The 133,374-nt window shown below is 47.0% G+C and overlaps 3 protein-coding genes across 4 annotated transcripts in view; 1 reads left to right on the top strand and 2 right to left on the bottom strand.

Annotated features, from left to right (window-relative positions):
* LOC139259479 (CREB3 regulatory factor-like) overlaps positions 1-9,247 on the bottom strand; it is a 106,551-nt gene extending 97,304 nt beyond the window's left edge. For both annotated transcript variants that reach the window (XM_070874949.1, XM_070874950.1), the window contains exon 1: positions 9,146-9,247. The gene's annotated coding sequence lies outside the window, so the exon portion shown is untranslated. The remainder of the gene's footprint in view (positions 1-9,145) is intronic.
* A 15,134-nt stretch (positions 9,248-24,381) lies between these two features.
* atpv0e2 (ATPase H+ transporting V0 subunit e2) lies at positions 24,382-43,821 on the bottom strand. Its single transcript, XM_070874948.1, has 4 exons — positions 43,632-43,821; positions 36,102-36,149; positions 32,531-32,651; positions 24,382-24,958 (listed from the first exon to the last, which is right to left on the bottom strand). Exons 1-3 carry the CDS (start codon positions 43,733-43,735, stop codon positions 32,558-32,560), a joined length of 246 nt encoding a protein of 81 aa, XP_070731049.1. The 5' UTR covers positions 43,736-43,821; the 3' UTR covers positions 24,382-24,958; positions 32,531-32,557.
* A 5,510-nt stretch (positions 43,822-49,331) lies between these two features.
* On the top strand, positions 49,332-121,841 carry pyroxd2 (pyridine nucleotide-disulphide oxidoreductase domain 2). Its single transcript, XM_070874947.1, has 16 exons — positions 49,332-49,449; positions 52,272-52,291; positions 57,064-57,157; positions 80,137-80,210; positions 84,861-85,016; positions 85,823-85,976; positions 87,942-88,003; positions 90,042-90,139; positions 92,996-93,137; positions 94,490-94,624; positions 99,706-99,778; positions 107,233-107,389; positions 109,338-109,492; positions 116,931-117,037; positions 120,239-120,359; positions 121,548-121,841. Exons 1-16 carry the CDS (start codon positions 49,332-49,334, stop codon positions 121,616-121,618), a joined length of 1,737 nt encoding a protein of 578 aa, XP_070731048.1. The 3' UTR covers positions 121,619-121,841.
* The last annotated feature ends 11,533 nt before the right edge of the window (positions 121,842-133,374 follow it).

The raw sequence follows: 133,374 nt of genomic DNA, 5'->3' as shown, positions 1-133,374 counted from the left end.
GGGTGGAGGGAGAGAACAGGGGGGGTGGAGGGAGAGAACAGGGGGGGTGGAGGGAGAGAACAGGGGGGGTGGAGGGAGAGAACAGGGGGGGGTGGAGGGAGAGAACAGGGGGGGTGGAGGGAGAGAACAGGGGGGGGTGGAGGGAGAGAACAGGGGGGGGGTGGAGGGAGAGAACAGGGGGGGGTGGAGGGAGAGAACAGGGGGGGGTGGAGGGAGAGAACAGGGGGGGGTGGAGGGAGAGAACAGGGGGGGGGGTGGAGGGAGAACAGGGGGGGGGGTGGAGGGAGAGAACAGGGGGGGGGGTGGAGGGAGAGAACAGGGGGGGGGTGGAGGGAGAGAACAGGGGGGGGTGGAGGGAGAGAACAGGGGGGGGTGGAGGGAGAGAACAGGGGGGGGTGGAGGGAGAGAACAGGGGGGGGTGGAGGGAGAGAACAGGGGGGGGTGGAGGGAGAGAACAGGGGGGGGTGGAGGGAGAGAACAGGGGGGGGGTGGAGGGAGAGAACAGGGGGGGGGTGGAGGGAGAGAACAGGGGGGGGGTGGAGGGAGAGAACAGGGGGGGGGTGGAGGGAGAGAACAGGGGGGGGGTGGAGGGAGAGAACAGGGGGGGGTGGAGGGAGAGAACAGGGGGGGGTGGAGGGAGAGAACAGGGGGGGGTGGAGGGAGAGAACAGGGGGGGTGGAGGGAGAGAACAGGGGGGGTGGAGGGAGAGAACAGGGGGGGTGGAGGGAGAGAACAGGGGGGGTGGAGGGAGAGAACAGGGGGGGGTGGAGGGAGAGAACAGGGGGGGGGTGGAGGGAGAGAACAGGGGGGGGGTGGAGGGAGAGAACAGGGGGGGGTGGAGGGAGAGAACGGGGGGGGTGGAGGGAGAGAACGGGGGGGGGGTGGAGGGAGAGAACGGGGGGGGGGGTGGAGGGAGAGACCGGGGGGAGGTGGGGGTGGAGGGAGAGAGAAAGAGAAAGAGCGAAAGGGAGAGGGAGAAAAAGGGAGAGGGAGAGAAAGGAGGCAGAGAGAGAGAGATAAGTGAAAGCGAAAAAAGTGAAAAGGAGAATGAGCGAGAAAAGCGTGATATAGAAACAAAGAAAACGAGAAAAAAGAGAGAAAGTGTGAGAGTGAAAAAGAAAGATAGAGAGAGAAAGGAAAAAGAAAGAGAGGGAGAGAGGGAGGGGGGGAGAGAGAGAGAGAGAGAGAGAGGCGCTTCTCTGGGCTTGTTTCAGTTACTCTCTGATATCCGCACTCCACAAACTCGCAGGCTCCCGCGGGTCACCTTGTGACCGGATGGTTATCCAGTGCCTCCTGCCAGCACCTGTTGCTCAGCCCGACCCCTTTCCCCGGTCCAACCTCCACCTCGCACAGAGCCCGGTCCCCGATTCCCGCAATCACACAGCCATTGGAAAACCCTTAGGATTCTCCCCAACTGTTTTTCTTGTTTTTTTTTAAATGAAACTAACTGTTAATAAACTTTAAAATGAGTTTTATGGTGCTACTGAATCAAGGGCAAACTTTTTTTTTAAATTGACTCACTAAGACTTTTCCTTCTTAAGTCGTGAACGTTATCGAGCGCATAAAAATAGAAGTCATCCCACTTTATCAGCTAACTTTTTAATGTCAAACGTGGGATAAATTGCCACTTTGCAACAATACGAAACGATTCTGTATCAGCACTCAAGTTTAACTATTGTTTCTAAAACAAAGTTCAATTTTAAACCAAAGCTTTGCACCCAGTATTTTAATCATTTGTAGGGCAAGTACTGTAAGGCACAGTAGAAAAGGAAAAAATATATTTTCAGATTTATCTAGGAGTTATTAATTATTACAATGCTTCATTTCACTACATCCCTTATTTTTTTTAAAAAGACCAAAAATGAGAATATATTAACAATTCAATCTATTTACATTTACCAGATTGTGCATTGAGAGTATTTAATATGTGTTATTTAATTGGGAGGTTTGTCAAACTTCACACAACCCTCTATATAGTTTTAATCACGACTGGCTTCTAAATGGCTACTTTTTAATCATTTGTTAAGTTACAACACCTATTATTTTTTCTTGCTTAAAAAAGGTACAAATCAACCCCAACCTCCAAATACTCCTTTGCAGCTGCAAACTATCTGTATAAACGTGATATATTTATGTTAAACTCCTTTATATTATAGGTTCTATTGTAACTAAGGTAACCTAAACAGTGGGATCCAAGTTGTATTTGAATAAACCATTGCAGATTACATTACTTAAAAACCAACTTATGTAAATATAATTTAAACATCTGCCCCGCTTCCTCACAAATAATCGGCTGTGTCCAAACACCTCCCATTCATATATTCACTTCTAGGATGGAAGTGGAGTAGCGGGAGGGCTCATTAAACAAATATATGCTCCAATATTTAAATTTAGATATTATTAAATCACAGTTAGTTTTTTTTATTCCAAGAAAAGCATAGATGGGTCGATTCAGATTTTTATATCCTTTCACAGCTAGATTAAATTCAACCTCTCCCTCCACTTTAGACGCCGTCCAAAGGTTTGTGATGATTAGCAATTGGATTAGAAAGGGATTGAAATGTACGGCACAGACTGAACTGGAGGATCTATTGCAAATGTGAGCACTTGCCTCGCCTCAGTACACCTGTACTGCACAGACTAGATGTGTGGACACATGGTCAGGAGATTCAACATTCTCAACCTAACAGAACCTGCAATCTGGGGTGTTCACCATCGGCTCTGACTCCGGGAATTCTGACCCGTTTTTTTCTTTCAGTTGGTGCTGTTGTTCCTGAATGGTCTCACTTTCGTTTTCTCCTTGCAATACAGACTGACCTCTCCCACATAGCTCTTGCTATAAATTCTCTTTCACTTTCTCCTTTTCAGTCAGTCAAACGCCTGGTCTCCCACTCTCTTCCCTACACATTAACTTCATCTCTCTCTCTCCCTTTCCATTCATCATCTTATCGCACTCCTTTCTGAGCCATGACTATGCTATCTCTCTTCCAGTCATTACCCGAATATCTGTATCTCTCCCTCCTGGTCACCTGACCTCTCTCTCTCTCTCTCTCTCTCTCTCTCTCACACACACACACACACACACAGTCATTGCCCAGATCTCTCTCTCTGTCTCTCTCCTTTGTAACTACCCAGATCTCCCTCTCCCCTTGTCATTACCCAGATAACTCACTCTCTCGCCCATTACCCTGATCTCTCTCTCTCTCTCTCTCTCTCTCCCTCCCTCCCTCCCTCCCCCCCAATCTCTTTCCCCCTTGTCATTACCCAAATCTCCCTCTCCTTGTCATTGCCCAGATCTCTCTCTCTCTCGGTCATTACCCTGATCTCCCCCATCTCTCTCTCCTGGTCGTTACCCTGATATCTCTCTCTCTCTCTCTCTCCCCCCCCCCATCTCTCTCTCTACCCCCCCCCCCGTCTCTCTCTCTCCCCCCCCCCATATCTCTCTCTCCCCCTTGTCATTACCTAGATCTCTCGCCCTCTCCCCTTGTCATTACCCTGATCTCTCTCTTTCTCCCCCATGTCATTACCCAGATCTCTCTCTCTCTCTCTCTCTCTCCCCCCCCCCATCTCCCTTGTCATTACCTTGATCTCGCTCTCTCTCTCCACCCCCCCAATCTCGTTCCCCCTTGTCATTACCCAGATCTCCCTCTCCTTGTCATTACCCAGATCTCCCTCTCTCTCTCTCTCTCTCTCCATGTCATTACCCAGATCTCTCTCTCCCCCTTGTCATTACCCAGATATCCCTCTCTCCTTGTCATTACCCAGATCTCCCTCTCTCTCGGTCATTACTCTGATTTGTCCCTCTCTCTCTCGTCATTACCCAGATCTCCCTCTCCCTTCATCATTACCCAGATCTCCCTCTCCCTTCATCATTACCCAGATCTCTCTCTCTCCCTTCCTCCTTCAGTCATTACCCTGAACTCTCTCTCTCCCTCCCTCCTTCAGTCATTACCCTGATCTCTCTCCCTCCTTCAATCATTACCCAGATCTCCCTCTCCCTTCATCATTACCCAGATCTCTCTCTCTCCCTCCTTCAGTCATTACCCTGAACTCTCTCTCTCTCTCCCTCCTTCAGTCATTACCCTGATCTCGATCTCTCCCTCCTTCAGTCATTACCCAGATCTCCCTCTCCCTTCATCATTACCCAGATCTTTCTCTCTCTCTTCCCCCCCCCCCCCCGTTACCCTGATCTCTCTCTCACTCTCTCCCCTTCAGTCATTACACAGATCTCCAGATCTCTCTCTCTCTCTCTCTCTTTGTCATTACCCAGATCTCTCTCTCTCCCCACTCTTGTCATTACCCAGATCTCGCTCTCTCTCTCCCCACCCCCCTTGTCATTACCCAGATCTCTCTCTCTCTCAATATTACCCTGAGCTCTCTCTCTCTCTCCCTATCCCTCCTTCAGTCATTACCCAGATCTCCATCTCTCTCTCTCTCTCCCCCCCCTTGTCATTATCCAGATCTCTCTTTGACCCATCCCCCTCGTCATTATCCAGATCGATCTCTTGTTCAGTCATTACATAGATCTCTCCCCTCCCTTTCCCCACTATTACCCGCATCTCTCTCTCTCACCCCTTCAGTCATTACAACAATGCCTTTATGTCGCACCTTTAACACGATAAAATGTCCCAAGTTGCTTCACAGGAGCATTAGCAAACAAAATGTGACACCGAGCCACATCAGGATATATTAGGACAACTGACCAAAAGCGTGGTCAAACAGGTAGGTTTCAAGGAGCACCTTAAAAGGAAGAGATAGAGAGGTAGAGAGGTGGAGAGGTTTAGGGAGGGAAGCCCAGAACATAGGACCTCAGCAGCTGGATGCACGGCCAACAATGGTGGAGCAATTAAAATTGAGAATATGCAAGAGGCCAGAATTGGAGGAGCGCAGAGATCTCAGAGGGTTGTAGGGCTGAGGGAGATTGCACAAAATAGGGAGGGCCGAGGCCACGGAGGGATTTGAAAGCAAGGATGAGAATCTTAAAAAATTGAGGCATTGCTCAACCGGGAGCCAATGTAAGTCAGCGAGCACAGGGGTGATGGGTGAATGGGACTTGGTGCAAGTTAGGAAACAGGCAGCAGACGTTTGGAATGAGCTCAAGTTTAATCAGATCTGTCTCTCTCTCTCTCTCTTTCTCTTTCTCTTTCCCTGTTATTACCCAGATCTCTCCCCTTTTCCTAATATTGCCAAGTTCTCTCTCTCCTTCCCCTTTTCAGTCATTTATCTTGATCTATCTCTCTTTGCCATTATCTTTATTTCTTGCTCTACTTTCTAGTCATTACCCTGCTCTCTCCCTCTTCCAGTACTTACCCTGATCTATCTCTCTATTTACAACAACAACAACTTGTATTTATATAGCACCTTTAATGTAATGAAATGTCCCAAGGCGCTTCACAGCAGTATTGTACGATAAAAATTTGACACCAAGCCGCATAAGTAGAAATTAGCGCAGGTGACCAAAAGCTTGGTCAAAGAGGTAGGTTTTAAGGAGCGCCTTGAAGCAGGTAAGAGAGGTAGAGGGGCGGAGAGGTTTAGGCAGGGAGCTCCAGAGCTTGGGGCCTAGGCAACAAAAGGCATGGCCACCAATGGTTGAGCGATTATAATCAGGGATTCTCAGGAGGGCAGAATTAGAGGAGCGCAGTCATCTCGGGGGGTTGTGGGGGTGGAGGAGATTATAGAGATAGGGAGGGTGAGGCCATGGAGGAATTTGAAAATAAGGATGAGAATTTTTAAAATCAAGGCATTGTTTAACCGGAAGCCAATGTAGGTCAGCGAGCACAGGGGGTGATAGGTGAGCAGGACTTGGTGCGAGTTAGAACACAGCCAGCCGAGTTTTGGGTCACCTCGAGTTTACGTAGGGTAGAATGTGGGAGGCCAGCCAGGAGTGTGTTGGAATAGTCAAGTCTAGACCCCGATCCCTCTCACCCATCACCCCTGTGCTCCCCAACCTACATTGGCTTCCGATTAAGCAATGTCTTGATTTCAAAATTCTCAACCTCGTTTACAAATCCCTCCATGGCCTCATCCCTCCCTATCTCTGTAATCTCACAATGCCCTCACCCTCCTCGCGATGTCTGCGCTCCTTAAATTTTGCCCTCTTGAGCATCCCTGATTATAATCGCTCAACCATCGGTGGCTACACCTTCAACTACCTCGGCCCCAAGCTCTGGAACTCTGTTCCTAAACCTCTCCGCCTCTCTTTCTTGCTTCAAGATGCTCCTCAAAACCTACCTCTTTGACCAAGCTTTTGGTCATCTGCCTTAATTTTTTCTTATGTGGCTCGGTGTCAAATTTATTTGTTTTTTCTTAAAACACTCCTGTGAAGCACCTTGGGATATTTTACTATGTTAAAAGCACTATATAAATACAAGTTGTTGTTGCTGGAACTGAATATCCAACCCCATATGCGCTCCATCACAAAAAATGGCTACTTCTAACTCTAATATTGCCTGTCTCTGCCCTTGCCTCAGTCCATCTGCTGCTGACACGCTTCACCATTCCAGTGTCAGCTCCAATACGCTCCTACCTGGCCTCCCATCATAGGAACATAGAAACTGCTGGACAAAAAAGACCATGGTCCATCAAGTCACCTTGTATCATCCTGGTCACTGTATGATACAACAATAATTGAGCTGTTCGCTAATCATAACAATCATATCTCTCTTATCTCTCTCTCCCCTTTTCAGTCATTCCTTTCATCTCTCTCCCTTTTTCCTTTCCAATCATTCCCTCATCTCTCTCTCCTCCCCCCCGCCCCCTGCCCCCCCGCCCAGTCATTCTCCACTTGCTGCCTTCCAGTCACTGTTCTGATCCCTTCCCAATTTTCCTTGCTTTTCCCATCGTTATCCTAATCTATGAAAAGGGGAAGAGACAATTACCCTGCTCTTTTTCTCCTTTGCAATCATTAACTTGTCTATTTCTCCCCTCTCTTCCCTTTCCAATCATTACCCTGATTTTTCTCTCCCCCTCACTTTTCTGACATTACTCTCTCTACTGTTCCCGTTTTCTGCCATTGCCCAGATTGATTTTGCCCTTCTCATTTCTGTCATTATCCTGATCTTGCTTCCCCCTCATCCATTCATTATCTCTCGCTCTGTTCCCCTTCCTTCTCTGTCATTACATATGTCTTTCTTTCTTTCCTTGCCTCTTCTTTGATAATGGCACTGATCTATCTCTCTTCTGTTTGCCAGTCATTACCCTGATCCATTTTTTCCATCTCTCACATCCCTTTTCAGTGATTCACCATCCCCCCCAATCCCTCCTCTTTATTCCAATCCTTTCCTAACCCTCTCCCACTATTCCCCCTGCCCTGTCCCCCTTATCTCACCATATTATCATTGGCATTTTGTTTTGTAACCAATGAATTGTTTTTTTTTCATGATCATCTACACAAATCTAGCACCAAGGATAACACACTAATGGAACTTTGTAGCATAATTGGTGTCCCCACAAAGAGGAAACTCTCCAGCATCTTGTGTAATTTCTGAAGTGAGGAATTGCCAAATGCCAAGAAAAAGAACTCTAATTTGAAATTCAGAATAGTGATGATAAAGAACAAAAATAACTCAAGTCTCAAAGACAAACTTGCATTTCTATACCACCTTGTAAAACCTCAGGATAATCAAAAGCGCTTTACAGCCAATGAAGTACTGTATTGAAGTGTAGTCACTGTTGTAATGTGGGAAAGGTGCCAGCCAATTTGCACACAGTAAGCTCCCACAAACAGCAATGTGATAACAACCAGACAATCTGTTTTTGTTATGTTGATTGAGGGATAAATATTGGCCAGGAATAACTCCCCTGCTCTTTTTCAAAATGATGCCATGGGATCCTTTATGTCCACCTGAGAGGGCAGACAGGGCCTCCATTTAACATCTGCTCTGAAAGACAGCGCTTTTAGCAGTGCAGCACTCCTTCAGTACTGCCCTGGAGTGTCAGCCTAGATTTATGTGCTCAAGTTCCTGGAGTGGGACTTGACCTTACAACCTTCTGACTCAGAGGTGAGAATGCTGCCAATGAGCCACAGCTGACACTCTTCATAAAAAAATATAGTAAATTTTGTTGTTGGGGTAGGCGGTGGGTAGGGACAAATTGAATGATTAGTCACAAGTCAGAATATTGCAAGTGACTGACTTAATGCAGCCTGATGCAATGTCCAAGCAATGGATGCGGAGCAGGGATAGCCCACAAGACTGGTCCACAACATTGAGGGGACAGAGTTATTAGCAAGGGTTATAAATAAACGTGCCCTCTTCAGCCTTAAAAAAAGAGTGGAGGCCTCAGAGAGATTATTAAAAAAAGTGAACACTGTGCATCCTTTCAGATTAAACCATTACTGCAGGATAAACTGGTTAATTCAGGACTTTTTAAAAACAGAGTTCACACTTTTTGAATGGGTAGAAATGTTAAAGACAAATTCTCTGGAATAATTCAAGAGACAGTTGCATAAGGGGACCATCTGTTTGTGTGGCAGAATGGGTAAAATGGCCTCCCACATTTGTAGTTTGCGATTTTCACTATGGTTGTTTGCGAAGTCAAAACAATAATAGGGCCAAGCACTTCCCCCTCACCGTGACTACAGTGCCCCTTTAACGGGCTCCAATTTTCATTAAGGAAACGGCCTCTGGTTTGACTGTTCACCTAAGCACAAAAGCCTATTTCCGCCTCACAGCTGCCAGCACAGTCTCTGAAACTGGCAGTCAGCTACTTAAAAACAAAACAGCACTTAGTTGGGCTAACCTACAATTGCCCACCTCTCCAGATGTATTTGGTGTTTTACCAGGCTTAGATATATACATATGTTCATAGTTTCCTATTTGCAATACGAGAGCCGTGACTAGCCAACCCCCGATTACAGGAAGGCAGAGTGAGAAAAGGAAGCGAGACGCGAGCAACTACATGACACACATACATCCAATAACCTAAATTCGATTTCAGAGCGATTCTTGAGGGGATAAAAATGCTGCAGATTGGAAGGAAAAAGTCCATTAACAAGCGCTTACTCATGTCTGCACCTATAAAACCCTCCCAGACAGATCAGTGAGCTTGCAACAAACAAACACACAAGCAACAACATTGTAGCAATCCGACGGTGCCCTGAAATCGCCAGCCTGAAACTGACACAATTTGGATACAATTAACTTACTTTGTAGCAGGTTCCTAGAAGTTCGCTACAGCTAAAAATCCTCAAGGCAAGACGTTTTTCCCCCTCCCATCCCCTGCTTCAGTTTTGATGCTTGGGTTTGTTTTGATTCCGTAAAACTGATCATATGACCAGCTCCACAAACCCTCCCCCTCCCCCCATTCCCTGTCACATGCTCCCTTGTCATCCGCAGCCTTAAAGCGAGGATGTCTGCAGTGAACCTTTTTTTAAGGGGCGGGATCAATATAAGCACAAATATACCAACATCGCATTTTTTTCTGTCATTCCTCCAAAGGGCACTACCAATAAATTAAAAAAACTTGAGAAAGAAAGACTTGCATTTATATAGCTCTTTTCACGACCATTAGAAGTCTCAAAGAGCTTTACAGCCAATGAAGTACTTTTTGGACTGTAGTCACTGTTGTAATGTGGGAAACGCAGCAGCCAATTTGCACACAGCAAGCTCCCACAAACAGCAATGTGATAATGACCAGATAATCTGTTATGTTGATTGAGGGATAAATATTGGCCCTAGGACACCTCCTCTGCTCTTCAAAATAGTGCCATGGGATATTTTATATCCACTTGAGAGAGCAGACAGGGCCTCAATTTGACATCTCATCCAACAGACAGCACCTCCAACAGTGCAGCACTCCCTCAGCACTGCAATGGAGTGTCAGCTTAGATTTTTTTGTGCTTAAGTGCCTGGAGTGAGATTTGAAATCACAAACTTCTGAACCAGAGACAAGCATGCTACCCAGTGAACCACAGCTGACACACAATAGATGTGGAACTGTGTCCGACAAGTCTTTCAACAAGTGAACAAAGCAGGAAAAAAAAGACTTGCATTTATGTACAGTAGCACCTTTCATGACCACCGGACGTCCCAAAGTGCTTTACAGCCAATAAGGTACTTTTGGAGTGTAGTCACTGCTGTCATGTGAGAAACTGAGAAACTGGTATCCCAGAGAAGGGAGTTAATTTAAGGGTCAATTAAAACCTTTAAAAAAGGGATTTGGGTAATTATCTGATGCGGGGGGGGGGGGGGGGGGGGAGTGGAAGAATAGAGAGATATTAACGGCGCTACTTGTTTTTTTGTTCTAGGGCAGATGGGGAAGCAACTAAATGGCCACTAAAGTAGGGGAGTGTGATGGGGGAGTGGGCTGAGTTTGCGACATGCCCCGATGTTTTATCACATGTGCAAATATTTTGTGTTGCACTTGATAAGCAACATAGTAAAAAAAAGATATATTTTCTATTGCTGGGTAAGTTCATCAGAAACCACCAGTTATTTCCTGCTGGTTTCAAAAAAAACCTCCCCATCAACAGGAAATAACCTCCCACTGAACCTCAGGATTGATGCAAGAGCAATTAGCCTCCAGTTTACCTCGAGATGTGATTGTTTATGCCAAGCTTCAAAGGATCGACCAGGTAACACACCTTGGCAGCAGAGTAATACATTCCTTCGCTCCTTCTATATCAACTGTGGCTCAGTGGGTAGCACCCTCACCTCTGATTCAGAAGTTATAGATTCAAATCCCACTCCAGAGACTTGAGCACAAAAATCTAGGCTGACACTTCAGTGCAGGAGTGCTGCACTGTCTAGCAGTGCCATCCTTCGGATGAGACATTAAACCGAGGCCTGTCTTCTCACTCAGGGCGTAAAAGATCTCATGGCACTATTTCAAAGAAGCGCAGGGGAGTTCTCCCTGGTGTGCTGGGGCCAACATTTATTCCTCAATTAACATCACCAAAAAAACCCAGATTATTTGGTTATTATCACATTGCTGTTTGTGGGAGCTTGCTGTGTGCATATTGGCTGCCACATTACAACAGTGTCTACACTCCAAAAGTACTTTATTGGCTGCAAAGCGATTTGAGGCGTCCGCTGGTTGTGAAAGGTGCTATATAAATGTAGATCTTTCTTTCTTTCTTCAACCTACTGTGAGCAGTGGCACCGGGGATTCACCTTTCTGACTAGCATGTAGCTGCCACATTTCACATTGCAACGTGTCAAAAGTCTTGTTAAAAAAATTAGGTAAAAGCCGGCCATTTACTGCAGGGTTTTCTCTCACATTGAGATCTCTCCTCAAAAATCAGAGCCAGGAATTCACAAAAATCTACAGAAACATCTCTCAACATTTGTCCTCTTGTTGACCTCAGTATGTGCATATTTACATCACTTCCCCCTTGAGGAGTACCTGAGCAGTGATCTTAACTGCACAGGGCAGGTTCAACACAGCTTCATCTCAGCAATTAAACATCCCAACCGCACTCCAGAACCCTGAGCACCCCTGAGCAATGCCACGGGAGGTCAGATATTTATTTATACATTTCTTAAATCCTCCGTTTTTTTTAATCACAGGCAAACTTAGAATACTGTGCTAAAGAAAGAAGAAAGAAAGACTTACATTTCTACAGCGCCTTTCACGACTTCAAGACATCACAAAGCGCTTTACAGCCAATGAAATACTGTTGAAGTGTTGTCACTGTTGTAATGTAGGAAACGCAGCAGCCAATTTGCACACAGCAAGCTCCCACAAACAGCAATGTGTTAATGACCAGATAATCTGCTTTTAGTTCTGTTGAATGAGGGATAAATATTGGCCAGGACACTGGGGATAACCTCCCTGCTCTTCTTTCAAATAGTGCCACGGGATCTTTTACACCCACCTGAGAGGGCAGACGGGGCCTCGGTTTAACGTCTCATCCGAAAGACGGCACCTCCGGCAGTGCAGTGCTCCCTCAGTACTGCACTGGGAGTGTCAGCCTAGATTTAGGAAATTGCAGCAGCCAACTTGCGCACAGCAAGCTCCCACAAACAGCAATGTAATAATGAGTCATGAGTCAAACAAGTCTGGAGCTCAACCAGGGTTCAGTGGGAGGTAGGTTTAGGACTGGTGATAGAAAACTCTTCACACAAAGAACGATCGACACGTGGAAAAGATTTCTGGATAGGGCAGCAGAGATGAGAGGTCTGGAGTCATTAAAAAGAGCTGATACATAAGGTTATAAGAAATAAGAGCAGGAGTAGGCCATTCGGCCTCTCGAGCCTGCTCCACCATTCAACGAGATCATGGCTGATCTTCTACCTCAACTCCACTTTCCTGCACTGTCCCCATATCCCTCAACTCTCTTAATATCCAATTACAAAAGTGTAGCCAATGACTCATGCAGCATTCCAAAGGTGGAAAGACGTTTTTGGCTGGTGCGAATAATTTGATTATCAAAGTGGACAATATTCAAGCCCTGGGACCAAGGGACACAGTCAAACATTCCATTTATTTTTAAAGCTTGCAGCTACAGTTTTATTCCTGACTATATTTAGTATCTATCTTTTTTTTAAATTCCCCTTTTCAGTTTAGCCACACACCCCCTCTCCCCCCGCCCCCCCCCCCCACTCCCCCACATGAAGAAAATGGGCCATCTTATCTTTCACTGCAATGGGTCGGGCAACAACCACGCAGAAAATGTACCAGTGTGCACTATCCAACAGGCCACTAACACTTAGTCCAAGTGGTGCATGGGAAAATAGTAATTCGGGTGTGTCAATCAACGCCCAAATTTAGAACGCAGTTGGGCTCATAGCCAGCTTTTAGTTGTGAACCTGGAACCCAATCTACTTCAAGTTCTCTGTTTAGAAATAAAAACACACACAAACACACATACTCACACAGGGGAAGTTCAGGTTTGAGCCCTTTGTGAAACATGCATTTGGTGCGTGTAATGTATTTGCTTCATGGGTTCTTTGCTTAAGAATTCATAGCAACACATTGCTATTAAGAACTAGGTTTATTAGCAAAGGTTTAACAATCACACTACACATTACCAGTTCATCCACCAGGCTCACAACCACCTGCCTCATCGTGGATCCCCCGAACCCAACTGGCTGGGGTTTTATTGAGTCTGGTGAACATCACGTAACTGGCTAAGCCACTCACAACTCAACAGCTCAACAAACTGTGCGCATACTCACAGGTGTATACATCACAGCGGGTAAAATCCCTTGCCTCATACAAAGCACTTGGAGGTGGGGGGATAGGGTGGCCAATTTTGGGTGGACATGTTCCTAGAGGTTTCATCACATGACCTCATGCCTCCAACAAGTACCCCCCCTCCCCCACACTCTCGCCATTGGGCGCCCGACACGTCCAATCCTCGCGACGCCCCGCTTTCCCACGGCCAATCAGAAAGCGAACAGACTCTTCATTACCCGATTGGATGATTCTGTACTGTCAGTTGCAGGGGCTTTCCCCCCACCACTCATCTCTGATATTTTTGTAACTAGTAAACAAGAGTGTTCAAAGAATTGTTTTTAAAACATAATTTATAACACCCCCCCAACCCTCCACCCCCACCCCTAACTATGATTTTTCTCCTGGGTTTTGCTCCCAACAGTATCCTGGATGTCAGTCTTTAATTTCTGGTGACTCCAGGGCAATCCTGGAGGGTTGGCAACTCTACTGCGGGGAGGGGGGGATCAATAGGGAGACCTTATTCAGAATTAGATTTTTACAAAGACATCTTTATAAAGTAAATGTGTGTAACAGAGATGCACAAAGCTGTAATTCTGAGCATTTTAATGTCTTCAACATAAAGAATGATCAAAATGAGATCATGACAACCATTGCATTGTCTTGACTGCCAACTGTGTCATGGCTCACCATTGAATGAGGAATTGTTATCTTGATGGTAACACCCTGTTGTCCAGTCATCAACCAGGCTTCTGAATAAACCATTCAACTTGTGGCAGTCTCCTTATTGTCTTCATGATGGTCTACCTTGATGGAGCTTGGTATCTCCAAAGTTTTCAGTATGGCATGCCACCTTGGTTTTAACAAGAAGTTGGTCCCTTTAGACATATTTGTTGAACAAAGTTGAACAATCTTATAGAATAATAGAATCATAGAATGATACAGCACAGAAGAAGGCCATTCAGCCCACCGTGTCTGTGCTGACTTTTTGAAAGAGCAATCCAATTAATCCCACTCCCCAGTCCTTTCCCCATAACCCTGCAAATATTTCCCCCTTCAAGTATTTATCCAATTCCCTACTGAAAGTCACTATTGAATCTGCTTCCACAACCCTATCAGGCAGCACGTTCCCGATCACAACAACTCGCTGCCTAAAAAAAATTCTCCTCATCTCATTTCTGGTTCTTTTGCCAATGACTTAAATTTGTGTCCTTTGGTTACTGACCCATCTGCCACTGGAAATGATTATTCCTTATTTACTCTATCAAAGCCCTTTAGAATTTTTAATCCTTAAAAAAAACCTTCCTCAGAAGAGAAAAACGTTGGATATAATAAAAGGAGAATTTAGGAATCAAAAGAATTAGGAGCAGGAGATACGGCCCTTCAACCCTGCTCCGCCATTCAATAAGACCATGGCTGATCATCTACCTCAACTCCACTTTCCCGCCCTGTCCCCATACATTGATTCCCTTAGTGTTCAAAAATCTATCAATATCAATATGCTCAATGACTGAGCATCCACAGCCCTCTGGGGTAGAGAATTCCAAAGATTCACCACCCTCTGAGTGAAAAAATTTCTCCTCATCTCAGTCCTAAATGGCCGACCCCTTTTCCTGAGATTATGACTCCTAGTTCTAGACTCTCCAGCCAGGGGAAACAGCCTCTCAGCAGCTACCCTGTCAAACCCTCTAAGAATTTTATAGATTTCAGTGATATCACCTCTCATCCTTGTAAATGCCAGAAAGTTTGCCTGCTTGTCGCTAAACCCTGCAATGTGAAACATCCTTCATTATGGAAGATTGCCCAGGTATGTCCGAGCGGCAAAAAAAGTGATGTATTTAATTTGGCAATAATCGCCTGGTCAGCCTTCTCCCAATCAGCATGCTTCAAGATCTGGATGACATCAGGCATGGGCTGATAAGTGACCAGTAACATTTGCGCCACACAAGTGCCAAGCAATGACCATATCCAACAAGAGAGCGTATAATCACCACCCCTTGACATTCAGTAGAATGAGAGGTGATCTTATCGAAACATATAAGATAATTGGTATACTCACAATAAAGGATGAAACTGAGTACTGTGTGCAATGAGCAAGTGTGACCTTAGCTCCTTTAATAAGACTCCAGAGTGCAGGTACCTCGTGGGTGACCTGCTTATATACTGTGCTCCCAAGGGATGCTGGGATCCCTTGAGACTCCAACAGGTGGGTCCTCTGGTGGTCAGGTGTCATGCAGGTTACAAAGGGTTAAATACATAACGTCATTCATGATGTTATGTATTCACATCACTTCACATAATGAAGTCAACAGTACACTTATTTACAAGGTGAGGCGATCTGGGGCTTTATGCTCACTTGTCGATCGTCTCGGTACAAATGCGGGTGTGGGTGGGTTGGTCAGTTCTTCACTGGGCTGTTGGGCAGCCGGCCTTGTCGGGCTGCTGGGGATGATGAGTTCGGCTTCGTGGTCAACTATGATGTCAGTTGCTACTTGTGTGTGTGTTGGAGGGTCAACGTTGGTGGTATCCTCTTCGGGTTGTTCGTAACTGTTGGTGAACTGCAATTTGATTTGGTCCAAATGTTTTCTGTGCGTTTGTTCATTGGCCAATTTGACCTGAAACACCCTACTCCGCTCTTTGGCTGCGACCGTGCCAGCGAACCATTTGGGACCATGTCCATAATTGAGCACAAACACGGGATCATTGCTCTCAAAATTGCATGACAAATTTGCGCGGTCATGTTACACACTTTGTTGATGCCACTTGCCCTCTTAGAGATCAGGGTAGACAAGAGAAAGCCTTGTTTTAAGCATCCTTTTCATGAGCAGCTCGGCTGGGGGAACCCCGGTATGTGAGTGGGGTCTGGTGTGGTAGCTGAGCAGCACTCGGTACAGCCAGTTCTGCAGGGAGCCTTCCGACATGCATTTCAAGCTTTGCTTGATAGTCTGAACTGCCCGTTCTGTCTGGCCATTGGATGCAGGCTTGAACGGGGCAGATGTGATGTGTTTGATCCCGTTGCGGGTCATGAATTCCTTGAATTCAGCACTGGTGAAGCACGGCCCATTGTCGCTGACTAGGATATCAGGCAAGCCGTGCGTGGCCTGTAGGCTTTCAATAGTTGCCGTAGACGTGCTAACAGACATTATTGCACATTCAATCCATTTTGAGTAAGTATCCACGACAACCAAAAACATTTTGCCTTGAAATGGGCCTGCATAGTCTACATGGATCCTCGACCACGGTTTGGAGGGCCACGACCACAAACTTAGTGGTGCCTCTCTGGCTGCATTGCTCAGCTGAGAGCAAGTGTTGCACTGGCGCACACATGACTCTAAATCTGAGTCAATGCCGGACCACCACACATGGTATCTGGCTATGGTTTCATCATTACGATGCCTCGGTGGGTGCTGTGGGAACGTATCGCTACCTTTCTTGGGCAAGACCACGCAATTGCCCCACAATAGATAGTCCGCCTGCAGGGACAACTCGTCTTTGCGTCGGTGGAACGGCTTAATCGTCTCCTGCATCTCCACTGGGACACTGGACCAGCTCCCAGGGAGGATACAGTTTTTTTACCAAGGATCCTGGCTGGTCCAGGTCCTGATCTGGCGGGCCGTAACGGGGGACTTATCGTTCTCGAATGCCTCCATGACCATGAGCAAGTCCGCTGGCTGTGCCATTTCCACACCGGTGGTGGGCAATGGCAGCCGACTGAGAGCATCTGCGCAGTTCTCTGTGCCTGGTCTGTGGCGAATTACATAGTTGTATGCCGACAGCGTGAGCGCCCATCTTTGGATGCGGGCAGAGGCATTGGTATTAATCCCTTTGCTCTCAGAGAACAGCGATATGAGCGGCTTGTGGTCAGTTTCAAGCTCAAACTTGAGGCCAAATAAGTACTGGTGCATTTTTTTCACCCTAGAAACGCACGCAAGAGCCTCTTTTTCAATCATGGTATAGGTCCTTTCAGCCTTGGACAGACTCTTGGATGCATAAGCAACCGGTTGCAAAATCTCCGATTCATTAGCCTGTTGTAACACACACCTGACCCCATATGACAACGCATCGCAAGCTAGCACTAATAGTTTACATGGGTTATACAGGACAAGCAATTTGTTTGAACACAACAGATTTCTGTCTTTCTTAAAGGCAGCCTTTTGTGAATTCCCCCATGCCCAGTCATCTCCCTTGCGCAGTAGCGCATGTAGGGGTTCTATTAGGGTGCTTAACCCAGGTAGGAAATTAACGAAGTAGTTAAGGAGTCCCAGGAACGACCGCAGCTCCGTCACGTTCTGTGGTCGCGGCGCGTTCTTGATGTCCTCTGTCTTGGCGTCGGTGGGTCTGATGCCATCTGCTGCGATTCTTCTTCCCAAGAACTCGACGTCCTGTGCCAGGAAAACACACTTTGAGCATTTCAACCTGAGCCCCACGCGATCCAACCAACTAAGAACCTCTTCCAGATTCTTCAAGTGCTCCATGGTGTCCCGACCTGTAACCAATATGTCATCCTGGAAAACCACTGTGCAAGGAACCGGCTTTAGCAGGCTCTCCATGTTCCGCTGGAAGATAGCTGCGACCGACCGAATCCCAAACGGGCACCGGTTGTAGATAAACAGACCTGTGTGCGTGTTGATGCAGTTGAGGCCTTTCGAAGACTCCTCCAGCTCCTGCGTCATGTAGGCCGAGGTCAGGTCCAGCTTGGTGAACGTCTTCCCTCCAGCCAGGGTCGCGAATAGGTCGTCTGCTTTGGGTAGCGGGTACTGGTCCTGCAGCGGAAAACGGTTAATCGTTACTTTATAGTCCCCACAAATTCTAACCGTACCGTCCTCCTTAAGTACCGGGACAATCAGACTGACCCAGTCGTTGAATTCTACTGGCGCGATGATACCTTCTTGCTGCAGCCTGTCCAGCTCAATTTCCACTTTCCACGCATCATGTACAGTACCGCCCGTGCCTTGTGGTGGATGGGTCGCATACCGGGAACCAAATGGATCTGCACTTGGCTCCCCCGAGAAGCTTTCAATACCTGGCTCGAACAACGATGGGAACTTGCTCAGAACCTGGGTACATGAGGCATCGTCGACAGACGAAAGCGCTCGGATGTCGTCCCAGTTCCAGCGGATTTTTCCCAGCCAGCTTCTGCCAAACAACGTGGGTCCATCCCCTGGCACAATCCACAGTGGGAGTTCGTGTACTGCTCCGTCATAGGAGACTTTGACTTCTGCACTGCCAATTACAGGGATTAGTTCCTTGGTGTAAGTCCTTAGTTTGGCGTGAATGGGGCTGAGCTTGGGCCTGTGTGCCTTTTTGCCCCAAGCCTGTCGAAGGCCTTTTTACTCATTATCGACTGACTTGCCCCCGTGTCCAGTTCCATAGATACTGGAATACCGTTCAGTTCAACTTTCAGCATTATTGGTGGACATTTCGTAGTGAATGTGTGTATCCCGTAAACGTCTGCCTCCTCAGTACGAGCCTCCAATTCAGCCTGATCCACAGTGGATCGATTTTCCTCTGCAACGTGGTGGTTTGCAGGGTTTGCAGGGTTTGCAGCTCGCCTGCACATTCGCTGGAGGTGTCCCATTGTTCTGCAACCGTTGCACACATAGTGCCTGAAGCAGCGTTGATGGGGCCGATGATCACCTCCACAACGCCAACAAGGTGTTAACTGCCTCCCATTAACGATTGATGGAGGACTCTGGGTCATCTGAAGTCGGGCCACAGCAGCCGGCGTGTACATTCTGCCCTGTACATTTCTGCTCAAGACCGACGTTACTTTATGCACAGTACTGGCTGAAACGTCTTTACTCTGCAAAATCTGTTTGGTGTTGTCATAAATGCCTGGGCAATCGTTATGGCTTTACTTAGATTCGGAGTTTCTACAGTCAACAGTTTGCGAAGGATTGTCTCATGTCCAATGCCCAGTAAAAAAAGTCTCTGAGCATTTGAGCTAGGAATCCCTCAAACTCACAATGTCCTGCGAAGCGCCTTAGTTCGATGACATAGCTCGCCACTTCCTGGCCCTCCGATCGTTGACACGTGTAGAACCGATATCTCGCCATCAAAACGCTTTCCTTAGGATTTAGCGTACACAATTCTTTGTAGGATTTCTCTGTTGGTTTTGCCGGGGCCAGGAGATTCTTCATGAGGCCATAAGTTGTTGTCCCACAGACAGTTAGAAGGATCGCCCTTCGTTTGGTAATGTTCTCGTCCCCTTCCAGCACATTGGCCACGAAGTATTGGTCGAGTCTCTCCACGAAGGCCTCCCAATTGTCCCCTTCTGAGAACTTCTCCAGGATACCGACTGTTCTGTACCTCGTCGCCAATTGGTACACTCATAATAAAGGATGAAACTGAGCACTGTGTGCAATGAGCAAATGTGACCTTAGCTCCTTTAATAAGACTCCAGAGTGCAGGTACCTCCTGGGTGGCCTGCTTATATACTGTGCTCCCAAGGGATGCTGGGATCCCTTGGGACTCCAACAGGTGGGCCCTCTGGTGGTCAGGTGTCATGCAGGTTGCAAAGGGTTAAATACATAACAATAATGAGAGGGCTCAACAAGTTGGATGCAGAGAGGATATTTCCACTCATAGGGGAAACTAAAACTAGGGGACATAATCTCAGAATAAAGGGCCGCCCATTTAAAACTGAGGTGAGGAGGAATTTCTTCTCTCAGAGAGTTGTAAATCTATGGAATTCTCTGTCCCAAAGAGCTGTGGAGGCTAGAACATTGAATATATTTAAGGCAGAGATAGATTTTTAGCGATAAGGGAATAAAGGGTTATGGGGAGCGGGCAGGGAAGTGAAGCTGAGTCCATGATCAAATCAGCCATGATCTTATTAAATGGCGGAGCAGGCTTGAGGGGCCAGGTGGCCTACTCCTGCTCCTATTTCTTATGTTCTTATGTTCAATGGCATTACCATTGCCGAATCCCCACCATCAACATCCTGGGGGGGGGTCACCATTGAGTAGAAGCTTTACTAGATCAGCCACATAAATACTGTGGCTACAAGAGCGAGTCAGAGGCTGGGTATTCTGCAACGAGTGGTTCAACTCTTGGCTCCTCAAAGCCGCTGCATTATCGATTTGTGTCAACCGTGGTTCAGTGGGCAGCACACTCACCTTGGAGTCAGAAGGTTGTGGGTTCAAATCCCACTCCAGGGACTTAAGCACAAAAATCTAGGCTGACACTCCCAGTGCAGTGCTGAGGGAGTGATGCACTGTTGGAGGTGTGTTTTTCAGATGGATGTTAAACCAATGCCCTCTCAGGTGGACGTAAAGATCCTGTGGCACAATTTCGAAGAAGAGCAGGGGAGTTATCCCTGGTGTCCTGGCCAATATTTATCCCTCAATCAACATAACATAAACTGATTATCTGGCGATTATCACATTACTGTTTGTGGGAGCTTGCTGTGCGCAAATTGGCTGCTGTGTTTCCTACATCACAACAGTGACTACACTCCAAAAGTACTTCATTAACTGTAAAGTGCTTTGAGATGTCCTGGTGGTTTGTGAAAAAGTGCTTTATAAATGTAAATCTTTCTTTCTTCTTTAATCATAGAACTGACTGTTGTATTGTGTTGTGTCCTTAGTGCGTTTGGTGGAAGTCACAAATTACAAAGGTTACAGTGATTTTGCAGGACAACTCAAGAAAGACCTGCTAAGTGGTTATCTGCACTTTTCACCACCACAAAACAGGTACAAGATAGTGCAGAATAGAAAAGGTTGGTTAACCTTTGTTGGGGGGTTCAACACGATCATTAGTAGGAATTGGCAATAATCCATATCCTGATTTTCACCAGCTTAAAGTACCACAGCTCAGTGTGGCTGGAATCAGAAGAGATCAGGACATTCTACACAATGGTTCACTGAGCATCTAAAAGTGCCATCAAAGCTTGCTGCGAGGACATTTGGTTTAATGTTTCATCCACAAGATGGCAACTCCGACAGTGCAGCACTCCCTCAGCACGGCACTGGGAGTGTCAGTCTGGATTTTGTGCTCAAGTCTCTGGAGTGGGACTTGAACCCACAACCTTCTGATTCAGTGTGCTACCCACAGAGCCATGGATGGCACAGAGTGGGTTACCAAAAACAGAAAAAAATCTGTTGGACACCCCCTGGTTTAATCAGTGAGAAGCTGAGAGTCATCAAGACCAGACGGGCCTCTGGTTCTTCAGCTTCCTGGGCCCGAAGCTCTGGAACTCCCTCCCTAAACCTCTCCGGCTCTCTACCTCTCCTCCCTCCTTTAAGACGCTCTTTAAAACCCACCTCTTTGACCAAGCTTTTGGTCAGCTGCCATCATTTCTTCTTATGTGACTCAGTGTCAAATGTATTTGTTTTGTTTGATAACACTGCTGTGAAATGCCTTGGGAGGCTTTATTACATTAAAGGCGCTATATAAATATAAGTTGTTGTTGTAGGTTCAGTCCACAGACAACGCTGCATAAATTTGGATAAAAGTAGATAGGCGTCACCAAGTGGGGTGGGGGCATGGAAACAAAAGAGAATTTCAAAAATTACACAATGCAAATTATTTTAAAGAGCTGTTGCCATCTCTGCTCCTGAACTGTTAAAGATTGCGAATGGTTGACTAGTCCAGATCAGGAAGGACCCAGCTTCACTTCACTTCCTGCTCCAGGCAACTTGGTCAGTTACCTCTATAGACACGGCTACCAGTGGCTTCAATGCCTTAGGTTAGGGGGAAGGTCAATTGATGTTATCCACTTGGGTAGGAAAAACATAAAGACAAAGTATTATTTAAATGGTGATCGCTTGGGAAATGTCGATGTAAAAAGGGACCTGGGTGACCTTGTACATCAGTCATTGAAAGCAAACATTCAGGTGCAGCAAGCAGTTAAGGCGACAAATAGTATGTTGGCCTTCATTGCAAGCAGATTTGAGTACAGGAGCAAGGATGTCTTACTACAGTTATACAGGGCCTTGGTGAGTCCACACCTGGAGTATTGTGCGCAGTTTTGGTCTCCATACCTAAGAAAGGATATACTTGCCATAGAGGGAGTGCAGCGAAGGTTCACCAGACTGTTTCCTGGGATGGCAGGATTGTCATATGAGGAGAGATTGGGTCGACGAGGCCTGTATTCACTAGAGTTTAGAAGAATGAGAGGGGATCTCATTGAAACGTATAACATTTTGACTGGGTTGGACAGACTGGATGCGGGGAGGATGTTTCCCCTGGCTGGGAAGTCTAGAACAAGGGGTCACAGTTTCAGGATACGGGATAGGAAATTTAGGACCAAGATGAGGAGAAATGTCTTCACTCAGAGGGTGGTGAACCCGTGGAATTCTCTACCACAGGAGGCTATGGAGACCAAGTCACTGAATAAATTTAAGAGGGAGATGGATAGATTTCTAGACACAAAAGACATCAAGGGGTATGGGGAGAAAGCGGGAATACGTTGTTGAGATAGAGGATCAGCCATGATCATATTGAATGATGGTGCAGGCTCGAAGGGCCGAATAGCCTACTACTGCTCCTATTTTTCTATGTTTTTATGAATCCTGGCTCCCCATCTCCGTCCAGTGAACGTTGCTGGAAATGCACCCGTCGTACATGACAACAGGAAGTAATTAAGACTGTGGTACGTCCCATGGTGGAAAGGATCACCAATATTCACATCACAGCTCACACATGAAGAAGGGAATGGATTGGATAGGCTGGGTTTTTTTCCCTTGGAACGGGGGAGGCTGAGGGGAGACTTAATTGAGGTGTATAAAAGTACAAGTGGCCTAGAGTGGATAGGAAGGACCTATTTCCCTTAGTCATAGCCAGGAGTCATAGATTTAAAATAGTTGGGAAAAGGATTAGAGAGGAGACATTTTTTCACCCAGAGGTTGGTGGGGATCTGGAACTCACTGCCTGAAAGGGTGGTAGAGGCAGAAACCCTCACCCCATTTAAAAAGTGCTTGGCTGTGCTCTTTAAGTGCCGTAACCTATAGGGCTACGGACTTAGTGCTGGAAAGTGGGATTAGGCTGGATAGCTCTTTGTCGGCCGATGTGGACACAATGGGCCGAATGGCCTCCTTCCGTGCTGTAAATTTCTGATTCTATGAAGAGCTACTTGGGCACGGCCCTGGGTGGTTACCAAGCAACCACACCTTCACATTTAATTTTTTTTTACTTATCAATTAGAGGTTATGGGGATGGGCAGGGAAGTGGATCTGAGTCCATGAATCATATTAAATGGTGAAGCAGGCTCGAGGGGCCATATAGCCTACATCTTATGTTCTTATTTTAAAAAGAATTGTGAAACTAGGTTGAAGAATCAAATTCTGTGGATAGCAGAGAATGGGGGGAGGATGGAAAATAACAGCCAGGAAGCAGTAGTTAGGCAACACCAGGCTTAGATTTTTTTTTTTTTAAGAAGCCTGTGGATTGCAGGAGTAGCACAGAGATCAGTTCCAAGGTCCCAAGTCTAGCCATCTCCCCTTGATATTCAACAGCATTATCATCGCCAAATTACCCCACCATCAACATCCTGGGGGTCACTATTGACCAGAAATACTGTGGCAACAAGAAGTCAGATGCTGGGTATTCTGCGGTGAGTGTCTCACCTACTAACTCCCCAAAATCTTTCCACCATTTACAAGGCACAGGTCAGGAGTGTGATGGAATATCCTCCACTTGCCTGGATGAGTGCAGCTCCAACACTCAAGAAGCTCAACACCATCCAGGACAAAGCAGCCCACTTGGTTGGCACCCCATCCACCACCTTCGACATTCACTCCCCTCCACCACCGGCGCACCGTGGCTGCAGTGTGTACCATCGACAAGATGCACTGCAGCAACTCGCCAAGGCTTCTTCGGCAGCACCTCCCAAACCCGCGACCTCCACCACCTAGAGGAACAAGGGCAGCAGGCGCATGGGAACACCACCACCTGCAAGTTCCCCTCAAAATCACACACCATCCTGACTTGGAAATATATCGGCCGTTCCTTCAGCTTCGCTGGGTCACAATCCGGGAACTCCCTCCCTAACAGTGCTGTGGGAGCACCTTCACCACACGGACTGCAGCGGTTCAAGGCGGCGGCTCACCACCACCTTCTCGGGGGCAATTAGGGATGGGCAATAAACGCCAGCCTTGCCAGTGACGCCCACATCTCAGGAACTAATAAAAAAAGAAACAAGATAGGAGTTATAGTAGTAGAGAGCGTGACGAGTATCGATCGGAGTGAGGCTGTAAAGAGATGGAAGAGAGTTTGGGGATTGAGAGCTTGAGATGAAGACAATAAACTCAAGACAAATTAAAGTCGGGACACTTTTTGATTTTATTACACTGTCAAAACTTTTAAAGATTACAGTATTGAACAGCAATTCCTACCGTCAACATACTCAAACATAATGCTCGACAAAATAAATACTCTTTTACAGGATAAAATGTAGTTAAATGATTAATCACACACAATTAAATTTCACAGTACAACACCCCATATTGGGCTGAAATTTCCTTTCCTTTTAAAAAAAAAATTGAGACCTCGTAATTGGGGCAGGTTCGTGGGAGATAATTTAATTAAAGTGAAAAATCAAGCTGCATCAGAGGAATGCACATGGTTGAGTTAAAAGCATGTTTCTGTTTCTATCTCAAGTCAAAATTCACAAGACTTGTGTGATTGTGCCCAGAGGCTCCTTGGATTTAGTGAGGCAGGAACCATCATTTGATTCAATGCAATGGGTCAGAAACAAAAGCTAGATGTTTCTTGTAGAACCTAAAGCGGGGGTAAAAAAAATAATCTCTTGCCGCGAAGAATCTTATTAGGTATGATGTTTGTGGGGAGAGTGAAGAGACAACAGGAAATTCCGGAGACACTCAGTAGGTCAGTTGGTGTTCTGTGGAGAGAAGAGAGCTGTTCAAGTTTCAGGTAATCAATCAATCTCACTATTACCATTATTTATATAGCGCCTTTAACATAGTGAAACATCCCAAGACACTTCACAGGAACGTTATAAAACAAAATCAGACACCCAGGCACACAAGGAGATATTAGGACAGGTGACCAAAAGCTTGGTCAAAGAGGTAGGTTTTAAGGAGCGTCTTAAAAGGAGAGATAGAGAGGCAGAGCGGGCTAGGCAGGGAGTTCCAGAGCTTAGGGCCTCAGCAACACAAGACACGATTACCTATGGTGGAGGGATTAAAATCAGGGATGCTCAAGACGCCAGAATTAGAAGAGCGCTGATATCTCGGGGGGTGGTGGGGCTGGCGGAGATTACAGAGATAGGGAGGGGCGAGGCCATGGAGGGATTTGAAAACACAGATGAGAATTTTAAAATCGAGGCATTGCTTAACCAGGAGCCAATGTAGGTCAGCGAGCACAGGGGGTGATGGGTGAGCGGGACTTGGTGCGAGTTAGGACACAGGCAGCCGAGTTTTGGATCACCTCATGTTTATTGAGGGAAGAACAAGGGAGGCCAGCCAGGAGTGTGTTGGAATAGTCCATTCTGGAGGTAACAGAGGCATGAATGAGGGTTTCAGTGGATGAACAGAGTCAGGGGCGGAGACGGGCGACACTCTGGAGGTGGAAATAGGCGGTCTTGGAGATGACGCGGATATGTAGTCGAAAGCTAATTTCTTAAGAACATAAGAAATAGGAGCAGGAGTCGGCCATTTGATCCCTCGAGCCTGCTCCGCCATTTAATAAGATCATGGCTGATCTGATCATGGACTCACCTCCACTTCCCTGCCCGCTCCCCGTAACCCTTTATTTCCTTATCGCTCAAAAATCTGTCTATCTCCATCTTAAAGATATTCAATGACTCGGTCTCCACAGCTCTGGGGCAGAGAATTCCATCGATTTATAACCCTCAGAGTAGAAATTCCACCTCATCTCAGTTTTAAATAGGCAGCCCCTTATTCTGAGACTATGTCCCCTAGTTTTAGTTTCCATGAGTGGAAATAGCCTCTCTGCATCCAACTTGCCGAGCCCCCTCATTATCTTATATGTTTCGATAAGATCACCTCCCATTCTTCTGGACTCCAATGAGTATAGTCCCAATCTACATTCAGAAGTCAACTCCCTCATCTCCGGAATCAACCGAGTGAACCTTCTCTGAACAGCTTCTTTAAATACGGAGACCAAAACTGTACGCAGTACTCCAGGTGTGGCCTCACCAATACCCTGTACAGTTGTAGCAGGACTTCTCTGCTTTTATACTCCATCCCCCTTGCAATAAAGGCCAACATTCCATTTGCCTTCCTGATTACTTGCTGTACTTGCATACTAATCTTTTGTGTTTCATGCTCAAGGACCCCAGGTCCCTCTGCACTGAATCACTTTGCAATTTTCCTCCATTTAAATTATAATTTGCTTTTCTATTATTTTTGCCAAAGTGGATAACCTCACATTTTCCCACATTATACTCCATCTGCCAAATTTTTGCCCACTCGCTTAGTCTGTCTATATCCCTTTGCAGATTTTTTGTGTCCTCCTCACAATTTGCTTTCCCACCCATCTTTGTATCAGCAAACTTGGCTACATTACACTCGGTCCCTTCGTCCAAGTCATTAATATAGATTGTAAATTGCCCAATATAACACCAAGGGTTACGAACAATGTGGTTAAGCCTCAGGCAGAAGTTGTGGAGAGGGATGGAGTCAGTGGCTAGGGAACTCGCTACTACAAGGAGATGTTGAGGTGATAGGAAGATATGTTGATAGACTAGAAGGGGGCTAGAAGGAGGCTCGTGTGGAGCATAAACCAGTTTCCTGGCCAGTTTCTGTTCTGCAAATTCTGTGCAATGCTATGTAGAAGCAGGTGTGACACTTGCAGGATGTTGCACTTTTAATATATTATAGATATATTTCTTCTTTCATTACATCCTATTTGTATCTTACAGAATTAAAAAAGATCAGTATCTATAATATACAAATCTTGTATCTGCATATCTTTCCTCAACTTTTTTCGTGTTCTCATTTACATAGAATATACAGCACATAAAACAGGCCATTCGGCCCAACTTATCTGTGCTAGTGTTTATACTCCACACGAGTCTCCTCCCATTCCACCTGCCTCATCTCAGTCTTTCAACATATATTTCTATTCCCTTTTCTCTCATGGTTCGAGTCCCACTTCAGGAGACTTGAGCACGAAAATCTAGGCTGACACTCCCAGCGCAGTATGGAGGGAGTGTTGCACTGTCGGGAGGTGTGTTCTTTCGGATGAGACGTTAAACCGAGGCCCTGTCTGCTCTCAGGTGGATGCAAAAGATCTCATGGCACTATTTTGAAGAAGCGCTGGGGAGTTATCCCCGGTGTCCTGGGCCAATATTTATCCCTCAATCAACATAACAAAAAATAGATTATCTGGGTCATTATCACATTGCTGTTTGTGGGAACTTGCTGTGCGCAAATTGGCTGCCGTCTTTCCCACATTACAACAATGACTACAATTCAAAAAGTACTTCATTGACTGTAAAGCGCTTTGGAACATCCAGTGGTCATGAAAGGCGCTGTATAAATTCAAGCCTTTCCTTCTTTCTTTAAAGAATGGCTCTCCCCCCATAGGACAAATCAATTCAAACTGCAGAATATGTACTGAATCATACATTTCCTTCAGTAATTGCCTCTCTTCACAGTGATACTTTATATAGCTCCAGCAGCAATATTAGAACTGGAAAAATCGATCTTACTTGTGCAAGAGAAATAGCTGCACATCACCAGGGAATTAGCACCATAAGAGAGAAAAAAAAGACTGCCTTGAACATAACTTGCGCTTGAAATTCCTCAATCTCTGGCCGATTTTGGGTGAACTGAGTTAGCGGAAACTACATGTGTACTTGCGTGCGGGTGTGTGGATGTACGCAACCTCCATACACCGGGCAAACATACCATTGCATTAATACAAAAGCAAAATACTGCGGAAGCTGGAATCTGAAATAAAAACAGAAAATGCTGGAAATCTCAGCGGGTCAGGCAGCATCCGAGGAGAGAAAAAGGTTACCGACCTGAAATGTTAACTCTGTTTCTCTCTCCACAGATGCTGCCCGACCCGCTGAGATTTCCAGCATTTTCTATTTCTATACCATTACATTTGCTCTTTAAAAGGAGACCCCTGTGCAAGGTAGTCCCAAGAAGTGTGCACAGATGCAAAAATAGTTTGAGATTGGTGTGGGGAGGGGGAGGGGGAGGGGTGGCAGAAGAGGCAATTCAGCTCATCCACCCAAAAAATTCTACAGGATCACAACCAGCCCATCCTACGGTCTCTTGTAAAACCACCCCAAGACTGTAGGGACTCCCCACCTTGGGAGTCTATTGCAAATTCTTCCACAAATCCTTCCAGACATCAGGTTGGGGCCCATGCCCTCTTGTCCTGCTGGAGTACAGCTCAGGATTAACTGCTCGAACCACTTGACCACCACGTAGTTTTGGAAGGTTTCCTTCAGTCACTTCCCTTCAAGTCTGAATGCCCTGCTCCCTCCCCGCCCCCCCCCTTCAAGCTACTCCAGTCTCTCTTCACAATTCAATGTCCCGATGGTTAAAAATCTGCCTTGCAGCTCCCTGCCTTCTCTACCTTGGGGAGCAGCAAAGTGGAACGCAATAAAAAACCACTGCAGACCACACATGGGGGAAAAAAAATACAGATACCAAAAAATCTCCTCGAAAGAACCTGGAAGGAGAGGACAAGGGAGGGGAGGGGTGGGAAACTTAACCTTCTCCTCTGTGTTTGGTTTAAGTGGTCCTGCCTCCTCCGAGAAGGGGTCCCTGATGTGGAAGCAAAATAAGCAGAGGTCTGATAGAGCATGCCTGCAAGGTCACACGAGACCCCACTAAGGCAGACCCTCGGGAGTCACGCTTAGCTTTTTCCATGCTCCCTGCAAAGATCAGCTGGTTCAGAAGTTTGATGGCTGTTGCCAACAATATCAATAAATAACACCCCCAATCCAATTGCTACCCCCTTTCCTCCTGATGCCAGTTACTTGTGCGAAGCTAGGGCTCCACCGATGCTGGCCATTCCTCCCAGTACCCAACATAAGAAATAGGATTACATCGGATATAGAAACATAGAAAATAGGTGTAGGAGTAGGCCATTTGGCCTCTCGAGCCTGCTCCGCCATTTAATAAGATTATGGCTGATCGTCTACCTCAATTCCACTCTCCCACCTTATCCTCAATCCCTTGATTCACTTGTGGCTACTCTTCAAATGTGAGTCTGGATTTTGGATAGCAATGTTGCACTTTAAGCACAGCTGTCTGAAAGGAAAAACTGTGCATGTGTGGGAATTTGAATGGGCTTCGCACCCTAAATTTTTTTTTAAATAGAAGGGAATATTGTTGAATGGAGTAGACTATTCAACTGCAGAAGGCATCATGCCAAACCTAACTATGCCCTCATAGGGAACTTAACAGCACAGAGCATGTAATAGCAACCAGGAGTGGACACCTTGGCAGCTTTTTTGTTGCCCCTTCTCTCGCCATGGACACAGAGGCCAAATATAGTGGTCCTGACCGAGATTAATTAAAATCAGAGCAGATCCGTATCCAAACGTCGGATCTGCACGACTACCCTTGGAGGAGAGAGGAGCAGAATATTTTCAACCTGCAGTACTGCTCTCCTTACACCAAGTGGCGCTGTTGTTCCCCAGGAGCGATGTAGTACCACAGCGCCATCTGGTGGCGGAAAACAGCGCAGCAGGAACATCATTTCTCGTTTAATGCTGCACTGTGGGGAAATCCATACAGACTATTTTAAAACAGGACTGTGATTATGCAATTAAAAAAAAACACACAAAACGAATTACAGTTAAATAAGACTAGCAGCAATTAGTGCAGGGTAATTTTGTCAGGGAAAGTGGCACCACAAAAGAAAAACAAACATTCTGCTCTTCTCCCTAGCAAATGACTGAGCCATTCAGATCACAAGATGCCAGGTTAATTCGAGCCCCATTCATCCTGGGAGTCAGTTCCTCTCAGGTGGGATAGTGTTCAGCCGACTGCAACTGGACTCAGTGCCCATAAGATTGGGAAGCGGTGAGCAAGTGGCAAGAATTGCAAAAAGTTCCCACTCTGCTGGATATACTTGCTTTGGAGGCAGTTCAGAGAAGGTTCACTAGGTTGATTCCGGAGATGAGAGGGTTGACATGAGGAAAGATTGAGTAGGTTGGGCCTCTACTCATTGGAATTCAGAAGAATGAGAGGTGATCTTATTGAAACGTATAAGATTATGAGGGGGCTTGACAAGGTGGATGCAGAGAGGATGTTTCCACTGACAGGGGAGACTAGAACGAGAGGGCATGATCTTAGAATAAGGGACTGCCTATTTAAAACCGAGATGAGGAGAAATTTCTTCTCAGAAGGTTGTGGATCTGTGGAATTTGCTGCCTCAGAGAGCTGTGGAAGCTGGGACATTGCATTTATTTAAGACAGAAATAGAGAGTTTCTTAAACGATAAGGGAATAAGGGGTTATGGAGAGCGGGCAGGGAAGTGGAGCCGAGTCCATGATCAGATCAGCCATGATCGTATTAAATGGCAGTCAGGCTCGAGGGGCTGTATGGCCTACTCCCATTTCTTATGTACTGCGAGGGCAAGACGGGGCTTAGCTGTAATAAAAACAGAAAATGCTGGAAACCTCAGCGGGTCAGGCAACATCTGTGGATAGAAAGCAGGGTTAACGTTTCAGGTCGATGACGTCGTGATGTCCTCCCCAAACTCCCACATGCTGCAGCTGTGGCACACCACCTGTCCTGCCATCCATATATAACCTTGCTTTATTTATTTCTTTAATTGAAGTTTATGCATTTAATTAATTTAGCTGATAGTTGAGATTTTACTTAACAAATTGCTTGATCTGGTTTAAGTTATAGGTAGGCTGAATTCAATATTTACCTGTGCAAGTATTGGGAGGCAAAAAGGGCAGCACCTTCTTCCCCCTCTGCTCCAAATTCCCAACTTTTACACTCTTGCTTGGGCACACTCTGTTTAAGATCACTCTGTGCAGACCACAGCGCATGTCGTTAGGGCTTCATTACTTGTTCCGTCCACATCAAGTGCTAGTCACAAATAAAGTACCACCGCTTAGAAACCGGTGTTGGTGACGCCATTGGATGAATGCTCAATGTGCATCTTGGCTTTCGGTTTAGCGGCGGGGTAAATCAATTTAAAATAAATGGGTGCCAAAGACATGGAGACGTGGCAGTTAAAGAGAAAAGACTTGCATTTATACAAGCGCCTTTCACGACCAACGAAGTACTTTTTGAAGGGCAGTAACTGTTGCAATGTGTGAAACGCGGCAGTCAATCTGCGCACAGCAAGCTCCCACAAACAGCAATGTGATAATGACCACCAATCTTTAAAAAAAAAAGTGATGGTGATTGAGGGATAAATATTAGCCAGGACACAGGTGATAATTTCCTGCTCTTCTTCCAAATAGTACCACGGGATCTTTTACGTCCACCGAAGAGAGCAGACGGGGGCCTCGATTCAACGTCTCATCCGAAAGATGGCACCTCCGACAACGCAGCGCTCCCTCAGCAGTGGCACTGGAGTGTCGGCCTAGATTTTTGTGCTCAAGCCCCTGGAATGGGACTTGTACCCACAACCTTCTGACTCAGAGGCAAGAGTGCTGCCCACTGAGCCACGGCTGAAAATTGTGGGGGGGGTAAACAGTGCCAATTTGTTCAAACACTCCTTTGCTTTGACCATGCCTTAAGCTGCCTTTCCATTCCCTTCCAGTGTTCGAAATTGACTGTGTTGCTTTCCTCTTCATTGTAAAGTGCTGCACACGGGACATAAATTCAACTTGCAGCTAGAGAATAAAGCTGCCATGACACCGCTTTTGTTGATTATGTTGTATTCATCCTGATTCCTGTACAGAGGGGCATTGTTGGACAGAAATTTGGGAACTCTCTCCCTCTCTCTCTTAACCACACGGTCTCCCTCCACTATAACAAGTACTGAAACCCTACCTACATCCACTGAAACACCTCACAGATCCTGTCTTTACTAATGGGTTAGTGGCTTCCAGGTCATAAATCCGGATGGATAAACTTAGAAATAGCCGCTCAGGTAAACCTCTGCATGAAATGATTTGGTGGCGAGATGAAAATTGGGGATGTGCAAGAGGCCAGAATTCCGCCTTCACTTTGTTGTGGATTCACAGCTAATGATGATTTGATTGGATTTGACCGAGCCCTGTCCATTTGATGCATGTCATGCAGTTCAGAAGATTGCCACTGGGTGGCAGTCAGGAGGGGGAACCTGGCTGACTTTCCTCCCCCTGGACTAAGGAGGCCATGTGTAGAGCGTCTCGGGGAACCAGCTCACTCGCGCGCGCCACAGGATCGAACCCGGGGGTGGGGGGGGGGGGGGGGAAAGGCGGGGGGGCCAACACCAACTTCCTTTCTCTCATCCTCCTCCTCCTCCTCCTTCCCCCCCCCTTCAGCTGGAGGCTGGGCTTCTCATAGCATACCATGGCTGGGTCCAACTCGGCCCTCCCCTATTCCCAGAAGTAGCGGAGATACCAGATAGTCTCGTTCTTGAGCTGTGGTCCGAAGAGAGGGTTCATTTGAGCCAGGATGGCGATGAGCCAACTAAAAGACAGAAAAAAAAATTAGAATTTAATCCTACGACAGGCCTTCATGTGGAGGATTAACTAATACAAACTCTCTTGGCTACACAGTGCTGGTAACAAAATGTGCTAATGCTTTAGTCTAGTCATACAGGATTATTTCATTTCCGTTAAAATATATTAAATTACACCAACTGCAATCAAACATCAGGCCCAGCCAGCTGTGATATGCTATTCTTTAAACCAAGGAGTTCAGCCAGCAGCACAAAAAGGAAATCGTGGACTGCAGTTATACTGCCACTTAAGGTGACAATGTAAAGGTGCTTAGGTTGTGCCCTGATGAGTGTTTAACTCAGGAGTCAGCGCACGGCCAGGAGCCAGGGCTCGATCTGGGCTAATGCCAATTAGTGAAAGACCTCTCCCCAATCCACCTGAAAGAGGCACCAGAGGGCCACCTGACTGTTACTCCGTGTCCTGTTTTGTAGCCAGCTTGCTCTGCATTCTGCTACTTGTCCCTCCACACCACAGGCTCCTGACTTTAGACATTAGTCTACTGTGCAGCACTTCATCGAAGGCCTTTTGCAAATCCAAGTATATTACTTCTACTACACTACCCTTATCTGCTCTTTCTGCTACTTCTTCAAAGAATTCAATAAAGTTGGGCAAGTATGACCGTCCCCTTTTGAAATCCATGCTGACTATTCTTTATAATATTTTTGGTTTCTAAATGTTTTTCTATTACATCTTTGAGCAAACATTCCCTTATCTTTCTTACCGTCGACATTAAGCTAACTGGTCTTCAGTCTCCTGAGCTTGTTCTATCTCCCTTTTAAATAAGAACATAAGAATTAGGAGCAGGAGTAGGCCATTTGGCCCCTCAAGCCTGCTCCATCGTTCAATAAGATCATGGCTGATCTGATCATGGACTCAGCTCCACTTCCCCTCCTGCTCATCATATCACTCCCTTATCGATCAAAAGTCTGTCTATCTCCACCTTGAATATATTCAATGACCCAGCCTCCACAGTTCTCTGGGGCAGAGAATTCCACAGATTTACAACCCTCTGAGAAAATTAATTTCTCATCTCAGAATAAGGGGCTGCCCATTTAAAACGAAGACTACATCCCTTAGTGTTAGTTTCCCCAATGAGTGGAAATACTCTCTCTGCATCCATCTTGTCGAACCCCCTCATTGGGCCCAAGTCTCCGGTTCTAACGAAAACGGCACACCTCCGAGACTTATGTGACCAGCCTGTGCTTGAAGGTGCGCCGGAATCTTCTTCAGCAATTCTCCGGTCCTCCTGGAGCGTGGCGTGGCACAGCGTAGTCTCCCTGGGGCGCAGCAAGACTATGGCAGACTGCAGGGGGCGGGGCTAGGGATCAGCCTTCTTGCCACTGCCGGCAGCGTTGCGCAGGGGCTTTGGAGCATGCGCGCCTGCGCAATGGCTCGGGGGAGCGTGGGTACTCAAAATGATCGAAGGGCTGGAAGAGAGAGCAGGGGTGCCACTCCCACACACTCCCCCACACACACACACACACACTCCCCCACACACACTCCCCCTCCCACACACACTCCCCCTCCCACACACACTCCCCTCCCACACACACTCCCCCTCCCACACACACTCCCCCTCCCACACACACTCCCCCTCCCACACACACTCCCCCTCCCACACACACTCCCCCTCCCACACACACTCCCCCTCCCACACACACTCCCCCTCCCACACACACTCCCCCTCCCACACACACTCCCCCTCCCACACACACTCCCCCTCCCACACACACTCCCCCTCCCACACACACTCCCCCTCCCACACACACTCCCCCTCCCACACACACTCCCCCTCCCACACACACTCCCCCTCCCACACACACTCCCCCTCCCACACACACTCCCCCTCCCACACACACTCCCCCTCCCACACACACTCCCCTCCCACACACACTCCCCCTCCCACACACACTCCCCCTCCCACACACACTCCCCCTCCCACACACACTCCCCCTCCCACACACACTCCCCCTCCCACACACACTCCCCCTCCCACACACACTCCCCCTCCCACACACACTCCCCCTCCCACACACACTCCCCCTCCCACACACACTCCCCCTCCCACACACACTCCCCCTCCCACACACACTCCCCCTCCCACACACACTCCCCCTCCCACACACACTCACCCTCCCACACACACTCACCCTCCCACACACACTCACCCTCCCACACACACTCACCCTCCCACACACACTCACCCTCCCACACACACTCACCCTCCCACACACACTCACCCTCCCACACACACTCACCCTCCCACACACACTCACCCTCCCACACACACTCACCCTCCCACACACACTCACCCTCCCACACACACTCACCCTCCCACACACACTCACCCTCCCACACACACTCACCCTCCCACACACACTCACCCTCCCACACACTCACCCTCCCACACACTCACCCTCCCACACACACCCTCCCACACACACACACACACACCCCCTCCCACACCCCACTGTCAGATAGAGAGAGAGAGAGAGACACCTTCCCTTCACATAAGGGTTGGACTTCTATTTTTTTATTGATTGATTGCTTATTACTTTGGTAGGTGCTTTAGGTGCAGGGTTCCTTCTATTTTTTTTATTAATGAATCGCTTATTACTTTTTGTGCTTAGTTTAGTGCTTAGTTCTTTAATGTTGTTGTGAAGGTGTTTGTGGAAAATCCTCTAACTTCCCTTCCCCCCCCCCCGCCCCTGTTGTGATGTTGATGTGTCCTTTGTGTTTAATGCTGCCCACCTGCCGTCTCTGGCTGTGCCTGCACTAAACTTAACTCTAGGTAAGGTTTTTCAGAACTTACAAAAGTGGACACTTACTCCATTCTAAGTTAGCTTGTAGTAAGTTTTCACTGCCAAAACTTGCAAAACAGACCTGAGTGACTGGACACACCCCCTTTTGAAAAACAAATACCTCACCTAAAGCCAACCTAAACTAACTCACTAGAACTGGAGCAAACTAATAATCCGAGAATTGCAATTTCTAACATACTCCAAACTAAACTAGTTGCTCCAAAAAACTAGGAGCAACTCCATCCGAAACTTGGGCCCATCTTATAAGTTTCAATAAGATCACCTCTCATTCTTCTGAACTCCAATGAGCCCAACCTGCTCAACCTATCCTCATAAGTCAACCCCCTCATCTCCGGAATTAACCTAGTGAACCTTCTCTGAACAGCCTCCAATGCAAGTATATCCTTCCTTAAATATGGAGACCAAAATTGTACGCAGTACTCTAGGTGTGGCCTCACCAATACCCTGTACACCACAATCACATTAGCTGCACGCCAGTCCCCTGGCACTATTCCCTTTCCTAATGAATTTTTAGAGATATATGGAATAGTGCCTCTGCGATCAATTCTCTAGCTTATACAAGTGTGCGCGGAAGCAATCCATAATATGGTACTCACAAAAGGTAGCAGCAAACAGCCGTGGTCACGATCATGGTTATTATTACACTGCAAAACAAACAGAAGGTTTGAATTAAAAATGATTAAGAGGCAACATGATGCCAGCACTCTTAATACAACAAGGCAGGCAGCACTTTAGGGCAACTGGAGCACTCCACCATACTTCGGCCTCCTCAGTTGCATCAGGAATACTTGTCTTTCTCCTGCCTTCCTCGGGTGACACGTGCCAGGAATGGGAAAAGTTTCCAACTTATGGATCGAGCTGCAATATAATTGCGCTCTACTCTGAGCTCAGTCACGGCAACCGAGTCCCAGGAGGGCAGAGGAAACGCTTCAAGGACAACCTCAAAGCCTCTTTGAAAAAAATGCAACATCCCCACCGACACCTGGGAATCCCTGGCCCAAGACCACTCAAAGTGGAGGAGAAGCAGCCGGGAAGGTGCCGAGCACTTAAGAGTGTCTTCGCCGGGAGCACGCGGAAGCCAAGCGCAAACAGCGGAAGGAGCGTACAATAAACCCCACCCACCCGTCCCTTCAACCACCGTCTGCCCCACCTGTGACAGAGACTCTCATCAGTCACCTGAGAACTCATTAGTGTGGAAACAAGTCATCCTCGACTCTTGGGAACTGCCCAAGAAGAAGAATTGAATTTGTGTTTATTCGTTCCTGAGATGTGGGCGTCGTCGGCATTGATTGCCCATCCCTAATTGCCCTCGAGAAGGTGGTGGTGAACTGCCTTCTTGAACCGCTGCAGTCCGTGTGGTGAAGGTGCTCCCACAGTGCTGTTAGGGAGGGCGTTCCAGGATTTTGACTCAGCGACGATGAAGGAATGGCCGATATATTTCCAAGTCAGGATGGTGTGTGACTTGGAGATGCTGCCCTGGTCTCTCTCAGTGGTGGTGGTCACAGGTTTGGGAGGCACTGCAGTCCACAAATCTCTCGCCAAGTTAAATTACATAAAAGGTTGGCAGAAATATTTTTAAACAGTAAGATTTTTCAGGGAGGTGATAATAACACCGGCTGTTTTAGTGCATTATAACCAGGCTCCAGAGTTCCAAAAACCAAACTCTGAATCATTACATAGAATTTTACCGTACAGAAACAGGCCATTCGGCCCAACAGGTCTATGCCAGCATTTATGCTGCACACGAGCCTTCTCCCACCCCCCCTATCAGCATACCCTGCTCGACCTTTCTCCTTCATGTACTGATCTAGCTTCCACTTGAATGCATCGATACTATTCGCCTCAACCACTCCCTGTGGCAGCAAGTTCCACATTCTCACCACTCTCTGGGTAAAGAAGTTTCTCCTGAATTCCCTATTGGATTTATTAGTGACTATCTTATATTTACAGTCTCAGAATAAGGGGTCGGCCATTTAGGACGGAGATGAGAAAAAATGTCTTCACTCAGAGGGTGGTGAATCTTTGGAATTCTCTACCCCAGAAAGCTGTGGAGGATCAGTCGCTGAATATATTCAAGACAGAGATCGATAGATTTTTGGAGAATAAAGGGAATTAAGGGATATGGGGACAGTACGGGCAGGTGGAGTTGAGGTAGAAGATCAGCCATGATTTTGTTAAATGGCGGAGCAGGCTCGAGGGGCCGAATGGCCGACTCCTGCTCCCATTTCTTATGTTCTTATTTATGACCTCTAGTTTTGGTCGCATCCACAAATGGAAACATCATCTTTATTTCCTTGGGACGTTTTACTACCTTTAAAGGTGCTAAATAAATATAAGTTGTTGTTGAATTATTCTCTAATTTATAAGCCAGTGTTAAAATCATTAAGACTTTAGTGCATTTAGCTGTTGAGTTAATTCAGTCCTTTTTTTTTACAAAAAAGACATTTTTTTTTAAAACCTATTTGTTGATTCAATCTCAAAGTGGTCATTTGGATATGAATCTTCAATTCTGGCTATCTAAATGCATATTAACCGTAGCACCATAATTAGCCAGTTTTTTTTAAAAAAGTATATGAAATTGCTGATATTCCATTCCAGAGCAACGGAATTACCTGGTGTGTGAGAAAAATTCTGGTCTGGTGTGTAGGAAATTGCTGATTTTTACATTGAAACAGCTCTTCGAAGCTCATGGGGAGAAAGCGGGAATATGGTGATGAGATGGAGGATCAGCCATGATCATATTGAATGGTGGTGCAGGCTCAAAGGGCCGAATGGCCTACGACTGCTCCTATTTTCTACGTTTCTACCCCATTAGAGGTCTTTAAGACAATGAAATGGCCTGTCAGGTCACCCTCCCAGCCTTCGCTTTACCAGAGTAAAGAGCACCGCCCGACATACCCTCTAAGGCGCACAGCCAGCTCCCAGCTTTCCCAATGTACAATTTCGCTCATGCGTGAAACTTTGTATGGGCCGCGCAGCACGATAAAAAGCACAGGCACCCACAAAAATGACAGGGAACATTGCCCCAGTACTGTTCAATCTTTCCTGATGGGTACAACCTTTCAGGTCAGCTCGCGTGCTTAGGCCAACCAGATGAAGAGCAACGAGTGAAATTAACCTGTGACAATGTCCATACCGGTTGCTACTGGATACTATCCCACAGCCATACTGACCAGGAATGGCCACAGCTGTGATTGCTGTTCTGTACCGAGGCAGCTAATCTTCGCCAAGGCCGCAACAGAGGAGCTACAATTAGCGCCAGTGCTCCAGGGTTATCAGTCCTGCGTGGCTCAGTGGGCAGCACGCTCACCTCTGAGCCAAAAAGGTCATGGGTTCAAGTCCCACTCCAGGAACCGGAGCTCAAAAATCTAGGCTGACACTCGTAGTGCTGAGGGAGGGCCACACTGTCGGAGGTGCCACCATTCAGATGAGACGTTAAACCGAGGCCCCGTCTCAGGTGGATGCAAAAGATCCCATGGCACTATTTCGAAGAAGAGCAAGGGAGTTATCCCCGGTGTCCTGGCTAATGTTTATCCCTCAATCAACATCACAAAAACAGATTATCTGGTCATTTTCACATTGCTATTTGTGAGAGTTTGCTGTGCGCAAATTAGCTGCTGCGATTTCTACATTACAACAGTGACTGCACTTCAAATGTACTTCATTGGCTGCAAAGCGCTTTGAGATGTACATAAACGCAGGTATTTCCTTCCAACTCTCAAGATTCACACATAAATAATGGTAACATGGGCAAGGTACGAGCAGGACAACTGTGGCATCATCCCCGAGCGAGATGGGCAACATCTGTGGGATGGAGAAGAAACACTGGAGAGATGAAAAAAGGCATCAATCCATAGCAGAAAGCCCATCATTTAGCACACAGAGGCCACAAGAATTGCTACTGTGGGCAATAGAAAAATTCACAGTGGAGTGGTAACCATCATGGCCATCCCAAACCGATGTTTCCGATGGAGGTGGGGAAAGGGGAAGACGAAAACTAGGGGCCACAAATACGAGATAGTCACTAGTAAATCCAAGAAGGAATACAGCCGAAACATCTTTACCCAGAGAGTGGTGAGAATGTGGAACTTGTTCAGCACCGGCACAGACCAGTTGGGCTGAATGGCCTGTTTCTGAGCTGTAAACTCCGTGTAATTTCTTGCATCAAGGATCTTGTGGGACTGCCAGACGGTATTTCCCAAATACCTCACTTGCGGCGCAGTCCGTGAGATGACACACGCTGGGTTAAAGGTTCAAGCAGCTTTTCTGACGAGCATAGATTGTAAATTGAAGTTTAGATCAAAGCAGAGGAGGTCTCCACAGGATGGCCATTTGATTGCGTCAATTTGTTCACCTGTGTGCTATAGTAATAATAGGCACGGCAAGAGTCGACTGTGGCAATAAACCAATTTCAGGAAGTTGAGTGGCTGGTTGTTTAGCTTACATTGTCATTCTGTTGGTATTTGTATGTATTTTTGATGTACAGGTTGAACCTCCCTTATCCAGAATTCCCTTATCCAGAACCATCCCTCGTCCGGGACCATTCCCGGCCACCGGATGGCGCATGGCACGCGCAGAACTGCGACATGAACAAATTGATGTCCTTCCTTACTGCCGACTCCCGCAATCGCTGGCCTGACCCCGCGACCCCCCCCCCACCCCCACCACGACCTCTCTGCCGCACTCCCAGCTCCAAGCCAGCCAGCCTGCCCAGATATCCCCTTGCTCAGTAGCTGTACCATCCAATTTAACGTGACCACCCCTCATCTAGAAAAATTCCTTATCCAGAACACGGCAGGTCCCAAGGGTTCCGATAAGGGAGGTTCAACCTGTACCATGATTTATTGATTGAACTCTATATTCCATAGATACTAAGACCTGATTTTGTATACGAGGTGAGAGTGAACACTGTTTTTGCAGAGACACTAGAGTTGGAGAGTGTTTCTCAAGAGGAGACACAGGAAAACGGAATGCGTGTGCCTCAAGAGCAGGGAGCGTGCACTGGTTTTATGAGCTGTGTGTCTCAGTAATTTTCATACTGGTTTTTGTGTAGTATGAAGTTTAAATAAAGATCTGATCTTGCCATTACTACAACTGAGCGTGCGTGAGATCTGGCGTTTCAAGCAACGAAACGAAAAAGAGCAAGAAAGCAGTCCAACATCTCCCACCTCTCCCGTCTATTCATTTGAGCTCCTGATATCCCTCTGAGGGGGGACTGGGTGGTGCATCAGATTATCCATTCATGTTCTACCACCAAGACAAGAGTTCAAATCCAGTCCAAATTACTGGACTGAATTTGAGCTGTTGATGTCAATTGAGGGACAAAGATTGGCAGAGGCATCGTTCGTGGTATGTCTCCAGCGGTTTGAGGTGTCTACTGTATATGGTCCACGTCTCGGAGATCCGTAAGATCCTGCAAATCCCCTGGGAGGACAGACGCACCAACGTCAGTGTTCTCGATCAGGCCAACATCCCCAGCATCGAAATACTGACCACACTCGACCAGCTCCGTTGGGCGGGCCACATTGTCCGCATGTCCGACACAAGACTCCCAAAGCAAGCGCTCTACTCGGAACTCCTACACGGCAAGCGAGCCCCAGGTGGGCAGAGGAAACGTTTCCAGGACACCTTCAAAGCCTCCTTGATAAAATGCAACATCCCCACCGACACCTGGGAGTCCCTGGCCAAAGACCGCCCTAAGTGGAGGAAGTCCATCTAGGACGGCGCTGAGCACCTCAAGTCTCGTCGCTGAGAGCATACAGAAAACAAGTGCAGGCAGCTTAAGGAGCGTGCGGCAAACCAGACTCCCACCCTTTTCTTCAACGGCTGTCTGTCCCACCTGTGACAGAGACTGTAATTCCCGTATTGGACTCCTAAGAACTCACTTTTAAAGTGGAAGCGTCTTCCTCGATTTCGAGGGACTGCCGATGATGATGAACTATTGGCCAGGACACCAGGGAGGTGGCTGCAAGTTAGTTAGGTGCCATCTTTGTCCCAGCTCTAGTGGGCATGGTTCAACAACACAAAAATACCCCAAATTCAAGCATTACATTACAGTGGGAGCAATGTTGGATGTTAACACTGGGTGCCTGTGCCTGAAGTGGATATTCCTCAATGCTAATAGTCCACATCTTGGCAAGAATAAAATTTACCGAGCACCTTATAATCTCACCGAGCTGTTCAAATGCTGGTCACTTCTAATGCTGTTCAAACTCTGATCTATTACTCCAAACTCACACTTGTGCTAAAAAATCTCCTGCTCTTACTGAGAAAGATGATCAGGTAACTATTTTGTGCTCCGGTTACAGAAAGCTAGCATGCAGGTACAGCAAGCAATAAGGAAAGCAAATGGCATGTTGTCCTTTATTGCAAGGCGGTTAGAGTGTAAGAGTAAGGAAGTCTTGCAATAAAACAAATTAAATTTTAAAACATATAAAATCAAATTAAAATTTGGTTGCCGGGGGTGATAAGGCCTTGGTGAGACCACACCTGGAGTACTGTGCACATTTTTGGTCTCCTAATCTAAGGAAGGATATACTTGCCTTGGAGGCGGTGCAGTGAAGGTTCACTAGATTGATTACTGGGATGAGAGGGCTGTTTTATGAGAGATTGTGTAGAATGGGCCTATACTCTCTGGAGTTTAGAAGAATGAGAGGTGATCTCATTGAAACATACAAGATTCTGAAGGGGACTGTCAGGGTAGATGCTGAGAGGTTGTTTCCCCCTGGCTGGAGTGTCTAGAACCAGGGGGCACAGTCTCAAGATAAGGGGTCAGGAACATACATAGGCCATACCATGAAGTGTTTCAATTTAAAGGAAATGTATGTTCAGTAATGAAAGTATATTTGAGGGAGAGATTTTGTAAAGGATCATTATAGCGTTCTCTAGGGCCACCCTGCTGTTCTTTAGCAGCAAGCTGACAGATGTCACTATTCAACACTGAATTTAAGCACCTAGGTATATCATGGCTGTAACCAAACAATGAATTGATTAAACACTTCTCTACCAAGATATCAATAATCAGTCCAACAACATGCAAATGAATTAATGTCCAACACCTTAACTTCTCCAACAGAGTTAAAATCCAACCATTCACGACTGGGGGCTCCCTTCAACCTCAGCAATATTAAGACGGGTCACTGCAACAGCAACTTGCATTTATATAGCACCTTTAACGTAGTAAAACATCCCAACAATGTTCTTTCTAAGCTGCACGAAACTTTATCAGGGAGTCATAGGAGAGTGAACAATCAAAATTTGACACCGAGCCACATAAGGAGATATTAGGCGGTGACCAAAAGCTCGGACAAAGATAGGTTTAAAGTCACGTCTTCAAGTAGAAAAGAGGGAATTTCACGCAAAGTACAAGAAAAATAAATAGCTATCAGAGCACAGCCAAAAAAACAATACGTTCACAATAACAACAGGGTCGATTACAATAAAATATAATTGCAAAATCAAAAATACTGCTGGAAATCAGAAATAGAAACAGAAGATGCTGGAAATACTTAGCAGGTCAGGCAGCAAAATATTATTGCAACTTCCTTTTGAATTTAGAGATCTAGAGGTGGAAAATTGAGGGTGAAAGAAATGTTACGGTTTTTGGCTAGGGGCTTTATAATAACAGAATAGACAGCAGCATGTGGAACATTGTGGGGCAGGGTGTCAGACCCCCCACAAACACTCTCCTCCAGGATTCAAACCGCCCCCCCCTCCAGGATTCAGAACCCCCCACCCCCTCCATGATTCAGAACCTCCCCTCCCCTCTCCCAGGATTCAGAACCTCCCCTCCCCCCTTCCAGGATTCAGAACCCCTCCTCCCTTCCAGGATTCAAAACCTCCCCCTTCCAGGATTCAGAACCTCCCCCTTCCAGGATTCAGAACCCCCCTCCCCCTTCCAGGATTCAGAACTCCCCCTTTCCAGGATTCAGAACTCCCCCCTTCCAGGATTCAGAACTCCGCCCCTTCCAGGATTCAGACTCCCTCCCTCCCCCTTCCAGGATTTAGATCCGCTCCTCCAGCACTCTCCTCCAAGATCCAGATACCCCCTCCCCCTCCAGCACTCTCCTCCATCCAGCCCTTCGCCATCACCTCCACCCCCCTGCACCGACCGACAGTCTACATACCCTCTGTTCGGGCCCTTGGGGACAAACCAAGGCAGGGCGCAGCCAACGAGCCCCCAGAAGACGGTGAAGCAGATGATGGGGATGGTGATCGAGTGGCTGGTCATCTTGAGCTTGCTTTGTGCCGAGACACCCAAGTCCCTCCGTGTATCAGAAACACTTCCTCCGGCCCTTCGCTACTTCACCGCTTCCCCCAATCACAGTCCTCGCCCGCCGCCCCGCCCACTCGCAGTCCCCATTGGCCGGCGGTGACACGACCACATTTTGATTGGTCAACTTCCATGTCAGTCATTGTCTCCCGCCTTGTGATTGGCTTTTTACTGTTTTTTAATTCTCCCAGGAAATTGGTTTTGCCACCCCCCGTCCTTATCTCTTGGCAATGAATCCTTGCTCTTTAATCAAAGTCGACAAGTTGTTACAATTTGGAGCAACATAAATCAAGCTTTCTGAGGGTTGCCATTGGTTTGTGGCACGTCATTAATAGTCACGTGTGGGAGGGGGCGGGCTTTCGCCTCCCTGGTCTGTGATTGGTTTACTGGATCCTCGCTGCTGGGTTTTGGTTGGTTGAAACCAGTGTCACTCATCGGAAGGAGCTCCTGGTGGGCGGGGTCAGCTTGTTTGCAACAAATTGTCCAATCGGTTGGATGCCAGGAAGGCACACCATTGCAGCCAGCGTAGGGGAGGCATTCACAACTCACAGCCTGGGAATGGGGGAAAACATGCAACATCTCCAACCCTTCACAAATTTAGACTTTAAAAAAAGGTAATTCCTTGTCCCATTCATATCATCTTAGGCGGTCCCTCGAAACGAGGATGACTTACTTCCACGCCAAAAAAGGGATGAGTTCACAGGTGTTTCAATTAATGACCTAATATTCCTGGTCCTGAACTACATGTTGAAGGGTGGAAGATGCGTGTGCGTGGATTTTTTAACATGTGGCGGCCGTTGCACACCAGCCACCACACGGGCTTGACAGAGCTAGGTCTTGGTCCAGTGGCAAGGATTAACCAGGACGACTGGAGACCAGCTCTGCTGCATGGACCTAGTGCGCACACATATCGCAGTGTGGGCTGGCCCGTGCTGCCCCTGGGTCCCTCGCCTCTTCTGGCCCTGAACTCGCACCTCTCCTGGGCCCCGATCACGTCCCTCTACATTCTCTCGCCGCTCCTTCGCCCCGACCTTGCTGCTCCTGCTGTACCTGTCCATGCTCCAATCAGCAACCTGGACCTTGATGACGTCCCTCTTCGCTGCCGTCGCCCTTCTGCACCAGCTCGCGCTGTATCCATGTCAGCTGTGGCTCAGTTGGTATCTTTGATAAAGTGCAACATCACCCCCGACACCTGGGAGTCCCTGGCCCAAGACCGTCCTAAGTGGAGGAAGAGCATCCGAGAGGGTGCTGAGCACCTCAAGTCCCACCGCCGAAAGCATGCAGAAATCAAGCGCAGGCAGCGGAAGGAGCGTGCGGCAAACCAGACTCCCCACCCACCCTTTCCTTCAGCCACTATCTGTCCCACCTGTGACTGAGACTGTAATTCCCGTATTGGACTGTATAGTCACCTGAGAACTCACTTTTAGAGTGGAAGCAAGTCTTCCTCGATTTCGAGGGACTGCCTATGATGATGATAACTCTCGCCTTTGAGTCAGCAGGTTGTGGGGTTCAAGTCCCACTCCAGAGATTTGAGCACATAAATCTAGGCTAACACTCCAGTGCAGTGCAGTGCTGAAGGAGCGCTGCACTGTCGGAGGTGCTATCTTTCGGATGAGATGTTAAACCGAGGCCCCATCTTTCAAGTGGATATAAAAGATGGATGCGTCTATTTGTACTAACTGAAATGCAGCTGTTTCTCTGATTGGCTCTCCAGACCTATTGCTGATTGGTCCCCTTGGCGGATAAGCCACACCCTGAAATTCCTCTGGAATGTGTAACTGGAACCACCCAGCCCAAGTTCTGAGTGAATTTCCAATTTGTAATTCAATCCATTTTGACTTCAGTAGCCACAGAGGATAGATCTCCCCAAAAGCCATCAAGTTCCAGCTGAAGTCCATTATCCCAGCGTAAGTGCATCCCTCTGCCAGCTGAAGGCCCTTACCCAAGCGCAAGACCTTATCCCCCCCCCGCCTCATAGATGGGGCATTGTGTGCAGATTGTTATCAGGTTTATTGGGTATGAAGTGAATAGTGACAGTGTCGTGACTTCTGGATTTCATCCACCCCAACGATGTCCCTTGTAACACAAGCACCGAGCTTGCAAGCATTAGGGGTTAGTAAGAATGTGATCCGTCTTTTCTGAGTTCCCTCTCTTCCCCCCTCCCCCTCCCCATCCCGCCCCCCCCCCCCAACACCACCACCCCGTGGCTTTCTCTCTCTCCTCTTCCCATCCCCCAGGCACTAGCTCTCTCCCCCTTCCCCCAAGCTCTCTTCCTCCCCCCCCCCCCCCCAAGGTCTCTCCCTCTCTGCGCGCCATGCTCTCTCGCCCCACCGCCTGCTCTCCCCGGCATTGTGGGAGGCTCGGGAGATGCATTCAGCTGCTCAGTGGAGGCAACGTGGTGTTGGTCGCATGCGCAGAAAAGGATTAGTAGGAATTGCACTGGAGGGAGGGGGGTGCGGAATTGGTGATGTTTGTCCTAACTCTCGTGTCCGGAGACACATGCGCAGAAGGAAGACTTAGTACAAATAGTTATTCTGATAAAAGATCCCATGGCACTATTTCGAAGACGAGCAGGGGAGTTGACCCTGGTGCCCTGGCCAATATTTATCCCTCAATCAACATAACAAAAAAATCAGATTATCTGGACATTATCACATTGCTGTTTGTGGGAGCTTGCTGTACGCAAGTTGGCTGCCTCGTTTCCTACATTATAACAGTGACTACACTTCAAAAATACTTAATTGGTTGCAAAGTGCTTTGAGACATCCAGTGTTTGTGAAAGGCGCTATATAAATCCAAGTCTTTCTTTCATTAGTATATCTAATCCAAAGGAAAAAGAAAGGACTTGCATTTCGATAGCGCCTTTCATGACCTTAGGATGTCCTAAAGCACTTTAAAGCCAATGAAGTATTTTTTGAAGTGTAGTCACTGTTTAAGGTAGGAAATGCAGTAGCCAATTTTGAGTGCAGCAAGCTCCCACAAACAGCAATATGATAATCACCAGATGATCTGTTTTAGTGCTGTTTATTGAGGGATACATATTGGCCCAGGACACTGGGGATAATACCCATGCTCTTCTTCGAAATAGTGCCATGGGATCTTTTATGTCCACCTGAGAGGGCAGACAGGGCCTCGGTTTAAGCAGCACTTCCTCAGCAATGCACTGGGAGTGTTAGCTTAGATCTTTGTGCTCAAGTCCCTGGAATGGGACTTGAACCCACAACCCTCTGACTTAGAGACAATGGTGCTACCAACTCAGCCACAGGATACACTATGAAAATTGGATAAATACTTGAAGGGAAAAAAATTACAGGCGTAAACGCAAGGGAGTGGTTTTAATTTAATTTAAATGTAATTGGATAGCACTACCAAAGAGCCGGCACAGACACGATGGGACAAATTGTCACCTTATTTAAGGAGGGATATACTTGCATTGGAGGTAGTTCAGTGAAGGTTCATGAAGTCGATTCCTGAGATGAAAGGGTTGTCTTATGAAGAAATGTTGAGCAGGTTAAGCTCATTGGAGTTTAGATGAAAGAAAGGTGATCTTATTGAAACATATAAGATTCTGAGGGGGCTTGACAGGGTAGATGCAGAGAGAATGTTTCCCCTCATGGGGGAATCTAGAACTAGGGGGCATTGTTTCAGAATAAGGGGTCGCCCATTTAAAACGGAAATGAGGAGGAATTTCTTCTCTCAGAGGGTCGTGAATCTTTGGAATTCTCTACCCCAGAGAGCTGTGGAGGCTGGGTCATTGAATATATTTAAGGTGGAGATAGACAGGTTTTTGAGGGATAAATGAGTCAAGGGTTATCGGGAGCGGGCAGGGAAGTGGAGTTGAGGCCAGGATCAGATCAGCCATGATCTTATTGAATGGCGGAGCAGGCTCGAGGGGCCGAATGGCCGACTCTGCTCCTATTTCATATGTTCTTATGTTTTTTGTGCTGTATTGTTCTGTGATTCACTAAAAGCATTATCTGATCATTATCATATTTTTGTTTGCGGGACCTTGCTATGCACAAATTAGCTGCTGCATTTCCTATATCAGAGCAGTGACTACACTTCAAAAGTACTTCATTGGCTGTAAAGTGCTTTGGGGGATGTCCGGTGATTGTGAAAGGCGCTATATAAATGCAAGTCTTTTTTCTATGAATAAGAAATATTAATTCTACAATACAGCCTGTTTTATATTGAAACTTATGGGACGAATGAAAGCTTGTATTTATGTATCAGTCTATACACCATATAAAATATTAATAATCATTATACTGCTGACATAACAGCATTCACTCAACTTCAACGTAATTTGTGACGATTGGGATGTCTCTGAGAGAAGTGAACAGGAGAGCAGATTAAAATGGCAGATGTTGCGATCGTGGCGGCTTTCAGACTGGTAAGAGCCCGGGCGATTTTAATTGCCCACCCGCCAGGTTTTGCTGAGCGAGTCGGGTAAAATCACCCTGAGTGGGCACAGGCACAATGGGCCAAGTGACCTCCTTCTGTGCTACATGATTCTATTCATTGGTGCAATATACAGTCTAATATCCAGTCAATGGCGGTCCCCGAACGAGGATGATTTGCTTCCACATGAGTTCACAGATGTTTCAATGAAGGACCCCATGTTCCAGTCCTGAACTCCAATTGAAGGGTGGAAGATGCCTGTGCGTAGATTTATTTTAACGTGGGGTGACCGTTGCACACCAGCCACCACACGGGCTTGACAGAGCTAGGCCTTTATCCAGTGGCAAGGGTTAACCAGGATGACTGGAGACCTGCTTTGCTGCACGGACCCAGTGCGCACACATATCACAGTGTGGGCTGGCCCATGCTGCCCCTGAGCCCTCGGCTCTTCTGGGCCCTGTACCTTCATCTGCCACACCTCCGCCAGGATCTCTCGCCGCTCCTTCATCACAAACATTCACCACACCTCTGCCACGATCTCTCACCGCTCCTCCGCCACAGGACACTCGCCGCACCTTCACCACAATATCCCTCCGCACCAAACATTCGCCGAACCTCCGCCACGATCACCCACCGAATCTCAACCACGATCCCGCATCGCTCCTCCGCCCCAATCACTCTCTGCACCTCCGCCCCGACCTGCCCGCACCTCTGCTGTACCTGGGCCCCGCCGATACTCCTAATTCCACAACTTGCACAAGGAACTGCTTGATGGTGACAGTGATCTGAAGTTATATTTTTATAACTGTAAGCTTTGATTTCCTTGCTCTGTTACTCCTGAGACTCGTGAAATTAGTGGCTGCCAATTCTAAACATGTGAGTTGCTGTCCAGATGGTGTTAAATGTCTGTGTTTTGTCTTAAAACACGTTTGTGAAGCGCCTTGGGACGTTTTACTACGTTAAAGGCGCTACATAAATACATGTTGTTGGTGTTAGCGGGCTGTGTGAATCCTCTGGGTTTTATCTAATGACAATCCGAAAGCTGAAGAGGTGTCGCCCATTTCTGCACTGCCCGTGGGAGGAGTCAGTTTCTTTCGCCTGTTGGATTGTGGTTGAGGTGAAATCCGATCTTCGCTCTACTGCAACTTTAATTATGGCGATCAATTCAGCTCGGCGCAGGATTTGGAAAATCCTTTTGAACAGCCTCAGCCGGAGCCAGAGTTCAGTGACAGCACTCCGACCTCAGTATGACGCCCTGATAATCGGGGGAGGTAACCTGCAAAAGTTCCTCGAAACTTTGCCAAACTTTTAGATGCAGGGAGACAGACTTGAGCTCATTCAAAAGCAGTGACACAAAGCTGCAATTATGTTTCATCTCTGAATTAGAGCTGTCCCACAACAGTTGCAGACTTTATCTTTGTTTTAATAGTGTAACTATGTTATTTTTCTTGCTTTCGGGCTGATTACTCTGATTAAGTGGTTATTAGCTTTCAGTTGCGTGGGGGTGTTATTGCACATGGAATACACGGACCATTTTTGCAATCGATGTTAGCTGTTGTGTTTGTAGGGAGCTTTTACTCTTGTTTCCCCTCTGAAGATATTTTGGCCTTTTGCATTTAAGACTGTTCCTGCGGGTACAAGCCCCCTCTCCCGAGGTTCCAGAGGCGGTTTCCACTTGGCCAAACACCGATCAGTAGCGTGCCGAGGGAACAAACTTTGGACCCTGTTCTGCTCAGCTCGATTCATCAAATGTCTTCCCTCACCTGACGCCCGCCCGCACTTATCTTGGAAAAGTGGTAGAATAATCCAACACTGCACTAGATTTTGACTTGGGTTTGACTGCCAAATAAGTCTATTAATAGTGCGTGGATAGCGGCAGTACTACAACATATACTTACAGTCGTTAGTAAGCTTGCCTAGAGCTCCTTGGCTAGTAAAATAATAGTTATGTGACTGCTGTACTAAACTATGGTTATATATAAATATATTTAAAAGAAAACGATTTGCATTTATATAGCGCCTTTCACAACGTCCCAAAGCACTTTACAGCCAATTTTGAAGTGCAGTCACTGTTGTAATGCGGCAGCCAATACGCTTTTAGTGATGTTGATTGAGGAATAAATGTTGGCCAGAGCACCGGGGATAATTCCCCTGCTCTTCTTCGAAATAGTGTCATGAGATCTTTTGCATCCACCTGAGAGAGCAGACAGGCCTCAATTTAACAGCTCATCCGAACGATAGCACCTCTGACAGTGCAGTACTCCCTCAGAGTGTCAGCCTTGGATTTTGTGCTCAAGTCTCTGGAGTGGGGCTTGAACCCACAACCTTCTGACTCCGAGGCAAGAGTGCTATACACTGAGCTATGGCTTACATTTGTGTACAAGTCCCTGGGAGGATAGATGCTGTTCTCGATCAGGCCAATATTCCCAGCATCGAAGCACTGACCACACTCGACCAGCTCCGTTGGAAGGGCCACATCATCCGTATGCCCGACACAAGACTCCCAAAGCAAGCGCTCTATTCGGAACTCCTACACGGCAGGCGATCCCCTGGTGGGCAGAGGAAATGTTTCAAGGGCACCCTCAAAGCCTCCTTGACAAAGTGCAACATCCTCACTGACAGCTGGGAGTCCCTGGCCAAAGACCGTCCTAAGTGGAGGAAGAGCATCCAGGAGGGCACTGAGCACCTTGAGTCTCGTCGTCGAGACATGCAGAAAGTAAGTGCGGGCAACGGAAGGAGTGTGCGGCAAACCAGACTCCCCACCCACCCTTTCCTTCAACCACTGTCTGTCCCACCTGTGACAGAGACTGTAATTCCCGTATTGGACTGTTCAGTCACCTGAGAACTCACTTTTAGAGTGGAAGCAAGTCTTCCTCGATTTCGAGGGACTGCCTATGATGATGATGATGATGCTTACATATACTGAGGAAATTTACATCGTTAAAAGTACTGTCGTCTGCTGTTAAAGATCTCATGGAAAATTTTAAGGAAAAGCAAGGGTTGTCCCAATGTCCTGGTAAACATTTCTCCTTCAACCAGAGCCATTAAGAAAAATAGATTGTTCAACCCATTGCTGTCTGTGGGAAGTTGCAGGTACAAAATGGCTGCCCCATTTGTCCACATAACAAGTCACTGCATTTCGAAGCAATCTGTTGTGTGTGAAGTGCTTTGAGTTGTCCGAAGGAGAGATATTGAAACAATGGCAGATATGTGGGATTGGCTTGGGATGACAATCCTAAACTGATCTCCACTGCCTCATCCCTCCCTATCTCTGTAGCTTCCTCCAGCCCTGGCTACAACCCTCCCAATTAGTCTGTGTTTCTCCACCTCTGGCCTCTTGTGCATCTCCCGCTTCCTTCTCCTGACCATTGGTGGCTGTGTCTTTAGCCATCTAACCTTGAGCTCTGGAATTCCTTCCCTAAACTTCTCTGTCTCATTCTCTCTCCTCCTTTAAGATCCTGCTTAAATATATGTCTTTGACCAAGCTTTTGGTGACCTACCCAATTGTCTCCTTCTTTGGCTCAGTGTCAATTTTTTGTCTGGTTACGCTGCTGTGAAGCATCTAAGGATATTTTACTATGATAAAGACGCTATATAAATGCAATTTGTTGTTGTATGCCATTCGGCTCCTTGAGCCTGCTCCACCATTCAATAAGATCATGGTTGATCTTCTACCTCGACTCCACTTTCCTGCACTATGCTCATATCCCTTGATTCCCTTAATATCCAAAAATCTACCAATTTCTGTCTTGAATATACTCAATGACTGAGCATCCACAGCCTTCTGGGGTAGAGAATTCTAAAGATACACCGGCCTCTGAGTGAAGAAATTTCTCCTCATCTCAGTCCTAAATGACCCCTTATCCTGAAACTGTGACCCCTGGTTCTCGAGTCCCCAGCCAGGGGGAAACATCCTCCCTGCATCTACCCTGTCAAGCCCTGTAATAATGTTGTATGTTTCAATGAGATCACCTCTCATTCTTCTAAGCTCTAGAGAATATATATGATATATGAAGTGTTAAAACAAATTATTTGTATGCATTATCAGTATGTAAACAATAAGAAAATTAACACTTTTTCTTTATTTCCCCAGGCCACAATGGGCTTGTTGCTGTACGCACAATTTTCTTCTGGTAACATTTTAATGGGCTGTACTTTGAGGTGCCAGCCCTGCTTGTATTTGGGGAGTTTTTGGTTTATTAATCCTCAGAGGTGGCCAGTCGCGGCCCAATCTGAAAGCTGCAGCTCCACCGCGCTGTAAACCTCGGGCAAAGGGGTCAAAAACCACGGCCGCCCCATGGCGTGTGGCGAGATGTCATATGGTAGTCAGCCATGCCTCCGGTCAGCGGGCAGAAGGAGCAAAGGCTGGTCTTCCTGATTCCGGGGTGGTCAGTTTGGAGCGATATTGGAACAGCCTACAGACAGCCTTTAGCAGACCCTGACTCAGGCAGAGAGGGCGGGGGCAGTGCGGGGGAAGATCGGGGCATGGGTTTGCGGGAGAATGAAGGCATTTCATACCCACAACAACAAAAAAAATGGGTTAGAAAAGAAAGATTTGCATTTATATAGCGCCTTTCACAACCACCGGATGTCTCAAAGCACTTTACAACCAATTAAGTACTTTTGGAGTGTGGTCACTGTTGTAATCTGGGAAACATGGCAGCTAACTTGTGCACAGCAAGCTCCCACAAACAGCAATGTGATAATTATCAGATAATCTGTGTTTTTGTTATGTTGATTGAGGGATAAATATTGGCCAGGACACAGGGGATAATTCCCCTGCTCTTCTTTGAAATAGAGCCATGGGATCTTTTATGTCCACCTGAGAGAGCAGACAGGGCCTCGGTTTAATGTCTCCTACAAAATATGGCACCTCCGACAGTGCAGCACTCCCTCAGCACTGAACTGCACTGTCAGCTTAGATTTATGTGCTCAAGTCCCTGGAGTGGGACCTGAACCCAGAACCTTCTGACTCAGAGGCAAGTGTGCTACCCACTGCTAAACTAATAAACCAGCTAGTTCTTTACTGCAAATGTGTAGCCATAAATTTTTAAGCAAAGAAACCCATGAAACAAATACCCTACACTCAGTAAAAGAAAGAATTGCATTTATATAGCACCTTTCCTGATCACTGGACATCTCAAAGCACTTTACAGCCAATGAAGTACTTCTGGAGTGTAGTTTTAATGTAGGAAATTTATTAGCATCATTAGTAATTAGCATAATCTCTCTCCTGCAATAATCTGTACTTTGCTGGGACCTTAAACTTCTGGAACTCATTCCCTCCCTCAGTCTTCCCTTCCTCCGACAATCTACAGATGTTTAAAAGCCGAGCTTGCTGTCACCTCACCATTACCCAGTCTTCTCGTTCCTTCTCAATCTCTGGTATCACGGCCCTTTGCTCTTCACCCCGCATTGTCAATTTAAAAACAATTAAACCTATACTATCACTTGTCAGGACTGTCGCCACAGTTCTGGTCATTATATTATAAAAAGGATGTCGAGGCACTGGAGAAGGTGCAGAGTAAATTTACAAAGATGGTACCAGAAATGCGAGTGTATACATATCAGGAAAGGATGAACAGACTGGGTCTCTTTTCTCTTGAAAATAGAGGCCTTTAAAATTATGAAAGATTTTGATAGAGCGGATACAGAAAGGATGTTTCCACCTATGGGGAAGAGCATAACTAGAGGCCATCAATATAAGATAGTCACCAAGAAATCCAATAGGGAATTCAGAAGAAACTTCTTTACCCAGAGAGTGGTGACAATGTGGAACTCGCTACCACAGGGAGTGGTTGAAGCGAATAGTATCGATACATTTAAGGGGAGGCTAGACAAGCATATGAGGGAGAAGGGAATAGAGGATTATGCTGATAGAGTTAGATAAGGAAAGACAGGAGGAGGCTCGAGTGGAGCATAAACGCCGGCATGGACTGGTTGGGTGGAATGGCCTGTTTCTGTGCTGTATATCCTGTGTAATGATACGGGAGCCATGAGGTGAAATGTCTGATCAGAAACACTGAGGCAGATCACAATCCCCTTTCAAACAAATGGCTCATATCGGAATAAAGTCTACAATTCACATAATTAATAAATTAAATTACAAATGAACAAGATTTTTTTTTACCAGTTTCTTTATGAGACGTTTAAATGAGGCTCCGTCTGACCTCTCAGGTGGACGTAAAAGATCCCATGGCACTATTTCGAAGAAGAGCAGGGGAGTTCTCCCCAATGTCCTGGGACCAATATTTATCCCTCAATCAACATCACTAAAACAGATTATCTGGTCATTATCACATTGCTGTTTGTGGGAGCTTGCTGTGCACAAATTGGCTGCCGCATTTCCCACATTGCAACAGTGACTACACTCCAAAAAGTAATTCATAGGCTGTAAAGCACTTTGAGATATCTGGTGGTTGTGAAAGGTGCTATATAAATGCAAGTCTTTCTTTTGTTTCTCATTTTAAGAAGTCCGGCGACAACAAACAAAAATACAAACACTGGAACTGTGCACGCGCAACTCCTTTCGGTTCATTGGCAGCAGTCGTGTCCTTTCATTTATAGAAGGTCTCTTGCTAATCTCCTCTTGGCCTCTCTGCTCCAGTGGAAATAGTCTCGAGTCTCTCCTCATGGCCATTGTTTTCCATCCTGGTATAGCTATGTACGCGCTCTGCGACTAAAGAACATAAGAATTAGGAGCAGGAGTCGGCCATTTGGCCTCTCGAGCCTGCTCCGCCATTCAATAAGATCATGGCTGATCTGATCATGGACTCAGCTCCACTTCCCTGCCCGCTCCCCATAACCCTTTACTCCTTTATCACTCAAAAATTTGTCCATCTCCGCCTTAAATATATTCAATGACCCAGCCTCCAAAGCTCTCTGGGGCAGAGAATTCCATAGATTTACAACGCCCCTTATTCTTAGACTATGTCCCCTAGTTTTAGTTTCCCCTATGAGTGGAAATATCCTCTCTGCATCCACCTTGTTGAGCCCCCTCATTATCTTATAAGTTTCAATAAGATCACCTCTCTTCTTCTGAACTCCAGTGTGTATAGGCCCAACCTACTCAACTTATTCAACCTATCCTCATAAGTCACGTTAATGTCCTTTCTATAATGCGCATCTAAAATTGTGCACAGTACCTTAACTGGCCTAACCACTACATTTCATAAAGTTATTATTGACTGTAGAACTCTCTGTCACCGTCTATAAAACCCAACTTTTTATTGGCTTTTTTAACGGCTTTATCTACCTGCACATGCACTTTCAAAGAATTGTATATTTGAGCCTCTAGTGTCTCTCTGTTCATTTACACCCATCAGTGTCTTTTCATTGAGTGAACAAACATATTCCTTTTTCTTTTCAAAATGCATTACCTCACACTTCTCTGCATTAAATTGCACCTCTGCCACCTGTCTGCCCATTCTAACCTGTCCATGTCCTCCTGACGCCTTACAATCCTCCTCACTGTTTGCTAAACTTTGTGTCATCGCCCAATTTCCAATTTCGACATCCTGTCCCCCAAGTTCAAAACATCTCTACATAACGAGAACAAAAGTGGACCCAGATTGCCCCCAGGGTTTACAGCACTCCCAACTCTCCATCAACCCAAGCAGCACCCATTGATTCTAACACTTTCATTAAAAACCTGAAAATGCTTGAGACGCTCAGTAGATCAGGCAGCATCTCGAGAGAGAGAGAGAGAGAGAGAGAATTAATGTGTCAGGTCGATGACCTCCATCCTGTTGGAACCAAAGGACATCGACCTGAAATGTTAATTCTCGTTTCCTCCTCCACAGATGCTGCCTGACCTGCTGAGTGTCTCCAGCATTTTCTGTTATTATAAAGAAAGAAAAACTTGGATTTCTATAGCGCCTTTCACAACCACCGAACATCTCAAAGCGCTTTACAGCCAATGAAGTACCTTTGGAGTGTAGTCACTGTTGTAATGTGGGAAACGCGGCAGCCAATTTGCGCACAGCAAGCTCCCACAAACAGCAATATGATAACGACCAGATAAACTGTTTTTGTTATATTAATTAAGGGGTAAATATTGGTCAGGACACCGGGGATAACTCCCCTGCTCTTCTTCAAAATAGTGCCATTGGATCTTTTACATACACCTGAGAGAGCAGACGGGGTCTTGGTTTAACGGCTCATCCGAAAAATGGCCCCTCCAACAGTGCAGCACTCCCTCAGCACTGCATTGGGAGTGTCAGCCTAGATTTTTTTGTGCTCTAGTCCCTGGAGTGGGACTTGAACCCACAATCTTGTGACTCAGAGGCAAGATTGCTGCCCACTGAGCCACAGCTGACAACATTATTTCTGATTTCGAGCATCCACAGTACTTTACTTTTATTTTATTGTCACCCTTTGCTTCCTGTCCATCAGCCAATGAGGTTGCTTAATGAGTTGCCACTTGTGTGCTGCTGGCTGCAATTTGCCACAGTTATTGTTACTGGGCTTAATACCCGCCCAATTGGGTGTGTCTCAGGTAGTGGCCAATGGGAGTTTGACAGCAGTGAAGTGTAGCTTTAAATTAAATTGAATGAATTTAAATGCTGCTACATTTCCTCTTATGCATAAACTTGTGTAATAAGTTTGCAGTATGATATCTTATCGAATACTTTCTGAAAGCGATACACACTGCATTGCCTTTATTTATCCACCTCTTCAATAATACTCCATTGAATTTGTCAATCATAGCTTACGTTTAACTAATCCTTGCTGGCTGACCTTGATTATCCCATGCATACTCACTAATTTGATGTCTGTGAAATATTTTTTAAGAATGTTTTGGCGAGCGTGCCTCTAGATTTGATCTTTGGAACTGGGTGCCAGGAAGCTCTGTGGAAACTTGACTGTTGCCCTGTCTCTTGCAGGCCGCATACCTACAGAAGTCTGGAGTGAAAACCGCTGTGTTAGAGAGGCGTCATGTGATTGGTGGGGCCGCAGTCACGGAGGAACTTATTCCAGGTAAGACCAGCTCTTGCTCGGATGGGTACTAGAGGTCCCTGGGTTTTCAGTAAGTGTAATGTACGCTCCTGCGAGGATGCTCACAGGTTTGTAGAGCTGTTGAGTTGTGAGTGGCTTAGCCAGTCTCGTGATGTTCGCAAGACTCAATAAAACTCCAGGCAGTTGGGTTCGGGGGTTCCACGATGAGGCAGGTGGTTGTGAGCCTGGTGGTTGAACTGGTCCTTGATCAGGCCAACATCCCCAGCATCGAAGCACTGACCACACTCGGCCAGCTCTGTTGGGCAGGCCACATTGTCCGCATGTCTGACACAAGACTCCCGAAGCAAGAGCTCTACTCGGAACTCCTACACGGCAAGCAATCCCAAGGTGGGCAGAGGAAACGTTTCAAGGACACCCTGAAAGCCTCCTTGATAAAGTGCAACACCCCCACCGACACCTGGGAGTCCCTGGCCAAAGACCACCCTAGGTGGAGGAGGTGCGCTGAGCACCTCGAGTCTCAACGCCGAGAGCATGCAGAAAACGAACGCAGACAGCGGAAAGAGCGTGCGGCAAACCAGACTCCCCACCCACCCTTTCCTTCAACCACTGTCTGTCCCACCTGTGACAGAGACTGTAATTCCCGTATTGGACTGTTCAGTCACTTAAGAACTCACTTTTAGAGTGGAAACAAGTCTTCCTCGATTTCGAGGGACTGCCTATGATAATGGATGAATTGGTAATGTGTAGTATGATTGTTAAACCTTTGCTAATGAACCAACTAGTTCTTAGTGGCAATGTGTTGCTATGAATTCTTAAACAAAGAACCCTTGAAGCAAATACATGTCTTTTGAGTTAGAAGGGGCGGGGGTCCGATGTCACCTGGCCCTTGCGGGCTTCAAGCATGGAAAGTGTGAGCCAAGGCTTCACCGACAGCACCTCCCAAACCCGCAGCCTCTGCCACCTAGAAGGACAAGGGCAGCAGGCGCATGGGAACACCACTACCTCCATGTTCCCCTCCACGTCACACACCATACCCACTTGGGACAAATATCGCTGTTCCTTTACTGCCGCTGGTTCTCCCTGCCTAACTATATTGTGGGAGCATGTTCGCCGCATGGACTGCAGCAGTTCAAGGCGACGGCTCACCACCACCTTCTCAAGGGCAATTAGGGATGGGCAATAAATGCCGGCCTTGCCAGCGACGCCCACATCCTGGGAGAGGAGCATTTAAAAATAAATATCGACCAGCAAAAGCAGTGCATTGGGTTGTTGTAAGCACAAGATTGGTTTATGGGAAGAAGCCCCCATTGGCCCATTCAATCCCATCCTTCCAGAATACCGACCCCGCCATCTTCTAGTCCTCTGTCTGAATCCAGTGCCTTGACGTCTATCGCCCTTCCTGGCAATCCCATTCTAGCTGCCAATCACCAAATGTCAATGATGGAAGTTGGCAAGTTGGGGTCCCACGATTTTATAATTGCCCTTTCACTGTTTTTTTAAATTCTCTGTACCCCTCCTGAAGTCTCCCCTTACCGCACTCTTTCCCCAGGTGTAATGTATACACTGGTGAGTATGCTCACAGGTTTGTAGGGCTGTTGAATTGTGACTGGCTTAGCCAGTCACGTGATGGTCACAAGACTCAGTTTGGTCTCGGTCATCTACGATGAGGTATGCAGTTGTGAGCCTAGTGGATAAATTGGTACCTCAAAGCACTGGAGAAGGTGCATACATTACACCTGGGGGAAGCGTGCGGTAAGGAGAGACTTTAAGGTGGGGTACAGAGAATAAAAAACAGTGAAATATCCCATTGAGTTCAACCAAAAGGACAATTATGAACAGCAGGTACCACAAAGCACTGGAGAAGTACCACCAACGCTGCCTCCGCAAGATCCTCCAAACCCATTGGCAGGATAGTCGCACCAACGTCAGTGTTCTCGCTCAGGCCAACATCTCCAGCATCAAAGCATTGACCACGCTCGATCAGCTCCGTTGGATGGGCCACATCGTCCGCATGCCTGATATTAGACTCCCAAAACAAGTGCTCTACTCGGAGCTCCGACACGGCAAGCAAGTCTCAGGTGGGCAGAGGAAACGCTTCAAGGACACCCTCAAAGCCTCCTTGAAAAAGTGCAACATCCCCACCGACACTTGGGAATCCCTGGCCCAGGACCGCTCAAAGTGACGGAGAAGCATCTGGGAGGGCGTGAACACCTCGAGTCTCTTCACCGGAAGCATGCGGAAGCCAAGCGCAAACAGCAGAAGGAGCACACGACAACCCAAGCACCACACCCACCCGGCTCCCCACCTGTGACAGAGACTGTAGGTACTGCATTGGTCTCATCAGTCACCTGAGAACTCATAGTGTGGAAACAAGTCATCCTCGACTCTGGGGGACTGCCTAAGAAGAATAAGAAGAATGAACTGGTAATGTGTAGTGTGATTGTTAAACCTTTGTTAATAAACCAACTAGTTCTTAATGGCAATGTGTAGCTATGAATTCTTAAGCAAAGAACCCATGAAGCAAATACATTACACCAGGGAACAACTTGGAGACCCGCTCCACTAACTGATCCCTGTGACTGTTTGCTGGGAGGTCCCTGAATGCAGGCCAGGGTGTCTGTAGATTCAGTGGAACTAGGGACGGTTTGGTTCCTGCCCACTTGTGATTCAAATTGGTTTTGCTTTTTTTTTCCCCCTTGCAATCTTCTCTTCCCTTCAATCCTTCTCTCCACAGAGGTGCTCCAGTATATTTGCTAAGTGACCATTTTAACATGGGTGAGACTAAACAGCGACTGCCGACAGATTGTTCAACTGCCGAGCCTGTTCCTGCCGTCACCTGATGTCTGCACACATGGGCACTCTCTAGCAAAGGTCACTGGCTGATTTCCACCCCCGTCCTCGTCCAGAGGCACAAGGCAATGGCAGAGTCCTAACAGAAGCACTGACCACACTTGATCAGCTCCGCTGGGCAGGCCACATCGTCCGCATGCCAGACACGAGACTCCTAAAGCAAGCGCTCGACTCGGAACTCCTTCACAGCAAACGAGCCAAAGGTGGGCAGAGGAAACATTACAAGGACACCCTCAAAGCCTCCCTGATAAAGTGCAACATCCACACCGACACCTGGGAGTCCCTGGCCCAAGACCGCCCTAAGTTGAGGAAGTGCATCCGGGAGGACGCTGAGCACCTCGAGTCTCATCTCCGCGAGCGTGCAGAAATCAAGCGCAGGCAGCGGAAAGAGCGTGCGGCAAACCAGTCCCACCCTCCCTTTCCCTCACCGACTATCTGTCCCACCTGTGACAGAGACTGTAATTCCCGTATTGGACTGTTCAGTCACCTAAGAACTCACTTTTGGAGCATGTCTTCCTCAATTTCGAGGGACTGTTTATGATGATGATGATGGATTTGGAGGAACCTCCCTCCCTAGGGACAGTTTGGTTCCTGCCCAATTGTGATTCAAATTGTTTTTGCTTTTTGTTCCCCCTTGCAATCTTCTCTTCCCTTCAATCCTTCTCTCCACAGAGGTGTTCCAGTATATTTGCTAAGTGACCATTTTAACATGGGTGAGACTAAACAGCGACTGCCGGCAGGTTGTTCAACTGCCGAGCCTGTTCCTGCCATCACCTGATGCCTACACACACGGACATGTTCTAGCAAAGGTCACTGGCTGATTTCCATCCCCCTCCTTGTCCAAAGGCACAAGGCCAATGGCAGCGTCCTATCTGCTGCCGCACAGCGGATGAGGTAGAAAAATGATCTAGCAATACAGAGGCAGGATCCGGGTCACTATAGATGGGAAGCGGGCAGGGAAGTGGAGCTGAGCCCAAGATCAGTTCAGCCATGATCTTATTGAATGGCAGAGCAAGCTCGAGGGGCCAAGTGGCCGACTCCTGCTCCTATTTTTTATGCTCTTATGTTCTAATACTGTTGAGGACTGAAGAATGGGCTAATGGCAACCAATATTTATCCCTCACTCAAACACCCCTATTTAGTGTCAGCTATGGGCTCAGTGGGTAGCACTCTTGCCTCTGAGTCAGAAGGTTATGGGTTCAAGTCCCACTCCAGGGACTGGAGCACTAAAAGCTAAGGCTGACAATCCAAGTGCAGTGCTGAGTGAGTGCCACACTGTCGGAGGGGCCGTCTTTCAGATGAGACATTAAACCGAGGCCCCATCTGCTCTCTCAGGTGGACGTAAAAGATCCCATGGCACTAAATCGAAGAAGAGCAGGGGAGTTATCCCCGGTGTGCTGTCCAATATTTATGCCACAATCAACATAACAAAAAAACAGATTATCTGGTCATTATCATATTGCTGTTTGTGGAAGCTTGCTGTGTGCAAATTCCTACATTACAACAGTAAACAACACTTTTAAAAGTAGTTCATTGGCTACAAAGCGCTTTGGGACATCCTGAGATTGTGAAAGGCGCTATGTAAATGTAAGGTTTGTTCTTTTTAAGACAATCATGTAATCTCGTTGTGCGAGGCCCCTTGGGGAAGAGTGACCATAATATGGTGGAATTCTGCATTAGGATGGAGAATGAAACAGTTAATTCAGAGACCATGGTCCAGAACTTAAAGAAGGCTAACTTTGAAGGTATGAGGCGTGAATTGGCTGGGATGGATTGGCGAATGATACTTAAGGGGTTGACTGTGGATGGGCAATGGCAGACATTTAGAGACTGCATGGATGAACTACAACAATTGTACATTCCTGTCTGGCATAAAAATAAAAAAGGGAAGGTGGCTCAACCGTGGCTATCAAGGGAAATCAGGGATAGTATTAAAGCCAAGGAAGTGGCATACAAATTGGCCAGAAATAGCAGTGAACCCGGGGACTGGGAGAAATTTAGAACTCAGCAGAGGAGGACAAAGGGTTTGATTAGGGCAGGGAAAATGGAGTATGAGAAGAAGCTTGCAGGGAACATTAAGACGGATTGCAAAACTTTCTATAGATATGTAAAGAGAAAAAGGTTAGTAAAGACAAACGTAGGTCCCCTGCAGTCAGAATCAGGGGAAGTCATAACAGGGAACAAAGAAATGGCGGACCAATTGAACAAGTACTTTGGTTCGATATTCACGAAGGAGGACACAAACAACCTTCCCGTTATAAAAGGGGTCGGGGGGTCTAGTAAGGAGGAGGAACTGAGGGAAATCTTATTAGCCGGGAAATTGTGTTGGGGAAATTGATGGGATTGAAGGCCGATAAATCCCCAGGGCCTGATGGACTGCATCCCAGAGTACTTAAGGAGGTGGCCTTGGAAATAGCGGATGCATTGACAGTCATTTTCCAACATTCCATTGACTCTGGATCAGTTCCTATGGAGTGGAGGGTAGCCAATGTAACCCCACTTTTAAAAAAAGGAGGGAGAGAGAAACCAGGGAATTATAGACCGGTCAGCCTGACATCGGTAGTGGGTAAAATGATGGAATCAATTATTAAGGATGTCATAGCAGTGCATTTGGAAAGAGGTGACATGATAGGTCCAAGTCAGCATGGATTTGTGAAAGGGAAATCATGCTTGACAAATCTTCTGGAATTTTTTGAGGATGTTTCCAGTAGAGTGGACAAGGGAGAACCAGTTGATGTGGTATATTTGGACTTTCAGAAGGCGTTCGACAAGGTCCCACACAAGAGATTGATGTGCAAAGTTAGAGCACATGGGATTGGGGGTAGTGTGCTGACATGGATTGAGAACTGGTTGTCAGACAGGAAGTAAAGAGTAGGAGTAAATGGGTACTTTTCAGAATGGCAGGCAGTGACTAGTGGGGTACCGCAAGGTTCTGTGCTGGGGCCCCAGCTGTTTACACTGTACATTAATGATTTAGATGAGGGGATTAAATGTAGTATCTCCAAATTTGCGGATGACACTAAGTTGGGTGGCAATGTGAGCTGCGAGGAGGATGCTGTGAGGCTGCAGAGCGACTTGGATAGGTTAGGTGAGTGGGCAAATGCATGGCAGATGAAGTATAATGTGGATAAATGTGAGGTTATCCACTTTGGTGGTAAAAACAGAGAGACAGACTATTATCTGAATGGTGACAGATTAGGAAAAGGGGAGGTGCAAAGAGACCTGGGTGTCGTGGTACATCAGTCATTGAAGGTTGGCATGCAGGTGCAGCAGGCGGTTAAGAAAGCAAATGGCATGTTAGCCTTCATAGCAAGGGGATTTGAGTACAGGGGCAGGGAGGTGTTGCTACAGTTGTACAGGGCATTGGTGAGGCCACACCTGGAGTATTGTGTACAGTTTTGGTCTCCTAAGCTGAGGAAGGACATTCTTGCTATTGAGGGAGTGCAGCGAAGGTTCACCAGACTGATTCCCGGGATGGCGGGACTGACCTATCAAGAAAGACTGGATCAACTGGGCTTGTATTCACTGGAGTTCAGAAGAATGAGAGGGGACCTCATAGAAACATTTAAAATTCTGACAGGGTTAGACAGGTTAGATGCAGGAAGAATGTTCCCAATGTTGGGGAAGTCCAGAACCAGAGGTCACAGTCTAAGGATAAGGGGTAAGCCATTTAGGACCGAGATGCGGAGGAACTTCTTCACCCAGAGAGTGGTGAACCTGTGGAATTCTCTACCACAGAAAGTTGTTGAGGCCAATTCACTAAATATATTCAAAAAGGAGTTAGATGAGGTCCTTACTACTAGGGGGATCAAGGGGTATGGCGAGAAAGCAGGAATGGGGTACTGAAGTTGAATGTTCAGCCATGAACTCATTGAATGGCGGTGCAGGCTAGAAGGGCCGAATGGCCTACTCCTGCACCTATTTTCTATGTTTCTATGTTACACAAGTGTCCATCAGAGGGAGCTAGTCAGTGCCAGCTCAGCACACAAGAGTTGGGCTCGAGCACTGTACAGAGAACTTTTAATACATAACCTGGTTTGAGAAAATATAGTAATTAAGTAAAAGACAAGTTAGACTCAGAAAGTAACCAGCAAATTAATAAGTTCCAAATGTCCAGTTGCCTGCTAATGGAATGGATATCACAAAGTGCTTTACAGCCAACGAAGTACTTTTTGAAATGTAGTCAATGCTTGTATGAAATTTAGGAAACGCGACACACAATTTGCGCACAGTAAACTCCCACAAACATCAAAGTGTTAATGACGAGATAATCTGGTTTTCGTAATTTTAAAAATTTGTTCATGGGATGTGGATGTCGCCGGCAAGGCCAGCATTTATTGCCCATCCCTAATTGCCCTTGAGAAGATGGTGATGAGCTAGGCCATTTCAGAGGGCAGTTAAGAGTCAACCACATTGCTGTGGGGGTCTGGAGTCACATATAGGCCCAGACCGGGTCAGGGCGGCAGATTTCCTTCCCTAAAGGACATTAGTGAACCAGATGGATTTTTACAACAATTCGATGTTGATTGAGGGATAAATATTGGTCCAGGATACCAGGGACAATTCCCCTTTTTTTGAAATAGTGTCTTGGGATCTTTTATGTCCACCAAAGAGGGCAGACGGAACCTTGAATAAACATCTCATCCAAAAGATGCAGCACTCCCTTGGTACTGCACTGGAGTGTCAGCCTAGATTATGCACTCCAATTGCTGGAGTGTGAGTTGAACCCACAACTTTCTGACTCGGAGGCGAGAGTGCTACCTCCTGAGTGTTGTCACCTGATTATGCTGTTGCAGCAGGACTGTCCAAGCTTTGCCTATTAGTCATATACAATAGACACCTCAAATTGCTGGAGAAATACCACCAATAATATCTCCTCAAGATCCTGAAAATCCCCTGGGAGGACAGACACACCAACATTAGTGTTGTGTATCTGTAAAGCATGCACTCCCATGTTCCGCCACCAGGGAGCACATTCCTTGAAGTCCCAAGGGATCCCAGCATCCCTTGGGAGCACTGTATATAAGCCGGCCCCTAAGGCCTGTTACTTACTCTGGAGTGTCTTAATAAAGACTGAGGTCACTGTTACTTTAACCTCCCTGTGTGCAGTCTCACCTGTGTTAGGAACACAACAACTGGCGACAAGAATACGAATCCAACGCAAAGATGCAGCAAACTGTGGGCATCCTGGAGAAGTTCTCGGAGGGTGAGGACTGGGAAGCTTATGTCGAACGGTTAGACCAGTACTTTGTAGCTGGACGGAGAAGGAAGCACTGCAAAAAGGAGAGCGGTCCTCCTCACAGTCTGCGGGGCACCGACCTACAGCCTCATGAAGAATCTTCTGGCTCCGCTGAAACCCACAGATAAATTGTATGAGGAGTCGTTTACACTGGTTCGGGAGCATCTTAACCCGAGGGAGAGTGTGCCGATGGCGAGGTATCGGTTCTATACGTGCCAGCGATCTGAAGGCCAGGAAGTGGTGAGCTACGTCGCCGAGCTAAGGCGACTTGCAGGACAATGTGAGTTTGATGGCTACCTGGAGCAAATGCTCAGAGACTTTTTTGTACTGGGCATTGGCCACGAGACCATCCTATGAAAACTTTTGACTGTAGAGACACCAACCCTTAGTAAGACCATTGTGATAGCACAGGCGGTTATGTGCACCAGTGATAACACCAAACAAATCTCTCAGCACACAAGTGCTAGCAATGTTCATAAATTAACTAGAACTGTGTTTGCGAGCAGAAATGTACAGGGCAGAACCCACAAGTCTGCAACTGCCAGCAGGCCTCAGGTGACCCAGATGACTGAGAGTCCCCAACAAAGGATGAATGCAAGGCAATTCACACCTTGTTGGCATTGTGGAGGCTTCCATTCAGCCTATTCATGCCGCTTCTAAGGGTATGTTTGCAAGAGCTGTGGAACAATGGGGCACATCCAACGAGCTTGTAGATGAGCTGCAAGTTCTGTAAAACCTGCTAACCACCACGTGGCAGAGGAAGATCGGTCCATGGTGGACCAAAGCAATTTCGAGCCTCAGAGAGAGGAGGCAGATGCTGAAGTACACGGGGTGCACACATTTTTGACGAAATGTCCACCTATAATGCTAAACGTAAAATTGAATGGCTTACATGTAGCCATGGAACTGGACACTGGTGCTAGCCAATTCATCATGAGTAAAAAGATGTTTGAGAGACTGTGGTGCAACAAGGCACTCAGACCAGCCCTGAGCCCCATCCACACGAAACTGAGCACGTACATCAAAGAGCTTATCACTGTCCTGGGCAGCGCCATGGTCAAGGTCACCTATGAGGGCATGGTGCACGAACTGCCACTCTGGATTGTCCCGGGCGATGGCCCCACACTGCTTGTGCTAAACTATGGACATGGTCCCAAGTGGATCGCGGGCATGGTGATAGCTAAAGAAGGGAATAGGGTGTTTGTAGTCAAACTAGACAATGGACAAATTTGCAGAAAGCACCTGGACCAAACGAGGCTGCGGTTCACAGACTGCCCTGAACAACCCACAGAAGACACCACCTTTTTCGAGCCCACAACACACACCCAAAGGATCAACGACACCACCCCGGACCAGGAAATTGAACCCATCACGCCCAATAGCTCAGCAAGGCCAGGCTCACCCAGCAGCCCTGTAGGGCTAACAACACGCCAGCCCAGCGAGTGCACAGCCAACACACCAGAAAACACATTTGTACCGAGGCGGTCCACCAGGGAAAGAAAGGCTCCTGACCGGCTCCCCTTGTAAATAATTTTCACTTTGACTTTGGAGGGGAGTGATGTTGTGTATCTGTAAAGCATGCACTCCCATGTTCCGCCACCAGGGAGCACATTCCCTGAAGTCCCAAGGGATCCCAGCATTCCTTGGGAGCACTGTATAAAAGCCGGCCCCTAAGGCCTGTTCCTCACTCTGGAGTGTCTTAATAAAGACTGAGGTCACTGTTACTTTAACCTCCCTGTGTGCAGTCTCATCTGCGTTAGGAACACAACAGTTAGTGTCCTTGATCAGGCCAACATCCTCAGCATCGAAGCTCTGACCACACTCGACCAGTTCCGCTGGGCGGCCACATTGTTCGCATCCCCAACAACAGACTCCCAAAGCAAGCGCTCTACTCGGAACTCCTACACAGCAAGCGAGCCCCAGGTGGGCAGAGGAAATGTTTCAAGGACCCCTGAAAGCCTCCTTGCTAAAGTGCAACATCCCCATCGACACCTGGGAGTCCCTGGCCAAAGACCGCCCTAACTGGAGGAAGAGCATCTGGGAGGGTGCTGAGCACCTTGAGCCTCTTTGCTGAGAGCATGCAGAAATCAAGCGCAGGCAGCGGAAGGAGCGTGCGGCAAACCAGACTCCCCACCCACCCTTTCCTTCAACCACTGTCTGTCCCACCTGTGACAGAGACTGTAATTCCCGTATTGGACTGTACAGTCACCTGAGAACTCACTTTTAGAGTGGAAGCAAGTCTTCCTCGATTTCGAGGGACTGCCGATGACGATGATTGGTCACGTCGGTGTGCAGTATGGAGAGCTGTGAACTACGGTTAGATCTGTGCCCCAGTTAATCTTCAGGTGTTTGAAGCTGCTAATATTAACAGCCCTTGATGGGCTGATTCAGTCAACAGTGCTTAAAAACAGGCCTTCAGGCACATAAAATTCAAAATGGACAAACAACCAAATCAGAAATATAAGCACAAAAGTATTGGGTCACCTGGTCTTTGAGGGCTTATTGTATGTGGCCTGGATCTGGAGCTTGGAGTCTGTTGTGTTGGCATATTTAGTGTTTTTGTATCCCCTGAATATTTACATACAGAAGACATTCTGTAAAGATTAAGTGGAGCGTGTTCATAATGTCACCCTATCTGAGGAACTTCTGTCATTTACCCATTAACAGAGAAATGTTCAAAAAAGAATTTGTGATACAGAACAAGTTTGAGTTACCTTTGTTTAAAAAGGGAGAAAGGGATAGACCAAGTAATTATAGGCCAGTCAGCCTAACCTCGGGGGCCCAGAGGAGCCGAGGGCCCTGGGGCAGCACGGACCAACCCACACTGCGATATGTGTGTACACTAGGTCTGTGCAGCAGAGCTGGTCTCCAGTCGTCCTGGTTAACCCTTGCCACCGGACCAAGATCTAGCTCTGTCAAGCCCGTGTGGTGGCTGCTGTGCAATGGTCACCACACGTTAAAAAAATCCACGCACAGGCATCTTCCACCCCTGGAGTTCAGGAATGGAATATCGGGTCCTTCATTGAAACATCTGCGAACTCATTCCTTTTGGTGTGGAAGCAATTCATCATTGTTCGAGGGATCGTCTATGATGATGATTATCTGAGGAAGGATGTACTTGTCTTAGATGTGGTGCAACGAAGGTTCAATAGATTGATTCTTGGGATGAGAGGGTTGTCCTACGAGGAGAGATTGAATAGATTGGGCCTACACTCTATGGAGTTGAAAAGAATGAGAGGTGATCTCACTGAAACATATAAGTTTCTGAAGGGGATTGACAGGGTAAATGCTGAGAGGTTGTTTGCCCTTGTGGGGGAGTTTAGAACTAGGGTTCACAGTCTCAGGATAAGGGGTCAGCCATTTAGGACTGAGATAAGAAGAAATCTCTTCACTCAGAGGGTGGTGAATCTTTGGAATTCTCTGCCCCAGAGGGCTGTGGAAGCTCAGCTATTGAGTATATTCAGGGCTGAAATCGATAGATTTTTTTTAACACTAACGGAATCAATAGATATGGGGGCCGAAATTCAGGTGCACCAGAAAGCTGGCGCACCTATGAGTTTTTGACTGGTGCTCACCGCTGGAATTCTTGGTGCAGTGAGTAGATCCATTTGCAGGACTTTGAATTTTTTTCCAAACTTCCACAGGAAATGAATCATAATGAGGGCGGGCCTTAGACTGAAAACCAGGCTGACTGGCTGAAAATGGCTCGGTGGGGCAGTCTGCCGCTCTCAATCAATGTGGTGATGTCACAGCACATGTGCATCACCACGCTTCCTCCCCTCCGTCAAAGGGGAGAGAGTCTATCATTTTCTAACTTTGGCCGCTGGGCCGCCAGGGGGGGTTTCGGCCGGGCCAACTGCCTGGCACCCAAGAGGGGATGCTAGGCTGCCCGTTGGCAGCTTGGCCGAATCCGGGGAGCAGTATTTTGCCGGCCGATCGGAGCCGCGATAGTGGACCCTCCCCTTTAAGGGTGGCCGCACTGCCGGGCTGCACTCAATGCGGAGATGGTGCACCGGCAGAGAAACCTGCCTGGGGCACCATGCGGCGGGGGATCGACGGATTCAGGTGAAAATAGATAGGTAGGCATTTCTTTTATTTTAATTTGGGGGTGCATCTACTCGGGCGGGATGGGGTCCAGGTCAAAAAAATCATCGACCTGAATTTAGGTCGGGTCGGCTTGTTGACCCCAGAGCGGCAGCCAATCGATTTTTAGGAATGGCCGCCACAAACGGGCATTAACGGGTCTCTTTGAGACCCTGAATTTTGGCATAATGGAGATCGGGTGGTGTGATGTATGCACATGTGAGTATGCTCACAGGTTTGTAGAGCTGTTGAGTTGGAAGTGGCTTAGCCAGTCAAGTGATGTTCCACAAGATTTACTAAAACCCCAGACAATTGGATTTGGGGGGCCCACGATGAGGCAGGTGGTTGTGAGCCTGGTGGATAAACTGGTAATGTGTAGTGTAATTGTTAAACCTTTTAAGAACATAACAACATAAGAAATAGGAACAGGAGTAGGCCATATGGCACCTCGAGCCTGCTCCACCATTCAATAAGATCATGGCTGATCTTGCAGTCAGATTCAGGTGAATTTATAATGGGGAACAAAGAAATGGCAGACTAGTTGAACAAATACTTTGGTTCTGTCTTCACAAAGGAAGACACAAATAACATTCTGGAAGTACTAGGGGGCCGAGGGCCTAGTGAGAAGGAAGAACTGAAGGAGATCCTTATTAGGTGGGAAATTGTGTTAGGGAAATTGATGGGATTGAAGGCCGATAAATCACCAGGGCCTGATAGTCTGCATCCCAGAGTGCTTGAGGAAGTGGCCCTAGAAATAGTGGATGCATTGGTGATCATTTTCCACAGTCTATCAACTCTGGATTAGTTCATATGGACTGGAGGATAGCTAATGTAACACCACTTTTTAAAAAGGGAGCTAGAGAGAAAGCGGGTAATTATAGACCGGTTAGCCTGACATCAGTAGTGGGGAAAATGTTGGAATCAATTATTAAGGATGAATTAGCAGCGCATTTGGAAAGCAGTGACAGGATCGGTCCAAGTCAGCATGGATTTATGAAGAGGGAAATAAATCTTGAAAAATCTTCTGGAATTTTTTGAGGATGTAACTGGTAGAGTGGACAAGGGAGAACCAGTGGATGTGATGTATTTGGACTTTCAAAAAGCTTTTGACAAGGTCTCACAGAAGAGATTAGTGTGCAAAATCAAAGCACATGGTATTGGGGGTAATGTACTGACGTGGATAGAGAACTGGTTGGCAGACAGGAAGCAGAGAGTCGGGATAAATGGGTCCTTTTCAGAATGGCAGGCAGTGACGAGTGGAGTGCCGCAGAGCTCAGTGCTGAGACCCCAGCTCTTTACAATATACATCAATGATTTGGATGAAGGAATTGAGTGTAATATCTCCAAGTTTGCAGATGACACTAAACTGGGTGGCGGTGTGTGCTGTGAGGGGGACGCTAAGTGGCTGCAGGGTGACTTGGACAGGTTAGGTGAGTGGGCAAATGCATGGCAGATGCAGTCTAATGTGGATAAATGTGAGGTTATCCATTTTTGGGGCAAAAACGCGAAGACAGATTATAATCTGAATAGCGGCAGATTAGGAAAAGGGGAGGTGCAACGAGACCTGGGTGTCATGGTTCATCAGTCATTGAAAGTTGGCATGCAGGTACAGCAGGTGGTGAAGAAGGCAAATGGTACGTTGGCCTTCATAGCTAGGGGATTTGAGTATAGGAGCAGGGAGGTCTTACTGCAGTTGTACAGGGCTTTGGTGAGGCCTCACCTGGAATATTGTGTTCAATTTTGGTCTCCTAATCTGTGGAAGGATGTTCTTGCTATTGAGGGAGTGCAGCGAAGGTTCACCAGACTGATTCCCGGGATGGCTGGACTGACATATGAGGAGGGACTGGATCAACTGGGCCTTTATGCATTGGAGTTTAGAAGAATGAGCGGGGATCTCATAGAAACATATAAGATTCTGATGGGACGGGACAGGTTAGATGCGGGTAGAATGTTCCCGACGTTGGGGAAGTCCAGAACCAGGGGACATAGTCTTAGGATAAGGGGTAGGTCATTTAGGACTGAGATGAGGAAAAACTTCTTCACTCAGAGATTTGTTAACCTGTGGAATTCCCTGCCACAGAGAGTTATTGATGACAGTTCATTGGATATATTCAAGAGGGAGTTAGATATGGTCCTTACGGTTAAGGGGATCAAGGGGTATGGAGAGAAAGCAGGAAAGGGGTACTGAGGGAATGATCAGCCGTGATCTTATTGAATGGTGGTGCAGGCTCGAAGGGCCGAATGGCCTACTCCTGCACCTATTTTCTATGTTTCTATGTTTCTATGGCTGATCTGATCATGGACTCAGCTCCACTTCCCCGCCCGCTCCCCATAACCCTTTATCCCCCTATCGTTTAAGAAACTGTCTATTTCTGTCTTAAATTTATTTAATGTCCCAGCTTCCACAGCTCTCTGAGGCAGCGAATTCCACAGATTTACAACCCTCTGAGAGAAGAATTTCTCCTCATCTCTGTTTTAAATGGACGGACCCTTATTCTAAGATCAAGAAGGAGTGTTTGCTAGTGCTGTTGGGGAGGAGTTAAACTAATGTGGAGGGGGATGGGAACCTATACAGGGAGACAGAGGGGAATAAAATGGAGTCAGAAGCAAAAGATCGAAAAGAGAATAGTAAAAGTGGAGGGCAGAGAAACCCAAGGCAAAAAACAAAGAGGGCCATATTACAGCAAAATTCTAAAGGGGCAAAGTGTGTTAAAAAGACAAGCTTGAGGCTCTGTGCCTCAATGCGAGGAGTATTCGGAATAAGGTGGACGAATTAACAGTGCAGACAGCAGTTAACGGGTATGATGTAATTGGCATCACGGAGACATGGCTCCAGGGTGACCAAGGCTGGGAACTCAACGTCCAAGGGTATTCAACATTCAGGAAGGATAGAATAAAAGGAAAAGGAGGCGGGGTGGCGTTGCTGGTTCAAGAGGAAATTAATGCAATAGTAAGGAGGGACATTAGCCTGGATGATGCGGAATCAGTATGGGTGGAGCTGCAGAATTCCAAAGGGCAGAAATCGCTCGTGGGAGTTGTGTACAGACCACCAAACAGTAGTAGTGAGGTTGGGACAGCATCAAACAAGAAATAAGGGATGTGTGCAATAAAGGTACAGCAATTATCATGGGCGACTTTAATCTACATATTGATTGGGCTAACCAAATTGGTAGCAATGTGGTGGAGAAGGATTTCCTGGAGTGTATTAGGGATGTTTTTCAAGATCAATATGTCAAGGAACCAACTCGAGAACTGGCCATCCTAGACAGGGTGATGTGTAACGAGAAGGGACTAATTCGCAATCTTGTTGTGCGAGGCCCCTTGGGGAAGAGTGACCATAAATATGGTAGAATTCTTTATTAAGATGGAGAGTGACACAGTTAATTCGGAAACTAGGGTCCTGAACTTAAGGAAAGGTAACTTCGACAGTATGAGGCGTGAATGGGCAGTATGGGCAGGACCGGAACCAATGTCCTTGGGGGAGTGTTTGCTAGTGCTGTTGGGGAGGAGTTAAACTAATATGGCAGGGGGATGGGAACCAATGCAGGGAGACAGAGGGAAACAAAAAGGAGACAAAAGCAAAAGATAGAAAGGAGATGAGGATAAGTGGAGGGCAGAGAAACCCAAGGCAAAGAACAAAAAGGGCCACTGTACAGCAAAATTCTAAAAGGACAAAGGGTGTTAAAAAAAACAAGCCTGAAGGCTTTGTGTCTTAATGCAAGGAGTATCCGTAATATGGTGGATGAATTAACTGTGCAAATAGATGTTAACAAATATGATGTGATTGGGATTACGGAGACGTGGCTCCAGGATGATCAGGGCTGGGAACGCAACATCCAGGGGTATTCAACATTCAGGAAGGATAGAATAAAAGGAAAAGTAGGTGGGGTAGCATTGCTGGTTAAAGAGGAGATTAATGCAATAGTTATGAAGGACATTAGCTTGGATGATGTGGAATCTATATGGGTAGAGCTGCAGAACACCAAAGGGCAAAAACCATTAGTGGGAGTTGTGTACAGACCTCCAAACAGTAGTAGTGATGTTGGGGAGGGCATCTAACAGGAAATTAAGGGTGCATGCAATAAAGGTGATGCAGTTATAATGGGTGACTTTAATATGCACATAGATTGGGCTAGCCAAACTGGAAGCAAGACAATGGAGGAGGATTTCCTGGAGTGCATAAGGGATGGTTTTCTAGACCAATATGTCGAGGAACCAACTAGGGGGGAGGCCATCTTATACTGGGTGTTGTGTAATGAGGATTAACTAGCAATCTCGTTGTGCGAGGCCCCTTGGGGAAGAGTGACCATAATATGGTGGAATTCTGCATTAGGATGGAGAATGAAACAGTTAATTCAGAGACCATGGTCCAGAACTTAAAGAAGAGTAACTTTGAAGGTATGAGGCGTGAATTGGCTAGGATAGATTGGCGAATGATACTTAAGGGGTTGACTGTGGATGGGCAATGGCAGACATTTAGAGACCGCATGGATAAACTACAACGATTGTACATTCCTGTCTGGTGTAAAAATTAAAAAGGGAAGGTGGCTCAACCGTGGCTATCAAGGGAAATCAGGGATAGTATTAAAGCCAAGGAAGTGGCATACAAATTGGCCAGAAATAGCAGTGAACCCGGGGACTGGGAGAAATTTAGAACTCAGCAGAGGAGGACAAAGGGTTTGATTAGGTCAGGGAAAATGGAGTACGAGAAGAAGCTTGCAGGGAACATTAAGACGGATTGCAAAAGTTTCTATAGATATGTAAAGAGAAAAAGGTTAGTAAAGACAAACGTAGGTCCCCTGCAGTCAGAATCAGGGGAAGTCATAACGGGGAACAAAGAAATGGCAGACCAATTGAACAAGTACTTTGGTTTGGTATTCACTAAGGAGGACACAAACAACCTTCCGGATATAAAAGGTCTAGTAAGGAGGAGGAACTGAGGGAAATCCTTATTAGTCGGGAAATTGTGTTGGGAAATTGATGGGATTGAAGGCCGATAAATCCCCAAGGCCTGATGGACTTAATCCCAGAGTACTTAAGGAGGTGGCCTTGGAAATAGCGGATGCATTGACAGTCATTTTCGAACATTCCATTGACTCTGGATCAGTTCCTATCGAGTGGAGGGTAGCCAATGTAATCCCACTTTTTAAAAAAGGAGGGAAAGAGAAAACAGGGAATTATAGACCGGTCAGCCTGACCTCAGTAGTGGGTAAAATGATGGAATCAATTATTAAGGATGTCATAGCAGCGCATTTGGAAAGAGGTGACATGATAGGTCCAAGTCAGCATGGATTTGTGAAAGGGAAATCATGCTTGACAAATCTTCTAGAATTTTTTGAGGATGTTTCTAGTAGAGTGGACAAGGGAGAACCAGTTGATGTGGTATATTTGGACTTTCAGAAGGCTTTCGACAAGGTCCCACACAAGAGATTAATGTGCAAAGTTAAAGCACATGGGATTGGGGGTAGTGTGCTGACCTGGATTGAGAACTGGTTGTCAGACAGGAAGCAAAGAGTAGGAGTAAATGGGAACTTTTCAGAATGGCAGGCAGTGACTAGTGGGGTACCGCAAGGTTCTGTGCTGGGGCCCCAGCTGTTTACACTACATTAATGATTTAGACGAGGGGATTAAATGTAGTATCTCCAAATTTGCGGATGACACTAAGTTGGGTGGCAGTGTGAGCTGCGAGGAGGATGCTATGAGGCTGCAGAGTGACTTGGATAGGTTAGGTGAGTGGGCAAATGCATGACAAATGAAGTATAATGTGGATAAATGTGAGGTTATCCACTTTGGTGGTAAAAACAGAGAGACAGACTATTATCTGAATGGTGACAGATTAGGAAAAGGGGAGGTGCAACGAGACCTGGGTGTCATGGTACATCAGTCATTGAAGGTTGGCATGCAGGTACAGCAGTCGGTTAAGAAAGCAAATGGCATGTTGGCCTTCATAGCAAGGGGATTTGAGTACAGAGGCAGGGAGGTGTTACTACAGTTGTACAGGGCCTTGGTGAGGCCACACCTGGAGTATTGTGTACAGTTTTGGTCTCCTAACTTGAGGAAGGACATTCTTGCTATTGAGGGAGTGCAGTGAAGGTTCACCAGACTGATTCCCGGGATGGTGGGACTGACCTATCAAGAAAAACTGGATCAACTGGGCTTGTATTCACCGGAGTTCAGAAGAATGAGAGGGGACCTCATAGAAACATTTAAAATTCTGACGGGTTTAGACAGGTTAGATGCAGGAAGAATGTTCCCAATGTTGGGGAAGTCCAGAACCAGGGGTCACAGTCTAAGGATAAGGGGTAAGCCATTTAGGACCGAGATGAGGAGAAACTTCTTCACCCAGAGAGTGGTGAACCTGTGGAATTCTCTACCACAGAAAGTTGTTGAGGCCAATTCACTAAATATATTCAAAAGGGAGTTATATGAAGTCCTTACTAGCAGGGGGATCAAGGGGTATGGCGAGAAAGCAGGAAGGGGGTACTGAAGTTGCATGTTCAGCCATGAACTCATTGAATGGCGGTGCAGGCTAGAAGGGCCGAATGGCCTACTCCTGCACCTATTTTTGATGTTTCTATGTTTCTATGAATTGGCTAGAATAGACTGGCAAAGGATACTTAAAGGGTTGACGGTGAACAAGCAATGGCAAACATTTAAAGATCACATGGATGAACTTCAGCAATTGTACATCCCTGTCTGGAGTAAAAATAAAACGGGGAAGGTGGCTCAACCATGGCTAACAAGGGAAATTAAGGATAGTGTTAAAGCCAAGGAAGAGACATATAATACGGCTAGAAAAAACAACAAACCTGAGGACTGGGAGCAATTTAGAATTCAACAGATGAAGACTAAGTGTTTAATTCAGAGGGGGAAAATAGAGTACGAGAGGAAGCTTGCAGGGAACATAAAAACTGACTGCAAAAGCTTCTATAGATATGTGAACAGAAAAAGATCAGTGAAGACAAACGTCGGTCCCTTGCTGTCGGATTCAGGTGAATTTATAATGGGGAACAAAGAAATGGCAGACCAATTGAAGAAATACTTTGGTTCTGTCTTCACGAAGGAAGACACAAATGACCTTCCGGAAGTACTAGGGGACCGAGGGTCTAGTGAGAAGAAGGAACTGAAGGATATCGTTATTAGGCGGGAAATTGTGTTTGGGAAATTGATAGGATGGAAGGCCGATAAATCCCCGGGGCCTGATAGTCTGCATCCCAGAATACTTAAGGAAGTGGCCCTAGAAATAGTGGATGCATTGGTGATCATTTTCCAACAGTCTATCGACTCTGGATCAGTTCCTATGGACTGGAGAGTAGCTAATGTAACACCCCTTTTTAAAAAAGGAGGGAGAGAGAAAACGAATAATTATAGACCGGTTAGCCTGACATCAGTCGTGGGGAAAATGTTGGAATCAATCATTAAGGATGAAATGGTAGCGCATTTGGAAAGCAGTGACAGGATTGGACCAAGTCAGCATGGATTTATGAAAGGGAAATCATGCTTGACGAATCTTCTGGAATTTTTTGAGGATGTAACTCGCAGAATGGACAAGGGAAAACCAGTGGATGTGGTGTATTTGGACTTTCAAAGGGCTTTTGACAAGGTTCCGCACAAGAGATTGGTGTGCAAAATCAAAGCGCATGGTATTGGGGGTAATGTACTGATGTGGATAGAGAACTGGTTGGCAGACAGGAAACAGAGAGTCGGGATAAATGGGTCTTTTTCAGAATGGCAGGCAGTGACTAGTGGAGTGTTGCAGGGCTCAGTGCTGGGACCCCAGCTCTTTACAATATACATTAACGATTTAGATGAAGGAATTGAGTGTAATATCTCCAAGTTTGTGGATGACACTAAACTGGGAGGAGGACGCTAAGAGGCTGCAGGGTGACTTGGACAGGTTAGGTGAGTGGGCAAATGCATGGCAGATGCAGTATAATGTGGATAAGTGTGAGGTTATCTATTTTGGTGGCAAAAACACGAAGGCAGAATATTATCTGGATGGTGGCAGATTAGGAAAAGGGGAGGTGCAACGAGACCTGGGTGTGATGGTTCATCAGTCACTGAAAGTGGGCATGCAGGTACAGCAGGCGGTGAAGAAGGCAAATGGTATGTTGGCCTTCATAGCTAGGGGGTTTGAGTAAAGGAGCAGGGAGGTCTTACTGCAGTTGTACAGGGCCTTAGTGAGGCTTCACCTGAAATATTGTGTTAGTTTTCTTCTCCTAATCTGGGGAAGGACGTGCTTGCTATTGAGGGAGTACAGCGAAGGTTCACCAGACTAATTCCAGGGATGGCTGGACTGTCATATGAGGAGAGACTGGATCAACTGGGCCTTTATTCACTGGAGTTTAGAAGGATGAGAGGGGATCTCATAGAAACGTATAAGATTCTGATGGGACTGGACAGGTTAGATGCGGGAAGAATGTTCCCGATGTTGGGGAAGTCCAGAACCAGGGGACATAGTCTTAGGATAAGGGATAAGCCATTTAGGATTGAGATGAGGAGAAACTTCACTCAGAGAGTTGTTAACCTATGGAATTCCATGCTGCAGAGAGTTGTTGATGCCAGTTCATTCGATATAGTCAAGAGTGAGTTAGATATGGTCCTTATGGCTAAGAGGATCAAGGGGTATAGAGAGACAGCAGGAAAGGGGTACTGAGGAAATGATCAGCCATGATCTTAATGAATGGCAGTGTCGGGCTTGAAGGGCCGAATGGCCTACTCCTGCACCTATTTTCTATGTTTCTATGTTTCTATGTTTCTACACCCTCTAGTTCTAGCCTCCCCCATCAGTGGAAACATCCTCTCTGCATCCACCTTGTCAAGCTCCCTCATAATCTTATACATTTCGATAAGATCACCTCTCATTCTTCTGAATTTCAATGAGTTGAGGCCCAACCTACTCAACCTTTCCTCATAAGTCAACCCTCTAATCCCCGGAATCAACCTAGTGAACCTTCTCTGAACTGCCTCCAAAGCAAGTATATCCTTTCGTAAATATGGAAACCAAAACTGAACGCAATATTCCAGGTGTGGCCTCACCAATACCTTATATAGCTGTAGTAACACTTCCCTGCTTTTATACTCCATCCCCTTTACAATAAAGGCCAAGATACCATTGGCCTTCCTGATCACTTGCTGTACCTGCATACTATCCTTTTGTGTTTCATGCTCAAGTACCCCCAGATCCCGCTGTACTGCGGCACTTTGCAATCTTTTTCCATTTAAATAATAACTTGCTCTTTGATTTTTTTCTGCCAAAGTACATGACCTCACACTTTCCGACATTGTACTCCATCTGCCAAATTTTTGCCCACTCACTTAGCCTGTCTATGTCCTTTTGCAGATTTTTTGTGTCCACCTCACACATTGCTTTTCCTCCCTTCTTTGTATCATCAGCAAACTTACACTAAGTCCCTTCTTCCAAATTGTTAATATAGATTGTAAATAGTTGGGGTCCCAGGACTGATCCCTGCGGCACCCCACTAGTTACTGATTGCCAACCAGAGAATGAACCATTTATCCTGACTTTCTGTTTTCTGTTAGTTAGCCAATCCGTTATCCACGCTAATATATTAACCCCAACCCAGTGAACTTTTATCTTGTGCAGTAACCTTTTATGTGGCACCTTGTTAAATGCATTTTGGAAGTCCAAATGCACCACATCCACTGGTTCCCCTTTATCCACCCTATTTGTTACATCCTCAAAGAACTCCAGAAAATTTGTCAAACATGACTGCCCCTTCATAAATCAATGCTGACCCTGCCTGACCGAATTTTGCTTTTCCAAATGTCCTGCTACTGCTTCTTTAATAATGGACTCCAACTTTTTTCCAACCACAGATGTTAGGCTAACTGGTCTATAGTTTCCTGCTTTTTGTCTGCCTCCTTTTTTAAATAGGGGCGTTACATTTGCAGTTTTCCAATCTACTGGGACCTCCCCAGAATCCAGGGAATTTTGGTAAATTACAACCAATGCATCCACAATCCCTGCCGCAACTTCTCTTAAGATGAATGCAAGCCATCAGGTCCAGGGGATTTATCTGCCTTTCGTCCCATTATCTTACTGAGTACCACCTCCTTAGTGATTGTGATTGTGTTAGGTTCCTCCCCCTGCCCCCCCCCATAGCTCCTAGACTATCCACTGTCGGAATATTGTTAGTGTCCTCTACCGTAAAGACTGATACAAAATATTTGTTCAGAATTTTGTTCCCCATTACTAATTCCCCAGTCTCGTCCTCTAAGGGACCAACATTTACTTTAGCCACCCTTTTCCTTTTTATATACCTATAGAAACTCTTGCTATCTGTTTTTATATTTTGCGCTAGTTTACTTTCAAAGTCTATCTTCCCTTTCTTAATCATTTTTTTAGTCATTCTTTGCTGGCTTTTAAAAGCTTCCCAGTCTTCCGTCCTCCCACTAGTTTTGGCCACTTTGTATGCCCTTGTTTTTAATTGGATACCATCCTTTATTTCTTTAGTTAGCCACAGATGGCTATCTTTTCTCTTACACCCTTGCCCCCTCACTGGAATATATTTTTCTTGCGAATATTTTCTTTTGCAAATAAAGCAACTAGTTCTTAATAGCAATGTGTTGCTATGAATTCTTAAGCAAAGAACCCACGATGCAAATATATTACAGGCCGGAAAGTGGAGTTGAAATCGAAGATCAGCCATGATCTTATTGAATGGCAGAGCAGGCTCGAGGGGCCGTATGTCCTACTCCTGCTGCTATCTTTTATGTTCTTATGGACTTACACAGCCTGAAATGACAGCCCCTTTTAAAGTGTTTCTGCTGCTTATGTATCTGAAGCTGTGCTTTTTTGTTGCAGGTTTTAAATTTTCAAGAGCGTCTTATGTGCTCAGCCTGCTGAGACCTCAGATCTGCAAAGAGCTGGAGCTGAAGGTGAGGCACTATATAAAAAAACCCCAGCTAGGCTCAAGCTCCCCGATGGGAAATGTAAGCAGTTTTGATCCTAGCCCAATTGCTAGACAGACGGTTCAAGTTGCCCCCGCCTTACGAAAGTTCTAGACCTGAGAATTATTATTCAGAGTGTAAATGAAATGCTTCGGTGAAAAATCGTACTTTTATTTATTTGGTCTAACGTACACTGGCTAAAACATGCACTACTAAACAAAATCACTGTCTCTGTGGAGAACAAAATCCAGGTTACAAACAACATACATACAGTACAGAAATGAGACCCAGTAACATGCAGTCATTCCCTGGTGGATTCTAACTCCACCGCTACCAATGAATTACCCAGTCGAAGCTTCCTCCCCAGAATAGCTCTGAAAAGCTTCACTTCTGAGAAAACCCTGAGCCCTTAGTCTCACCCAGCTTGGGACACTCATGACCATGCTCACCACCACATGCAGCCGGTCTCGATCGCTCTTCTCCTGCAGAACTGCGGCTTCCTCCTTGGTACATCGATCTTGGTGGAGCGAGAGCGAGAGGGAGAGGGAGAGAGAGAGAGCTCTTTTTTTCCCCCAAAAATATACTTTATTCATATAAAATTTTTATAATACATTGGAAAATAGTTCAGTACCTTGCGGTCAGCAATTCTATACAATTCGTTTGGATGCTGACAGCAGTTCCATACAATGCACTAGCGTGCATTTCATTTCAATGTACAGTTTTGTACAATCCTTAAATCGCGTTACATGTAGTACTGTGCAAATAAGGGTATTACATGGAGCAGATGGGAACAGGTTTACATTACATTCCGGGATACATTTCAATACGGATCACGAATCATGTTACAAGTAGCACTATGCAGATGAAAACAGTACACGGAATGGATGAGATCTACAAGCTGCAAGCTGCCAGCTACAAGCTTCACTCCAAGCTTAAAGCCACAAGCTAAAAATAAAGTGGAAAACCCCTGTCTTTATGGGAGTCTTGCTACCTCTATCTTTCCCGCTAATCTTTAAAATCCCTTTGTTTCTAAGCACGGGTACTTAGTCAGTGATGGACCAGCCAACCCAAGAAATTAGGTCAGGTGACCAAAAGCTTGGTTAAAGAGGTAGGTTTTAAGGAATGTCTTGAAGGTGGAAAGAGAGGCGGAGAGGTGGAGAGGTTTAGGCAGGGAGTTCCAGAGCTTGGGGCCGAGGCAATAGAAGGCACGACCACCGATGGTTGAGCAATTATCATCAGGGATGCTCAAGAGGGCAGAATTAGAAGAGCGCAGATATCTCAGAGAAACATAGAAACATAGAAAGTAGGTGCAGGAGTAGGCCATTCGGCCCTTCGAGCCTGCACCACCATTCAATATGATCATGACTGATCATGCAACTTCAGTACCCCATTCCTGCTTTCTCTCCATACCCCTTGATCCCTTTAGCCGTAAGGGCCACATCTAACTCCCTTTTGAATATATCCAATTAACTGGACTCAACAACTTTCTGTGATAGAGAATTCCACAGATTCACAATTCTCTGAGTGAAGAAGTTTCTCCTCATCTCAGTCCTAAATGGCTTACCCCTTATCTTTAGACTGTGACCGCTGGTTCTGGACTTCCCCAGCTTCGGGAACATTGTTCCTGCATCTAACCTGTCCAATCCCGTCAGAATTTTAAATGTTTCTATGAGATCCCCTCTCATTCTTCGAAATTCCATTGAATATAAGCCTAGTCGATCCAGTCTTTCTTCATGTCAGTCCTGCCATCCCAGGAATCAGTCTGGTGAACCTTCGCTGCACTCCCTCAATAGCAAGAATGTCCTTCCTCAGATTAGGAGACCAAAACTGCACGCAATAAATACTCAAGGTGTGGTTTCACCATGGCCATGTACAACTGCAGTAAGACCTCCCTGCTCCTATACTCAAATCCCCTTGCTATGAAGGCCAGCATGCCATTTGCTTTCTTTAATGCCTGCTGTACCTGCATGCCTACCTTCAATGACTGATGTGCCATGAAATCCAGGTCTCGTTGCACCTCCCCCTTTTACTAATCTGTCACCATTCAGATAGTAATCTGCCTTCCTGTTTTTCCCATCAAAGTGGATAACCTCACACTTATCCACATTATACTGCATCTGCCATACATTTGCCCATTCACCTAACCTGTCCAAGTCCCCCTGTAGCCTCCTAGCATCCTCCTCACAGCTCGCACTGCCACCCAGCTTAGTGTAATCTGCAAACTTGGAGATATTACATTCAATTCCTTCGTCTAAATCATTAATTTATATTGTAAATAGCTGGGGCCCCAGCACTGAACCCTGCGGTAACCCATTAGTCACTGCCTGCCATTCTGAAAAGGACCCATTTATTCCCACTCTTTGCTTCCTGTCTGCCAACCAGTTCTCTATCCACGTCAATACATTACTCCCAATACCATGTGCCTTAATTTTGCACACTAATCTCTTGTGTGGGATCTTGTCAAAAGCCTTTTGAAAGTCCAAATACACCACATCAACTGGTTCTCCCTTATCCACTCTACTAGTTACATCTCGGGGGGTTGTGGGGCTGGAAGAGATTTCAGAGATAGGGAGGGGTGAGGCCATGGAGGGATTTGAATACAAGGATGACAATTTTCAAATCGAGGCGTTGCTTAACCGGGAGCCAATGCAGGCCAGCAAGCACAGGGGGTGATGGGTGATCGGGCAAGATCGTTTGAGGGGAAGATTGGTTTTTGCAGTCAAACAGCTGGCTGATGCCAAACATGAAGAATAACGGCCTGCTGATGTCAGGACTCATACCCCGGGATATGGCGGGGGTGGGGGGTGGGGGGGGAGGGAGAAAATAAATAGCAACATTCAGTTAGAGTAACCTCCATGGGGAGCAAGGAACAGAACGTTCTAGAAATCAACCCAATTGAAGAGGGTTGTGCACACTTACCATGGGGAAGAGGAAACTTCTAGTCACATGGGCCACACGGAGATGGAGTCATTCAGCAATCAACACCTTGGGTTGTGAGGGGCCCTGATACATGTTCTGTGGGTATGAATGGGCCAATATCCTCTGGACTTTAGAAGAATGAGAGGTGATCTCGTTGAAACACATAGGATTTGGAAGGGGGATTGATAAAGTAGATGCTGAGAGGCTGTTTCCCCCTGGCTGAGGAGTCAAGAACTAGGGGGCACAGTCAACGTTCCCTCTATTTTTTTTCTGGGTTTGTGACCCCTTTAACGGGCTGTGGGGCCCATTCAGATTTCTGCACGTGGGTGGTTTTTCCATTGTAAAGCAACTGACCGGCCTGCGCGGGACTTCCAGACCGCTGGGCGGCTGCTCGGCCACACAGCTTAACGGGAACATTGGTCACAGTTTCAGGATAAGGGGTCGGACATTTAAGACAGAGATGAGGAGAAATTTCTTCACTCAGAGGGTGGTGAATCTGTGGAATTCTCTACCCCAGAGAGCTCAGCCATTGAGTATATTCAAGACAGAGATCAATGGATTTTTGGACTCTCGAGGAATCAAGGGATTATGGGGATCATAAGAACATAAGAAATAGGAGTAGGAGTAGGCCACTCAGCCCCTCAAGCCTGCTCTGCCATTCAATAAGATCATGGCTGATCTGATCACGGACTCAACTCCACTTCCCTGCCTGCTCCCCATAACCCTTTACTCTCTTATCGCTCAATAATCTGTCTACCTCTGCCTTAAATATATTCACTGACCCAGCCTCCATAGCTCCCTGGGGCAGAGAATTCCACAGATTTACATCCCTCTGAGAGAAGAAATTCCTCCTCATCTCAGTTTTAAATGGGCGGCCCCTTATTCTGAGACTGTGTTTCCTAGTTTTAGTTTCCCCTACGAGTGGAAATATCCTCCATGCATCCACCTTATCGAGCCCCCTCCATCAGGCAGGGAATGTGGAGTTGAGGTAGATGATCTTACTGAATGGCAGAGCAGGCTCGAGGGGCCGAATGGCCGACTCCTGCTCCTATTTCTTATGTTCTTATGTTCGTAATGGGTCAAAAGCACTGATACTCTTTTCCCTTTCCATATCCTAACCTCATGACCCAATGATCACTCTTCCTCACTTACCACCCCCCAGCCTCCCCCCACTGTAGTTCCAGCTGTGGCTCAGTAGCACTCTTGCTTCTGAGCCAGAAGGTTGTGGGTTCAAGTCCCACTCCAGAGACTTGAACTCCGACACCTCAGGGAATGCTGCGCTGTTGGAGGTGCCGTTTTTCAGATGAGATGTTAAACCGAGGCCCCGTCTGCTCTCTCGGGGACATAAAAGATCCCGCGGCACTATTTCGAAGAAGAGCAGGGGAGTTATCCCGGTGTCCTGGGGCCAATATTTATCCCTTAATCAACATAACAAAAAACAGAGGATCTGGTCATTATCACATTGCTGTTTGTGGGAGCTTGCTGTGCGCAAATTGGCTGCCACGTTTCTCACATTACAACAGTGACTACACTTTAAAAATAGTTTATTAGCTGCAAAGTGCTCTGAGACGTCTGGTCGTCGTGAGAGGCGCTATAGAAATCCAAGCCTTTCTTTTCAAAATCGTGCTTGTAATGTCCTCCTAGTTGGTTCGCACACGGGAGAGTTAAAATGGAAAAATAATCTTTCAAGTGTGAATTGATGTTGTTTTGCTGTGACAGAAACACGGACTGAAGGTCTACATACGGAACCCGTCGTCCTTCACGCCAATATTGGAAGACGGAGTTGGAGGGAAACCACCGCGGTCACTGTTAATGGGCCACAACCTGGAAGAAACCCAAAAACAAATCGCGCAGTTCTCCGTGAAAGATGCGCGGGTAAGTGAATTGCTGAAAATGAAGGGAGATTCGTACTTTTACAAGTCAGCTGTCGTAAGGGTCTGAATGGTCTTTTTTCCTCCCATGCTTTCTGTAATATCTTCTGTGATCAGGAAGGCCAATGGAATCTTGGCATTTATTGCAAAGGGGATGGAGTATAAAAGCAGGGAAGTCTTACTACAGTTATATAAGGTATTGGTGAGGCCACACCTGGAATATTGCGTGTAGTTCTGCTTTCCATATTTACGAAAGCATATACTTGCTTTGGAGGCAGTTCAGAGAAGGTTCACTAGGTTGATTCCGGAGATGAGTGGGTTGACTTATGAGGAAAGGTTGAGTAGGTTGGGCCTCTAATCATTGGAATTCAGAAGAATGAGAGGTGATCTTATCGAAACGTATAAGATTATGAGAGGGCTTGACAAGGTCGATGCAGAGAGGATGTTTCCACTGATGGGGGAGGCTAGAACTAGAGGGCATAATCTTAGAATAAGGGGCCATCCATTTAAAACTGAGATGAGGAGGAATTTCTTCTCTCAGAGGATTGTGGATCTGTGGAATTCGCTGCCTCAGAGAGCTGTGGAAGCTGGGACATTGAATAAATTTAAGGCAGAGATAGACAGTTTCTTAAATGATAAGGGAATAAGGGATTATGGGGAATGGGCAGGGAAGTGGACCTGAGTCCATGATCGGATCAGCCATGATAATATTGAATGGCGGAGCAGGCTCGAGGGGCCGTATGGCCTACTCTTGCTCCTATGTCTTATGTTCTTATGTAATCTGAGCGTGAGTTATGCTTTACCTGCCAGGCATATGCTGAGTACGAGGCTTTGATCATCCGGATGGCCTCGGCAGTGGAGCCTCTACTGGATGCGGTGCCGGTGGATGTCTCGTCACTAACCAGTACCTCACTGAGGCAGAGGATACGATCACTGCATACCGTGATTCCCCTCCTGCGGACAGGTAAACAAAACAACCTGCATTTGTAGAGCACCTTTCATCGCCCCGCGACATCTCAAGGCGTTTTGCGGCCAATGAGTTACGTTTTACAGTGTCTTCAGGCAAACGTGGCAGATATTTGACCACAGCAAAGTCACACAAACACCAATGACACAAACAGACAGACTGGGCTGTAAATTCGGTCGGGCCCCTTTTGGGGCGTTAACCTGGGCCGAATGGTAGATTTTGCGCTGGGAAATGGTTTGCGTCTGCAGCCACAAACCTCATCAGCTGGGAGCACTAAGGGAGATGTTCCACACCTCTCTTAGAGCGCTAGGCCAGCTGAGCAACTGAAAATCCCGAGCTAAACAGCCGGCATCGGAGCGCCCTAAGAAAGGCTTACCTGGGAAGAAACAAATCGGGGGAAAAACACCACCAAAAACATTCTCAATACGTTACTGACGCCACGTCAACATAAGTCGCAAAAATAAAAAAGTAATTAACAATCACACTTACCACAGGTCGATGTTCCTTCCCTCACTTCAGCGACTACAGCTCGGACCGCCCGCATTCCCAGGCGGTCCCAGTAGGGGGCACTACGGGTCACACGCAAAACAAATTTAGAAACGGTGTCGCAACCTGGGGGTCTTGCACTGGCTCACCACTCCCGGGCGGCACTGCTCTGCACCCCCACAAAACTGGCACCGAATGTCCCGGCGGGGTGCTGGAAGCTGGCCGTCCACCTGGAAGTGATTTCCGCCGCCATTGTCGCTGCTCCGGGGGCGCAAACAGAGACGGCTACAAACCTAAAATCAAGCCCAATATTATCTGTTTTTTGATGTTGGTTTGAGCATGAAAGCAGAACAAGCCTCAATTATGAATATTAATTTTGGGGCTCTTGACCACGGAAGAAACACAGCTTTAAAAGCTGATCTCCTATATAAGAGCATAAGAATCAGGAGCAGGAGTAGGCCACTCGGCCCCTCGAACCTGCTCCGCCATTCAATGAGATCATGGCTGATCTTCTACCTCAACTCCACTTTCCTGCCCGATCCCCATATCCCTTTGATTCCCTTAGTGTCCAAAAATCTATCGATCTCAGCCTTGAATATACTTTTCCTTCGTTTAATGACACTCGCCCAAATAGGAATGTTTGCAAGGGGGTGGAGCTTCCAAGAGTTCTTACCCCCGTTAGTAAACATAGATTATCTGGTCGTTATCACATAGAATACTGCGTGCAGTTTTGGCTTCCATATTTACGAAAGGATATCCTTGCTTTGGAGGCAGTTCAGAGAAGGTTCACTAGGTTGATTCCGGAGATGAGGGGGATGACTTATGAGGATAGGTTGAGTAGGTTGGGCCTCTATTCATTGGAATTCAGAAGAATGAGAGATGATCTTATCGAAATGTACAGGATTATGAGGGGGCTTGACAAGGTGGATGCAGAGAGGATGTTTCCACTGATGGGGGAGACTAGAACTAGGGGGCATAATCCTAGAATAAGGGGCCGCCCATTCAAAACTGAGATGAGGAGAAAGTTCTTCTCTCAGAGGGTTGTAAATCTGTGAAATTTGCTGCCTCAGAGAGCTGTGGAGGCTGGGTCATTGAATAAATTTAAGACAGAGATAAACAGTTTCTTAACCGATAAGGGAATACGGAGTTATGGGGAGCGGGCAGGGAAGTAGACCTGAGTTCATGATCGGATCAGCCATAATCGTATTAAATGGTGGAGCAGACTCGAAGGGCCATATGGCCTACTCCTGCTCCTATTTCTTTTGCTATTTGTGGGAGCTTGCTGTGCGCAAATGGCTGCCGCATTTCCCACATTACACTCCAAAAGTACTTCATTGGCTGTAAAGCACTTTGGGATGTCTGGTGGTCGTGAAAGACGCTGTATAAATGCAAGTCTTTCTTTCTTTCTCAACATGTTTAACACAACATCAGGACTTGTGCTAATTGTGTGCTTGTTTTTTCTTCTTATCCTGGCAGGTGTTAAACTGGGGAAACATATTCCACAGTTCTACGAATTACTGACTGCTCCAATATCAAAAGTAAGCCCACAAGTCATCTTTCTTGAAACAGCTGCTGATTTTAAACTCTTGGTTGCACCACCTACTGACCCTGGGTTTCTCCTCTGCCAACCACCCTAACCCCCTCCCCTCCCCAAAGTCTCATGCTGTGAATTTTCTTAGCATTTCTCCCAACACTGTCTCCCATAACCTCTGAGGAAACCTCGTTCTGTGCTTGGGGAGAAGGACTTGGGGAGTGGGACATGATGGCCTGCATGGCATCCTTCTGTGTCATAATTTTCTAGGATTCTCGGACTCCGACATATGTCATGACCTGTTTGGACAAGACACAAGAGAGACAGCGGGGGCCAATTCTAACACCCACCCGCCCGTGGACAGGAGCAGGACCCTGTGGGCTGATCCCCTCCCGAGCCCACGGCGGAAACCAGACGGGTGGGCACTCAAAGCCGATCAGGTTGGTTACCCGCTCCGAACTCACCCCTCTCCCGCCACCTGTGATGGTAACCTGCAGGGCCCCGCAGCCAGCAGAGTTGCCCGCCTAAAACAGGCAGGTGGCCTCGTCAATTTACGTGAATCGGGGGTCCCTATAACGTCAAGGGGAACCCCGATTGAATTTTAACCGGAGCGTGAAGGGGAAAACCACCCGAGCCTTTCCCCGCCAGGTGAAAGGTGGTCAGCAACTGTTGGGAAGGTCATCATCATCATCATCATCATCATCGGCAGTCCCTCGGAATCGAGGAAGACTTGCTTCCACTCTTAAAATGAGTCCTTAGGTGGCTGAACAGTCCAATACGAGAGCCACAGTCCCCATCACAGGTGGGACAGACAGTCGTTGAGGGTAAGGATGGGTGGGACTGGTTTGCCGCATGCTCTTTCCGCTGCCCGCGCTTGATTTCTCCATGCTCTCGGTGATGAGACTCGAGGTGCTCAGCGCCCTCCCGGATGCACTTCTTCCACTTAGGGTGGCCTTTGGCCAGGGACTCCCAGGTGTCGGTGGGGATGTTGCACTTTTATCAGGGAGGCTTTGAGGGTGTCCTTGTAACTTTTCCTCTGCCCACCTTTGGCTCGTTTGCCGTGAAGGAATTCCGAGTCGAGCGCTTACTTTGGGAGTCTTGTGTCTGGCATGCGGACAATGTGGCCCGCCCAGTGGAGCTGATCAAGTGTGGTCAGTGCTTCAATGCTGGGGATGTTGGCCTGGTTGAGGATGCTAACGTTGGTGCGTCTGTCCTCCCATACGTACCTAGTTTTGGGATTAGGATGAGCAGGAGTCCTTTTTCCGGGCCGCACAAGGAAAGTTCTGGCCTCACCTGCCCCAGACTCTCCACCACCCACTCCGACATCCTACCAAACCCCCGCAATACCCCCTGCCCGCCACTGGAACCTGGCAAGCGATCTATGCCCCGGTATCGGGAGGGAATCAGACCGGCAGTAATTAAGTTAGGTCCCGCCGGTTCAAGTCACTGTAGTACTCTTGCTTCTGTTTGGGAAGGGGTCAGAGGGCGCGGGGGGACTCTCCACAGCCATTTTCCTGCCAGAAACCCGCTCCAAATTAAAATCCCTTCCGTGTCTCCTCATGAATCGGCACCTGCGGGAAACGGGAATGGAGGAAAAGAACAAAGTCTGACAGATGCAAAGCGAAATGTGAATAGGAGACTATCTTTTATTTGTTCACAGGATGTGGACGTGGTGGTGGTGAGTCATTGAGTGTCTCGCTGGGCTATTTCAGAGGGCATTTCAGAGTCAACCACATTGCTGTGGGTCTGGGGTCACATTTAGGCCAGACCGGGTAAGGGTGGCAAATTTCCTTCCCTAAAGGACATTAGTGAAAGCAGATGGGTTTTTACAACAATGGTTTCATGGTCACCATTTTATTCCAGATTTATTTAATTGGCAGAATTTAAATTCCTCAGTTGCTGTGGTGGGATTGGAACTCACGATCATTAGTGCAGGCCTCTGGGTTACCCGTGCAGTGACATAACCGCTGTGCGACTCAATTTGGGGCTTGCCCGCTGATATTTGTGCTTTGCCAACTTGTTGTCCATCTTTTTATTCTTGGCAGATTTTAAATAAATGGTTTGAGTCTGAACCCCTGAAGGCAACTCTCGCCACTGATGGAGTTATTGGTGCCATGATAAGCCCACAGGCCACAGGGAGCGGGTAGGAGACTCACCGGTTGTTCTGTTTACTGGTTGCAAATGAATTTGACTTGAATTTACGCAGGAAGCATATTAAGATGCTAACAGGAGGAGACCGTTCAGCCCCTCGAGCTTGTTCCGCCATTCAATTCCATTGCAGCACTTCAACTCCATCTACCCGCCCTTTGCTCTGTATCCCTTGATGCCCTCACTTAACAAAAATCTCTATATCTCAGTCTTGAAAATTTCAATTAAGCCCAGCATTCCCAATACTTTAGGGGAGCAAGTTCCAGTGTCCTGACATTGCTTCAACCAACATCGCTAAAAGAGATTATCTGGTCATTTAACTCATTGCTGTTTGTGGGAGCTTGCTTGTGCGCAAATTGGCTGCCTTGTTTCCCACATTACAACCGTGACTACACTTCAGAAAAAAAGTGATTGACTGCGAAGTACTTTGCACGTCTTGAAGTCGTGACAGACACGATAGAAATGCAAGTCCTTTCTTTGTGATTTGAACTGAAGTATGATTGCACAACATGATTTGAACATCTTTGATATTGAGCTCTTAGTGCATGTAACAGAGATATGCATTATATGATGTAGCAGGCCTTGTGTGTATTACATGAGAACTTCATGCGATGTTACCTATTACCTATCTATATATCGAAGAAAGAAGAAAGACTTGGATTTACATTGCGCCTTTCACAACCGGATGTCTCAAAGCGCTTTACAGCCAATGAAGTACTTTTGGAGTGTAGTCACTGTTGTAATGTAGGAAATGCAGCAGCCAATTTGCGCACAAGCAAGCTCCCACAAACAGCAATGAGTTAAATGACCAGATTAACTGTTTTAGCGATGATGGTTGAAGCATTAATGTCAGGACAGCAGGAATCTGATAATCTGTTTTTTGTTATGTTGATTGAGGGATAAATAATAACTCCCCTGCTCTTTTTCAAAATGGGATCTTTTACATCCACTTGAGAGAGCAGCAGGACCTCAGTTTAACATCTCATCTGGAAGGCAGCACCTCCGACAGTACAGTACTCCCTCAGCACTGCACTGGGAGTGTCAGCCTAGATTTTTTTGTGCTCAAGTCACTGGAGTGCGATTTAAGCCCACAACCTTCTGGCTCAGAGGCAAGTGTGCTACCCACTGAGCCACGGCTGACACTGTTAAAAATCTTGCACACGTGTCATGCCATGTCCACAGACCTTGCTTCCTGTTGCCATAATTTTTGGTCACACTTTTGTGACAACATTTACCATTGTAAATTGCTATGTGAACATTTCCCATTCAATACAAAAGCAAAATACTGCAGATGCTGGAATCTGAAATAAAAGCATAAAATGCAAGAATTACTCAGCAGGTCAGGCAGCATCTGTGGAGAGAGAGAAACAGTGTTAACGTCTGACGAAAGGTCATCGACCTGAAACATTAACTCTTTCTTTCCCATTCCCATCATCATCATAGACAGTCCCTCGAAGTGAAGATGACTTGTTTCCACGTCAAAAGAAGGATGAGTTCACAGGTGTTTCAATGAAGGACCTAAAAATACAGGTCCCGAACTACATCCTAAAGGGTGGAAGATGCCTGTGAGTGGATGTTTTTAATGTGCGGTGCACACCAGCCACCACACGGGCTTGACAGAGCAAGGTCTTGGTCCGGTGGCAAGGATTATCCAAGACGACTGGAGACCTGCTCTGCTGTGTGGACCTAGTGCGCACATATATTGCAGTATGGGCTGGCCCATGCTGCCCCTGGGCCCCTGGCCCTGAACTCATGCCTCTCCTGGGCCCCGATCATGGTGTTATGTCAACTGTCATGACGTTGTTGCAGTCAGTGGCCACTGGGTGGCGTGGTGCATCAAGATTCTGAAGACTCTCCCAACTCCAATCGTCATCTTATGTATAGAAAAACAATTATATTCATCAAATGACCCGTGAGTAACTCCATGGGTATTTTATTAGTCATATTTTTTAAAAATCCATAATACAATCAAGCAGAGTCACCATGGTTTTATGAAAGGGAAATCGTGTTTGACAAATTTATTAGAATTTATTAGAGGTTGTAACGAGCAGGGTGGATAAAGAGGAACCAATAGATCCAGTGTATTTAGATTTCCAAATGGCATTCGATAAGGTACAACACAAAATAAGAGCTCACGGGGTTGGGGGTAATATATTAACATGGATAGAGGATTGGCTAACTAACAGAAAACACAGAGTTGGGATAAATGGGTCATTTTCAGGTTGGCAAATGGTAATTCGTGGGTGCCACAGGGATCAGTGCTGGGGCCTCAACTATTTACAATCTATATTAATGACTTGGATGAAGGGACTGAGTGTAATGTAGCCAAATTTGCTGACGATACAATGATAGGTGGGAAAGCAAGTTGTGAGGAGGACACAAAAGAGTGCAAAGGGATAAAGATAGGTTAAATGAGTGGGCAAAAATTTGGTGATCTTATTGAAACATATAAGATTCTGAGGGGGCTTGACAGGGTAGATGCCAAGAGGATGTTTCTGCTCATGGGGGAATCTCGAACTAGGGGGCATAGATTCAGTACAAGGGGTCGCTCATTTAAGTTGGAGATGAGAAGGAATTTCTTCTCTCAGAGAGTTGTGAATCTTTGGAATTCTCTGCCCCAGAGAGCTGTGGAGGCTGGGTCATTGAATACATTCAAGGCTGAGATAGACAGATTCTTGAACGACAGGGGAGTCAAGGGCTATGGGGAACAGGCAGGGAAGTGAAGTTGAGGCGAAGATCAGATCAGCCATGATCTTATTAAATGGCGGAGCAGGCTCGAAGAGCCAAATGGCCTACTCCTGCTCCTATTTCTTATGCTCTTATGTTGTCTCTTGTTTTTTTTTCATCTTAGGTATGTGCTGCTTCATCATGTGATGGGGGAGCTGGAGGGGATTAAGGGGGGTTGGGGTTATGTGGAAGGTGGGATGGGCGCACTCTCCAACTCTATTGCCAGCGCGGCTGCAGCTCACGGAGCCTCAATCTTTACAGGAAAGGTAGGTGTCCCAACTGCTGGTCCAACCGTTCCTTTTCAATTTCCTTTATGTCGAGGGGAGAGGGGTTTTGATACAGTGAATAAGGAGGAACTATTTCCACTGGCAGGGGGGTTGGTAACCAGAAGACACTAATTTAAGATCATTGGGAAAGGAACGGGAGTGGTGATGAGGAAAACATTTTTGTACGCAGTGAGTTGTTGTGATCTGGAACGCACTGCCTGAAAGGGCGGTGAAAGCAGATTCAATAGAAACTTTCAAAAGGGAAAGGGAAAAAATTTTAGGGCTATTGGAAAAGAGCGGGGGAGTGGGACTAATGGGATAGCTCTTTCAAAGAGCTGGCACGATGGGCTGAATGGCCTCCTTCTGTGCTGTATTATTTTATAAGAGGAGCATAAGTGTGGAGAATGAAACCTTTTTTGCATTACCAACCAGTACTGGTACACTAATCATACTCTATAGTATAGCTAGACACAGTGCAAAGCTACCTCCAGTCTGTTTTAACAATATTGGGATTTTTGCTGATGTCGGGGCGGTAATGACGGCGGGGCGGTAAAGTTTGCGCCCGGGAACAGTTTGCGCCTCAGTCAGCAAAATTGGGCAGCTGAGCCCTGAGTGTGAGGCGGGGCGCTGAGGGAGGCGTTGTACACCTGTCTCAGAGCACTTCGCCTGCTGAGCAAGGGAAAATCCCAAGCTAAACAGCCGGCCTCGGAGTGCTATGACAGAGGCCTGGGGAGAAAAAAACCCACCAAAAACATTCCCGATACACAGTCCACGCCACCACAACATAAATCACAAAAAAAAAACAATCACACCTACCCGAAGTGGACATTACTTACCTCACTGCGTCCGGTGTAGGTTGGACGGACCGCTTTCACAGGTGGTCCCAGCAGAGGGCGCTGTGGGGCGTACAGATCAGGCGGGAGTCAAAAATCGAGCCGGTGTTGCAACCCAGGGGTGTTTCACATCGGCTCGCCTCTCCCGGGCGGCATTGCTCCACGCCCACCCCGCCGAAACCGGCACCGAAAACCCCAGTGGGGCTCTGGGAACTGGCTGTCCGCCTGGAAGAGCTCACCGCCACCATTGCCGCTACTTTGGGGTGAAAAACAAAGGCAGAGAACACCAGAAAATCAAGCCCTATTATAGTATCTTAACCTCTCAGCTTAGGATAGCAATCCTACGGCACCAATGTAACATCTGCAGCTGCCACACCCATCCTCGTGGCATCGCTGAGCAATTTACTACCAGGTTTTTGGCACTTTGTGATAAATACGAAATTTAAGAATATTTACGTTTTCAACATGCTAAATGCAAGTTAATACATTTCTCTCTCTCGGTCTCTCCGTATCAAACAGCCAGTGAACTCCATTCTCGTGGACAGTAACGGGGCAGCACAGGGAGTTGTGCTGCAAGATGGAACTGAGATAAGAAGCAAAGTGGTTTTATCCAATGCCACCCCTCACGTGACTTTCCTCAAGCTGACTCCAAAGGTGAGATTTGGAAATGTCTCTTTCCCCCCCTCCCGCCCCCTGCCCCCTGCACTCCCCTCCCAAGGTGGTGACTCACTCATTTCCAGGGGTGCTGTGCACCTCCCAGATAACAACAACAGCATCTTGCATTTACATAGCGCCTTTAACATAACAAAACATACCAAGGCGCTGTTGTGTCCTTACACACTACAGCAAATCAACACGAGGCACATACTGAAGGCAAGGTCATTCTGTGACCTGTACCTTTATTCACAGGACCAAGAAGTGATGACCCTGCGTGGGACCTCCCTTTATGTACCTGGATGAACAGGTAAGGAGTGTCTCCCACAAGTTCACTCCCTGTGGTCAAGGTGTGCATTTCTCAGGTATATACAGTGTACAGTATTGTTACATAAAGGTTACAGTTATGTGAGGTTACAAACATGACATCACCTCCCCCCAACGTCTTTGGGTCAAAGATTGAGTCTTTCAGGCGGTCGATGCTCTCTCGTGGAGCGCCACACTTGGGGCTCTGGTTGTTGAGTCTCTGTCACCTGTGGTGATTTCGGCTCGTCCGGGCTGACCGCAGGGACTGTGCATGCTGCTGACGGTTCTTGTTGCTCGTTCACTGGCGGTGGTGTGGGCAGCATCTCATGATCTTCTTCAGGTTCCTCAGTGTCCATGCTGAACCTTTTTTTTACTTGGTCCAGATGCTTGCGGCATATCTGCCCATTGTTGAGTCTGACCACTTGGTGGGCCAGGGCCACGGGCTGAGTGGGGCCTCCCTGGGGGCATTGCCCAGCTGGGCACATGTCGTGCACCTGCGAACACAGTATTCCAGGTCTGAATCAATTCCCGGCAACCAAACGTGTGACCGGGCAATGGCCTTCATAAGCACGATGCCTGGGTGCTCGCTGTAGAGTTCCCTGATGAATGCTTCCCTACCCCTCTGGGGCATGACTACCCGGCTGCCCCATAGTAGGCAGTCGGCTTGGATGGAGAGTTCGTTCATCCGCCTGTGAAACGGTCTGACCGCTTCAGGGCATGCTCCGCGTGCGGGCGCCCAATCCCCAGTCAGGACACATTCCTTAATCAGGGATAGGAGGGGATCTCTGTCCAGATTTTGATCTGGCGGGCTGTGCTGGGGGAGCCTGCGCTGTCAAAGGCATCGACAGCCATGACCATCTCCGCGCTTTGCTCCGCTGCCCCCTCAGTGGTGGCCACTGGAACCCTGCTGAGCGTGTCAGCGCAATTTTCAGTACCTGGCCGGTGCCGTATGATGTAGTCATATGCAGCCAGCATGAGAGCCCATCGCTGTATGCGAGCTGACGCATTGGCATTGACAGCTTTGCTGTCAGACAACAGGGATGTTAACGGCTTATGGTCCGTTTCTAACTCGAACCTTCTGCCAAAAAGGTACTGATGCATCTTTTTCACCCCGTAGACACATGCGAGTGCTTCCTTTTCAACCATCACATATCCCCTTTCTGCTTGGGAGAGCGACCTGGAAGCATAAGCCACAGGTTGGATTTGGCCCTCATCATTACTCTGCTGCAACAAGCACCCAACCCTATAGGGTGATGTATCGCATGTCAAAATTAATTTCTTACAGGGGTCGTACAGGGTCAATAACTTATTAGAACAAAGCAGGTTCCGTGCCCGATTGAAAGCCCATTTCTGACAGTCCCCCCAAAACCAATCGCAACCCTTACGCAGGAGCACGTGTCACGGCTCCAGCAATGTACTTAAGTTCGGTAGAAAGTTCCCGAAATAGTTCAATAGTCCCAGAAATGAACGCAACTCTGATGTGTTGCCGGGCCTGGGCGCGTGACGGATCACCTCCGTTTTGGATTCGATGGGCTGAATCCTGTCTGCGGCAACCCTCCTGCCCAAAAACTCGACCTCTGGGGCCAAAAACACACACTTGGACTTCTTTAGTCGCAGGCTGGCGAAGCATCTCCTCCAGGTTGTGGAGGTGTTCCTTGGTGTCTTGACCCGTGATAAGAATGTCATCCTGAAATACGATTGTTCCGGGGATGGATTTGAGCAGGCTTTCCATGTTCCTCTGAAAGATAGCGGCTGCGGAACAAATGCCAGATGGACACCTGTTGTAGACAAACAGCCCCTTGTGCGTGGTGATGGTGGTCAGTAGCTTGGATTCTTCGGCCAGTTCCTGGGTCATGTAGGCCGAAGTGAGGTCCAACTTGGTGAACAGCTTGCCGTCTACCAACGTGGCAAAAAGATCCTCCGCTCTCGGAAGCGGGTATTGGCCCTGAAGGGACACTCGGTTGATGGTGGCCTTGTAGTCGCCACAGATCCTGACCGAGCCATCCGTTTTTAGAACAGGGACGATGGGGCTTGCCCAGTCCTCGAATTGTTGGACACTCATAAGTGACTGGCTGGCTCCTGTGTCCAGCTCCATGCATACTGGGATGCTGTTTAACAGTACTCTCATCATCATAGGTGGCGTTTTTGTGAATGAGCTGTGGATGTTTGCCACCTGGACCCGCTGAACTTCAGCGTCCATTGCTGTGTCCCAGGCATACCCCTGCCTTGCAGACCCCTCTTGTGGTTCATGCACTTCGTAAACCAGCCTCACTGCGGGCTTCTTGCACATTCTGGCTAAATGTCCACTGAAGTTACAATTTCTGCAGATGAATTGTTGAAACCGGCAGGTCTTCGCAGCATGTTTGCCCCCGCACCTCCAGCATGAGCTGAGATTGTTGTGAACAAAAGAGCTGTTACCAGGCATTCCTCTCTGATTGTCTCTTTGATTAATCTTGTGCACTCTGTTTATGGGTGTCAATGGTCCCATCCCGGGACGTATTGTCCCTTGTGATGGTGTAAATGTCCATTCAATCTGCCATTGTCTCTGTTGCGGGCCCACCCTAGAGTCTGTTTCTGCCTGGTTGGTGTCGAATTGCCCTTGCCTGCCTGCATGGTTCTGAGTCGCGTTTACCATGTTAACTCCCTGCTCCATCGCCACGTTGGGAGCAGAGTTGCGCGCATATATGATCTTGGTTTCCTCCTCCCCCGCAATGAAGGTTTGAGCCATCAACGCCAGGTTGAATGGACATTTACACCATCACAAGTCAAGTCCTTGGTCCCAATTAGCTTCCTAAAAATCCCGGCCTGACCAATGCCCTCAATGAAGAAATCCCATAACATCTCCCCCCTGCAGGTGTCTGTGAACTTACAGAGGCTGGCCAAGCGCCGAAGGTCCGCAATGAAGTCCGGTATGCTCTGCCCTTCCCGACGTCGGTGTGTATAGAATCGGTGTCGGGCCATGTGTATACTGCTCGTCGGTTTGAGGTGCTCACCGATCAGTTTGCTGAGCTCCTCGAAGGTCTTGTCCGCCGGCTTCTCGGGTGCCAGCAGGTCTTTCATCATCGCGTACGTCTTAGGTCCACAGCTGGTCAGTACATGCGCCATTTGCTTGTCAGCCACTGCCAATCCCAGCCAGTCCTTCGTGACAAAGCTCTGCTGGAGCCTCTCAACGAAATCGTCCCAGTCCTCACCAACACAGTACCGTTCCTCCATGCTACCGGTGGCCATTCTCTTGAGTCGTTGATTCCCGTTTCTCGTCGCCAAATGTTGTGTCCTTACACACTACAGCAAATCAACACGAAGCACATACTGGAGACAAGGTCACTCTGTGACCTGTACCTTTATTCACAGGACCAAGAAGTGATGACCCTGTGTGGGACCTCCCTTTATACACCTGGATGACCAGGTGAGGAGTGTCTCCCATAAGTTCACCCCCTGTGGTCAAGGTGTGCATTTCTCAGGTGTATACAGTGTACAGTGTTGTTACATAAAGGTTACAGTTATGTGAGGTTACAAACATGACAGGGACCTTCACAAGAGTGTTATAAGACAAAGAAATAACTTTGACACTGAGCCAGACAAGAGGAAATTATGGCAGATGACCAAAAGCTTAGTCAAAGAGGCATGTTTTAAGGAGCGTCTTGAAGGAGGAAAGAGAGGTAGAGAGGCGGAGAGGTTTAGGGAGGGAGTTATACAGCTCAGGGCCCAGGCATGGCCACCGATAGTTGAGCAGTTGTAATCAGGGATGCTCAAGAGGGCTGAATTTGAGGAGTGCAGACATTTCGCGGAGGGGTGGTGTAAGGGACGCTGTAAGGGGAGGGGTGTTCAATGCGATTGCAGTCGGGGAAGCACAGGGCAAGGGTGGCCCAGGCGGCCCTACACCTCCCAGCCCAAAGAGGAACTGTACCAAATTGAAACTTGAGCCCCTTCTGGCGTTAGGTCCTGGCAGGTTGGTCCTGGTGGGGAGGCCACCACTGCTCCACCTCACAGGGCTTGGGTTAATATTGCAGTCAGGCCATGACAACATACTTAAAGAAGGTTCTCGCTGGCTTAGGGCAGGGTGGCATTGCCGCCTTCGGCAGTCGGCTAGATTGGGTTAGGATTTGATGGATGAGATCACTCCTTAGATGCAGAGAGGATGTTTCCCCCCGTGGGGGAATCTAGAACTAGGGAGCATAGTTTCAGAATAAGGGGTCACCCATTTAAAAAGGAAATGAGGAGGAATTTCTTCTCTCAGAGGGTCGTGAATCTTTGGAATTCTCTGCCCCAGAGAGCTGTGGAGGCTGGGTCATTGAATGTATTTAAGGTGGAGATACAGATTTTTGAAAGATAAGGGAGTCAAGGGTTATGGAGAGCGGGCAGGGAAGTGGAGTTGAGGCCAAGATCAGATCAGCCATGATCTTATTGAATGGCGGAGCAGGCTCGAAGGACCAAATGGCCGACTCCTGCTCCTATTTCTTCTGTTTTTTCTTATGTATGTCGATCCAGGCAGCATCTGTGGAGAGAGAAACAGAGTTAACATTTCAGGTCGATGGCCCTTTCTCAGAACTTGGAAAAGTTAGAGATGTAACAGGTTTTTAAGCAAGTGCAGGGGCGGGGAAAGGAGGAAGGGGAGGAAAGAATAAAAGGGAAGGTCTGTGATAGGATGAATTATTATCACATTGTTGCTTGTGGGACATTACATCACAACAGTGGCTATACTTCAAAAGTACTGAGGTCGTGAAAGATGCTCTAGATTACATTTCTTTCATTTGAAATTTGTTTGTCTGTTTCAGGATGCACTGCCCAGCGACTTTATTGAGGAGGTTTCTGCCATCGACTACACATCGGCTACCACAAAAATAAATGGTAGGCAGACTCTCCATAAGATGGCAAGATAGTAGTGATGTAGTGTATATGGATTTTAGCAAAGCTTTTGATAAAATCCCACATGGCAGACTGGTCACGAAAGTAAAAGCCCATGGGATCCAGCGCAAAGTGGCAAGTTTGGATCGAAAATTGGCTCAGAGGCAGGAAGCAGAGGGTAATGGTTGGTGGGTGTTTTTGTGACAGGAAAGCTGTTTCCAGTAGGGTTCCGCAGGGCTCAGTGTTGGGTCGCTTGCTTTTTGTGGTATATATCACTGACTTGGACTTGAATGTTGGGGGTATGCTTAAGAAGTTTGCAGATGACACTAAAATAGGCTGTGTGGTTGATAGTGGAGGAGAAAGCTGTGGACTACAGGAAGATATCAATGAACTGGTCAGGTGGACAGAACAATGGTAAATGGAATTTAATCTGGAGAAGTGTGAGGTAATGCATTTGGGGAGGGCTAACAAGGCAAGGGAATACACATTAAATGGTACGACACTGAAAAGTGTAGAGGAACAAAGGGAACTTGGAGTGCAGGTCCATAGAATCCTGAAGGTAGCAGGCCAGGTAGATAAGGTGGTTAAGAAGGCATATGGAATACTTGCCTTTATTAGTTAAGGCATGGAATACAAGAGCAAGGATGTTATGCTCGACCTTTTGGCTAAGATCATGCGTAGCTGACCTGACAGGGGAGTAGCCACCATAACCCCAAGGTGGTTCTCCCTGGATCAGGAAGGTATATGCTTGCTTTTTTGGAAATAGGAGGTGGGTGGGGTGGCTTGACCCATCCACCTCCACAGAGGTGTGTGGGGGACCTGACCCATCCACCTCCATGGCACGAACCTGGTATTGCAGTACTTCCAGGAACGGTGCAGTGGCTCTAGGCCTTTTGGCTAAGAGCATTGGCGCAGAGTGATCCTTGAATGGGCCCAAGGTGACCTCTGGCGTTTGTGATTTGACAAAGAATTGGAACGATTGGCTACGAATTTCAAAAAAAAAAAGGATGTTATGCTCGAACTGTATAAAACATTGGTTAGGCTGCAGCTGGAGTACTGTGTGCAGTTCTGGTCACCACATTACAGGAAAGATGTGATTGCACTGGAAAGGGTGCAGAGGCAATTTACAAGAATGTTGCCTGGACTGCAGAATTTTGGCTATGAGGAAAGATTGGAGATGCTGAGTCTGTTTTCTTTGGAACAGAGGAGGCTGAGGAGAGACCTTATTGAGGTGTATAAAATTATGAGGGGCCTGGATAGAGTGGATAGGAAGGACCTGTTTCCCTTGGCAGAGGGGTCAACAACCAGGCAGCATAGATTTAAGGTAATTGGGGGAAGTTTAGAGGGGATATGTGGTGGGGGCCAGAGTGTGGTCGGGTCTGGAACTCACTGCCTGAAAGGGTGGTAGAGGCAGAATCCCTCACCACATTTAAAAAATACTTGGATGTGCACTTGAAGTGCCATAATCTACAGGGCTATGGACCAAGAAAGTGGGATTAGGCTGGGTAGCTCTTTGTCGGATGGCGCGGACACGATAGGCCAAAATGGCCTCCTTCCGTGCTATAAATTTCTATGATTTTATCGGTTTGGATGAAGTGAACACCTGTGGCTGGGTGACTTGTTCCTAGGCCCATGCCGTCCTTGACCCAGCCGACGGAAGGTGTTCGACGGTGGCCCAGTGATAATCTTCATTTCGCCCTTAGGGAATTTCCCTCAGCCACGGGGAAGCCCAAAGGCCTCCGATCGATGCCTCGCACCAAAGTGGACTGCTGAGATTCAGTCGAGAACAGTGGACCGCAGCTGCAAACGCACGTCTCGCCACTCTGTGGCGCTGTAAGCTGAAATAAATAATGGGCCAGATTTCGCAGTCGTTTGCCACACTTGCCCTTATCCAGAGACTTTCTATGGGCTTTTGCACTGGAAGTTCCTGTCAGCCAACTATCCATACGGTGCAGCGCCCTCTACAGGGGATCTGGGACCTGTGTGAGCCGAGCAAGCAACCGTATATCCCCCTTAACCAATCAGATTGAAGAATCGTTAATGAGCAGCGCAGAGTCTGAACCAGGAAGTGTCAGTTAGAATGTTGAATATGGTGTCAAATCAGGCACAGAAAGCGAAATAAAGAGAGAGAAAGAAAGATTGGATGAAGAGAGAGAAAAGAGAGACCGAAAGAAAAAGTTAAAAAGCACTTTATTTAAATAATTCTACCATCATGGTAGTTGCAAGATACAATGATAATGGAGTATTGACTAAACATAACAATCGATCTCTATCACCGAGTGTAGAACAGATCTGGACACGAGGTGAGGAAAACCCACAGTGGTGGAGAGCTTTGGGAACCACAGGTCCAAAGTCACATGTTCCTCCCGAGCATATTCCTTTAATCATTTGAAGCACTTCAATTAGATAACCCCGAACCTTCTAAACTGAAGGGTTATACAGGCTGAGTTTATGCAACCTGTCCTCATAATGCAACCCTTTGAACCCTAACATTGTTTTGGTTCACACCTTGGCCGCGGTTTCGCCGACGGTGGTGAGTCCGGGGCGGCCTGCATTAGTGGCGTGTGGGGAAGTTCCCCGCTCCAGCCCGCCCTCTCAACAATCTTTCCTAGATTGGGCTTGTTAAGCCTGCCCGGTGAGGTTCTCGCCAATTAACAGGAAGTGGATCTGATGATGTCATTTGATGACGCGTCATCAGCCGGTTTCCTTAACGGGACCATAGCCAACTTTTTTTGACAGTTGTTCTGTCAGTAGTTTGCTGCTTGGTGTTGTTGTTAGTGATGCTGGTATGTTTAGTGATGTTGGTGTACAAGGACACCCTCAAAGCCTCCCTGATAAAGTGCAACATCCCCACTGACACCTGGGAGTCCCTGGCCAAAGACTGCCCTAAGTGGAGGAAGTGCATCCGGGAGGGCGCTGAGCACCTCGAGTCTCGTCACCAAGAGCGTGCAGAAATCAAGCGCAGGCAGCGGAAGGAGCATACGGCAAACTTGTTCCACCCTCCCTTACCCTCAACGACTATCTGTCCCACCTGTGACAGGGACTGTTGTTCTCATATTGGACTGTTCAGCCACCTAAGGACTCATTTTTAGAGTGGAAGCAAGTCTTCCTCGATTCCGAGGGACTGCCTATGATGATGATGGGACTGATCGTGGTGGGATTCTGAGGATCAAGGTTGAGATTTTTTTCAAGGGCACCGATGCTGCTGGAATAGTTGGCAGCTGAAGTTGAGACGACAGAAACAATCTGTCAATGGTGAGAGAGGTTGCTCCAAGGAGGTGACAGTGGATAGAGAGTTCACTGCAAACTCTTCCAAACTGCATACAGCTGGAAAGTGTCGTCCAAATCCTGAAGGCTTCAGCTGCTGAGATTGGAAAGTGAACAGCTGTGGTACCATTTCTGCAACTGTCAACTAGTCAAAGCAATGGAGATTCACTGAGAACCCGATACACTTACCTGGCATGAAACCCGAGGGATGGCAAACTCATTAAAAACTTGGTAAAATGATAAGTGCCTGGTAAAATAAATTTAAATTACTTTTAAAGTGCCTCTTAATGATCTTAATTGGAAGGACAAGAGCATGCCAGGGAATCTCAGAGATGCCTTAGAATCAAAGGGTTAGAAATACCCCAGCCTGTCGTTATTTCATAAATAATGACATTTTTGTGAAGAAAGAAGAAAAATGTTTCCATTTTTTAAGGGGGTAAGTTTGGCCAAAAAATACCGCTGTCGTTAAAAAACGGCGTTGCTGGAGGAATCGTGTTTAATACCGCTGTCCTCTCTAACTTTACAGCGAGGCCGATATCGCCAAAAATACAGGGGAAAAAACACTAAAAAGAATTTGCAAAAATAAAAAATGAGAAAACATTCACAAAAGCCTTAAGAAATGAATCACTGAAATTTTTTTTAAAACTTCAACTTACCTTTTTTCTAGGTCTTCTTATTTACCGATGTATCGTAGGCTGCAAAGCCTGTTTTTTTCCTGCATTGGTTTTTGACCTGAGTACGGGTTCGCCGAATGGCCAAATTTAGGTGGTACGATTTTTCAGGTATGGCGATCTGGAAAATGCGATATTTTGAAAACGCCATTCTTAAACTTTGGGGAATTTGTGCACTTTATTTTAAGAACAAAAAAGCAGTTTTAACGCAAAAAAAAATTGCGTTAAAACGTGCGTTAGGCTGGCTAATTTCTAGCCCATAGAATCATAGAAATTTACAGCATGGAAGGGGGCCATTTCGGCACATCGTGTCCGTGCCGGCCGACAAGAGACTTTCCAGCCTAATCCCACTTTACAGCTCTTGGTCCGTAATCCTGCAGGTTACGACACTTCAAGTGCACTTCCAAGTACTTTTTAAATGTGGTGAGGGTTTCTGTCCCTACCACCCTTTCAGGCAGTGAGTTCCAGACCCCCACCACCCTCTGGGTGAAGAAATTTCCCCTCAAATCCCCTCTAAACCGTCTACCAATTGCTTTAAATCTATGCCCCCTGATTGTTGATGGCCATAATTGTGACCATCTTATGGAAAGGTGACAAGTCTGATTGCGGTAATTACAGTTTCCCTGCTATCTGCCACAGGGAAAGTCATCGCAAGAATCCTCCTCAATCGCCTTCTCCCAGTGGCTGAAGAGCTCCTCCCAGAGTCGCAATGTGGATTCCACCCACTAAGGGGCACAATGGAATGATCTTCACCGCGTGGCAAATCCAAGAGAAATGCAGGGAACAGCACCAACCTCTGTACATGGCCTTCTTTGACCTCACAAAGGCCTTCGACACTGTCAACCGTGAGGGATTATGGAGTGTCCTTCTCAAATTTGGCTGCCCTCAAAAGTTTGTCACCATCCTCCGCCTGCTTCACGATGACATGCAAGCCGTGATCCTGACCAACGGATCCACCACAGGCCCAATTCACGTTCGGACTGGGGTCAAGCAAGGCTGTGTCATTGCACCAACGCTCTTCTCGATCCTCCTTGCTGCAATGCTCCATCTCACCCTCAGTAAACTCCTCGCTGGAGTGAAGCTAAATTACAGGACAAACAGGAAACTGTTCAACCTCCGCCACCTCCAGTCCAGATCCAAGGTCATCCTAATCCTCTGTCATCGAATTACAATATGCAGATGATGCTTGCGTCTGCACACACTTGGAGGCCGAATTCCAAGCCATTGTCAACACCTTCACCAAAGTGTACGAGAGCATGGGCCTTACACTAAACATCCGTAAGACAAAGGTCTTCTACCAACCTGCCCCTGCCACACAGCATTGCCCCCCACTCCCCCCCGGTTATCAAAATCCACGACGAGGCCTTGGACAATGTGGACCACTTTCCATACCTCAGGAGCCTACTGTCAACAAGGGCAGACATCGATGGCAAAGTCCAACACTGCCTTCAGTGTGCCAGTGCAGCCTTCGGTCGCCTGAGGAAGAGAGTGTTTGAAAACCAGGACCTCAAACCCGGTAACTAACTCATGGGCTACAGAGCGGTATTGATACCCGCCCTCCTATCTACTTCAGAGACATGGACTATGTACAGCAGGCACCTCAAAGCACTGGAGAGGTTCCACCAACGCTGTCTCCACAAGATCCTGCAAATCCATTGGCAGGATAGACGCACCAATGTCATTGTTCTCTCTCAGGCCAACATCCTCAGCATCGAAGCATTGACCATCGAAGATGGATGGGCCATATCGTCCGCATGCCCGATACTAGACTCCCAAAACAAATGCTCTACTCGGAGCTCCGACATGGCAAGCGAGCCCCAGATGGTAAGAGGAAACATTTTAAGGACACCCTCAAAGCCTCCTTGATAAAGTCCAACATCTCCACTGACCCGGGAATCCCCAGCCCAAGACCGCTCTAAGTGGAGGAGAAGCATCCGGGAAGGCACCAAAATCTTTGAGTCTCTTCGCCGGGAGCATGCGGAAGCCAAGCATAAACAGCAAAAGGAGTGCACGACAACCCAAGCACCCCACCCACCCATCCCTCCAACCACTGTCTGCCCCACCTGTGACAGAGACTGTAGGTCCCACATTGGGCTTATCAGTCACCTGAGAACTCATATTAGTGTGGAAAAAAGTCATGCTCGACTCTGGGGGACTGCTCGAGAAGAATAATTGGCTGGCCCACTGCTTGCTGTTGGGTCTGCGATCCACATGCAGACTCGACACTTGAGAAACTGACAAGGAGGCGGGTTCAGAGCGGACTTCCGAACCCGCTGTCAATCAGGGCTATTTTGACAGTGGGCCTGCCTCCAAACCCACACTCACAGGGCTGGGATGTTTCTGGCCCACTAGTCTGGGTGGAATTTGGACCCAGGACTCAGAAATAAAATACAGTGTCCCAACCCACCTCGAGCACCCGCTCCCCACCAACAATTCCAATTCAGTTGCTAATTGAAGGTGGGAAAAGTACATGGTAACAACAGCAACAACTTGCACCTTTATATAGCGCCTTTAATGTAGTAAAACATCCCAAGGTGCTTCACAGGAGGATTATCAAACAAAATTTGACACTGAGTCACATAATAGGCAGTCCCTCGAAATTGAGAAAGACTTGCTTCCACTCTAAAAGTGAGCTCTCAGGTGACTGAACAGTCCAATGCGAGAATTACAATCTCTGTCACAGGTGGGACAGACAGTGGTTGAAGGAAAGGGGGGTGGGGAGTCTGGTTTGCCGCACGCTCCTTCCGCTGCCTGCGCTTGTTTTCTGCATGCTCTCGGTGACGAGACTTGAGATGCTCAGTGCCCTCCCGGATGCTCTTCCACCACTGGTCTTTGGCCAGAGACTCCCAGGTGTCAATGGGGATGTTGCATTTTATCAAGGAGGCTTTGAGGATGTCCTTGAAACGTTTCCTCTGTCCACCTGGGGCTCGCTTGCCGTGTAGGAGTTCCGAGTAGAGCGCTTGCTTTGGGAGTCTCATGTCAGGCATGCGAACAATGTGGCCTGCCCAATGGAGCTGGTTGAGTGTGGTCAGTGCTTCGATGCTGGGGATGTTGACCTGATCGAGAACACTGACATTGATGCGTCTGTCCTCCCAGGGGATTTGCAGGATCTTGCGGATGAGCCACATAAGGAGATATTAGGACAGGTGACCAAAAGTTATGTTTTAAGGAGCTTCTTAAAAGAGAGAGCGGCAGAGATGTTTAAGGATGGAATTCTGGAGCTATTGCCTCGGCAGCTCAAGGCACGGCTACCAGTGGTGGAGCGATTAAAATCGGGGATGCTCAAGAGGCCAGAATTGGAGGAGCGCAGAGATTTTGGAGGGATGGCGGAGGTTGCAGAGATAGGGAGGGATGAAATCGTGGATGGATTTGAATATAAGGATGAGAATTTTACAAATCGAGGGATTGTTGGACCGGGAGCCAATATAGGTCAGAATAACTTCCATCAGCTCGTTAAATCTGATCATGATGGGGCCTGTGGGAGGAGTATTAATGTTGTTCGTTTTCTGATATCGCCAGTTGCTGTGGATCGCCTACCAAACTTCCTGGCCGTACCCAGCGATGATGGAATACCCCCTTCCCAGCGTATAGCTGGCACCATCCATTTGAACTGTGAGGACATGGCCAATATAAATGAGGCATATGAGGATGCATACCAGGGGGTTCCATCCACGAGGTATGATCCAAAGAATTGGTTGTGCTAGGTGATAATTCTATATACAGTAGGGGATTTCTCCTTGTGACCTGGCCGACATTGATCCTTCAATCAACTCCATCAAAAAACTGATTAACTGCTTGTTTATCTGAATGTTTTTTGTAGGACCATGCCATGTACAAAGTGGTTACTGCATTTCCCGACTAAACAACAGTGATCACTCCTCAGAAGCACTTAATTGGTTGTGAAATGCTATGAGACATCCTCCAGATAAAAAATGTCTTTCTTTCTTTCTTGCTTTCTTGCTTTCTCTCTCTTTCTTTCTCTCTTTCTCTCTTTTTCTCTTTTCTATCTATTTCTCTGTTTATTTCTTTCTTTTTCTCTTCCCCTTTTTCATTCTTTCCCTCTTTTTCTTTCTTTCTTGCGCTCTGTCTTTCTCTCTTTTTCTCTTTCTCTTTATTTCTCTTTCTCTCTATTTCTCTTTCTTTTGTTCTTTGTTTCATTTTCTCTTTCTCTCTTTTTCTCTTTCTCATTCTCTCTATTTCTCTTTCTCTCTATTTCTTTCTCTCTCTTTCCCTTTCTCATAGAAACATAGAAACATAGAAAATAGGTGCAGGAGTAGGCCATTCGGCCCTTCTAGCCTGCACCGCCATTCAATGAGTTCATGGCTGAACATGCAACTTCAGTACCCCATTCCTGCTTTCTCACCATACCCCTTGATTCCCCTAGTAGTAAGGACTCCATCTAACTCCTTTTTGAATATATTTAGTGAATTGGCCTCAACAACTTTCTGTGGTAGAGAATTCCACAGGTTCACCACTCTCTGGGTGAAGAAATTCCTCCTCATCTCGGTCCTAAATGGCTTACCCCTTATCCTTAGACTGTGTCCCCTGGTTCTGGACTTCCCCAACATTGGGAACATTCTTCCTGCATCTAACCTGTCTAACCCCGTCAGAATTTTAAACGTTTCTATGAGGTCCCCTCTCATTCTTCTGAACTCCAGTGAATACAAGCCCAGTTGATCCAGTCTTTCTTGATAGGTCAGTCCCGCCATCCCGGGAATCAGTCTGGTGAACCTTCGCTGCACTCCCTCAATAGCAAGAATGTCCTTCCTCAGGTTAGGAGACCAAAACTGTACACAATACTCCAGGTGTGGCCTCACCAAGGCCCTGTACAACTGTAGCAACACCTCCCTGCCCCTGTACTCAAATCCCCTCGCTATGAAGGCCAACATGCCATTTGCTTTCTTAACCGCCTGCTGTACCTGCATGCCAACCTTCAATGACTGATGTACCATGACACCCAGGTCTCGTTGCACCTCCCCTTTTCCTAATCTGTCACCATTCAGATAATAGTCTGTCTCTCTGTTTTTACCACCAAAGTGGATAACCTCACATTTATCCACATTATACTTCATCTGCCATGCATTTGCCCACTCACCTAACCTATCCAAGTCGCTCTGCAGCCTCATAGCATCTTCCTCGCAGCTCACACTGCCACCCAACTTAGTGTCATCCGCAAATTTGGAGATACTACATTTAATCCCCTTGTCTAAATCATTAATATACAGTGTAAACAGCTGGGGCCCCAGCACAGAACCTTGCGGTACCCCACTAGTCACTGCCTGCCATTCTGAAAAGTCCCCATTTACTCCTACTCTTTGCTTCCTGTCTGACAACCAGTTCTCAATCCATGTCAGCACACTACCCCCAATTCTCATTCTCTCTATCTCTCTCTTTCTTTCTTTCCCCCTCTCTTTCTCTCTTTCTTTGTCTCCCTATTTTCTTCCTTTTTGTTACTTTATTTTATTTCTCGTATCCATCCATCCATCCGTCCGTCCGTCCGTCCCCTCAGTTCTGGAATTCAGCGCACAGCAGAAAATTGCATGCATTTCCAACTTATTGAACCGAGGCCGTCAATGTGTAACTAGTATGAATTAAATTATCTTTTTTTTCCTTCTTCCAATCAGACCATTGATCGAGTTATGTATCCCTTCAATTCTGGACCCTACCATTGCTCCACCAGCTTGCCACGTCATCTCCATCTTCACCCAGTATACGCCGTACCACCTGCGTGGAGGAAAGGAGTGGGATGAGCTGGCGAAGAATGGCTATGCTGACAGAGGTAGGCAGTGGAAGACGGACGGTCACTCAGAATTACTGGGTGTGACAGGGGAATGCAACAACTGAGCTCTGCAAAGATACAAGGAGTTTAATCAATGAGTGGCTATCGACAGGGGTGGATTAACCATGGGGAGGATGGGACTGCAGCCCCAGGCCCACCAAAGAACATAGGCCCACCAAATAAATGTAGGAAAAAAACTATAAGGTCTCCCAAATAGGCTGAATAGAATAGACAATAAGAGAGGAAAAACAAGACCTATATACACGAATGTACCAATATACAGAAGTACCTATATACACTAATGTACTGATATACAGAACAGAATATGTGCTGGCCTGTTTTATTTCTCATATTATTGAGAGAAATTTGCATATATGTATAGGAAGGTATTGCAATGTTACCAGAACCAGAATATATACCTACTTGATACAAATATGTGCTTTCATTGTTGAATAGCCTCTGTTTTCATATTCAGAATCAGAATCATAAATGTAATGTAATGAACATGAACAAACATAACTATCGGCCTATTTGGATCCGTTTGCCCCAGGCCCATCAGGCCTTGAATCCGGCCCTGGCTATTGATTACAGGAAAATACACCACTGAGAGATTTGATTGGAGATTTTACGAGTATGTGGTTTATATTCAATCCAGCACCGCCCGTCCATATAGATTTTGATGCAGTCAGGCCAGTTGTAACAAGTTTTGCAGGGGCTCGCCCCTCAGGAAATCGCTCCCTATGGTTTCCCAATATGTTTTCCCGACAGGTGAGGCTCCATGCTGGGACTGCCTTCGGATGAGACGTTAAACCGAGGCCCCGTCTGCTCTCTCAGGTGGACATAGAAACATAGAAACATAGAAAATAGGTGCAGGAGTAGGCCATTCGGCCCTTCTAGCCTGCACCGCCATTCAATGAGTTCATGGCTGAACATTCAACTTCAGTACCCCATTCCTGCTTTCTCGCCATACCCCTTGATCCCCCTAGCAGTAAGGACCTCATCTAACTCCTTTTTGAATATATTTAGTGAATTGGCCTCAACAACTTTCTGTGGTAGAGAATTCCACAGGTTCACCACTCTCTGGGTGAAGAAGTTCCTCCGCATCTCGGTCCTAAATGGCTTACCCCTTATCCTTAGACTGTGACCCCTGGTTCTGGACTTCCCCAACATTGGGAACATTCTTCCTGCATCTAACCTGTCTAACCCCGTCAGAATTTTATATGTTTCTATGAGGTCCCCTCTCATTCTTCTGAACTCCAGTGAATACAAGCCCAGTTGATCCAGTCTTTCTTGATAGGTCAGTCCCGCCATCCCGGGAATCAGTCTGGTGAACCTTCGCTGCACTCCCTCAATAGCAAGAATGTCCTTCCTCAGGTTAGGAGACCAAAACTGTACACAATACTCCAGGTGTGGCCTCACCAAGGCCCTGTACAACTGTAGCAACACCTCCCTGCCCCTGTACTCAAATCCCCTTGCTATGAAGGCCAACATGCCATTTGCTTTCTTAACCGCCTGCTGCACCTGCATGCCAACCTTCAATGACTGATGTACCATGACACCCAGGTCTCTTTGCACCTCCCCTTTTCCTAATCTGTCACCATTCAGATAATAGTCTGTCTCTCTGTTTTTACCACCAAAGTGGATAACCTCACATTTATCCACATTATACTTCATCTGCCATGCATTTGCCCACTCACCTAACCTATCCAAGTCGCTCTGCAGCCTCACAGCATCCTCCTCGCAGCTCACACTGCCACCCAACTTAGTGTCATCCGCAAATTTGGAGATACTACATTTAATCCCCTCACCTAAATCATTAATGTACAGTGTAAACAGCTGGGGCCCCAGCACAGAACCTTGCGGTACCCCACTAGTCACTGCCTGCCATTCTGAAAAGTACCCATTTACTCCTACTCTTTGCTTCCTGTCTGACAACCAGTTCTCAATCCATGTCAGTACACTACCCCCAATCCCATGTGCTCTAACTTTGCACATCAATCTCTTGTGTGGGACCTTGTCGAACGCCTTCTGAAAGTCCAAATATACCACATCAACTGGTTCTCCCTTATCCACTCTACTGGAAACATCCTCAAAAAATTCCAGAAGATTTGTCAAGCATGATTTCCCTTTCACAAATCCATGCTGACTTGGACCTATCATGTCACCTCTTTCCAAATGCACTGCTATGACATCCTTAATAATTGATTCCATCATTTTACCCACTACCGATGTCAGGCTGACCGGTCTATAATTCCCTGTTTTCTCTCTCCCTCCTTTTTTAAAAAGTGGGGTTACATTGGCTACCCTCCACTCCATAGGAACTGATCCAGAGTCAATGGAATGTTGGAAAATGACTGTCAACGCATCCACTATTTCCAAGGCCACCTCCTTAAGTACTCTGGGATGCAGTCCATCAGGCCCTGGGGATTTATCGGCCTTCAATCCCATCAATTTCCCCAACACAATTTCCCGGCTAATAAGGATTTCCCTCAGTTCCTCCTCCTTACTAGACCCCCCGACCCCTTTTATAACCGGAAGGTTGTTCGTGTCCTCCTTCGTGAATACCGAACCAAAGTACTTGTTCAATTGGTCCGCCATTTCTTTGTTCCCCGTTATGACTTCCCCTGATTCTGACTGCAGGGGACCTACGTTTGTCTTTACTAACCTTTTTCTCTTTACATATCTATAGAAACTTTTGCAATCCGTCTTAATGTTCCCTGCAAGCTTCTTCTCATACTCCATTTTCCCTGCCCTAATCAAACCCTTTGTCCTCCTCTGCTGAGTTCTAAATTTCTCCCAGTCCCCAGGTTCGCTGCTATTTCTGGCCAATTTGTATGCCACTTCCTTGGCTTTAATACTATCCCTGATTTCCCTTGATAGCCACGGTTGAGCCACCTTCCCTTTTTTATTTCTATGCCAGACAGGAATATACAATTGTTGTACGTAAAAGATCCCACAGCACTATTTCAAAGAAGAGCAGGGAGTTATCCCCAGTGTCCTGGCCAATATTTATCCCTCAATCAACATCACTAAAACAGATTATCTGGTCATTATCACTTGCTGTTTGTGGGAGCTTGCTGTGCGCAAATCGGCTGCCGCGTTTTCCACATTACAACAGTGACTGCACTTCAAAAGTACTTCATTGGCTGTAAGAAGGAGTTTAGAAGAATGAGAGGTGATCTTATTGAAACATATAAGATTCTGAGAGGGCTCGGCAAGGTAGATGCAGAGAGGATGTTTCCCCTCGTGGGGGAAACTAGAATAGTTTCAGAATAAGGGGTCGCCCATTCAAAACAGAGATGAGGAGGAATTTCTTCTCTTAAAGGGTCATGAATCTGTGGAATTCTCTACCCCAGAGAGCTGTGAAGGCTGGGTCATTGAATATATTCAAGGCAGAGACAGACAGATTTTTGAACAATAAGGGAGTGAAGGGTTATGGGGAGCGGGTGGGGAAGTGGAGTTGAGGCCAAGATCATATCAGCCATGATCTTATTGAATGGTGGAGCAGGCTCGAGGGGCCGAATGGCCTACACCTGCTCCTATTTCTTATGTTCTTATGTAATGCACTTTGGTATGTCCGGTGGTGGTGAAAGGCGCTATTTAAATGCTAGGCTTTCTCTCTATATGTGCACCTATCCAAATTCCCTGGAGTATTTGCTTCTAAAAGGTGGTCGGGGAGATTATTCCTCCAAGGGCTCCCGACAGGTCCACTTTTTCTCTCTCCTCCGGCCACTCGCACTCGCTTGGTCTTGGTAGATTCCCCCAGGTGCAGGCCAGCATCCCCCCCACCACCTAGATGTACAGCAGGCAGGAAGTCCGAGTGCAGCAGCAGGCTTCCTGGGCTTTGGATGCTGGAAAGCATCCCGAGAACAGGTGGAAGGCTGAAAGTCAACGAGATCCTGAACTTGCGGGGGTGGTTCTGGCGTGGGCCCTCCTGGCACCTTTCTGCAGGTGGCCCTCCACTGCGACGCTGAATGATCGTGGACGGAGGAAGAATGAGGCGGGAGGGCCCTTGCTTCGTTAGAGTCGATATGCTGGGCCTATAAAAGAAAAGAAAGGCTTGCATTTATATAGCGCCTTTCATGACCACTGGATGTCCCATAGCGCTTTACAGCTAATGAAGTACTTTTGGAGTGTAATCGCTGTTGTAATGTAGGAAATGCGGCAGCCAACTTGTGCACAAGCAAGCTCCCACAAACAGCAATGTTGGCCTTCATTGCAAGAGGATTTGAGTATAGGAGCAAGGATGTCTTACTACAGTTATACAGAGCCTTGGTGGAGTATTGTGTGCGGTTTTGGTCTCCTTACCTAAGAAAGGATATACGCCATTGAGGGAGTACAGCAAAGGTTCACCAGACTGATTCCTAGGATGGCAGGACTGTCGTATGAGGAGAGATTGGGTTGACTAGGCCTGTATTCACTAGAGTTTAGAAGAATGAGAGGAGATCTCTGGTTGAACAGACTGGATGTTGGGACGATGTTTCCCCTGGCTGGGAAGTCTAGAACAAGGGGTCACAGTCTCAGGATACGGGGTAGGAAATTTAGGACCGAGATAAGGAGAAATGTTTTTACTCAGAGGGTGGTGAACCTGTGGCATTCTCTACCACAGAAGGCTGTTGAGGCCAAGTCACTGAATATATTTAAGCGGGGGATAGATAGATTACTAGAAACAAAAGGCATCAAGGGGTATGGGGAAAAAGTGGGAATATGGTGTTGAGATAGAGGATCAGCCATGATCATATTGAATGGTGGTGCAGACTTGAAGAGCCAAATGGCCTACTACTGGTCCTATTTTCTATGTTTCTATGTGATAATGACCAGATAAACTATTTTTGTTATGTTGATTGAGGGATGAATATTGGCCCCAGGACACTGGGGATAACTCCCCTGCTCTTCTTCGAAATAGTGCCATGGGATCATTTACGTCCAGGTGAGAGGGCAGACGGGGCCTCGGTTTAACGTCTCATCCAAAAGACGGCACCTCCGACAGTGCAGCACTCCCTCAGCACTGCATTGGAGTGTCAGCTAGATCAATAGTGGGTCATTATTTGGGCTGGGGGGGAAGGGGGGGGCACTTAACAAGTTTCGGTGAGCTGTTGAGGGCCACCCACCAATGTCCGTTTCCCCCCCGCCACCGGAAGACGCGCGGCTGCACGGTCGCGCAACAATCGCGCGGTCCCACGCAGACCGCTTCCCAGCTCCTGTCGCTGGGAGAGATATTATACATGCGCGGCTGCATCGTGGCCAGCCAAGCAGCAAATTTAAAGGGACCGCATGCAAAACAAATTAGAGGGAACATTGCATAAGCATAAATTCAGATCAATAGCTACCTTACATACACAACATGTATTGGATACTGCTTAGAAATGGATCAAAGAAAAAAGTTGAAAATGTGGTGTTATCTTTTGGCCTCTGTAACTCAGTGCTGTGAAATAATACCCTCTTTAGAGCCTGTGTCAGCTTAAATCTCCCACCTCAGTCATCTTTATGTTCCTCTGCAAAGATTACTAATGCGTCCCAATTATTGCCAGATGAGAATTCCCCTGCCGTCGTACTCTAAATACCGGGAGAGAAAAGGTGCAATGCCGGTCACTTTCTTCGGTAAAAGAGTTGTGGAGATGAGCAGCTATGACTCCACTCTAAATTGGATAGGGCGTATTCGAGTACGCAATGCATTCTGAATATGGACATCCGCCATTGGGGCCCAGAATCTCTGAACAGATCCTTTTAAGATCGGGCCTGGGAGAATGGCTTTTGCGAATTATTAATTTGAATGAAGTATTACTATGGTTTTTCCTTGGCTGCAGTTCGGGTCTGTCTCCGACCCAGGAGAAGTGAAAGTGGATAGAGTAATGTGCAGCTCGAGCTCTGGCTCATGTTCGATTTATGTCCCTTCCAGCAGGCCAGATAGAATGACTTGATGGGCCAGATATGGCCAGTATTTTGCCCACCACTGACCGAGATATTTGTGCTCAGGTCCCTGGAGTGGGGCCTTGAACCCACAACCTTCTGACTCAGAGGCGAGAGTGCTGCCCACTGAGCCACAGCATCCACTGACTATCCCGGCCAGCAACAACAACTTACATTTATATAGCACCTTTAATGTAGTAAAACATGCTAAGGCGCTTAATAGGAACATAATCAAACCAAATTTGTCACCCAATCAGGTAAAGAGATATTAGGAAATTGAAAGCGCTGATCACCCGGGGTGCTGGAGACGGCGCTCAGTGCGAGAACCACCAATTCCGGGACACTCCTGGTTGGTTTTCCCCACTCTTGCAGTGACAGCCAATCCCAGGGCTTTTAATGATGCCTCAAAGGGCATGGATGGAGCGAGTGCACTTACTGTTCCGAAGGGAAGCTTCGGCAGGCAGTTGATGAAATCCAGGGTTGCTGAGAAGCTCCCAGTTCAGTCGGAGGGGCCTAATTTTAACCCCCCAGGCCTCACCAGCCTGCGATGCAACTGCACTCATTGAGCAGGAAGCTGTCCGCGACAATAGCTGAAAAGGTTGTTGTGTTTCAGAATCACTCGTCTTTCACAGAAAACGCAGTGTAATGCTCTCCGGGCAAGGTGTAGAAGAGGACAAATGAACTCCTGCACTTCCGCTAAGATCCTTTTAGCATTCCAAATGGATATTGAATTAGGATCTTAAGAACCTTTAGCAACGTTTGGTCTATCCTTTTTATAGAATCATAGAATCACAGAATGGTTACAGCACGGACGAAGGCCATTCGGCCCGTCGATCCCGTATCGGCTCTCTGCAAGAGCACCTCAGCTAGTCCCACTCCCCCCCGCCCTTTCCCTGTAGCCCTGCAGGTACTTATCCAACTCCCTCTTGAAAGCCGTGATTGAGTCTGCCTCCACCATCCTCTTAGGCAGTGCATTCCAGATCCTAACCACTCGCTGCATAAAAAAGTTTTTCCTCATGTCACCTTCGGTTCTTTTGCCAATCACCTTAAATCTGCGTCCTCTGGTTCTCCACCCTTCTGCTAATGGGAACAGTTTCTCGCCATCTACTCTGTCCAGACCCCTCATGATTTTGAACACCTCGATCAAATTTCCTCTGAACCTTCTCTGCTCCAAGAAGAACAATCCCAGTTTCACCAGTCTATCCCTGGAATCATTCTCGTAAATCTTTGCTGCACCCTTTCCAAGGCCTTCACATCCTTCCAAAAGTGCGGTGCCCAAAATTGGACAAATTACTCCAGTTGAGGCCGAACCAGTGTTTTGTAAAGGTTCATCGTAATTTCCACACTTTTGTGCTCTAAGGGGGCCAAAATTGCCCCTACGCGCAGGGCCAGTTAGCTCCGGCAGCTGGCAATAAGGGTGCGCTCAGGAGAGATGGGGAGAAAAAAAAGATAAATGAAGATTGCGGGAAGACTAATTTCCTTTCCGCTAAGGTATAAATGATAATCGCTGTTCTCTTGCTCTCCACAGTGTTTGACTGCATTGAGCAGTATGCTCCCGGTTTCAAGGCCTCTGTGGTGGGACGCGATATCTTGACACCACCAGACCTGGAGAAAGTGTTTGGCTTAACAGGAGGGGTCAGTATTGGTACTGTAACAAAGGTCGCTTAAAATTACAAACTCATACATAGAAAATGATGGAGTTGCTCATGGCCCTTGGAGGGCTGCAAAGTCCTCTGGTATTGCACTGGTTAAGAAATTTTGGAAATCCAATTCTCTTCAGTCTTTCATCATTGTAATGTATGTGCTTCATGGTTCTTTGCTTAAGAATTCATAGCAACGCATTGCTATTAAGAACTAGTTGGTTTATTGGCAAAAGGTTTAACAATCACACTACACATTACCAGTTCCATCCACCAGGCTCACAACCACCTGCCTTATCATGGATCCCCCGAACCCAACTGGTTGGGGTTTTATTGAGTCTTGTGAACATCACGTGACCGGCTAAGCCACTCCCAACTCAACAGCTCAACAAACCTGTGAGCATACTCACAGGTGCGTACATCACTCAGACCTCTAAAACTGGGGAATCATCCAATGGCTCTTCTTCACACCACCTCCAGGGCTTCAATGTCTCCCCAGTGTCTCATCGCCAAGATTGGACGCCGTACTCATGTCGTGCACTGACCAAGAGCTCCGTACAGTTTGACTTGCCTTCTACCATTGGCTTCATTAAAATGGCGGAACCAAAATTATTTTACGCGAACACCACAGGGGGAAAAATACATCCATCCAATGCTCCCAGTGGGGCCTCACGGACCAAGGGGGCACGAGGCAGTGAATCGGCACTACAGTGATGTATCTATACCTGAGCGGCGCTCCCTGGATTAATGAACAACTCCAAACTGAGGGTGAGTGATCAGGCCCTCGATCTGCGAGAGTTGCGGGGTGGCAATTCTTCGTCGATTACTTCATCTTTGAATACTTATTGCGGTGACCTGAAAATCACTGTAAGCCTGGGAATTTTAAGCCTGGGCAGGTTGGGCCTATACTCATTGGAGTTTAGAAGAATGAGAGGTGATCTTATTGACCGTATAAGATTCTGAGGGGAAACAAAAGCAAAATACTGCGGATGCTGGAATCTGAACTAAAAACAGAAACGCTGGAAATCTCAGCGGGTCAGGCAGCATCTGTGGAGAGGAAGCAGGGTTAACGGTTTGGGTCGATGACCCTTTGTCAGAACTGGAGAGTGTTCGGGAAAGAACAGATTCTTAACAAGCACTGAAAGGGGGAGGGGAAGAAAGAACAAAAGGGAAGGTCTGTGATAGGGTGCAAGACAGGAGCGAATAGAGAGACTAAAGGTATGATGGGCCAAATTCAAATGGTAATAGCAGGAGTTAGAAAAACATTAATTGAGATAAGGTATGAATGGTGGGATAATGACCAACTGCTATTAGAGACAAGGAGAAAAAAAGAAACAGGCTCGGGGTGGGAGCGGGGGGGAAGGGAGCCAAAGATTGGCAGTGGTTACGCTCTGAAATTTTTGAACTCAGTGTTGAGTCCAGAGGGCTGTAAAGTGCCTGTTCCTTGAGCTTTGTTGGAAGTGTAGCTCTGCTTCCTCGCCACAGATGCTGCCTGACCTGTTGAGATTTGCAGCATTTTCTGTTTTTATTCAAGATTCTGAGGGGGCTCGACAAGGTAGATGCAGAGAGGACGTTTCCTCTCGTGGGGGAATCTAGAACTCGGGGTCAAAATAAGGGGTCGTCCGTTTAAAACGGAGATGAGGAGGAATTTCTTCTCCCAGAGGATCGTGAATCTTTGGAATTCTCTGCCCCAGAGAGCTGTGGAGGCTGGGTCATTGAATATATTTAAGGTGGAGATAGACAGATTTTTGAACGATAAGGGAGTAAAGGGTTATGGGGAGTGGGCAGGGAAATGGAGTTGATGGCAGGATCAAATCAGCCACGATCTTAATGAATGGCGGTGCAGGCTCAAGGGACCAAATGGCCTACTCCTGCTCCTATTTCTGATGTTCTTATGCTCTTAATAACCAGATATACACTTGTTTTTTTTCATTCCTTGCATTTCTTATCTCTTCCTTTGTCCTTGGCTCGGTAGGGTTGCACTGCCAGAGAAATCTAAAATCCCTTACTGCACTGTTGCCTGAGGCTGGCCCTCAAGAAGGCAACGAAGACTTAGATATCTTTGTGGTTTGGTTTTTGTTTTGTTTCTCAGTAAGTACTCGTGTCCCAATTTGGATAAATGCCGGGAGGAGAAGGGAGGCCTGGATTCACGGCAGCAAAAGCCATTTGTCCACCATGTTTATTGTATCTCCCCATGTTCATTTGGTCATCCTTTACCTGACACATCCACTGTTTGACATCAATACTCACAATTTAGACAGAAACAGAGGGATGTTAGTCATGGTCAAACCAGCATCAATGGTTAGGCCTCAGCTTCACTGATTAAGCCTCAGCTGGAGTATTGCATCCAAATCTGGGCACCACACTTTAGGAAGGATGGTAAGGCCTTGGTGAGAGTGTAGAGGGGATTCACTGGAATGGTACCAGGGATAACCATAAAAACCTGAGGGCGCTCCGTTTTTCGCCCCGGAGCAGCGGCAGTGGCGGGGGTGAGGTGTTCTGGGTGGGCGGTCAGCCTCCAGCGCCCCACAGGGATTCTCAGGTCCGGTTTTGCAGCGGCGTGGAGCAGCATCGCCCAGAAGAGCTGCGCCCGGTATGCAACGCCCCTGGTTGCAACACCGGCGCGAGTTTTGACTCTTGTCCGACCTGTCCGCCCTGCAGCATGCCCCGCAGTGAATACCTGGGAAATCAGGGCGATCCAACGATACCGACTGCAGGGAGGTGAGTAATGGCCTCCTAAGGTAAGTGTGATTGTTTTTTCGTTTAAATTTTTTGCAATTTATGTTGTGGTGCCGTGAGCCATGTTTTGGGAGTGTTTTTGTGGTTTGTTTTTTAGGTTTTTTTTCTCCCCAGGCGACTCTCGTAGCGCTCCCGGCCCGACTCTTTAGCTCGGGATTGGTGTACAACACCTCCCTTAGCGCTGCACCCCACACTCAGGGCCCAGCTGCCCAATTTTACTTACTGAGGCGCAAACTGTTCCCGGGCACTAACTTTACCACCCCGCTGCCATTACCACCCCGAAATCATCAAAGCCGAAAATCCAGCCCTGAAAACCTAACAATGTCCCATCCTGTAACATACCCCTCACTGCATCACACTTGCTCCCAAAGGCAGTACTTATATGTGTATCTCTGTTTTTCTGCGTGATTCGGTATCTGGTTGAATAATTATTTACGATTGCAAAATTTACTTGCAGAATATTTTCCATGGAGCGATGTCACTTGATCAGCTATACCTGTCACGACCTCTGCCCTCGTATTCGAACTACAGGTCACCTGTCAAAGGCCTGTACCTGTGTGGAAGTGGAACTCACCCAGGTACTTCGCTCATGAATGGCTGCTGCGAAATAATGAGCTCTGAGCTTACCCAAAGAGATTGCACAGCGAGTAGCTGAACATGCTGGAAACGCTCAGCAGGTTCGGTAGTGGTGGAGGGAGGGAGGGATGGAGGGAGGGAGAGCAGGAGGGATGGAGGGAGGGAGAGCGGGAGGGAAGGAGGGATAGAGGGAGGGAGGGAGAGCGGGATGAAAGGAGGGAGGGATGGAGGGAGGGAAGGAGGGAGGAAGGGATGGAGGGAAGGAGAGCAGGAGGGAAGGAGGGAGGGCGGGAGAGTGGGAGGGAAGGAGGGAGGGAGAGCAGGAGGGAAGGATGGAGGGAGGGAAAGAGGGATGCAGGGAGAGCGGGAGGGAAGGAGGGAGGGAAGGAGTGAAGGAGGAAGGGAGAGTGGGAGGGAAGGAAGGAGGGAGGGAGGGCTAACGTTTCAGGTCGATGAGCCGTTGCCAGATTTCCAGCATCTGTACTATTTTGTTTTCATTGGATAAACATCCTCATATATAGCAATAAGCTTCTAATAGGCCTTCCAATACAACAACCCCCAAAAGCCCAATATACATGGGTGAGTTTATATCAATGGTAATCTGAAGAAATCTCTGTGGCATTATGTGGGCCTCAAATATTACCTTATTGAACTGAGAATAAGTTGGGCACTAATTGTAATACCTATCGGGAAAGTTAAGTGGAACGGCAAATGGCTAGAAAAATCAACCAGGATCCCTTCTAACAATGACCTCTGTTGGAAATTGGGTTTGTATGTTTTAAAATCTATTCATTCTCAGGATGTGGGCATTGCTGGCAAGACTGGCATTTATTACCCATCCCTATTTGCCCTTGAGAAGATGGTGGTGAGCCGCCTTCTTGAACCGCTGCAGTCCGTGTGGTGAAGGTGCTCCCACAGTGCTGTTAGGGAGGGAGTTCCAGGAATTTGACCCAGCGACGATGAAAGAACAGGTGATATATTTCCAAGTCAGGATGGTGTGTGACTCGGAGGGGAATGTGGAGGTGGTGGTGTTCCCGTGCGCCCGCTGCCCTTATCCTTCTAGGTGGTAGAGGTCGCGCGTTTGGGAGATGCTGTGAAAACAGGAGTAGGGTCAGCTGTGATGCCCTGCAAGATTGAACAGCCTGCTCTTTAACGACTGATTAGTGACTGTCCTCTACTTTTTTCATCAGGCGGTGGAGTGATGGGATCAGCAGGGCGTAATGCAGCACATGTTGTCTTATCTGACCTGAAAAGATCTTAGCAGCCCTTTCTACCCAGGATTCTGGCTCGGAATACACCTCCGCAAAAGAATATGCTCACGGACTTTGCATGCTCTATGTTTGGAATGATTACTAAACACATTATTAAATGAATATATGTTCGTAGAATCATAGAATAGTACAGCACAGAAGGAGGCCATTCGGTCCATCGAGCCGATGCCAGCTCTTTCCTCCCTCCCACCCCCCCCGCTCTTTCCCCATATCCCTGCAATATTTTCTCTTTCAAGTATTTATCGAATTCCCTTTTGAAGGCTACTGTTGAATCTGTATCCACCCTCTATCAGGCAGCGCATTCCAAATCCTAATCACTCGTTGCGTAAAAAAGCAACTTGTTGTGTTACTTGTGTGAGAAATGGTGAATTGGAAGAAATAACTTGAGACCAAAAAGTCTCTTCAGACTGGTGTTAGAATTGAAGATTCATTTCGCAGTACAATAGCTAAAGCCACTTGAACAGCATGAACATAAATAACTGATAACGGGCAGCTCCAAACATCTGAAGGCCAAGAATGGCCTGTCTGACTCCAACCTTGGGGGGATAATTGTGAAGAGGAGGGTTTCACCCAAGAATTGAGATAAAGAACCCGACAGATCACAGGTTAAATGGTCCTGCACATATCCTACATCAGGCCCACCCCTAAAAAGAGAATAAAAGAAAGACTCAGAAGGCGTTTCAGGGCAGATGGTGAAGATAAGAACTGTTCGTACCACCAGCCGTCTTTCCGATCGGGACTAGTACCAGCTACTTGTCATGGTCGTATCTCTATCCCGATTGTGTGTTGTGTTTGACTATATTTGAACTACCGCTCCCTTTATAAAATGCCTTATAACTCCTAAGACCAGTTAGCTATCTGTGTGTGACCTGTAATCCTAATCTTACACTTGTATTAAAAACATAAAGGTTTTTTATAAAATGAATGAACCTAATTTTCAGGTTCTGAATTAAATGTGATGAGTCTATGAAAGAAGAATTCTAAATCCCAATAAAACCTCGAATATTACTTTTGGGTTATGTTCCATTGGTCATTTAAAAGTTGTTCTAAGGTGGATTCCATGCCCTTTACTGAAAATTAAAATGGCTGCTCGGATTTGTCTCATAAGCATGGAAATCTTTGGTTAGGAATTAGTTGCGATAAAGGCGATTTGATGGGAGTGGTGTGTTTAAAATGCTAGTGAAAATCTGTGAGGAGTCAACAACCCATCTGTAATCTATATGGCTCCACCCAGTGGACTACTGTGGCATTGCAACCATTGCTGTTTACAAGAATAAACAGGTCAGGTCACCTGACAGGCTTCCTGAAGTTATCAGCCATCTTAAAGCATCTGTGTGTTTGTGAGGCTGTACCGAAAACATAACACCATCGACAGTTTATCCACTTGAGTTGAAGTTATGTTGATTTATTTCAAGTGATCATTCAACAGCAGTCTATATATAATTGCATTTTAATGTCAACAATGTTTTCTGAGACGCTCCCCGATCATAAGAACATAAGAATTAGGAACAGGAGTAGGCCATCTAGCCCCTCGAGCCTGCTCCGCCATTCAACAAGATCATGGCTGATCTGGCCGTGGACTCAGCTCCACTTACCCGCCCGCTCCCCATAACCCTTAATTCCCTTATTGGTTAAAAATCTATCTATCTGTGATTTGAATACATTCAATGAGGTAGCCTCAACTGCTTCCCTGGGCAGAGAATTCCACAGATTCACAACCCTCTGGGAGAAGAAATTCCTTCTCAACTTGGTTTTAAATTGGCTCCCCTGTATTTTGAGGCTGTGCCCCCTAGTTCTAGTCTCCCCGACCAGTGGAAACAACCTCTCTGCCTCTATCTTGTCTATCCCTTTCATTATTTTAAATGTTTCTATAAGATCACCCCTCATCCTTCTGAACTCCAACGAGTAAAGACCCAGTCTATTCAATCTATCATCATAAGGTAACCCCTTATCTCCGGAATCAGTCTAGTGAATCGTCTCTGTACCCCCTCCAAAGCTAGTATATCCCTCCTTAAGTAAGGTGATCAAAACTGCACGCAGTACTCCAGGTGCGGCCTCACCAATACCCTGTACAGTTGCAGCAGGACCTCCCTACTTTTGTACTCCATCTCTATCGCAATGAAGGCCAACATTCCATTTGCCTTCCTGATTAACTGCTGCACCTGCAAACTAACTTTTTGGGATTCATGCACAAGGAATTCTGGCTGCACTTCAGTCCCACTCTCCTGATCTTTGGGCACCCTGTGCGGAGGGGAGCGGGTAGGTCCGAGGGCCTCCTCGTAGGACTGCTCCTGGGCACGGCCAAGGGTGCCATCAGCCGGTCCAGGCAGCGGGCGGTCGAGGGGGTCATTCAACCTGACTGCCTGCCTCTCTTCCGCTCTTACATCCGGTCCAGGGTGTCCTTGGAGATGGAGCACGCGGTGTCCACCGGTACGCTCGCGGCCTTCCGCGAGAGGTGGGCACCGGAGGGACTGGAGTGCATCATCACGCCCGGCAACCAAATTTTAATTTGATTTTACGTTTTAAAGTTAATTTGTTTTAATTGCCGGTGCTTTTAGTGTCCCCTTCCCTTTTATAGGGGGCACTGGGGAAAAATTGTGATTTTAGTGCCCAAAAAAAAAAACAAAAAAAAAAAAGAAAAAACACAAAAAAAAAACAAAAAAGGGGGGAAAAAAAAGGGCCTTGTAAATGTCTGGAGTGTCACCCAGGTCGGGTGGCACTCTTTAATGTTTTATGTTTTCGCAGGTAAACTCAAAAGAGTTTCATGCACAAGGACCCCCAGGTACCTCTGCACTGTAGCATGTTGTAATTTCTCCCCATTCAAATAATATTCCCTTTTACTGTTTTTTTTTCCAAGGTGGATGACCTCACATTTTCCGACATTGTATTCCATCTGCCAAACCTTAGCCCATTTGCTTAACCTATCTAAATCTCTTTGCAGCCTCTCTGTGTCCTCTGCACAACCCGCTTTCCCACTAATCTTTGTGTCATCTGCAAATTTTGTTACACTACACTCTGTCCTCTCTTCCAGGTCATCTATGTATATTGTAAACAGTTGTGGTCCCAGCACCGATCCCTGTGGCACACCACTAACCATCGATTTCCAACCCGAAAAGGACCCATTTATCCCGACTCTCTGCTTTCTGTTAGCCAGCCAATTCTCTATCCATGCTAATACATTTCCTCTGACTCTGCGTACCTTTATTTTCTGCAGTAACCTTTTGTGTGGCACCTTATCGAATGCCTTTTGGAAATCTAAATACACCACATCCATCAGTACACCTCTATCCACCATGCTCGTTATATCCTCAAAGAATTCCAGTAAATTAGTTAAACATGATTTCCCCTTCATGAATCCATGTTGCATCTGCTTGATTGCACTACTCCTATCTAGATGTCCCGCTATTTCTTCCTTAATGATAGCTTCAAGCATTTTCCCCACTACAGATGTTAAACTAACCGGCCTATAGTTACCTGCCATTTGTCTGCCCCCTTTTTTAAACAGAGGCGTTACATTAGCTGCTTTCCAATCCGCTGGTACCTCCCCAGAGTCCAGAGAATTTTGGTAGATTATAACGAATGCATCTGCTATAACTTCCACCATCTCTTTTAATACCCTGGGATGCATTTCATCAGGACCAGGGGACTTGTCTACCTTGAGATCCATTAGCCTGTCCAGCACTACCTCCCTAGTGATAGTGATTGTCTCAAGGTCCTCCCTTCCCACATTCCCGTGACCAGCAATTTTTGGCATGGTTTTTGTATCATGCACTGTGAAGACCGAAGCAAAATAATTGTTTAAGGTCTCAGCTATTTCCACATTTCCCATTATTAAATCCCCCTTCTCATCTTCTAAGGGACCAACATTTACTTTAGTCACTCTTTTCCATTTTATATATCGGTAAAAGCTTTTACTATCTGTTTTTATGTTTTGCGCAAGTTTACTTTCGTAATCTATTTTTCCTTTTTTTGTTGCTTTCTTAGTCATTCTTTGCTGTCATTTAAAATTTTCCCAATCTTCTAGTTTCTCACTAACCTTGGCCACCTTATACGCATTGGTTTTTAATTTGATACTCTCCTTTATTTCCTTGGTTATCCACGGCTGGTTATCCCTTCTCTTGCTGCCCTTTTTCACTGGAATATATTTTTGTTGCGCATTCTGAAAGAGCTCCTTAAAAGTCCTCCACTGTTCCTCAATTGTGCCACCGTATAGTCTGTGTTCCCAGTCTACTTTAGCCATCATCAGGGATTAAAGCAGTCTAGCTGAGATGCGCACGTTAACTGCAAGAAGTCTCCCACCATTTGTTCTCAAAGTGGTGAATCAAAGAAAACTGGGCCGTTGATTATGCTTCAGGAGTGGGGCTGTTGTCAGTTGGAAAGACATTTGTTACTTTGATGTTCAATTTAATAAAACTGGCCAGGTTTTTTCAGGCTATCTTCAGAGGGAATTGTATCATTAACAACCGAGTTACCTGATCAAAGATTTCTGTGCCTATGGGACAAATCTTGTCAAAACATACGAACACATGAACAAGTAAAGACTCTCTTGTCCATCGAGCCTGTCCTACACAATTTGCGACACCTTGCATACACTCCCCACCCCACCCGAAACCACGGGGGAGGTGAAAAAAAACAATAATTTTAAAAGATCTCATAATACTCCTGTGAAGCGCCTTGGGGCATTTCACTACATTAAAGGCGCTATATAAATACAATTGTTGTTGTTGATTAAAAAAATCCAGACCAATTTGGGGAATAAAATCTTGGAAATTCCTCTCCGACCCATCTCGGTGATCAAAACTAGTCCGGGAAATCACTCTGGCCCCGAATTCCCTGCATGTACCTACCCTTCTGTAAGAGGTGATCTCCGCCACAGCCAGAAACAGGTCCAGCTCTCGCTTGGGGGAACTCAGCGAGTCTGCATCCAGCGCATGAGATGGCAGGCTGCTCCAGAGCTCTGCTGTTCTCTGGGAAAAGAACCATCTCCTGACATCTAAACTAGATCTGACCTTATACCACTTCAATTTTTGACCCCCTGGTCCTCCTTGGCCTATTTAATTGACAAGTGATTTTCTCAGTCTGGGACTGTCCGGTACAAGCAATTCTGCAATGAAACCAACACTACGAATATTCTCACAGAGGGAACCATGGCAGAACAAAATGGATGTGCTGGTGTTTTGGACTGTTATGTTTCTCCATAGAACACGTTGCATGCCTCAAGTTAACCTGTTGTGGATTGTCTGCCAGTTCTTCTACAGTCAGTGACAGAAGGAAGAACTTGAATTTATATCGTGCCTTTCACGACCTCAGGACATTCCAAAGGGACTTACAGCCAATGAAGCACTTTTAGAGTGCAGTCACTGTTGTAATGTACAAAATGTGGCAGCTGATTTGCGCACAGCAAGCTCCCATAAACATCAATGAGTTAATGACCAGACAATCTTTTTATAGTTAGGTTCGTTGAGCAAAGCAAAGACAGGTTATAGATAATAAAGCATACTGACTTGAGCATAAAATTCAGGCTGACGCTCCTAGTGCAGTACTGAGGGAGCGCTGCACTGTCAGAGGTGCCATCTTTCAGATGAGACGTTAAACTGAGACCCTGTCCTCCCAGGTGGACGTAAAACATTCCCTCCCTTACTGGTCAGCGAGCTGCCTGGTAACGCTCAATCATCTCGCCGATCAAGTCCAATTGAGGCCCGACTATGGCTCGGGTATCGGGTGTGCGGCGGAGGGGGTGAGTGATTGCTTCGCCCCCTCCACCCCTCCCCTGGTTCACCAGGGTCCATATTAAAATTACCCCGCTTATTTCTACCTGTTTGGATCATGGACCATGTACAGCAGGCATCTCAAAGCACTGGAGAAGTACCACCAATGCTGCCTCCACATAATCCTGCAAATCCATTGGCAGGATAGGCGCACCAACATCAGCGTTCTCTCTCAGGCCAACATCCCCGGCATCGAGGCATTGACCACACTTGATCAGCTCCGATAGGCAGGCCATATCATCCGCATGCCTGATACTAGACTCCCGAAACACCCTCAAAGTCTCCTTGAAAAAATGTAACATCCCCACTGACTCTTGGGAATCCTTGGCCCAAGACCACTCAAAGTGGAGGAGAAGCATCCAAGAAGGCGCCGAACACCTCGAGTCTCTTTGGTGGGAGCACGCAGAAGCCAAGCACAAACAGCGGAAGGAGCGCACGACAACCCAAGCACCCCACCCACCCGTCCTCCAACCACTGTCTGCCCCACCTGTGACAGAGACTGTAGATCCCACATCGGTCTCATCAGTCACCTGAGAACTCATTGGAAGCAAGTCATCCTCAACTCCAGGGGGACTACCCAAGAAGAAGAAGGACCAAAGACGAATGTGGCTAATCCAGATCCGGACAACTGTCCAAACAAAGACGCTCTTCACATCCTGACTCCTGAGAAGTGTGACTGGAGAGAGAGAGTCCAGCTTTACTTTGTTGAGTTTGCCTTTGAGAAACAATGGGCAGGACTGAAGTTTTTCACATGGCCGGGGTGTTTCCTATGGGGAACTGAAAGCGATAACCAACGGTTAGTCAGAGTGGGGAAACAAGCCGTAAAAACTTAATTTTAGCAAATGATCTTAACCCTGTGATAGTTTTGTTCCTGTCTTGCTAGAGAAATGAATGGCCCTAATATTGCATCCTCTCCGGGTGTGTACGATGTGTGCACTCGCCCCAAGAGGAGCCATGAGTGCCAGCATGGCCTGCTTTTACCAGTGTTAGAGTTTTAAAAGATAGAAAAATAAAATGTTATCAATAATTTTTATATTAAAAACCCTGTCCATTAAAGCAAGTTTATTTTTTACCGCGATTAAAACATATTAAAAAAAATTCAAAAAAATAAATGTTTCTCTAAAACATTTAATTAAATTCAATTTCAATTCATTTTAAATATGCAAAGTGTTTTTTTAACATGTTTATGTGTTTTTGGGAGTATCCCCATTTCATTATCATATCATCAGAGGCAGTCCCTTGAATCGAGGATGACTTGCTTCCACGTCAAAAAGTTCACAGGTGTTTCAATGAAAGACCTAAAATTTCAGGTCCTGAACTACATGTTGAAGGGTGGAAGATGCCTGTGCGTGGATTTTTTAAACGTGTGGTGACGGTTGCACACCAGCCACCACACGGGCTTGACAGAGCTAGGTCTTGGCCCAGTAGCAAGGATTACAAATGGAACTCACCATTACTGTGAATGGGAATACTCCATTTTCATTGGTTGTTCCGGTCCACGGCTGCACATATGCTCCTGGAATACGAGGGCCGCTGTGCTGGACTGTGAATGGAGGCCACCAAGCTTTCCTCCGGCACCACCAGTTACTTCCATTAAAAACATTTTGGTCAGAGGCGTCGGCCCGCAGGAAGCCTCCGCCCGCAATTTGTGGCCCGATAAGATCCTGCAAACACCGGTTAAGGTGAGAATACTGGGATCATAGCATGAACTCACTGTCGGTTGGATATCTAGATGTAAAAATGGATGGGGCTGATCTGAGCATAGCCGGTGATGGGGGGCAGGGTGGGGTGGGGAGTAATTCTGGGCATCTCTGTGATCAGGGCCCAGGAGAGGCGTGAGTTCGGGCCCAGAAGAGGCGAGGGCCCAGGGGCAGCACGGGCCAGCCCACACTGTGATGTGTGCGCGCACTAGATCCATGCAGCAAAGCTGGTCTCCAGTCGTCTTGGTTAATCCTTACCACTGGACCAAGACCCTAGCTCTGTCAAGCTGGTGGTGGCTGGTGTGCAACGGCCACTACACATTAAAAAAATCCACACACAGGCATCTTCCACCCTTCAGGATGTAGTTTGGGATCCAGAATATCATTGAAACACCTGTGAACTCATCCGTTTTCGGTGTGGAAGCAAGTCATCCTTGTTTCGAGGGATTGCCTATGATGATGAGCACAAACCTGCTGGGCCAGGCAATGGGTGTGGAAGAATTGACCAATCTACACAGGGCGGGTCCTGGAGCTTGGAGCAAGCAAAACGTTTCATCTGCCTCTGGATATAAGGGGGTGGAAATTCAGTACCATCGTTTTTGAGGCGGTGACACCTGCCCGAAAGGTGATTTTACCACCAGGCGGTACACACCGCCTCAAATTGCCAAAATTCAGTATTTTTCCCCAACGATGAGAGAGCAGCGCTAAAAGAGGCATTGCACACTGGTCCTCGGGCGCCAACGGAGCGGGAACTCAGGAGACTAACCGAATTTCCTGATTGTCGGCTGCCGACATCCGAGCGAATAAAAATGAAGATGGACTGTTGGCCTTTATTGCAAGGGGGATAGACTATAAAAGCAGAGAAGTCCTGCTACAACTGTACAGGGTATTGGTGAGGCCACACTGGAGTACTGCATACAGTTTTGGTCTTCGTATTTAAGGAAGGATATACTTGCAGTGGAGGCAGTTCAGAGAAAGTTCACTAGGTTGATTCCAGAGATGAGGGGGTTGACTTATGAAATTAGGTTGAGTAGGTTGGGCCTATACACATTGGAGTTCAGAAGAATGAGAGGTGACCTTATCGAAACTTATAAGATAATTAGAGGGCTCGACAAGGTGGATGCAGAGAGGATATTTCCACTCATAGGGGAAACTAAAACTAGGGGACATAATCTCAGAATAAGGGGCCGCCCATTTAAAACTGAGATGAGGAATAAATTGCTTCTCTCAGAGGTGTTATTTATGTGGACTTGTATTTACTCTGTACAGCTACCCTGGAGTCCCAAAGGATCCCATAATCCCTTGGGAGCACAGGTATTTAAGGAGATTTCACAGGTTGGAGAGGCACTCTGGAGACCTGCAATAAAAGACCAAGGACACACTTTACTTTGAGCTCACAGTGTTCAGTCTGACTCTTTCTCCATACACAACAACTGGAGACGAGATACAGATAGTGAACCCAAAGATGCAGAGAACAGTGGGCATCCTGGAGAAATTTTCAGAGGGAGATGATTGGGAAACTTTTGTGGAGCGACTCGACCAATACTCCGTGGCCAACGAGCTAGATGGGGAAGAGAGCGCTGCCAAACGAAGGGTGATCCTCCTCACCATCTGTGGGGCACCAACGTATGTCCTCATGAAGAATCTGCTCACTCCAGCGAAACCCACAGAGAAATCGTATGACGATTTGTGCACACTGGTCCGAGAGCATTTGAACCCGAAGGAAAGCGTTCTGATAGCGAGGTACTGGTTCTACACCTACAAAAGGTCTGAAGGTCAGGAAGTGGCGAGTTATGTCGCCGAGTTAAGACGCCTTGCAGGACATTGCGAATTTGAAGGATATTTGGAGCACGTGCTCAGAGACTTTTTCGCACTTGGCATTGGTCATGAAACCATACTTCGCAAACTTTTGACAGTAGAGACCCCAACCTTGAGTACGGCCATAGCGATAGCCCAGGCGTTCATTGCCACCAGTGACAATACGAAGCAAATCTCTCAGCACACAAATTCTGCTACAAGTACTGTGAACAAAGTGATGTTGTTTTCGAATCGTAACGTACAGGGCAGGTCACACATACCTGCAGCTACACGTCCGCAGATGACTCAGAGTCCACCATCAAGGGTGATGAATGCAAGGCCATTAACACTTTGTTGGCGCTGCGGGGGTGATCACCATTTCCATTCAAGCCGATTCAAAGAGTACGTTTGCAAAGGTTGTGGAACAATGGGACACCTCCAATGAGTGTGCAGGCGAGCTGCTAAGCCGTTAAACCTGCAAACCATCCTCCATGTTGCAGAGGAGGACAGATCCACGGAGGATCACGACAAACCACCGTCTCGGATCGAGGAGGCAGAGGTACATGGGGTGCACACATTCACCACGAATTGTCCCCCGATAATACTGAATGTTGAACTAAATGGACTCCTGGTGTCAATGGAGCTGGACATGGGTGCGAGCCAGTTCATCATGGGCAAAAAGACTTTCGAAAGATTGTGGTGCAACAAGGCCTCAAGGCCAGTCTTAACTCCAGTTCGCACGAAACTAAGAACTTACACAAAATAACTGATTCCTGTAATTGGCAGTGCTACCGTAAAGGTCTCCTACGATGGTCACTCTGGGTGGTACCGGGCGATGGTCCCACGCTGCTCGGCGGGAGCTGGCTGGGAAAGATACGTTGGAACTGAGACGACGTCTGAGCGCTATCGCCCGCTGACGACACTGCGTGTGCCCAGGTCTCAAACAAATTTCCTTCGCTGTTCGAACCAGGCATTGGGAAATTCCAAGGAGCAAAAGTGCAGATCCACCTAATTCTGGGGGCGCGACCCATCCATCACAAGGTGAGAGCGGTACCGTATGTGATGAGAGAAAGGGTAGAGATCGAGCTAGATCGGCTGCAAAGAGAGAGCATCATTTCAGCAAGTGGGCCAGTCCTATTGTCCCAGTCCTCAAGAGAGACGGCACCGTCAGAATCTGTGGCGATTACAAAGTAAGTATCAATCATTTCTCCCTGCAGGACCAATACCCACTACCAAAGATCGACGACCTCTTTGCAATTCTGGCGGGAGGAAAGACGATGATGAAGCTAGATCTGACTTCAGCCTACATGCCGCTGGAACTGGAGGAATCATCGAAGGCCCTCACCTGCATCAACACGCACAAAGGTTTTTTTGTTTATAACAGATGCCCATTTGGAATCCGATCAGCGGCGGCGATATTCCAGAGAAACACGGAAAGTTTACTGAAGTCGGTCCAGCATACCGTGGTCTTCCAGGACGACATCTTGGTCACAGGTCGGAACACAGTCGAGCACCTGCAGAACCTGGAGGAGGTTCTTAGTCGACTCAACCGCGTGGGGCTCACGTTAAAACGCTCGAAGTGCGTTTTCCTGGTGTCTGAAGTGGAGTTCTTGGGAAGAAGGATTGCGGCGGACGGCATCAGGCCCACCAACACGAAAACGGAGGCACTCAAGAACGCACTGTGGCCACAGAACGTGACGGAGCTGCGGTTGTTTCTGGGACTCTTGAACTACTTTGGTAACTTCTTATCGGGTCTCAGCACATTGTTAGAACCACTACATGTCTTACTACAAAAAGGAGGCGAATGGGTTTGGGGCAAAAGCCAAGAAAATGCCTTTGTAAAAGTGAGAAAATTGTTATGCTCAAACAAATTGCTTGTGTTGTATGATCCATGTAAGCGTTTGGTACTAGCATGTGATGCGTCGTCATATGGCATCGGGTGTGTATTGCAACAAGCGAATGATTTCGGGAAACTGTAACCGGTTGCTTACGCATCCAGGAGTCTGTCTAAGGCAGAGAGAGCCTACAGCATGATTGAGAAAGAAGCGTTAGCATGTGTCTATGGGGTAAAGAAAATGCATCAATACCTATTTGGGCTAAAATTCGAATTGGAAACTGACCATAAGCCACTTATATCCCTGTTTTCCGAGAGTAAAAGGATAAATACCACGCATCGGCCCGCATCCAGAGATGGGCGCTCACGTTGTCCGCATACAACTACGCCATCCGCCACAGGCCAGGCACAGAAAACTGCGCCGATGCTCTCCGTAGGCTGTCATTGCCCACCACGGGGGTGGAAATGGCGCAGCCCGCAGATCTAGCCATGGTTATGGAAGCATTTGAGAGTGAGCAATTACCCGTCACTGCCCAGCAGATCAAAACCTGGACAAGCCAGGACCCCTTTTTGGGCCCAAGTTTCGGGCCGCGCCTAAAACGGCACAGCCCGGACCTTGACGCCCGTTTTTCGCGCCACAAAGTGCG

The sequence above is a fragment of the Pristiophorus japonicus genome, chromosome 3 (genome assembly GCF_044704955.1).
Source record: "Pristiophorus japonicus isolate sPriJap1 chromosome 3, sPriJap1.hap1, whole genome shotgun sequence".
NCBI classification, from domain to species: Eukaryota; Metazoa; Chordata; class Chondrichthyes; family Pristiophoridae; genus Pristiophorus; species Pristiophorus japonicus.
The sequence above is the reverse complement of the archived record's forward strand: the minus strand, read 5'-3'. Positions and strand labels throughout refer to the sequence as shown.

Coding starts and splice junctions, on each gene's coding strand:
- atpv0e2 (XM_070874948.1), bottom strand. CDS start 43,735: ATGACCAGCCACTCGATCACCATCCCCATCATCTGCTTCACCGTCTTC. Junction 36,150..43,631: donor CCCAAGGGCCCGAACAGAGG/GTATGTAGACTG, acceptor TTTGTTTTGCAG/TGTAATAATAACCATGATCG. Junction 32,652..36,101: donor GCTGTTTGCTGCTACCTTTT/GTGAGTACCATA, acceptor TCTGTCTTTTAG/TTGGCTCATCGCCATCCTGG.
- pyroxd2 (XM_070874947.1), top strand. CDS start 49,332: ATGGCGATCAATTCAGCTCGGCGCAGGATTTGGAAAATCCTTTTGAAC. Junction 85,977..87,941: donor GATTCCCCTCCTGCGGACAG/GTAAACAAAACA, acceptor TTATCCTGGCAG/GTGTTAAACTGGGGAAACAT. Junction 93,138..94,489: donor CCTCAATCTTTACAGGAAAG/GTAGGTGTCCCA, acceptor CGTATCAAACAG/CCAGTGAACTCCATTCTCGT.